Here is a 103,234-nt window from a genome sequence, read left to right on the forward strand (position 1 = left end):
GCTACATCCACCTCATGGCCCGAATGAACGAAGTCACAGTCCAGACCAGACTCATGTGAGGTCACTGCTGTTGAGGTGCATTTAGACAGAAAACTTGACCACTGGACTGCTTGTGTTCGTTCACCCCAGACAGCCAATGCACCAAACGTACTTTGGATGTAAGCAAGCTGGGAGCAGGTGAATTGTAGGAGTTTGTGTATGTCTGTGTATGATTATGGGGCATTTTCTATGGGACACAAGTTAATGGCTTCGCAAGGCATTGTGTGATTCCAGGTGACTCTGGGCTGACCAGTGATGCATTAACCAAAAAGCAATGCAGCTGTGAGGTCAAGACCCCTGTGATCCCTCTTCTCCATGTCCTTGCCCTCCAGGTTTACAGACACAAACAGCAACAAAGTGCTTTTCCTCACAGTAAATCCCTGGGAAACACTTGTGTCTAACTGTCTCTCCATTAACTTTGCATGAATTTCACTTAGTGTTACATCGGAGCTCACAGTACAGATATAACGCCCCTAATAAACATCCAACAGCTACACCTGCATACAACAAAAATATTGTGTTAAATGGTCAATTCATGTTGATCACGTTCCCTGTGTAGTGTCTCGCTATGATAGTTAGCTGATGTGTCTGTCGTTCTTTTTGTCAGAGAGTGGAATCAGCTTTATAGTGTGTGAGCCAGTGACTTCCTGAAGTGAGCCCAGGAAGTATCTTGTTGCTTCCTGTTTGTTTACATGGAAGTGATTGGTTAGCGGTGAGTATATCAAAACCTGCGCGTTTCACAACTGTATCAAACTGTTCGTCAGCCATGGACAGAAGTGTGCTGCTGGTCCTGTTGTGTCTGCAGGCTCTCCTGCTCGTCACAGCCTTCACTGCTGCTGATGCAGCCGCTCCGGTAAGATGTGACGATGGACAACTGCCTCTGGATCAGGTGAGGAGATTTGAGTCACATGTTTACTCAGTTTGGTAGCTGCTGCTCGGCGAGAGCTACAAAACAAATTTGCAGTAATTATTTTATTAATTCAGAAATAAGAAACTCAATAGATACTGTATGGTGAAACAGTAAAAAAGAGGTGGTTTTCTGTGCATAATAATGTAATTTTTATTCTCACTTTATTATAGACACAAACTAGAGATAAAGGAGTGGGAAAGGAGGTCGCACACGTCAGGAGAATAACCAGAAAGACAAGAGGGAGTAAATGTGCCAAAAGATCAGGAGCGTGTGGACCTTTAAGGGTAAACCTGCTTTACTTTTAGCTTTTCTTCTGTCCATCTTACAATAAGTTCCTCCTGAAACTTCATCATTTACATACTAGGAAATATGACTGTAGACATTTCAACATCTGAATTTCCTAATCAACTCAGCTGGCACAAGAGTTGGTTGTGAATTATCCTCTGTCTCTCTCTTCAACAGCAGAGCAGAGACTGACTCTAACTTCAGGACCTGAACGCTCCCATGCTCATTGATCAAAATCATCGCGAGGACATCGATCTCATATGCCTGAAATCATTTTCTGCAAACATGCTGCATATGTTGTGGATTTTAAATGTGGTTTTCAATTACCAAAATAATAGTTCAATAAATGCATTAATGAATACAAAATTGTGAAGTACTTTACTTCCTTTTGTTTTTTGACCCCCTGTACTTTCTCCTCCACTACATTAATTTGACACATTTAGTTACTTTTCATATTTAGAGTTCAGAAAATAAAAGGTTCAGGTATTTGCACCTGTAGGTCAGGGCCGAAAAAGAAACAAAATATAACAGCAAAAAAACACTAAAGAACCACTAGAATGGCCAAGGTGAAATGCAGGTAAAGAAAAATAAATAAATAGACAAACATTGCTACGACAGCATCTGTGCAATGTTTAACTAAGTTTTACACTGCTTTGTTCTCCACCTTTGGACGGTAAAACTCCTTCCAGAAGGAGGAAGCTGTGCAGAGGGAGAGAGTCGTCTTTTAATATCCAGCTGGTTATCTGCTGTAACAGTCTGGTGTACAGGGACTCACCAGACTGCTGGACCATTCAACAGCATGACTTAACACCGAAGGTCCAGTGTGCGGGATATAGTGACATCTAGTGGTAAACTTGCAGATTGTAACCAACTGAGTACACCTCACCTCACCCTCCCCTACGGTGGCAGCAAAAAATGCAAAATGTATTTTCATTAAAAAGCAAAAAGCCTAATGAACAATAATCAGACTTGTGTGGCTGAAAATTGTTTTTTCTATTATCATCTCACGATCCCACAGATGTTTGTGGTGACTCTTTGGAGGGGCCCGACCCCGAGGTTGGGAACCACTGGACAAAACTACCAGCAGTGTAAAAAGTAGTTCAAAGTAGCTCCACCTCAATTAACTACAATAAAAAAAATGCTGTTGATGTATTAGTATAAACCATCCAATCGTCATATACTTTCTATCGGGGGAATTTTTACTCCAGAATGACTGCTTTTACTTTTTAAACTTCATAGAGATATTCTTCTGATCACACTTCAAATGCAGGGCTTTTTTAAAAACATTTTTGTATTTATACTAGTAGAGGATCTGAGCACTCTTTCTTTTGTTGAGGTGTGAGAGTGTGTAACGCTCTTTGTATTTGCGTGGTTATTCTAATGTTACACAGACTGCAGAGTAGCAGGAAGTGATGCTCTGTCTCCACCTCTTGCTGTTGACCCAGCTAACCTGAAGACAAAACAAGAGTTTGCATGATTTTCAGTAAGATGTTGCAGATGCTGTTCATAGGAAATTAACTTTTTTAAATATTTCCCATCTGTTCAGTGAACATGTCAAGCCTGAAATGTGTTTTTTAAATCAACTCTGCCAAAATGTGTCAGGATCATCCACTTCATGCCAGTAATAAAGATGCTTAAGATACAGTCTCATAATTCTCTGACTCTCTGCTCTCCAATATAATGTCATTTTAAAAATGGGCCAATATATCGATCAACACACATATTCAATACAACTTATTGTACATAAATATATATTTAAAACAATTAAGGCGTCAGTTGCTAATGTCTTACTAATGTGAGTCTCAGTAGAAATACAAATAATACTGTTCCATTAAAAACAAGTAGTGACGCTGCCACAATGTTCTGGAATATGTTCAGTGTTACTGTAGGCAACAAAACAACCTCTTTGACTGTGTTGTTCACATGTGAGTGGTCACATTACGACAAAATGTTTGTGTGTGTTTGTGTGAATTTATGCTGTTCTTTCATCATTTCAGCCTTTCCATCATTTCACAATAAAAGCGTCCGTTAGCGTAATATCCTCAGTTTCATGTCGTAACATCTGATCAAATCAAGTCACACACGGCGTACGCATGAAAACTAAACCTTAAAACCCAATTTTACATCCAGCAACAATCAGTGTTAATAACGTGATTCCAAATAACTAAAAATAAAGGATTATTTGTGTAGAACAAAATATATTGTGAAGACTTCCTGCATTTACACCAATTGGTGGCAGTGGAAATAAGGTGAGGGGTGAGAGGTCCACTATTAAACATGTCTGCCAACAAGAACTGCGTTAAAGTTAAGAAACACACTGCATCGGATTTGAAATCTTTTATTATTTTGTAAATAAACTGATTATTGCTCTCTTCATAAGCACTGCAGCATACAGGATATTCATTTTCACTCCTCAAAGAATCAGCGCTGGAAAAGCTTGTCTTGGACTTCTGTTGTTCGAGTGCATCAGTGAAGCTGGCTGTTTGCATCATGTTCACTGGCTCTACATTGCCTTGAGAAGTACACTGGGGTTGGATATCAGAATAGGCTTGGGGGGCTAAACAGGAGAGAGAGAGAGAGATGGGCTGTAATTTAAATAACAACAAACCAATACGCCAACTGTCATCTACCTTTTCAGTGATGAGCACACTGAGATCTCAAAACGTCTGTCAAAGTAAAGCAAGCTCACCACTTTGGAAGCATGGCATCCCCCTGGTCTTCTCCAACAGGCCATCCAATATCTAGACTGCACTTTTTTTGGAGGTCTTCTCTATAACAGAATAAGAATAAACAAAGAATTATTAAACACAGAAAACCACCTTCTTCTTCTATTTAACCACATGAACCAGAATCTTTTGTCCAATGAGAAAACACCATGTCAATCATGGCCCACAATATAAAAAAACTCCTTGCAGTCAGGGACCAGCAGCAGATCTTCTTACCCGACTAGCAGGCACTCGACGAAGACCAACCCTAACCCGAGCGGCTGCATCACCATCTCTCACCAGAGCGGCTGCATCGGCAGCAGTGAAGGCTGTGACGAGCAGGAAAGCCTGCAGACACAACAGGACCAGCAGCACACCTTTGTCCATGGCTGACGAACCAAAGAGTCTGAATCACACAGGTCTTAATATACTGACTGCCAGCCAATCACATGCAAGTGGACAAAGAGGAAGCAGGACACAACCACTTTACATCATCAGAAATAACGTCATAAGCCAAATTTTCACAATAACATCAGGGGTGTTTATGGGGTGTTTTATAATGTTTAAGTTTAAACATTATGTTGCCTAAGTACATTAATTCTAAAGCATATTATTAAAAATTTAGTCTCAGACTGTTAGTACAGGTACAATTTTCTTATAAAACTGGCCATTGTTCCTGCTCGACCAGTTTGATTAAGCAATTCTTGACTTGACGTCTAAACCTGTTTTGTGCATCAGCAAACAGGCTAAAGGACATGCAGCTTGTCTAAAAACCCTGCAGGTTTTTTCCCCCAGATGTTTCCCCTCCAGTCGGCCGTCAACACGGACGATGAGACTAATTTACAGGGCTGACAAGCAAATCACAAAAATGACTCGTTCCAGCTGAGGAAATGATTAAAACTTAAAAGAAAAATCACAGCCCCTCCTTTTCTGGACAATTTTTCACACCCACTGGAGAAAACTTGACCGCATCACACCACTTACAGCTTCCCTTCATTGGCTCTCTGTTCACGTCACATCAGGCTTTAAGGTGCTTCTGTTAGCTTAGAGAATTGTGAATGGTCTCGCTCCTGCTCTAAGCTCTCAGACCAGAGAGCTCCTGTCAGTCCACAGAGTTCAGAAGAAGTCAGCTGGATGAAAAGCCTTCCCCTCTCATGTCCTCTTCCTCTGGAATGACCTTTGTTTACTCATCTTTTCACCTTCCAGCTGGTTGCTTATTCTTTCATCCCTTCAGGCCGTGTACCTGTTCCCATTGTACATCAGGTGTGCTGGTTTCGGCCTCTGTGAATCTGTTCAGCCTCATACTTAATAATCCATGTCTGTCCTGCTGATGAGGACACTGTAAACCTTTTGCAAACCACTGCGTCTCTCTAACCCTCTGTTTGTTCCTTCTCTCTCTCTATTTTTCTCAGCTGTTCTGGACCTCTCTCTCCTGGCTGTCGGTGCTTCATCCAGAGGTTTAGGATGTGGATCTTCGTCCTGCAGAAGATTCACACTCTCCTCTCACCTCTCTCTCTCCCTCCCTTGTGTGCATGTTGTCCTTATCTCTCTCTCCATCTGTGGTTGTTTGTTTCAACTTTGCCTCTTGTGTGTCTCTTTTGTGCAGTCTGTCTTCTGTCCAGGTCTCCAGTACAGAAGACACATGAAGTTGCATCCGCAGAGATCTATATTCCTTGTGTATATTCACAGTCTATTTATAATTTTGTCCGTCCTGGCAGATGCTCCTCCTGAATTTTCTTCCACCTTTTTACAATTAAAGGTTGTTTGTGTCAGACAAGTGTCACACGTCCTGTATTCACTGTGTCCACTGGGGGGCGACTCATCATGTGACTGGAGGTCATAAATTTTCCACCTCCATGAGGAAAACTACTCTCTGTGGGGTTGAGGAACAGACCATATTTACACACTGGAAGCTTGATTACATCCAGGACCTTCAGTGAATGTGTCGAGGATGTGAGCTGATATTTCACAGTTACTTTAGGCCTTTGACACTATCAAAATGTAATGTGGCTGAATGTTAACTTTTGCTGTTGTCTAACAGTAGCTAAGGTAGCTTGAATGTGACGTTTCTCTGGAGTTTCTCTACCGATTGTCTTTTCAGTTGCTGATCACCAGCAGACGTCTCACCCCTCAGTTTATTTCCTCTGCCACTGATTTGCAAATGTGTTTAATGTCATCACAGTTTGTGCGCCAGGTTAAACATTGTGTTCCTGTGCTTCACCACCACGACACCCTTTTAATTATGAGACAGAATGTAAAATAAGTTTCCCTCATTGGAGCTGCTGAGCTAGTGACACAGTATTTGTTCTGAGAGTGCGTCAAAGTCTTTGACTTTTGGTGAAGAAGCTGGTCATGTTGTCTTTCCACAGACTGCAGTGGAGCAAGAAGTGTTGCTCTGGTTGTTCACATGGTTTGTTTCTCCGGGTTGCCAGGTTTGTCTGTGCTCATCCAGCTGATGAGGCTGTGATTCACCAGTGTGCAGTTTATGTCCTCTTGTTACTAACATTCAGATAATCTGTTGCTCTGTGTCGTCTGTTCGTTGCTGAGCAGCATTTCATTTACAGGTAGCATTACTTTTAGTTCACTATTATCTATATAAAAGTGTCTTTCTTTTTTCTTTATCATAAACCAAGACTACATAACAGCAAAAATAAGAACAGTTCTTTATTCTTTATCTCATGGGATGTGCTGCCTCACAGTAGTCACAGAATTTAATTAAGTGCTGAAATATGTTTTAATAAGAAATTTATTCATTTTATCCTTTGTGATTTTTGCCATAGAGTAATTCCAAGTGCACAAAATGAAACCAAAGTCGTAATGCAGCACAGATCATATTCTCTGTACATACTTGTCAAGGACAGCCACAGATCCATCACTGGTAATCTTCTGCAGATGTGTCCCCATGTCCTGTATTCACTGTGTCCACTGGGGGGCGACTCATGGTGTGGCTGGAGGTCATAAATTTTCCACCTCCATGAGGAAAACTACTCTCTGTGGGGTTGAGGAACAGACCATATTTACACACTGGAAGCTTGATTACATCCAGGGCCTTCAGTGAATGTGTCGAGGATGTGAGCTGATATTTCACAGTTACTTTAGGCCTTTGACACTATCAAAATGTAATGTTAGCCAGGATGTGGCTGAATGTTAACTTTAGCTGTGGTCCAACAGTAGCTAAGGAAGCTTGAACCTGACGTTTCTCTGGATCTTCTCTACCGATTGTCTTTTCAGTTGCCGATCAATCGGGAAACAGTGAAATGAGAGCAATTTGTCAGGTCTTACAGTTTATACAACTTGTGACCTGGAACACAGCAGACCAACATTTCCCTTTTGATGGCAACATTTGAGCCTCTGACCCTGAGCGTGACGTCAGAGGAAAATGGCTGCCATGTTAATAAGGTCTATGGAGAGCCAGGTGAGTGCATGGGAGAGAGCGGTGAAAACTCCACATCGTCCCATACAATTACAACAGGCTCTGGTTTCTGCCTCATATTGCTCACCTGGCACAAATCCTTCACTGACGTGATCAAGGAATGAAAATACACGCTCAGTATTATGAGTCCATTCAGAAGATTATGCAGCTTTATCATGTTTATTTCTTAACAGAAGTGGGTGAAGCTGATTGTAGCACATTGCTGTAATCTTGCATGATGTTAGTATGCAAGCACGTTTAACATGGAGTGTAAATACACAGAGTGCTGGTTGTGGCTGGGTGTGAGTGAAAAACAGTTCTTGGCATTTGGGAAATGTGGTCATTGAATGCACAGTTTAGTCCACAGAGTGCTGCTGTGCTGACTGTGACAAGAGGTTTGAAGAAGTGAACTCCTATAGAAAAATGTGAGTTTTTAAAACTGTCATAAACTTTTGTTATAATCTGTGTGGTCCAGACCCTTTTCTCTCTCCGTGTGTCTCTCAGAAGGATTGCATTTAACCTCTCTCCAACTTTCTGACCAGAAAAACGAGGTTAAGGCCACAAGAACTGGTTTCTGGATTGATGAGATAAAATACAGCTGTCCCTTCAGTGTTTGGATAAAACCATGTCTGGAAATGTCTTTCAGGTCATTTTGTGGTTGTTTAGCATCCCTTTTCGTTGTCTTTTTGTCTTAGTTTGCATCTCTTTCTGTGACATTCTGCTGGTAAAGCTGCTGTTGTGGCATTTTCAGTGAAAATGTTGTAAAATGTGCTGATGTCAGACTGTCAGATAGGACAGAGGTCTTATGCTAAATGGAAAATCATTTTTTTGTGAAGCGATTTCAAAACACAGGCAGCGTGTGGATTGATCTCTTGGTGGTTCTTCCTCATTTTACAATAAAAACAGCTGTGGTGCAATATCCTCAGATTCATGCCCCAAACATATGATCAAAATCGAAAAAAAAAAACATTTAAGACAAATTTAACATTCAACTATAGTCAGTGTTAATAATGTGATTCCCGAACCTGAACATGTTTATGTTTAAGTTTTAAATATGACATATACTTCAGCCAATTTATGTTTTGTAGTGTAAAACTATGTGTGTCCATTTTTGATCCGTTACATTTGTTGTTAAAGAGTATTCACAATAATGTTCTAAGTCGACATTTTATACTTAAAAAAAATTCAAAAACAGGAAAGCAAAAATAGCCATAAATCTGAAATAGTAAATTCTGACAGTAGAAGAAAATGTTTTTTTTTTGTGTAAATATTGCATCAAACGTGGTGAGAGGGGCTGTGAAGAAATAAATAAAGAGGTAAACAGACCAGGAGGGAGACCAAGATGTCTCATTGTAATTCATTTCTATTTACTGATGTTTTTTTTTTCTCATGCTTCCCTGAACTGGTTAGTGGTGCAATAACTTTGATTCCCACACTATAACATGTGGTAAAATCCCTGCGAAAATGCAGACAAATTAAGTAACGGACTGTGACACAAGTTCTCAGCTCCATTACAACAGCTATTGTTTCTCAGCCATCCGACAACCAAACACTGACACGAAATCACTTCGGTCACCTTCAAGAACAAGTTGTGTTAGAATGAGCTCGCTTTATCTGCAGAGAGAGCAACAACAACAACAACAACAACAAAAGACTTGTTTGTCCATTTACCCACATCTGTCAACTTTAGGATTTAAAAATAAGGAACATTTTCTGGCCCCCCGCCCTGGGCCCAGGATTGGGTTAGCTAGTTCCTATACATTAAATATGTGACTACAGTTAGGTGGTCAGAATCGGATACCTGTTTATGCCTCCCAGCCAATCAGGCAGCAGGAGAGAAAGGTAAAATATGAGAGAATCCCAGGAAAAACAGGAGTGGGTCGACAGGTGTGACAACAACACAACCTCTATGTGACGTTGGGTTTTGTATTTTCTTGATGGTTTTTTTTTTAATTCAAGTTTTTATTTCTTTCATCTTTCCTGTTTGACAAAACAGTATTTAACATGAGACAGTTTATGCACATATCATGTGACAACATTGACATAGAAGGACAGAATAATACAAAGTGTAAGTGTGGCATTATTCTGTTGGTAAACGGGACATATCAAACATTTTGTTAGTTACATAGCAAGTACCAATTTCCCTCTGACATATCCAACACAGATTACTGTTTACCATACCTGCTCTGTGGAGTCCAGTAATACCTGTGTGTTATTTTGTATTAAATTAAATTTCCCCCTTGGTTCCCTAATGTACAGTACTTCCCATTGTTGGATATAATACTCATCCACTCCTCTTCCTTCATTAGATACTCTAAGTCTCTCTCCCATATTGTTTTCAGGCTCTGACAGCTATCGCTGAGCAGTTCATTTGTTGTTTTATAAAAAATAGAGGCTCTGTGGTGTTCCCCAGGTAACATGAAATAGTCCACGATGAGGTTTCCATCCTCATACTGAGCCCTGGTTGTAATACAGTCTCTGATCTCTAAATACCTCCAAAAATGTTCTCTTCCCTAAAGATTGAACTTGTTTTTGAGGTCAGAGAATGGCATAAACACACCTCCCTCATATACAGTAGATCAACAATATGACATATCCCATTAATGTGCCATGTCTTCCAGTATGTTGATGTTTTTCCAATCTTAATCATGGGGTTATGCCATAGAGAAGAATACGACTGTTTGTAATGTAATAATTTGTGCATTTTATGTATTCTGAGCCAGATCTCTTTGGAGTGAGACATAATGGGATTACTTATATTATGAGATGACTGAGATAATAAATCAATAGCAGTGAAAGGGTGGTAGCCCAATCTAATTGATCGTCTTTAATCCAGTGTTTGGCTAATTTGGCCATTTCAAAGGAAGCAAAATATAACCTCGGGTCTGGCAGTTCCAGGCCTCCTCTGTCTCTGGGGGAACACATTTTTCTAACTTTAATTCTAGGTCTTTTCCCTTCCCATAAAAAATCTTTAATTATTTTATCATACCGTTTAAAGATCTGAGGAGATACCGCTACTGGTAACATCATAAGCACATAATTAAGTTGTGGTGAAACGACCATCTTTATCACAGTGACCTTTCCCCATAATGTAAGCCTGAGTTTCCCCCATTTATCCATTTCCCCCATTTCATGAGACCATGAAAAAAGTTTGGGTCTCCCCTGTTCGGCGCATAGATGCTACAGAGGGTCATCTTAGTCCCATTTATCAGTGCCTGTATGCATATCATCCTACCCTCTTTAACTTCATTAAGTAAAATAAAGCCCAGGTTTTTATTCACCAGTATGATTACCCCATTCCATTTACTAGAGAAGGAACTGTGAAAAATATGCCCCACCCAGCCCCGTTTTAGTTTGAGTGCTTCTTCTTTTGCAAAGTGTATTTCTTGTGAAAAAGCTATATCAGCCTTATTATGTTTTAGATAGGTCATTACCTTCCCTCTATTTACAGGATTTCCACAGCCATTGATGTTCCAGCTTATGCATGTGACATAATTCCTAGTCGTAGTCTATGCCTGAGAAAAAAAAAATCATTTTAATTCCATGTCCCCTGTCAATGCATCATGAAGTCTCAATGTCTCACTTCTCTCCCTGTCAGTTTGATCTGTCACCAGAAACACCTTTATGTAAATCTGATTATGAACAGTGTTATGAACTTTAACATTTTTATAGAAGAAAAAGAAAAAATGCAAAAAACAAAACTTAAAAAAGGCCCCCAAAATGCTAATCTGGGCCCCTGGCTTTCCTCCAGCCGTATCAAAACAAAGGAAAAACAAACAAAAAAAAAAACAAACAAAAAAAACACCGGACGTTTTGGTCCGCGGGATATTACACCTCTAGCCATCTTCTTTGGCTCTTTGCTCAGGTGTTACAGGATTGAACTCAGACCCCCACCGATATCTGTTACACAGTGTCCACTTCTAGATCAGACTATTTTTCATTGTCCACATCACCTTATGTTATGCACTGTTTTGTGCATTCATGCTCACCCATCAGCGTGTATCTCACTTTAAGATGCTGCAGGACTTTCTTCGCGGCAGTGAAGGACTTTCTCCTCTCTGACAGCTCCCTTGACATGTCTGGAAACACTGAAAGCCTCTGATCTTCCTCGCTGACTGTCGTAAGAACCTGATCAGCACCGGTCTGGGCGGCTAGTCGACGTTCGGGACTGGGATTTGAACACGGTGCGCCCGCTCTATCTCAACTCACCCCGACGTCAACTCTGAGACCCTCTCACAGCATTTTCTTCACACACGACTCCATTGTGCCGTTCGTCCCATAGCTTTCTTTCAGTCCAAACACTCTCATGTTGTGTCTCTTGCTGTGGTTTTCAAGCATTTGTATGCCATCCCATAAAACTTCCATCTTTTTCTCAGTGCGCTCTCCGTCACTCACGAGCTGGTCAACCTTGTCCTCCAGGCGGGAAATCTTCCCCTCCGCCTCCCCCAGCCAAGCTTCAATGCCGTTCACCGTGTTCTTTAACTCGTTTGTTGTTTCTTTGATTGTTATTATGTCTGTTGCTACTCCCTGCAACATGGAGATCTTGCTTCTTGGAGATTTCAACAAAAGTATTCGGCAGATTTGTACTTTGTCCGACCGGTTGCTCAGGGGCGTCACTAGGTTTTAAGAACAAGGGGGGCTTGGCCCCCAAGAGATGCACAGGATGTGAGTGAATGTAGTGCACAAGTACAAAACTTCACAAACAGCCAACAAAGACTGAGAAATTATTCATTATTATTTCAGACTGTGTTTAATACAGTACAACAACAAACAGAGGTTTGCACAGTAACAGTGTGTTTACATCACTGACGAAAAAATGGCTACACTTGCAAGTTACTTGGTGGATGGAAGCATCAAAGAAGGCCGTCTGTTTTTAAGGGTGGCAAATCGGTCTATCACTCTGTTGTGACTCAGATGCTGAAGCTCGTCTTTTTCAATTGACATGACTGTAAGACTGTGAAGTCTTTTCTGACCCATTGTTTGACGCAGCCAGGAATGCAGCTGACGCAGTGCACTAAAGGACCTTTCACATGAGCAGCTGCTTACAGGCACTGTTAGGGCAACTTGGATGGTAGCCTTCAGAGAGGGAAACATGTCTGAGTCAAGGAGGTTGTGCACGGACAATATATCTTCTGGTGGATATCCAGCCTCTGTTTTTCAGACAAGAAAGTTTTTGGCCACCAGAACCTCCTCTGTTTTCAAGTCAATGCTGTAGTGCTTTGCAAGTTAATTCAAGTGTGATTCACTCAAGAAGTTCTCACATTTAGGACTGTATGCCTGGATGCCTTTTAGTAGGCCTGCATCTACACTGCAAAATCTTTGCTCAAGCTCACCAACCATCCTATCCACTGATGGTAATCATATGTGAATGAGCCCAGCTCCATGCGTAAAGTGAGAAACACGGCTGATGGCTGATGCTCCAGAAGAAAGTCACCCCAACGACAGTGGTAAAAAAGAGTGCATACTTAACTCTATAAACAACCAGGACCTTCACAATGCATTTCAGACTAACTAGCTAGCAGCAGCTAAGTAGCAGCGTTCTTTCAGAGCTGGGATGTAACTTTTGACCGCAAAACAACGAAGGTAAGACGTGCGCAGATTGCCTGTAGTGTGTGCGCAAGCCAGGTTTTTGTTGGTCAAACACGGAGCATCTGGTTTATTAACTACACGGGACTTTCTGCTGTCAGCTGGGGTCTTGAGCTAACTAACTGTTGCTACCAGCAGTGATGAATGCTTACTTTCTTGAAAAACCTTCTTATGTCCATCCTTCACCCATCCGTTCACGCTCTGCTCCTGCCGCTGTGCGCTTCAGAGGGACACACACAGGATGCAGTTACCGACCGCGAGCAAGGTCACATGGAAAACGTGGACTGGATTTTGAGTGATGGGGGCGTTCTCTATATGAAAAAGTGGAATGGATTGGATAACGACGCACTGAAGGGGCTCTCTCTACCTTACGCTATGAAATGAGATTTATGATCATATTTAAGTGAATAATGACAGGTTATATGATTATTGATTTAAACTCATATTCTAACCACTTTGTATTGAATATGTGGGCATTTTTTGGGGGGCTTAAGAATATTTTAGGGGGGCTTAAGCCTATTTTAGGGGGGCTTAAGCCCCCTAAAATAGTGGGGCTTAAGCCCCCCTAAAATAGGCCTAACGACGCCACTGCGGTTGCTCTTCTGTATGCACTGGAGGCCGAGTCTGGAGTAGCGTTAGCTTCAGCCAGCGGGGTACTTCTGGTGACCATGCGGGATTGGGACGTGTCTTCAAAATACTTTTGTGAAGTCGACATTGGGATCTGCAAAATAGTCTGGCCCGAAACAGTTTATAAATACCAAGGATGGTTATTTTGCAAAAAAGTAGTGGATTTTCAAGCAACTGTAAAAAGGCGTAATTATCGGTGAGTGAGTGGAGCTCTACCTCCCCACCATCTTGCCCCTTGTACCCACGTGACTCTATTTTCTTGATGTTATGTTCTTTTATTGCATAAAGAAAAAAAATGTGTTTGTGTGTGTTGGGGTATCGCCAGATGTCACTAAATCCTACACCCTGGTCCCTTAACTGACACTGGGAGCTGCCTAGTGTAACACTACAAATCCTTCACAGGTGTAACATTTCCAGGTATTTACAATAGTAACATGGTGTAAAGGTGTAATGTTTCAATGTTTCACATTTGACAACATTCATATTGAGGGCTGCATAAATCTTTTTTTTTTACATTGTTTTATATTGTTTAAACTTCTATAAAACACAAACCAAAAAAACATCATGTCTGATGTTATTGTGAAAGTTTGGCTCATGACCTTATTTCTGATGAAAAGTGGTTGTGTCCTGTTGTTGCTTCCTCTTTGTCCACGTGCATGTGATTGGCTGGCAGTCAGTATATTAAGACCTGTGTGATTCAGACTCTTCGGTTCGTCAGCCATGGACAGAAGTATGCTGCTGGTCCTGTTGTGTCTGCAGGCTTTCCTGCTCGTCACAGCCTTCACTGCTGCCGACGCAGCCGCTCTGGTGAGAGATGGTGATGCAGCCGCTCTGGTGAGAGATGGTGATGCAGCCACTCTGGTGGAAGATGGTGATGCAGCCACTCTGGTAAGAAGATCCACTGCTGGTCTCTGACTGCGAGGAGCTTTTTTTTATTTCGTGACAAGGGCCTTGATTGACATTGTGTTTTCTCATTGGGCTGTTTAAGTGTAAATGTCAAGCATGCTGCTGAGAGAGAGAGCTGAGATTCTGGCTTGTGTGGTTAAATAGAAGAAGAAGGTGGTTTTCTGTGTTTAATAATTCTTTGTTTATTCTCATTCTGTTATAGAGCTCAAGACCAAAAAAAGTGCTGTCTAGCTATTGGATGGCCTGTTGGGGAAGACCAGGGGGATGCCATGCTTCCAGAATGGTGAGCTTGCTTTACTTTGACAGACGTTTTGAGATCTTAGTGTGCTTGTCACTGAAAAGGTAGATGACAGTTGGTGTATTAGGGTACATCCCATTTCTCAAAATTGCATCCTCGTTTCCCTCACTTGCGTCTTTTCCTTGCGTCTTAGGCCCTCCCACCGGCGATGCATGAGAGGACGCAAGGAAACCACGCAAAGAGAAAAGAAACGAGGAAATATGTTTTATGAGAACTGAGACGTCCTTTCCTCTGAAGCGCCACGTGAAGCGACGTCTGTTGCTGATGACGCAACACAGCTGGATCTGCTGCATTTACCATTATATTCACACCCCCACCCCTCGATATATTTATATTTTATACTTATATTTACATTATTAAAAAAGTCTCCAGCACTAGCAAATAAATATGAAACACTTTTATTAACACACATGAGAGTTAATGAGTTCATTCTTGGTTGGCCGCCTCTTTCTGGTGAACAGGTGGTCATTTTCTGACCTGAACTTTGTCAGCCTCGCTGTGTCTTCTGTCCCTGTTCAATGAGACACATTTCAGACCTGTCAGTGAAGGCAAACCGACAAACCATGAAACACATTATTTCACTCAGATAACACGCAGAACGAGTGACGAGAGGCCGATGTGTTAGTGTTAGAACAGGTTGTAGATAAAAGACTGCTTAGTGGAGACAAAACTGGAGACAGATGTTTTAGTGTATGACGCTGAACGCAGAAATCAGCTGCTGCGGGACTTTTATCCATCAGTAGAAATAACAGCGGTTAAACCATACTCTGTCTCCAGCTACGTCTCTCTCAGGTCTGGGATGTACCGTCACTTCTCCATATTTGACATGATTTCGCTGAATATCTGTAAAGAAATAAGTTTTCCTGCCTGCCGGCCTGCGCACAGTGAGACGGAGTGTGGCGGTCCAGAAGTACTTCCGGTTCGAACGAGGATCGAGGAGTGAGGAAACGACAATTTTGAGAAATGAGATGCACCCTTTGTCTGTTGTTATTTAAATTACAGCCCATCTCTCTCTCTCCTACTGTTTAGCTCCCCGAGCCTTCTCTGATACCCAAGCTCAGTGTACAACTCAAGGCAATGTAGAGACAGTGAACATGATGCAAACAGCCAGCTTCACTGATGCACTCGAACAGCAGAAGTCCAAGACAAGCTTTTCCAGTGCTGATTCTTTGAGGAGTGGAAATGAATATCCTGTACTCTGCAGTGCTTATGAAGAGAGCAATAATCCGTTTATTTACAAAATAATAAAAGATTTCAAATCAGATGCAGTGTGTTTCTTAACTTTACCGCAGTTCTTGTTGGCAGACATGTTTAATAGTGGACCTCTCACCCCTCACTTTATTTCCTCTGCCACCAATTGGTGTAAATGCAGGAAGTCTTCACAATATATTTTGTTCTACACAAATAATGCCTTTCTGGTGCTCTGTTACAATAACTGTGGCTGTCGTCATCTGGCTGCCTGACTGGCACTGGCAAAATGGGCAAGAGGTGGAGCATGATTGAAATAAAAGGAAGAGAGATGGAATGAAGAATTTAGATTTTGTTAATAATCCTTATCCCCAAACTCCAAGTACTTTCAGGGGAGCCCTGTAAAGCATGTCTATAATCTTCTTTGGATAGTATTTGTGTTACACTTGTGCAGACGGGGGAAACAAAGAAGCAAGGGGTTAGACCCGCTGAACAAAAGGCTTACAGGAAGGTGAAGCAGGCAAAGGTCAAATCCAAAGAAATCAGCCCAAACAGGCAAACAAATCAAAGAGGGGGGAAGAATCTGAAAGTCCAAAAACAAGTAAGGTCCAGGGAACAACAAAGCAAAAGTCCAAAAACACTGGAAAACACAGGAAAGGGCTGGAACGCTTTACATACAAGAACGAACTGACACAGAACGAGGGAAAACGCACAGACTTTAAATACATTTGGGAGGGAAGACTAATGAGTGACAGGTGAAACAAATCAACAGTCACAAAGGCTGGAAAACAGAGGAAGTAAAGCAAAAGATGACACATGAGGAAAGTTTTTTAACATAAAACAGGAAATAAGAAAACTGACACCCAGAAACCAAGACAGTTTGGAGCTGGTGACAGGAAACTACAGCTGTGAGGGTGTTACTCTCACTTTTCTTTGTTACAAACTTTCCCCTCTTTATGATTAGAGTATCTGCCCATAAGAGGTATTAAGTGTGTTAACAGGTATGTGTTCACTGACGAGTAGGAAATGTCCACTGAGATAACCTGCAGAATCTGCAGAACCACTGCCGGTCGCTGACTGCGAGGACCTTTGCTTGTGTTGTAAGAACATTCTTGATTTGAACTGTTGAACTCATGTTTGTGTCTTTAAATCTGAAATGTTGTTCAGACAGAGTTGTAGAAGACAAACATTTTGTTCTGTTTGGACGTGCACTTTAGGCTGCGCTACTCAGCTGAGTGAGTCAAACAGTGAAACAAGCTGTTTTTCTGAGTCACGGGTGATGGGAAGACCTGTGGACTGAAGAAGATGAGGAGGAAAACGACCAGCATCCAGCTTTGGTGGGGGACCAGCTTGTCTTTCAGGCCCCATGATAAGACAGAACATGGACACTGTCTCCGTGACGACATCCAAAGGTTTCTAAAAAGCCTTTGTGGTGCTCTGTTACAATGATTCCTGCTGCCATCTTGCCAGTGCCTGACTGGCACTGGCAAAATAGGCAAAGAGGTGGAGTGTGGGTACAGCTGAGGTGATGCCAAATGCAGCCTAGGTGCCGGAGCCTAGCATCTAGCTGTCACTCAAAGCAACCACGCCCATAATTATGCATAACTGTAGGCCTTAATATAATTTTGGCAAGTGTGTTATACAAAGATTCACCGCTCGTACAGTTGTCATGAATTAGCCATAGAGAGGGAAGCCATTTTTTGCACCAGGCTGTAAACATGTTTATTTCTGCTGTATAGTTGGGCGTTTTAATATGGGGGGATCTATGGGGATTTGCTCACTTGGAGGCAGCCTCAAGTGGCTATTCGAGGAACTGCAGGTTTACACACTTCTTTTTTTCAAGCAGGTTGCTGCTTGGGTTATTGCCTTGTCACCCAAATCTCCATCTTGATAGCACTTACTAATCAGTTAAAAAAGACAAAAAGCCAGCAAATTACAACCTCTCTCTCCTGGAGGTCAGGAGCGAGACGGCAGAGGGTACAAAGGAGCGTTTGAATCTACTGGTCTCAGCTCGTAGAAGTCTGAGGAGGGCACACAATACCAGAAACTGATACTGTTGATGGAAAGGAAACAATGAAAAAGGCTGGATTGTGCTTTCTTAGAACTGTTTGTTGTAAAGATCCTGCAGGGATTTAAGTACATGTTTGTGTTGAACTGTGAGGGACTGACACCAGCTGATGAAAGAGAAAGAGAACAGAGATTCAGTAAAAGGTTGATAAAACTTTATCATCAGGGTTCTGTCAACGTGGCACTCAGAGAGTTTCCGGAGACAAAAGAGACTAGACTATAGGGACTAGTTGTTCTGCACAATAGGTGCATATTCAATTACCAACATTATCAGGGCCAGTGTTTGAAGGAAACAGGACAGAAGACGTGAATAATGTTCTGCAAACATGATGATTGTTGTAAGTGTGACGTGCTGCATAATGTGGCCACAAGATGGAGACAGTCAGCCTTTATGTGTATGTAGCTCACTTTGTGCACAGAGTGTTTCCATTGTATCCTGCTTTATATTTGGATTTCACTACGTTTCAGTTACTGGTTACTTTTCATATTAAAACAACACATGAGTTTATAAATTATACCACGAGGTCAAAGATTAAACTGGTGGCTTCCAAACCTTCAGTGTACAGTCATATTTCAGACGTTCATCCAAAGACACTTCTGTTCTTGTACTTAAGGAGGTTTTGAATGCGGGACTTTTTCTTGCAATGGAGTATTTCCAGATGGGTTAAAGGATCTGAGTATTTTGCTACTCAACGAGGCAGTTTGTGCCACATTCAGCGCCTCTTTTCATGGGCAGTAACTGAATGATCATCTGTTCATCATCATGTACCTTTACATGCACATTAGTGTCCCTGTCACGACTTTTCTTGAGTTTAATCCTATTCAGGACATTCCCAGAGGGAATCAGCACATTTTCGTATCTGAAAAGCTGCTGACATCCAGTGTGTTTACTGATTTGGGCGGAGGAGCCAAAGGAGGGATTGCAAGAGACGGGAGCAGAGATTTTCAATCTAACTCATATATCATCAAGTGGATTTTGTTTTTGGATCATTTTGCATCTGCAGACACCCTCTTAGTCCCCTCCTGTCTCAGCCAGCAGTGAGTATATAAAGACCTGTGTGTTTCACAGCTGTGTCAGACTCTTCAGCTCATCAGTCATGGACAGAGCTGTGCTGCTGGTGCTGTTCTGTCTGCAGGTGTTCCTGCTCATCACGGCCTTCACTGCTGCAGATGTGGTGACAGATGATCAACAACAACAGTCAGATCTGGTGAGAAGATGCGTGCAGGAGCTTCTCCCTGGAGTTCATTCGGATTGTGAATTGTTCTGTTTGTGGTGGTAGTTTTACGGTCTGAAGGACTTTGAACACACTGCATGAATGAGTTGGTGTTCTGTGCAAAATAATGGCTGCTTTCTCCTGATTCTGTTGCAGGTGCAGGGAATACATTTGAGCGACACTGGAAAGAGTCGACAAAAACGACTGTTACACTGTCGTAGGAGGCCAGGTGGATGCTCAGTCCTTGGCGAGGTGAGACTAAATTTGCTTCATTTTTTTGAGTCTTTTTTCATCTACAGTAAAATTAGTGAATCTAAATCTTGGAAAACAGTTTAGTTTAACAGCCTACTTTTGGGTCTTTTTGAGGACTTAAATATGAAAGTAAAGAAGCTTCATATTATATTTATATGGAGCCACTATTTATCTTTTAAATAAGGATTGTAAACACAGGAATGTGTAGGAAGCTGTACAGTTAGTGAGCAGATACAGAGCACATGGATGCATGCGTGAATGTGGTCACAGCTGTTGCGTGAATTCATGCTTGTTGTTTAACTGCCTTTGGACTTCGTTGACTTCAGCAGACTGTCTTTCTCTCTGTTTACAGCCCCCAAGTGAAACAGCGCCTCGGCTGCAACGTCGCACTTTTGAGAGTGAATATTAGTGTAGATTGAGATCTGTGTTGTTCTGTCGCAACCTTGCCAAGTGAAAGAGACATCACATGTTTCGTACTGAGATGTTTCTTCACCATCTCAGTAACGTTTCTCCTTTTCCTTTGTCAGCCATCAGGAGAAAACAAGACTAAAGAAGAGCTGCGCTAATTACATCTTTTCTTCAAGTATCTCCTCAAGTCACAATCTCAAAAATGCTGATATGTTATAGCTTCCAGCAGCTGCATGAAGGGTCAATACACATCCCATGATACAGGAAAAAGAGCCAGCGAGCCATGAAATATAACATGTATTACATTTTTCTTGTATTTTAATCTTAAGTCTTTTTTACTCTGGTCGCAGTTCGGCTCACATCGTCTAAATGTTAGTATTATTTGATTGAACACTGTTTGTGCTCCACAACAGTTCTTTAAAGCAAGTAATCTGTGGCCTTTAAACGGCTGAGTGTGTGCAGTCAATCCATCCATAGCTTCCTTCAATCATGTCGGAAGCTATTGTACCTTATTAGCAATAAAGTTGGAGAACAAAACACTTATAAAAATATAGTAATCTTGCTAGAATTTGGTTAAAATCAGTTAAAATCAGCTCAGTAAATAATACTTTTGTCTTTAAACTGCTTACCAACGAGTACTTTTACTGTGGTAAATAATGCCGACTTGTTTGCAAACAAAAAAAGTGTTTGAAATAAAGAACATACAAAGGGTGCGTCGTTTTTTATGCCTCCAGAATGCTATATGGCCTTACCTCTAACAATCAGAAAAAGCTTTTTTCCTTATGATCACTAACAGCAAAGAGTTGAATGTCAATGTTTATCTATTCTGGATAAACATGTTTACTGCTTTTCAACACTTGAACTGGGATTTGCCCACTGATTCCAGCTGTGAAAGTGTCTCTTCTATTAGTGTGGGTGGTAAACACTGTACATTTCTGTATATTCTTATCTGGAAATCAAAGCAGAGGAGGTAGCACTTCTCTCTGCAACGACTTGTTAAATCTCTGGGATTTAAACCTCATGCACAAGTGTTATCAAATGGAACTTTCCATGTAAAATATCAAAATCCAAATATTTTTACTGACGACACATTGAACGAATTGGCAGCGAGTGTATGAATACGTGTGTGTTTCACAGCTGTGTACTTGTACTTAAGGAGGTTTTGAATGCAGGACTTTTTCTTGCAATGGAATATTTCCAGATGAATTAAAGGATCTGAGTATTTTGCTACTAAACGAGGCAGTTTGTGCTGCCGTGTCTGCAGGCTGCTCTGCTTGTGTTCTGTTTGGCTCTGCAGTTTGAAGAAGAGATGATGAAATACAAATACAGCGAAAGAGCACAAGAGGATTCTTCCTTTAAATGTTGCATCACTGGTAACACTTGACTTGAAGTCTCCCTGTTTGGAATTTATAAGCATTCATGAACATTTAATATTCCATAACACAGATGCAGATGTGAGGACATTTAGTTGCTTAAGTGCAGTATTTGTCTGTAAGTATAACTCCCCCCATGAAGATATACACCCATCAGCCACAACACATGAATAACATGAATCATCTCGTTACAATACATAACGTGCTGGGAAACCTCAGGTCCTGACATTCATGTGGATGTTGCTTCGACACGCACCACCCACCTAAACATTGCTGCAGACCAAACACCCCCCCATGACAACGGTATTCCCAGACAGCGGCAGCCTCCCCCAGCAGGAAAGCACCCCATCGTTTCAAATTATTAAATGTATTTGTTTTTCATCAAATCACCTCACAGCAAAACTGCAGCTGTGCATATTGCACGGAGCTACAGCAGGAACACAAGGTCAAAATCACACCAGCAACTGAAACAGAAATTCATTCATTTCAGTCAAACTGCTGTGAAGCAAACGCAACATTTTTCTTTTCTGTTCAACTTTGGTGACCAAAAGCTGCATAGACGATTGCATTAATGAAACATTTAGCTGACTGATGGTTAGCATGCTAGCTCAGAAAGCTATTGGCTGTGTCAAAATCACTCCATTTTTACAATAAAGAGTACTGTATAATGCACTATATTTACTGAGCATTCAGACACCGAAAGAAAACACTCTGAATACGAGTGTCTAATCCACATACGGTGCTACTTCAAAGATTTCCACAAAGGAACAAAACAAAAACTACTTTCAGCTAACAATCCCACAATGCAATGCACTTCAGAAATATGAAGACAGATAAAATGTGTCACTATACATACCCAATTATGATGAAATTTCAATGTTTTAAAAAAATGCACTTCACAGACTTCAGAGCTTTGGTGTCTAACTGTGATTGACTAGCCTAGCATGTTCCCAGCTAGCTAGCATGCTAGCTGTTAATCTTTGCCCTCGGGTTTCATGAAGCTTTCTTTAATGGTGCTGTATGTAAAAACAGGGTTTAAACCATCCAGCACCCACAGAAAAAAACTTTGTTAATCACTTTTGTGTCCTTTTATCGGGCTATGAGCAAAATAATGAGCTAAAGCTGACCTTTGAATGACCTGAGCTGAACTCAAACTGTGACTGTGATCACTTCTGCACGTTGGCAACCAAAGAAGATGCTAATGAAAGTCATGCAGCTGGTGACTTTTGTCTGCATGTGTATGTGATTTTCTCGGCCGATCAGAGCCGTCACTGGGGAGTGAACACAGAAGAGGGAAGCAATTTAAAAAGAAAAAAGAAAAAGAGACAACTTGCCAAATATTGACAGATTAAAACCGAAAGGTAGTTTTCCACATGCCTTGTAGTTTCAGCTGCAGCTATAAAAATGAATGTGGATATTAAATCAAAACAGTAAAGACATCGCAGACCTCTTAGTCGCACTTGCTCCTTTAATATTGACTATGATATTAAGATACAATATTTTGCAGGTCTGCATACTTACAGTGAGTTCTGTTTTCAATGCCAAGCTAAATGTCTTCTGTCATTAAAGTTTGCTAAAGTGCAGGTTGAACTGTATCTGCTTTTGTCTGAGCGTTAACATGTTTGTGCATGTTTTGTTTTGTTTTAAAAAAAAAGGTTTCCTCAATGAACACCTTAAATAAAGGGTTTGGTTGTGACTTGGTTTCTGTCTCCTGTCACTTGACCTCTCTCTCTCTCTCTCTCTCTCTCTCTCTCTCTCTCTCTGACTCATCCTTCTCAGACATGTGGTTATAATGTGTGGAGCAACAAGACTCAGCTGGATTTCAAACTGGACTGACACCCGGCTCTCTGTTCAGAGAAACAGTGACTGACGGTAAGACTGGTTCCTGAACTGATTACTGGCTGTATTCACATTGCAGACGTGAGTCAAATCCTGCAGCTACCACAATCCTGTAGTCAGCTGATTTTTGGAACATTAGTTAATCTAGTATTACCAATAGATTAAAAATTAAACAAAAATAGAAGGAAAGGAAAGGAAAATACTTCAGCTACATCTGGTGAGTATTTTTACAGCCTGTCTGTTAGCTACAGCTGATGCATAAGATACGAAATCTGTCAGCTGTAACCTTCAGTTACTACAAAGCTTCAAAGAAATGAACTTAACTAGCAGTGCTACAGCAAGATCTGCGCAGACTGTTGAAGATCTTATTGTCTGCAGCCTAAAAGGAACACCTGCAGACACAACTCCAGGCAGAAAAGACAAACCTTTACAAACAAATAAATAACTAAGCGTAAAAATAAGTCCTGCATTCAAAATCGTGCTTACTAGTAAACATGTAGCATCAAAATTAAAAGTACTCATTATGCAGAACTGCCCATTTCAGAACTTTTATTGTAGTACTGAATCATAACTACTGATGCATTAATATGTTCATCAGTAATTACAGCTGGTAAAGATGGAGATTATTCTTTATATCTGTATACTGTAGAGTGAATTTCACCCCAAAAAAATCTAATCTTTATCTATAATTATACAGCCTAGTTTGGTAGCTGATTATAGTTCTATATAATCAGCTACCTGCAAAGTAGGCTGATAGTGGAGTAAAAAGCGGATTATTTGCCTCTGGACTGTGGTGATGTAGAGTGGGAAGTTTAAAAAATGGAAATAATCAAGTGAAGCACAAGTATCTCAAAATTTTACATAATTGTACTTTCTTCATTATGTCAGGTGGTATATACTTTTACTAAAGTACTGTATCTAGGTACTGCTTCTTGGTACCTGCCCTCATCCCTGCAGAGTCAGAATGACCTCTCGGTAAAAGGTCACGTTTGGGTTTGGCATATTAAAATCAGAGGGAGGAGATCTGGTGGCACATTCATTCAGTTTATCCGTGATTTCGACGCTCTCTCGCACTTTTCTCTCTCGTAAACTTTAGTATCGCTCATTTTAGACTTTTCTGCAGTGATGTTCATCCCCCCGTCGAGTACAGAACCGTCATAAAGCTGCTTCTTTTGTAACGTCCCACCCGTTCGTGCTGCGCGGGTGTGAAATCAAACGAACCTCCTCCTGTGCGGGGAGAAAGCAGCCTGAAGGCAAACAGACTCTGAGGAGGCTCCATGGCGCCGATAGACGGGACAGATCGGTGAATAAAACATCGTGAGTACCTGTCAGACAGTTTTACCTGTTTACCTCATATTAACCTTTTATCTGAAACGTTACAGCTGACATTTTTAACTGTAGACGTACACGTACATGTGGGTTCACATGTGCAGTCAGGAATGAGGGAACAATTGGGGAACTTTATTTAATTTAATCTATACTGTGTTTTTTCAAACTATCGGTCACTTCTTGCATTATTAGAAGTTGAAGTTTGACCTTCTGAGCAGCCGAGTGAGACGTTCAGGAGAAGACGGAGAAATGAACTCTGTAACAGGGAATACACACGACAACAACACGAGGACAAGAAAACTGTTGCTGCTGATTTAACTTCTTATTCTTTCGTAGTTATCTTTAAATATGTCGCAGTTATAGTTGAAACTACGCAACCAACTACCCTGTGAAAAAGGTTCAGTTAGCTCCACCTTCATCAACTGCATGAGTAAAATGCTAATTACACATTAATGCATCATGTAATTAATCCTTTAATACAATGTGTATTTGTGCTGTTTAACACTAACGGGACAATATCTGAGTTATTAGTACTTGTGCTTTAAATACTTTTTGTACATTTTGCACAATTATACACTGTTTATATATTTGTACGTACAATCTTTAATCTGGTGGTTAGGTGACACTCTAAAGGTAACCAGTAACTCTGCCAGATAAATGTAATGCAGTATTTCCCTCTGAGGTGTAATGGAGTAGAAGTATAAAGAGGAAATACTCTAAAGTAAATACCTCAAAATTGCCTTCAAGTGTAGTACCTGAGTAAATGCACTGAGTTACATTCCACCAGGGCAGTCATTTAAAAAGCACCTGAAGTGCTTTAACAATCAGTGATTCTGTGTGGGGAGGTGTCATCACTTCTCTGCAAAACTAAGTTAATTTATGCGGAGGAGAAATCTCAGCGGGGGGATCTCCAGGGACATTCGATAGTTTATACAGTCTGCACTCTCCTCCTCTGCCCTTTGTGCTCATCACGCTGCTGAAGGAAGTCACAGTATTTGTCTCAGTTCAGGTCAGGACACGATGTCTGAGGGATGCTGACATTGATGTTATCGCGGCATAAATCACAACATAATTTGCAGACTTCAGTGTTTATTCTTTAGATTATTCTTCCCCACTAGAGGTTTAGTTCGTCACCGCGTGCAGTCTTTTCATTTTTGGGGGCCAGTTTGAGTCGCAGTTGAGCTGTAAAACAAAGACAGCTCATTTCTGGCAGCTTTATTGCAGTGAGAATATAAAATCCAGACACTGGCTCAACAGCTGCTTGTGGCTTTACTGGAGTCATTACACAAAATCATCACATTTGATTTTTTTTTTTATGTGCATCCCTCTTTGATTTAAGATATTTTCTCAGGAAGTCAGCTCGAAGTGTGTACACACTGCGGCTCAAGCTGAATTTTTAAAGTTTAATTAAGGACAGTGAAGTTCGAGCTCTGTGTTGTTGTGTTACAGTCATTGTTCAATTTTTTCTTTGTGAAAAAAACACTACTTTCTTTACCTGTAAAAGTAGTTTTGACGACACCTCTTCAGCTCAGGGAGGATTGTATCCAATCAAATGTGATTTAGGGTGATTTCCTAACCTCTCCCATCATATAGTCATGATGTCACTTCTTTAAATAAGTAAAAACACTTAGTTACTTTCCAACACTCTGTACGCTGATGCACAAGCAGGGCTGTGAATGTTTAAAGGTAATTCAACATGTCCTCCCTCACAGTTTTATCTGATGATCATGGACGTCCCAGAGGAAGACGAATATTACTACCATGAAAACATCAGCTTCAACTTCAGTTACGATGACTACCCCACCCTCTGCGAGAAGAGTGACGTCCGTTCCTTCGCAGCCCTCTTCCTGCCTATCATGTATACTGCGTGTCTGGTGGTGGGCCTGGCGGGAAACGCCTTAGTCGTGGCCGTCTACGCCTACCACAAACGCCTCAAGACCATGACGGACACCTTCCTGACCCACCTGGCTGTATCCGACCTGCTCCTGCTCTTCACGCTGCCTTTCTGGGCCGCTGACGTGGCGAGGGGCTGGGAGCTGGGGCGGCTGCTCTGCAAGATCGTGTCGGCCTGCTACACGGTCAACTTCACCTGCTGCATGCTGCTGCTGGCCTGCATCAGCCTGGATCGTTACTTCGCGTTGGCCAGGGGGCAAGGTGAAGACCAACGAGGGCGGCTGCAGAGGATATTCACAAGGAGACACTGCTGGAAGGTGTGTTCAGTCGTTTGGGCGACGGCTTTCGTCCTGGGTCTTCCTGATCTAGTACTCTCAGAGGTGAGATGGGTGTCTAACAGGAACGCCTGTCTGACTATCTACCCTCCATCATTGGGTGGAGGGGGGAAAGCTGCCCTGGAGATGGCAGAAGTGCTGCTGGGATTCCTGCTTCCTCTCCTGGTTATGGTGATCTGTTACTGGAGCGTGGGCCGGGCATTAAAGGGCCTCCCTGCTGAGAACAGAGGCAAGAAGTGGAAGGCCATACGAGTTCTTCTGATAGTAGTCGGGGTGTTTGTGGTCACTCAGCTGCCTTACAACGTGCTGAAGGTCTATCGAGCGATGGACTTGGTCTACACCTTAGTGACCCACTGCGGGACGAGTAAAGTGCTGGACCAGGTGGCTCAGGTGAGTGAGACCCTGGCCCTCACTCACTGCTGCCTCAACCCGATCCTCTACGCCTTCATGGGCTCTACCTTCAGGCAGCACATGATGAAAGTGGCCAAGAAGTTTGGCGAGAGGAGGAGGAGGAGGAGGAGAAGGAGGGAAAATCCGACAGAGGAGGAAGGGATGGACATGTCATTTAACTCCCACAGTTCTTCCCAAGAGACAAACACATTCTCCATATGAGCTGACACTAGTGCGCCGTAGTCGGAAGAAGTCTCTGTGTGTCACAATCACGCATTTGGTAGAATAGAAGAGCAGATACAAAACTGTTTTTGAGAGAGCAGCAGCAGTTCAACCATGTGTGGAAAAAACTAAAATGTTCCCTCAGTTCCATCTATATCAATTATTCTCAAGTCTTTTCCTCCTCCAGTTTATTATTATTAGTTTAAGCACAATATACTTGTTTATGTGTCTCTGCCTGTATATTGAAGCAACAGGGAACGTTGCTTTTTCTGTCAAGTGAGAGATGAATGAAAAGATTCATTTGTTTTGCTCAGTGTTTTGTCAGTTTTTATACGCTGGGCCAGAGGAAGTAATGTTTCATTTTAACTGCAGACACTGTAGACAGTGAACTTTGAACTTGAAAGGAAACAAGTCTAAGAGTGTACAGCCATGCTGACCGGTCTGTGAGACCGTGGGCAGCTGCAGTACTGGGAGCTAAATGCTCAAAGCACGTTAGCATGCTCACACTGGCGGTGTTAACGTGCTGATGTGTTGCAGGTGCAGTGTTAACGACGGCAGCTGAGGCTGAATGTCATTAGATTTGCAGGCCTTTGGTCATAAACCAAAGTGTTGGACAAATTGACTTGATGAAAAGTCAGAGGATCACCAACTTACAATTCATCCTGTGGGAGACATGATTATCTGAAACAGATTTCATGGTAATCTGTCCAATAGTTAAATATTTCAGTTTGGACCAAAGAGATGGACCGACGTGATGAATTTGGCTGTTTTCTCAGTTTTGGTCCAGAAAAGCCAATAATAAATGCTCTTTAGCATCTAAAACACCCTTTGCAGGACAGCTCACAGGCTTAAATACAGTGGTTTTGTTTATCCAGATCTATTAGGTGACAGATACTCCTCCAGGATTTCGCAAGAGACATTTGATACTTTTCCAGCTGCCCACACGGTACAAAGTACAAGGAAGAGTAATGCTTGAACTTGATAATCTTCATTACTCATACACAGTGAAATAAAAGAAGAAAATCAAGATCTATTTGTGAAGCTATGAAGGAGCTCTTTACTTGTAACTGCTTGTGTGAAATAATACTTGTTTAAACTGCTATGAACCTATATATAGATACTGCTGATCCACTTCATGTTACACACCTGCAAGAATGTGCAGCACATCTGCTATTAACCAGATGTGCTGCACATGCCTGCACCACCAATATGAAGTGAGGAAGCTCGATTTTGGATCTCTAATGTTGTTCCAGCTGAGGTATGTACTGTCTGATCATGTGTTTTATGTCTCAACTCAGAATAACCTTTATTTCCTGAAAATTAAAAGTTACCACACGTCAAACCAGGTTGCCAGACTATTTTTTTTTCTCGTACTGGTGGTGTTGCTTGCAGAGTCTTGTGCCATTTCTGCATCCAGTGGGATTTAAGTCTCTTTCATGAGGAAAAGCCAGAGCGTTGTTGTTTCCTGAATTCCTCAAAACATCTGAGACACATTTACTGCACACGTAATTTACAGTTCATCTCTGAGCAGACGGGATGCAAAACAACTGTAAGTAACATTTTTATGAGGTGTTGATGAAAACAGCGTCATTCTTGGGATAGTTTCACATCTTATCGTTACAGATTGTGTTTAACACTGACTTTACCGAGCATGATGACTTAGAAAACAGTGTTTGCTTCAACATGTGTAGCTGCACAGAGAAGGAGGGTGGCCCACATCCGCTTAGTCATGCACTAAGGTCCAGTAATGGCACACCCTAGTCTGGAACTATTTGGATAAACACAAGTCAGTGTTATTGCTTGCCCTTTGCACACTGGTTGTATCACCTAGTTCAAAAGGCAACTTTATTTATAGTTACTTTACAATAACAATTTAAAGTTTCATAAGACAGAAAGGCATTCCCTGGCATTTATGGTAAGATATTTCTCTTTTTCAATTTTCACTGAAATCACATTAAAAGCTGTACCTGTTTATGCAGAACTTTTTTTTTGGCCTTGATCTTGTATTGCACTTCAAGGAGATATTGTGTTCACTCATTTGTGTGTAATAGTGTTGTCTGTTGGTATTGTTTGTGTTTATTGTAGCATTTTTTCTGTTGCCCTCTTGGCCAGGTCCCTCTTAAAAAGAGATTTTAACCTTTCCTGGTTAAATAAAGGGTATCTGTCTATAAGAGTGGCTTCACAACTGCAGTTTTCAGGGCCTGTGGGAAACAGCCTGAGAGTAGAGAAGTGCTCAAGATTTGCCATTCAGTTAAAAACACCTCAGAAAAAGTCTGCAGTTAGAATATCAAGGCGGGGGAGGATTTCAGATGTTGCACAATTGCTTCCAGGGTTTTATAGCTGATAGGATCGAACTCTGTTATTTCTGAATTTGTTTTTAGTGGAAACACTACAGACCCTCTATCTTAAATGGCGGAACTGATGGCTTGTCAGTGAAGAATGAAGCAAATTCATTGCAAGATTTGGTGGATGAAGTTCAGGGGCCACTGACACAGAGGGTTTGCCAAATAAAGACATCGTCTCCAATTGCAACTTAGACATAAACACCGCACTATGGTTTAAATATTTGACATTTCTGCTGTTTTTTTCCTGTTAGGCATGTGTTTGCTGTGGTTTGTCAATCCCTCAGACAAATTGTAAATACATTGGAGTGTCCACTGCCTGTAAGAATTTGAGAGGTTTCTAATAAATTTGAAAAAAAATATCTTGGTTTGACTGTTTTTCAAGTGTTCCTGTATCCCATCTGGTATAGATCCAGTGGTTAATCAAGTGATAATGCAGGTCATGCTCTGGCATGTGTAATGTCTCATGTGGAAACCATTTGAGGATTGCCATCTGAGAAAAGAGGAAAACATTTTCCTCAGCCAAAAAGTGTTTCAACCTGCTGATAACACTGTTAGATAATGTGGGATTAATAGAGCCTTCTGTGTCGATGAAGATAACCCTGATACAAACAAATCTTCCATGACAAATGTTGAGTACATGTTGACGTAAATCGTGATTGCTTTGCTTCTCTCATTTTATATTTTCAAATTAAACTAGGATCATTACATGTCAGAAGACATTTGTCTAGATTAAATCCATTTATTGAAAAAGAATATGTGCAAATAAACAACAAAATGTAACAAAAACATGGCCACTTGTAATCAAAGAAAACTATAAATATACATATATGCCACTTAAGGCACTCAACATCTGATATTTCTGATTAGAAATATGGCAAATTCGTTTTTTACGAATTACAATTAAGGCAGTCAACCAGCTTCAGCTTCAGTTTCAACAAACTTGAACCAAGAATGATTTTTCTTAAATTAAGTAAAAAATATCAATTTTTCAAATATAGCTGTAATTATAAGACTTTTTTAAAAAAAACAAAAACTCAAGAGGCCTAAAATGGCAGTGTCTCGATCATTTAGAAAAGAAAACTTTCTGGCATTTGAACAAGGTTAAAAAAACACAACCAAAACATTCACTCATTAAATACAGTATGCTACTCTCTGAACCATAACTATGGAACTGGTTAGGTTTTTATACAATAGCTTTCCATGTAAAGAGTTACTTACATACCCTGAACTAGATCATCAACCCTGTATCTTATGTTAGAAAGGAGCCAATACTGAATTGTTACTGTGATATCAACTACAGCAAAACACTGTCACAATCGCAATGGTTCATAAAGAAAGCTTTCTTCATGACCAAGACTTTCCACTGGATGTGGAAAAATACGTTCAAGCAAAAGTGCAGGAGGAGGCTGAAGGACTTTTCCTGGCTTACTTCGACTCACTCAGGCACCTCATTTCTTGCAATGCTGTAGATATTTACTCAGTATATCTTATTTAGTAAACCACTGAAAACCCAATGGAAACATGACTCATGGCAACATAAATATCTTTGTGTAAATGAATTCAGGCACTTTGTTTTGCGTTGGCTGAGGACAAAAGGTCAGCATAATAAACTGAAGTTGTCTGGCAGACAGCAGTGAAGTCTAATGTGTGGAAAGGGTTTTATGGCATGACAATGGCATGTTTAAGTATCATCTGTGCAATTATAAGTAAAATAGGAAAAGGTATCTTTGTAGCGTCTTTAGAAAAGTAGAGAGTGCTTCCCAAGATTGTATATGCTACAGCAGAGGCGCTGTTAGCCATCAGTAATTGAGGATCCGCACATCAAACAGGTCACAAACTCCCTCGTTGTCGTCCAGGTTGAAGCTGTAGTCGATACCTGCGTGAGGAGAGAGGAGCATGAATGAGAAATAACACTGTAAAACATAAGACAAAGACAGGTAGACAGTCTAGGTGGCGACATAGCTCTAAGGACAGCAACATCAGTCGGGTCAACTGCGTATTCTGGTCCAGACTTGAAATATTTCAAAAACTACCAAATTGATTGTCATAAAAACTGGTACAGATTTCCATGGTGTTCAGAGGATGGGTCCTCCTGACTTTAGTGATTCTCTGACTTTTCTAGTTCCACCAGCAGATCAAAGCTCCCACTTATCCTGTGAAATATCTCATCCTCTTTTAAATGGATGATCATAAAATACTGTCGGAGCACTTCATGATTGTCAGACACTGAAGATAAGATGAAGGCTACAGACTACAGACTTTGTGCATACTGCAAAACAAATGACATTTCCATCAGCCTCAGCTGTACTTTGTGTTTAGTGCTAATCAGCAAATGTTAGCATGCTAACAAACTAAACTAACATGTTGAATGTGCTAAATATCATACCTGTTAAACATGTCAAGTTAACATGTTAGCATGCTGACATTGATACCATTGAGCTCAAAACACCACTTTGCCAAAGAACAACATCATAAAGCTGCGAGCAGGGCTGTTCACTCTTAGAATATCTTCAAACATACTGTAATTGCAAATACTTGTGGATGCAGTATCTCAGGTATAATGTTATGCCAGGTTTTGAGAAGCTTACCGTCAGTAGACATTAGTTCATCAATCAGGTCAACAGCTCCTTCTAGAGAATTGAAAACAACATGTTTCTATTTAACAGTATAGTGAACCATAAACTGCTATATACCATATAGCATCATTTCACAACAACCAAAGCTGAATAAAAAGCATGTCAAAATACCAGTATATTATTCAGCCACTTTTTCTCATCAGTCCAACTACTAAAGCTTGGGGTCAAAACTCTGAATAAATGCATGCTTAGATCTTAAAACCTTTACAGAACCATAGCTGAAACGAATGTGGAGCAAACATTAAACTGCCCCCAAGCTTCACGGCTGGATACAATTACAGAATAAACTGTAATTGTATATTGTATTCACATTCGTTTCAGCTCTCACCATAGCTGAAACGAATGTGAAGCAAACATTAAACTGCCCCCAAGCTTCACTGCTGGATACAATTACAGAATAAACTGTTCAGTGCAACTCTGTTCACATCCCTGTTCCTTACCCTCCCTGTCATCCCTCATCTGGTCTCCAGCAGCACTGAGCTTCAGCAGGCTGTTCACGTCCAGTACAGACTGGAACTCTGAGCCCACCAGGTCCATCTGCTGCTGCTCCACCACTGCTGCTTCCTGACTGTGACACTCTGCAGAGTGTGGGAGGTGCAACAACAGTACTTAGCAACTATATAGTGAGGCCCCTTTCAGAAATTAAACTGGCAACAATACAGGGTGTGATTATCTGGACCTGGGATTATAAGAGGATGTGAAGCAGCGGGAGAGAGACAACTTCAACTATCAGCTGTGTTATAATGAACACAGCAAAGCTCTTAAAAGGAGGGCTGAATCCAAATGTGCAGCCTCTGGACCTGCACACTGAGCCTTGCTGTCTTTTCTCATACCTACTGTACCGTGACACAAGTACTGGGCAGCACTGTGAGATGGGACTTGAGACCTCAAGTGTTTCCATGGAGATGAATTGAAATTCCCGATCCCCTAACTTAATTCAAAGTGTTTTTTCTCTGGACGGTTCCTGACAGTATACTAGCAACTAATAATGCATGATATGTGGAAAAAACCAACCTTTGCCCGTCTAGTTTTGCTGAACATAACAGACCCAAGTTATTCAGCCTATCCACATTCTGTATGTTCCATGTAAGACCTTATTATATCAAACTCATAGAAACAAAATTAAAACGTAAATGTATTATAAAAAATGAATATGGTGCATATGATTATTATTTAATATTATGACAGCTGTATCACTATCTGACTATTTGTAATTTTCCAAAGAAAGTCTGGTGAAGTCTGCACCCCAAGCAGATTCTCTGGAAGTCCCCAGAAGTCCACTTGAGGACTCTTATGGATTTGGACAACCCTCTGCACTCACAGACTTCCCATGAACAGCAAGTGCAGGAAATGTGCTTATTTAAGTTCTTGCTAAGAGTTAGATGAGAAACTTGATACTGCAGTCGGGTAAATACAGTCAGCAGCTGGTCACAAAAGCTTAGCATTATGTGATGTGGTGATGACGTCAATGCGCCTGGCCAAGAAACCGTCCAACACATAACCTCCTGTAAATCAAAACTGCTATTTTTGTCTGGCTCTGTCTGAAAAAAATGTCGGACCAGCATCTCTAGACCTAGGTTGTGTTGTAAGAAAGTAGATATATCTACTGTGTAGGTGTTAATTCCTCATTTTTTCTGGAAGGAAGGTCTGACTGGGTTTCATTTTTACAATGTGAAAGCATATTACCCAGTTTAATCTATTCTTACACTCTCATGACAACAGTGAGTTACCCCTTTCCTATAAACAGAGTCAGATAAGGAAGTTGCTGGTCTTTAACACATACTGGAAGCCTCCTACACAGGAAAATGGAGAATTGTCAGTTTACTTTGTTCCCATGACATGATGTGGGAACGGATGCAAATATATGTCTTGCTGTCTAAGTGGCAAAATTGGGCAATGCAGGGTGTCACGCGAGATAAAGAAAAGATGTCTCTTCCACATCATCTATTACAGTGCTGCAAATCTGCCTGTTAACTTCACTGTCTATGCAAGTGGATAAGATGTTTTGTGGTCAATCAAACTTCTATCCACAAATGCCTACAATTAAAATCTACTGTCGCAAAAATACTGAGATCAAATCACAGCCAGTAATGTTTCAAATTCTGGCTGTCCTGCAATTGGCTCACTTAGCTCTTCAAAAATAAAACTAATTGTAAAATAAAATAGTCAGTGACATGGGCACACTTGTGCTTTTGCATGTTTTAGCCACTGTCTTACAACTGACCATTTTCTACAACATAACATTTTAGATGTTTTTCTTACAGTCGAGACAACCATTGGATGTGGTTCATTTTAACTACACTGTGGAAATGAGACACGCTATGAACACATGGTATTACATTGATGCAAGCAGTGACTTTTTTAAAATGTTGCCAGTCCTTGCATGTCAGGACATGTTGACCAATATTTGTATAATTTCTTTCATAATGTCAGTATTTTCTTACTGCTTTTGTTCAGGATTTTGATTTCCTAACAGCTCAGCAATGCAATACTTTCAGTGCTTGAGCATGATGTGTTTCTGAATGTTCAAAAAAATGCCTTTGATTGTAATTGTATTACGACACACATACAAAAAATTTTAAAGAAATCTGTGAACTCAGTGGCCAATTTATTAGCCACACCAGTTCTAACACTAATGCAGTCTAATACAACATCACTACAATAAATCCTATTTGATTATAATGTTCAGCTTTTGTTGAATGGTGTTTTCATTGAACTTCATGGTCACTTTGGAGGCTGCAGTTTGTGGCGTGTGGCGTGTATTAAACTGCTTTATACTGGCAGGTGTTTCTTATATTGAGTCTACCCTTATTGCTGGCAAACATTTTTTTTTTAGTATAATTTACAACTTTGTGGACTGTTGCTGTTAGCCTGATAGTCAATCTAGCTCCCACAGGTTATGTTTTCAAGCCTGCCCACAATAATTCCTGTCCCTCCATCTTTTGGCCACAACAAAGGAGTAAATTGGAATAATAGTAATAGGAGTAAAAAGTGCCCCAGTGTGGCAGTGCTTTGGGATTACTGTAAAGCTTACTGACACTGCGGCTGGCTTTATTACTTTTATCTTCTATTATGTTGGATTGCAGTGTAAAATCAAGCTTTAGTCATATAAATTTTGTTAATTGCAGCCTAAAAGAAGCCATTAAATTTCAGTAGCAATTGTATGTGATTTTCTGGAGGAACTTAAATCTAAAAAGTTCTTGTCCTTACCCATCTGTACCTCAGGAGGGGTGGATGATGGCGTCAGTAGGCCATCATGTCCTGGCAGCACCACCTGCTGGTCTGAGCAGAAAGAGTCCTGACTGCAGTAGGAGGAGGTAGTGTTGGAGGTGGAGTACACAGATGTTGAGAGAGGGAACCTCTGCAGGCTGGCGGGGGTGTTGGGTGGAGTTGGCATTGGACAGATGTCGTCAGTGGGTGGCACAGAGAACACCACAGGTATTGTGGAGTCTGTGTCCCTGTTGATAAGCATGACCTGGATGGGAGCCAAGTGGCTGCGTAGGTTCACCTGGTACTTCTTCTGACCACTCTGGCCCTAATGAGCAGTAGTGTGGAGATACGTTTATTATCATTACAGCAGCTATAATCAATATTTGTATATACACAATGGATCACATGACTATTTATATGTAAAAGGGGTCACAAACCCAGCTTCCCTCAGTTCTACAGAGTTTTTTTTAGCACCATTCAGCTCATATAATGGTTTTACGACCTGCAGCTTTGGTGTTTTGGTTCACTTTTCCACAATCCTAGAAGAATTTCCAGCCACAGCAGACAGTTGTTTCCAGCAAAAAAGTTCTAAAAACCCACGATACATTACCTGCTCAGCACCAAATGACACAGAATAAATTCGAGACTGGCTGGTGAACATAATGGAGGATTTAGCAGTTTAAAAAAGGAGATATTATCATTAACACAGAACAAAATTCCATGTATCCAAATAAAAAGAAAGCTTATGACACCAACCATTTCAGGTAGCGGTACCTCCAGCTGCGTCCCAGCAGGAGCCACTACAGCAAGAAGAGTGTCTCCACTGAAGGCATTGCAAATGTCTTCATGTGTCACAAATCTATAAGTAGGCAGGTGGTGTTAAGGAAACAGGAACAGGATTACTTATGAGAAGAAAATGGAGAAAATAAACTGGAAAAACAAGACTATGGGCATTGTGCAATGCAGGATTAGCATGGCTGCGATTTCACAGGAGACTGACAACGGCCATTATATTTACAATCCTCCCTTTATAGCATTGTCTCTGCTCAATATGCAAACAAGAATCTAGCAGGATTTTATTTCCTCTGAAGTGAATAAATGGGGCCCCAAGAGGACTAGAATTACAAACTGTAGAGAGAGTCATAAAGAATCAAGAATAAAAAACATACAAAGTGACATTTCATTTAATATGTTCAGCTGCTTTTTGTCTGTATTGGAGTGCGTACAGCTTTAACTTGCCTAAGAATGACAAGTTAATGCAAAATGTGTGCAGCATGTTCAATCAATATTACGGACAAAGATGAATGAAGAAGAGAGATGCAGAAAAACACTGACACTGAATTGGACAAAAAATAAGTTCAGGCAAAATATCTACATTTAATGGCAATGACGTTAAAGGATATGTGCTGCTGATGGGATTGTGGCTAAGGTGTTTGATGTCCTCCTCTAGCCATGCCTTCTGGTTGTCCAGCTCCTTCTCTTGGGCCTCCAGCTCAGAGATTTGGGCCTTCAAAACTTTCACCTGCTCCACCACCTCCTGAGTTTGGCTGCCTGAGTTTTCCCCCCTGGACACAAGGAGAGATAACAGATGAGAGGAGATAATGTGAGGTGTGAACACAAGTCAAATACTAGTAATGTTTTGCCATCACTAGTCAGTATTTGCTCTATATGGGCCATATTGGCAAGTTAACAGGCAATTTAAAATTACATTTGGCAGCTAAGGACATTTTTTTAATTCATTGATTGTGGCCTAAGGTGGAATGTTTTTCATGTACAGCCGCATAACAAGTGCTCTGAAGATTTTTACACAGACAGCATTCAACAAAAGGTGAAAGATACTGAAGACAATCAAAACAGTGAGAAATCAGATATTTCACAGATTTTAAATAAGAAAATTTTCTGAAAAATCTCAAACCTCCACTGGATTATGTTCTTGTTTTTCTTCTCGATCAACCCCACTCCTTCCAATACATTGGTGATGTCGTATATCCTCCTCTTCTGCTTTACTGCCAAGCTGTCAGCAGCCTGTTAATTCAGACACACATTTCCATAAGGGGTCTTACTCAGTAGCAGCTTATTATGGACCATTGACAAGACACTTTCACCATTAACAGGAAATTTCTGTGGCAAACACTTCTCAAGGTGAAAGAGAGAGACTCGAACAAAGCCAACAAATGAAGGATTTGGCAAATTAAGCTGCACAAACAGCAAATAAAACCCCTTGGCAGAAGAGGACAGTTATACAATAGCAGAGGAGGAAGGAGGAGGGAAAGGGTCTAAGAAGCCTGCTGTGTAAACATTACCCAGCTTTGGCGCGCGAGAAGAGAGGGAAAACTACCCATCACTGTGAAAAGAAGGTAGACTTGAGGAAGACACTAAAGGCAGGTTTGGCAAAGAGACATCCAAAAGTCAAAACACTGAGGGCAGCTAGGTAGACAGTGCAAACAAAGTCAAATCAGAACAGAAGGGGTTCACAAATGCCACCACTCACTCTTCATTTATGTGTCTTAGTAGTAGCTGACACCAGACAGCCATAACAACAGAACATGGAGATGGCAGCTGGAACATGTATATTGCAACTAATGACTGTTTTCATTTTCAATAAATCTATCAATCATCTTCTCAGTTATTATTTAGTCTATAAAAGATCTGAAATAATGACTCCAAGCAATCAATTATCAAAACAGCTGCTGATTAATTTCCTGTCAATCGACTAATTGTTGCAGCTCTAACTTTAAGATGAGTTAAAAAGCAGATGGAGGTATACTACTGGTTCTCGTGAGGGTCCGGACATCCCAGCAGGTCACAACATAAATCTGAAGGGTCTCAATTATTTGACTTGAGAACAAAACCAGAAAACCCCGTATCACTGTTTGGTCAGCCTGGTTGTAATCCCCTGCCATACTGCATGCATCCCCAAATGCCCTTCTGGCCACCTCCACAATTAATTAACGGAGGTTTCAATGGAGTCTGGATTAAAATTAGCACTTGAATTTCAATCTGATTTGATAAAACGAATGTAGTCCTACACTCAAGTTACAATTAACACAGGGCCTGCCTACGACTTTCGCTTTGTTTGGTTAGCGTTAGTTTACTTTATTTTGTGCCGAGTTGGGAGAACAGTAATGTGAGAAATAACGTCTTTGGGACCCATGACCTCACTTTTAACGTGCAGTATGAGATGGTTTACTGCCATTAAGACTTTGACAGCAAACTGTTAGACATTCCCTCTGCAAATTAGTTTTGCTTTTTACCGTTTGAGTTGGTGTTATTGAACCCACAAACGAGGTCTGAGTAATGGCGGCTAGCTAGTCCACCTGTTCGGCAAATCAATGCACCTGACCGGCCCCGTTTGTGACTGACAGCCCTTTGTTCACGTCTGGAAGGGGTCCCTGAAGAACACCGATTAATACATCCCAAAATAACCCACAGCACCCAGCCTGCCCTCGCCGTTTTACTGACCACTTTCAAATCAAGGACGCCATCCTTAGCTTCTTGAAGCAAACTGACAAACTTCATCGTGAGGAGCCCCAAACTTTTCTCATGGCGACTCGGTGTCGAGCGAGCTGTTTCCGTCGTCTCGAACTCCATCTTCTTTCAATAAAGTAAGCGAGTCCTACTTATTTTAGCCCGCCGCCCGTGTTTAACTACAAATAACGAACATTTCTGTGCGGCCACATAACGTCTCTTGTCGGTTCAACGGGACGACGGCAGCACCTATAGGGTTTTAAATCAACGGACGTTACGTTAGGTTACAGTCGCCACGGCAACCCTTGTCTCGCTCGTGCCCTCCCTGGCAGCGACGCCCCCCCCCCCACACAACCCAAATTAGATCCCGCCCTCCCCTTTACAACCGGACAGACAGGTATAGATAAATCAATCCCCCATTTTGAGTATGGAAGCCGAAAGGAAAAAAAAAGCGAATGCAAGTAAAACAAAATACAGTCATGGTAAGTCAGAATTAGAATATTAAATCACAAGTAAGTTAATAAATCTAAATTATGAGATAATCAGGTTTACAAGCACGTACCTTGTACAACAAAGTATATTAATCTTGAAAAAATTAGGTCAAAATTTGAATGCAGACTTTAAAACCTACAAGAACATTCAACATTTTAGTTGATTTAAAGATTGCTGTATAATACCACTACCCATGTCCTGCAGTTATATTTTCTTCTATGCTCATTTGACTGTGGAAGATTCCTCTTTGTAGATTAACTGTATTTCTGAAAATAAAAAAAAAAGTGAATTGAGGTCAGCCTTTCCATTCTGTTAAAAATTGAGTTTGTCATAAGTGAAACAACACACACAACTATCCATTTTATTCTTTTTCAGATCTCTCATTACTTTGTCTCTGAAAATTTATTTCACATAAAAATGAAAAAAAAAATATTGTTCATCTTACTTTTCATGAAAGTCTGTGGTATTTGTTGGCTGTCCAAACAGAATCTGAGTCACTTCCTTTATTAAAAGAACGATCCTTTCTGACAAGTTATTTTTTCATGTTTTGTGACACACATTGTATTGCAAATTTTTGTTTTAAATGTCTATGGTGAATTTGTGTTAACAGTTTTGTTACCTATAATTAAAAATGAAGAAATATAAATAAATATTCTCAAGAGAGAATTTATTAGATAAATCATGATAAACTAAAATACAACTTAAAAAAATGAAATAACCTTATTTATTTAAAAAACAACATGCTTACAACTTCTACAACCTCTCGAGTTTAAATATATACATCGCCATAGCTAAAAATAAGTCACGTTTCGTGTGTTAAAAGTCTTTTAGTACACTTGTGAGACGTTTCATTTTCTCCTCCATGATTCTCTTATTAGTTTCTGTCTCCTCCAGGAGTTGACGCATCTCCTCCTCCACTTCAAATACCTGAAGAAGACACATAGTCAGCCTCAGAAGCAGAGAAAAACATAGACATTTATTAAACTGATCAATATAAGGTTCTGACACTCGTTTGGTTATTAAATTCATTCCTTTTTAGAGACTTTAAAACCCTTGTGAAATGTAAAGAATCAAAATGCACATACAATGCAAGGCAAGACAAGACAGGGGCCAATTTTACTTGACACACAGGGTTTGTCTGATTTCTTTCCATTCATCATTTTCAAAATGTCTTGTGCTTTTTCGAAATCACATACTAATGTACTGCCCACTACATACTCAATCAGCATGAACTGTACACTTCATATTAAATAAACAATCAAGTATGGCATTACAAGCAGACAGCTCACACTGAAGTATACTCAAGCAAGCTTCTCTGCATCACATGGCTGCCTATAGAGAAATTCTTGCTAATCTTGTATACATCTGGGCGTTTCTCGCACACACAAAATCCTTGCAGTTGGAATGCTCATCCTGCTTAATATCACTAGTATGTTAGTATGCGATTCTGGACGCAACACTTTACTTTCAGTGACAAAATCTTTCTTGTCATTTATAATAAACTATAAATCCATCAGTGCAACAGAGGCCTGTCACCATTTTTGAGAATGGGGAAGCAGTTTGGCCTGGCTTTTGTTCATATTTGTCGTAAATAAACACACTGGCACAAAGCACCTCTGTTCTGCCTTCCAACTTGTAGTAAAACCAGGTTTTTGTTTGTAAAATGTGTCTAAATCTTACCTTCTGATTGGCCTGTTCAATCTGCTTCTGCTTTTCATTTGCCAGTCGAAACAGCTCAGCTTGATGTGCAGCCTGGGCAGACTCTAGCTGTCGACGAAATGCATCATCCACACAGTGTAACCTGTCTACTGCAGCTCTGCAGGACAACAACAGAATGGTACATAAGGTAAGGCACTTTGAGGATGTTGTCTTGGGTAACAATTAGTATGTTCATTTTTTTAGGGTGGAGAGCCCCAGAAATGAAGCTCTGACCTGCTCTTCTGTCCGAGGCAACAACACTATACACTCTGATCATGTTTTGACCCCAGACTTAATAATATGATATATCTATGATATCAGATTTATGTTCAGAGTTCTCCAGTTCTTGGGTGTGGTGGAGAGAAACATTTTACATTAGTAGAACATACTGTAGTTGGTTTTCATTTTAAGCTTTGGAGGAAAAGCACTGTATCAGCTTTCTTAGCCTAGAAAATAACCCTCTCCTCCAGGAGACAGGAAAGCTGCAGAACCTGTCCTAACATGCCTTAATTGTGATTCAAAGCTACAATACCACTCAAATTAGACAACGTCCCTCCTACTGTACAACACTATATGTATTTTGGTTATGTATGCATGATGTTTGATTTTCTGGCCAAATGACTTTTGAAGAGACATTTTCACACTCATGCCATATTTTGTCATACTTATGAGCTTCTGCTGTTTTATCTCTTTCTTCCAGCAGCAAACGTTCCTTGGAGTCAAAGTTCTCCTTCATGCGCTTCACCTGGCTCTCCAGCCGGGTGAGCAGGTCTGCCTTCTCCTGCCACTTCTTACTAGAATCACTGATACAAAGAACAGAGAAAAAGAAAGAAACATAACATAATGATGGTGAGGAAACTGGTTAAGCAGACGTTCGGGAGAGCCGTCTTAGGCCCATTCATAAATACATACTGAGTATTACTACTATACTATAAACAGTATAACAACATTAGTTATTCTTAGTGACTAATACTTGTAAATTACTTTTAGAATTAACGATGATGCATTGATTATAATGCAAAATTTCTTTTTGTCTGTGTGTCTCTGTATTTCTGATGGGACACCTGCCTGTAAACTCTTTTGACCTCCTCCAGCTCTGCCTCCTTGTCTTCCAGCTGCTGTTTCAACTCCTCTTTGCGCAGGCTCAGATGCTCCAGCCGCTCGCTCAGCTCAGCCTGCCGAGCTGTTTCCTCCTCATGCTGCTGCTGGAGCCTCTTCTGGACCTGGACTGCCTCCTCACGCAGCCTGCGGATCTGATCATCACGTTCCTGTAAGGCCTTAGACAGCAGAAAGGAAGAGGAGACAGAGAAACTGTTTCATTGTGTCTCAAGATAAAAACAAGATATATAGTATATATATATACATACACTATATATACTACATATATATATTGTTTTGCTTTTAGAAAAACACACTGATTCTAATAATTAAAGTATCGTACTACCTCTTTGAGTTTGCGGATGGTCTCTGTCTGGTCATCAATGATTTTGGCTTTGATTTTCAGGGCATCATAGTCCCTCTCATTCTGCTTCTTCTGAGTCTCCAGCTCAGCACCCAACACTTCTATCCTGGCCTCTAGGCGTCCACGATCCTGAGCCAAGGACACCCCTAGTGAAGAGAAATACATCAAACAGTAAATTTGATCACGCCTTTCATAATAGCACTCAGTGTTAAACTTTACTGCTTTAACATCTATTTCTAATCATTTTATTCCTTATTCCTTTATATTGCTTGTCAGTGCCTTCACAAGCACACTGCTTCACAAGCAGTGTGCTTGTGAATGTAATTTTGAAATGTGTATTTTGTAATTGTATTTTTATGTAATGTGAACTTCCATGTTTTTAATGTGTACTTCCGTGTTGTTTTATTAGGCAACTAACATTCTGCCCAAGGACTACAGTTGCAAATTAGCTAATCAGCTATAAACTGGCACATTTACAGCAATGTTCATCAATGTGCACTGTCCTAAATAAATAAATAAATAAATTTTAAAAAAAAATGTTGTTTTTTGCGCATTTTAATGCCAAATCAAAGCATTTTGAAGAATTTCTGTCTACAATGAACTTGCATAGCCTTGTTTCCTGAAGTGTCTAAGAGTGTGTTTCTCATACATAACCACTAGATGGCAGACTTTCCTTGATACAGACGAAACAAACCATCAGCCAAACTGCAAATGCCTCCATCATACTGACTCTACAATAGAATCTCCAAAATGTTAAGAGTGACTCACTTTGCCTATGGCCTATATGGCACATCTACCGGACCCATGCATTTTAGAGTAAGCTGGACTAAAGGCAAGGCCTGAACTAGTGTTTGTTGATAAACTGAAAGCTGGTTGTCAATGTGAGTCATGCGCTTTAACACTCATTCAAAGTCTTCCTGGACATCTCCCACCTTGCTGAGCGAGCTCCTGGCCCCAGATCCTCCTCTCTGCCCTGAGGCCGTCTATCACCGACTCCTGAGCTGTGAGCTGAGACAACAGTCGCGCCTTGTCTTTCTTGAGCAACTCGAGCTGCAGGCTGAGACGTCGGTCCTGCTCCACCTCTGCTTCCATGGAGTGCAGACGGCACTGGCAGAGGAACAGACAGAGAGACAGTAATAATGATCAACGGCCGTGTCTCGTGGCTGACAGATGGAAAGGCAGCTGAACCAATTCAGTATTCGTGATGTCTCCTACAGGTTTATGCTGAACTATTTTTAAAAAGGCAATGACTGATGCCTTCTCTGTTCATCCCCATCTCTTTTCAAACCCGATCACACAATTTCTTCTTAATTTCCTTGAAGTGCTGAAGAAAAAAATGATTCAGAACTCACTCTCTGACATAAGTGTTGTACCTTTAGATCAGTGACAGCATCTCTCTTGGCTTTCATGAGTGTGGAGATGCGGTTCTTCTGTTCTTTGACCATGGCTGTGAGCTCCTGCACCAGAGAGCCTGATTTCTTCTCCCTCTGCTGGGACTGGACGAGGGTCGCCTTGAGCTCCAACAGCTCTGCAGTCATCTGATCACAAGCCTCCTTCACCTACAGAGGCAGAGAGAGGATGTGGAATATGAATGAGGCGCCTAGGAGTTGAGTAGTGTGAAGAACTTTTGGTCGAAGTATTACCTGACTTGACATGTTAATCAATCAATGTCACATTTGACATCTGACAGAAAAGTTTTCAGAGTTTATTTAAAGAAAAGCAATATTTTAAAGGTCTCCATGAGCGAGGGTTTGGCTGGGAATGTGTATTTCACTCACACTTTTCCAACAGTCAAAGGTTGGTAACTTAAAGCAGAAAATTGGTAGCAGTCAAGACTAGATTACATTTTGTGCAGAGGCTGAATAAAATCTCTAACCATAATGAGAAAGTACAGACTGACTCAAATCCAATCCTTTTGTATAGCTTTCTTCCTGTGGCAATCACACATACTTGTCCAGAGTGATGATCCTAATTCAACCTCAGCTTTCACCATCAGGCTGGAAAAATTTTTTATCTAGATTGGGTTCAATTCCAGTTCAATCACTTCACTTTTTACTGGACACAGTAATAATTTATCGGCTGGACTGTACAGAGAATGTAGAGAAAAATTTAGGACAGCACCACAGTGATTAAAGGCCATCTGTGTGGCAGGTGTCCATGTTTTAGCAGACCTCAGAGAAGCGAGCAGCCTCGATGGTTAGTGCCATGCGAAACTCGTCCTCCAGAGCAGCGTACTGTTTCCTGCCCTCCGCCAGTTTCTCCTGCACCTCCACCTCCCTGTGGGCGTGTCTCTGCTCCACTGATGCAACTTCTTTCGCCACTGCCTCGCGGAAATCTGCCCCGCCGGGCTGCAAGCGCAAGTCCAGCTGTTTTCTGTAAAACAAAGCAAACATGGACAGTACATTGACCTGTTTAAAAGGCTACTGGTAATTTGCAATTTGTGGGTTATAACATGAAATTCTAACTGTTATTTAAAATAAATTTAAGAAGAATCAATAAATACAGTAAGTTGAGGGCAAAACAAATAGGAAAAGTGTTCCAATAAAGTGTGATGCTGACACTCTTGGCATGAAACTAATACAGACTAATAAATATTAAAAGGCCGTTATTTGAATCTTTAATTTGAATGTAGCATATTTCTAAAGAAATGTTGCTGCTATTGGAAAGTAGTTAGTACATTTAAATATTAGAAGCCTCAAAACATTTGTTTTAAAAACTTGGATTGGTTCACAATTTTTCAAGCCTGTCTTAAAGCAATAATAAGTGATATATGTGTTCAATAATTTAGAATAACCCTCTTGGATGTTATCAAAATTGAACTGGCCCTCGATCAGAAAACGTTTCCCCATCCCTGCTGTAAGTATTTCTCTATAACATCGGACATTCATGACCACATAAATAGCAATCCATCAATTCAATTATTGATGAATACTCTTCGCTGGATAGACACATGTGACATCTGTTTTCCAAATGAGTCCTACCCACTTCAAACCATTCAGAACAGCAAAAACAAAGACGTGCAATAATCAAAACTAATCTAATTTTGGTGGAAAATATTGCATCTATGTAGGAGTCGATCACTCAGGAAGAAGTCCAGGCTCAGGTGTACCTGTGCTCTTGCTCCCTGGATGCGAGCAGTTCATGCAGCTGCTGCAGTTTGTCTTTATGCTGATGCACCGAGGCTCTCTGGATGTCCAACTCTCTCTTCAGAGCTGCTGCCTTGTTCTCCAGCTCCTGGTGTCGCTTCATCTGAGGAAGGTCAGCACACGTTTTATACCCGCCTGTCATATACTGTCAGAGCTGAATGACCTTGTCTGCTGAATCCTTTCGGCTGTCTGCATTTATTCACTCTGCAGGAGAGTATATGGTATAATAATGAATGATATTTTTATATTTGTGTGTCTCTGACTTAACTTGCTCTGCTTTCTATGTTGACAATTTGTAAGAACCAGCTGACTGAATGTACACCTTCCATATCCAAATGGTGATACAAGTGTTCTAGGGTAAACTAAACCAACTGCTGTACCTCCTCAGCCTGCTGGCGAGCCCTGAGTGCTTCTCCATGGGAGATGCTTTCCTCCAGTCTATGCAGTGCAGTCTTGTGTTGTTCTTCACTGCTGCGGGCCTGCTCCAGCTGCTGCGTTAGGGACTGACACCTCCCCTCCAGCTCCTCAACACGAGTCTGCAGTTCAGAACATCCCGATCGCTCATTTAGCAGCAATTCTTTCAGTCTGGATGGAGAAAAAGCATAATAACAGTGTGCAAGAGCAGCAGGAGTAATACCCTGAATGTCTATTTTACATTCAGGGTATGGAAACTTGTATACGCAACCAATAACAATTATGTGATAACCTTGATTGTCCTCTGTGTTTTATCTCCCACTGTTAAAAATTTGATGGCCTGTGAAATTGAAGAAATTTGACATTATAGAATAGTCCAAATCTTATCTCAAGGAAGAGAAAATGGAAACACAGTGAAAATGGAAATAGGGGGAAAAAACAGTACATAAAAGGGCAGTCTGATGAAGATTAAAAAAATGGTAACACTTTATATGACGGTACACATATTATACCACTATGAGAAATCTGGACACAGTATAACTACGGCTCTGTTCAACCACCTACAGTAGTTCTCTCTTTAAATTTGCTATGATGACTCATTTCCCTGTAATCTGTCTCCTGATAAGCAAGAATAGCAGCCGTGTTCAATGTCATTAGAAAGTGACAGCTGAGATTGATTCATGTAATACTGCTGACATATGCTTGTCACCAGGCTTCTAATTACACCCATAATGTAGATTTATCTAAGCAGTGATACAAGCAGGAACAAGTGCACAAAATAGTAACACCTGGCTCTATCTGTGCTGTGCAGAAGGAAGGAAGCTCACAGCCAAATGGTCTCACATGTGTGCAAGGACAGAGATAGGAATATTTTAATTAGAGATAATTATAGCCTCTGGAATTGAAATATAAGGCATATAAGCAGGATGGCTGTGTGGGTTAGTGATCTTTATACTAAATAGCTTTATTATCATACACAACTGCAGGCACACTTTAAGGTTTTGTGGTAATGGAGCCAAAGTGTGTGCTTCATTTCATGAGAGGCTATGGGACAATGATAGTGAGGAATTTTAATGGTGGGATGGATACTCATTGTTAAAGGATGAGACAGGCTGCAGGTCCTGGTCTCAGGAGAGCCAATACAGAAGATGAAGGGGGCAGAAATGGATGAGAATCCATTATGCAGTTGACAACTAAAATCCACAGAGACAAGTTCAATTATCCCTTTTCATCATGATATCCGCTTTAGAGCTGTTGTACCGATTCATGTGGCAGTTTGTGTGCATAGTGCACATATGTGCATCTATGTGTCTGGACAGTTTTCCTCTTACCGGTCAGTGGTGTGCAGGGCCATGCTCTGAAGATCTTTTTCCTCGCTGACCTTTGTCTGGAGGCACTTCAGATCCTCTGTTAGTTTCCTCACAGCCTGCTCAGCCTTCCATCGCCTCTCTCTTTCCTGGTCACGCTCTTCCACAATAGTCTGAGTGCACATACATACATACATACATTAAACAACTTTGAATATTTAATATAAGTATATATATTTTTTGAAGTTCCTGTAAAGAATATTGATAAGAATAAAGAGCAACTCTGGCGAACTTAGACACACTGTTAACAGCTCTTGGGTGCCACTACATATGTTTAACAACTTATATAAAGCCTGTTGTGGTTCCAGAGGGGGTTGTGCAAAGTTTGATGAATGGCCTAAAGTGATGTCATACACAGATTTATTTTTGCTTTTAATAACCAAACAGATGGTGGACTCCTGAGTGTAATGATCTTTTGTGACTACATTTTACATAATTTATCATGGAAGTATCACTGGAAACACTGATACAGTTATGAGGTTTTTATTTCAGGTTATTGGCTGGAATTATGTCATAAAGGGCAAAAAGTTGAATGAATAATGTTGTTATTTTGTTATCATCTTTGTTTTGTAGCTTTTTTTACAAGTGGTATCTATTATTCTGTTCCTGTTCCATTTAAGTAATAGCTTTGTGCAAAACAGAAAGAAATGCAAACAAAAATATGCTTTCACAGAGATATGGGTATAAGCAGGCAGATGATGTCAATTCTTCTCTTTTATGGGGACATAAGCATTTTCATTATACACTCATCAATAACAATAGAAGCTGCCATTCAGTCAGCAGGCCTCCTATCCATGCTGTACCCTGTAGGTTTCCTCTTCCTCAGTGGATCGGGTTTTCATGTCGCCTGAGGCCTTAGCAGCTCTCAAAGGTGCCCTCCTTGCTGGCCCTGCTGCATCTATACCCCCTGCGCCACCAGCCTTCCTCCTGGGCCCCGCAGCAGACTTTGAACTCCTCTGTTTATGATTCTCTTGATCGCTGCACATAAAACAAATCACAGGTATTGAACCAGCAGTGAAATTGATTATAAACAGCCCTCTAGATGTCTGAGCTCTATAAAGGTCAAAGCAGATGACTCGCTCACTCTCATAGGCAGGTGAAGTTTGAACAACTTTGAATGGATTTTGGAGATAATATTTTAAAATCACCTTGCTTTTAATGAGGACAGTTGGGAGCTTACTTAAGGTAAATTACTGAATCCTAAGCACATGTCATCAGTGGCTGATGAAGTAAGATGAGGGGGTAGACCATAGCAGCATGGTCGTTAATCACGGGAGTGAGATGACAGTTGTAATTTCTAACAGAGAGGAGGAAAGTTTACCTCATCACTCAGTGAAGAAAATGTACCACCCCCTTCAACTAAGAGGTAAAAGGATTTCCCTTTATCATCAACAGACCTGATGATATTAGGTTGATGCATATTGGACAAAATGGAAATATCCGCTGTTGCATATTGTGTTTGGTTATTATGAATCCAGACTTTGTCAAGCGTATGAATGTGCTTATCATTACTCATAGGTACACTCCCTGATTTTGTTAGTGTTCAATAGCGCTTAAAATATCTTCATATAGTTGAGCTTCAAAACATTAACACTGAGTTCTGAGGAATTTGTGCCTTTGTGGTGTGGGGGCAGCAGTAAGCTACTATAATAAAATCAGGAACTACTCATGTAAACAAGATGACAAAACAAATTACTTTCAGTCCAGATTGGTTAACCATATTTGAAACATATTTTAGTGCAGGCACAGAATCACCTGTCTGATCTCCGGCCCCTGGTCTCCTTCGGTGTCGTCCTTGATGTGGTGCTGTTACTATGTTTGGGGATCCTGCTGCGCCTCCTGTTTTCCTTCCCGCTGTCACACTCACTCTCTGACGTGCGATCTGTGTCCCTCTTGGCTTTCCGTACCGTCACCGCAGAAAGAGCAGAGCTGCGGGATTTGTCACCTGCAGGGGCCTGAGAGAATATTACAGAAATGCTCCTAATAATTGACGGGATAAAATGAATATTGAACAGTCTACTTGTTTAGATAGCTACAAACTAATTAACAAATTAATAAAACATGGAGTATATTTGATAGACATAGACTAGAACACCTAGAAAACAGCTTGTGAATCTAATTCAAATAGAAGGACTTCACACTAAAGGTAAACAAATATATGTGTCATACAAGCTGCGATACAGCCTAGATACCACAAATGACAATTCAGGACATGAAAAATGAACGTTCTTTTGAATGTATTTATAACATATTTTGAAAAGAGGAGCCTTAGCTATGTTTGCAGGCCAAATACTGTTGATTCTACAGAGAAGTAACCTACTAATATGTTTACCTCTTTATATATCATCTCATCCGCTGTATACCCAACTTCACACAAATATTTCTTAATAAATGAGTTAATGGCTGTCAGCAGTGTTAAATACGCACCTTCTGGATGAGCTGGGACACCTGGTGCTCCAGTTTCCTGATACGTTCCTCATTAACAGGGTCTGCTGGATCAGCCACAGCGGAACAAACCGGCTGGAAGCTCTGGCCATCAGGCTGTGGGACTGGATCTGTGATTGCTTCGGAGGCAATCCGCTGACGAAACTGGGTCAGCACCTCATCGATGCGGGGTGTGGTGAGGGGGGCATCCCCTCTAACCTGGAATGGAAACTTAAATGAGCTTTTTTTTTCCCATTTCACTTGGAACATGTTCTTATATCAGGGTGTGTTACACTTCAATGTAGCTGATTTTGCTAGTGAGAAAAAAGATGGACATGACCATCTGGTGCAATGAATTTGTAAAGAAACTTTGTAAAGAGACGAGTTTCACCAACTTTCACTCTCCTGGTATAAATCCACTAAATTACATAATATTCCAGAAATTCATTGGAAATCTGCTATATACAACTGCTTGGGCTGCAGGGTAACACAGAGGTTCAATGACTAGCGCTGTCACTTCACAGCAAAATGGACTTAAGTAATTCAGTCTTCCAAACGTGTTCAGTAATATAACACTTTCCTTTTTCTGTTAGCGCTTTTGGAAAGTGAGAGGACAGGCGGTGCAGTGGGAAAACACACTTTTAACCCCAGCGTGTGTGCATGAATCTTCCAAGAAAAAAAGCCCTTCAAAGTTGGATTCTGGAGTAAAATATGTTGGGCAAAAATGTCACATCCACTAACAAAGACATTTTCTTTATTTACCTATCTGAGGTGTTCTTAATGCAAAAAAATGGATACTTCCATTCGTTTGCATTTGTGAGCTTCTTAAGTATTACTGTATAGTGTAGTAGTGCTACTGTGTAATTATGATTTTTTGCCCTAAAGTTACAAGTAAACAGTAAGTTAACAGTAGACTGGTCTGGTCTTACATTTTTGAACTATGCACCTTTTACTTAGAACATTTTACAAGGAAAACCTCATTTTGAAATGTATACATATCATGTATTCAAAAGCCACATTCAGAAACCATTTTATGTGGAATGGTGACTTAATGGTGACGTAAAACATCTCTCTCTCATCGCCTTTCATGTCCTATTCTATTAAGCTATAATCGATGTTGCAAATTAAATGTTTGTGTGTGACTATGTGTTAACACTTCTATGCTGCCATGTTAGCCAGTATCTCTTGCAAAAAAAAGAAGATAATTTATTTCAAGAGACTTTCCGGTTAAATAAATGCTGTATTAAGAAATGAAAATGGAAATATGGTCATTATATTGAAAGTCAATGGTACTAGGCTACTAATGGTAGTGTGGCATCAAAAATTACCGCTTCATTGTGACTAGTATCCGAGGATAGCAGGAGGTCCACATAGTCCTCCAGACCAGGGATATCACAGGGACTGACTAGACCTAGATGTGATGGATTTCCCAGCTGGTCCAGGCCATCCAGAACAGAGATCTGTGGCAAGGACTGCATAACAATTTCCCTGTAACCTGCAGCAAGACAATCACACATATACAAAAAAAACTTGAGAGCTGCGTGACTGCCCATGAACACCATTATTCAGTATTGTCACATCAGTGGTTTATGGCCTGGATAAAACAGCATAATATTACATAAAATCAAAGAATCTATATCTAAATGAATAACCTCTTCTAAACGTGCTATCCTCATATGTATTATTGATGTGACTCACTTAATGAGATCTGAGCACTGCTAATATATGTGCATCTATGCATATTGAGAGCAAGGTTGTGGGAATGCTTTAAGTATGCCCTCATGGATTTAAACATGCTTTTAACAGCTAATACTCTGAATTAATCAGGAACAGGAAGACATGGATAAATGATGCGCACAGCATAACTTAAAGGAAAACAGGGGAAATAGTTTTACATTCATACGACTGATGTTGATATAGTTAAAACATACTGACATAAAACAGAGACAATTAGACCACAGTGACAGTCAGGTGGCTATCAAATGAACTAAAAGCCTGATTCCAAAAGAAATGGGACACTGAGTGAAACAAATAAAAACAGAACGCAATCATCTGCAAACGAACTGTGTTTATCTACAAACCGTTTTACAAAGTGCTCCTGAGCCCATCCTTTATCCAATCATGTGTTCACAAAGTGGTGAACCTCGCTCCATCCTTGCTTCTGAACGACTGAGCCTTTCCAGGATGCTCCTTTCATACCCAATCATGATACTATCACCTGTTACCAATGAGCCTGTTTACCTGAGGAATGTTCCAAACAGGTGTTTTTGGATCATTCCACAACTTTCCCAGTCTGTTCTTGGCCCTGCCCTGACTTGTTTGAAATGTGTTGCTGCCATCAAATTCAGAATAAGTAGATATATACAAAAATCAATTAAGCTGATGAGGTCAAACATTAAATATTTGTGCTGTTTTCAATTAAGCAGATTAGCAAATTATCACATTCTGTTTTATTTATGTTTGTTTTTTACACAGAATCCCACCTTTCTGGAAACAGGGCTGTTGCACTGATTTTCATTATTCTTTCATTTCAGACAATACAGGGGAGGGATATCAGTTTTTCTGCAAGATCTAAGAGCTACCCTCAGGATTAATGAGTGAACAGAGAAAAGAAAGCAATCAGCTCTTTAGCACATGCTAATGATGTCTATTATGCTTTTTAAATGTCTAACAAGTATATAGTTACCTGCCAGTTTATTCAGCACACCTAAAAGTAATGCAGTCTACAGTACACTTACAATAAATCCTACTTTCATGATGGTTATGGTGTTCAAGCTGTTTCTGAGAGTATTCATTTGAGCCAAGGCTTTGGGGTGCTGTTCGATTCTGTGCCATCAGTGTGTGAGTATGTTGAATGGTTAGAGCTCCTGATGAGCAGGTGGCACCTTGCATAGTCGCCACCACTGTATGAATGTGCGTGGGTGAAAAGGTGAATGCTGACTTGTGTTGTAAAGCAGTTTGAGTGGTTGGTAAGACTAGAAAAGCACTATATAAATGCAGTCCATTTTGTACATTACACTGAAAGGTTTTTCTAATATTTAGTCTACCCTCATTTACATAAATGTGGTGGATAGAATAGCAAAACAGAAAGCCTCTAAAAGGGTCATGAAGTTGAATCAGCACAAACTGAACATTATTACCTTCATAAATGAAAGGTTTTGTCCAGGGCAGTTGTATAACATTTTATTACATTCCTTTGGCAGACACTGTTGTCCAAAGCAGCTTATAACAAGTGTATTCAGAAATATATCCCTACCAAACAAACTGCAAGTGTGGTCACTGCCACAAGTATATAGAGCCTTTTTTAAAGAAATGGGGGTTAATAACTACTAGCATGAGGTGTCGAGGTGTAGTCTGAAAAGGTGGAGAAAAAAAGATTTTCAGGATATTAGACTGGATTCATTTTACAACCCTGATTCCAAAAAAATTCATGTAAAACATGAATAAAACAAAGTATGGTAGTTTGGTAGTTTCTTGACATATACTCGACTGCAAACAGTGCAATGTATTTAATGCTTGACCTCATCACCTTCATTGGTTTTTGTAAATATCTGCTTATTCTGAATTTGATGCAGCAACACGTTTCAAACATGTTGGGACAGGAGCAATGAAAGACTGGGAAAGTTGTGGAATTCTTCAAAAACACCTGTTTGGAACGTTCCTTAGTTAAACAGGTTGATTGGTAACAGGTGATAGTATCATGATTGGGTTTGAAAGGAGCATCCTGGAAAGGCTCAGTGCTTCACAAGCAAGGATGGAGTGCGGTTCACCACTTTGTGAACACATGATTGTGAAGGAGATTACTACATGGACTCAGTGGACTCACGTAAACACAGTTTGTTTGCAAATGACTGTTTCTGTTCTTTTTTACATTTAATACAGCTTTTTGGAATCAAGATTGTAGCTGAGTGCACCTGTTAAACTGGAAACTGAGTGTATAAGTCTGTATGCATACATAAACCAACACATTTCCATCGAGAATCATTTAAACCTTTGTGATAAGGTTAAGTCCTGGAAACAAGGTAGAAGAACCTGACACTCTGTGCCTGCACCAAAACTATTAAATTACTTTAACCACTTCTGACTGAACCATGTTAAGTTTTTTTTTTTTTTTTGCATATCAGCTAACTTGTGCTGATACAGTATATCTGTGAAAGGCCAATAATTACAGGTAATATATCAGCCCAACCATAGTCACAACTGTACTCCAAAATAACTTTTTAATGCCCTACCTGGTGACCTGCACACTGGATTGTCCCTGCCATCCAGACTCAAAGTGACCTCACTTAAACCTTGCAATCCCAGCAGGCACTGCAGGAGATGATCAATGCTGTCCAGGTGGTTGCTATGGAGACTGATTTGCTTCAGCTTGTATTCCAGGCCATGAAGATACAACAAGCCTAATCAACAGCATTGACATGTTAGTCACTTGTTAGTGTTTTCATTTGAGTGTAGGAAAAAAAAAACTCTGTTCGTATTGAACTCACCGGTGAGGTTTTTTATCTGATTGTAGGACAAGTTTAATCTTGTTAGGTTCACGAGGCCATTCAGTCCTGAGATTAAGGGAGGGGACATTAACAACTAAGTGATTTTACAGCTCATAAAGCAGTGACAGCAACATCAGGGTAAACACAAGACTGTAATGAAGAATTATCACCTGAAGAACACCCAAGCTTAAACATTTATTGTCACAGTAAAATGGTGACTAAAGACTCACCTTCAACCTTGGTGATTAAGTTACAGGATAAATTTAAAGTCCTCAGGGAAGTGAGGGAACTTAGACCCTCAATCTTAGAAATGCAATTGGAGGAAAGGTCTAAGTGCCGCAGGTGCCAAGCTGAGGTCAGGCCCTCGATCCTTGGGATGTGATTGCAGTGTAGATTGAGTGATGTTACAGTCGGACTCAGGGGGACATCTAGCAAACTACACAGAAAGCAACAAGGTGAAACAACAGATTTACTTTGTAGGAAAAAAAACTTGACCATTTTGTGCCCAGACCACAGGAATACAGGAAAAAACCCAACAAATTATTGTTTTTATCATTAATAACTTTGGGGATTATTTTTCCAGTTAATCAATTAATTGTTTAGCCTGTGAAAAGTTCCAAAGCAAGTACAATCACAAGAGTGCTCAAGATGACATCTTCAAATGTCTTGTTTTTCCTGATCAACCCCAAAAAAGCAATATTAAGATTTATTTTAGGTTTCCAGTGGTGGAATGATTAACTCAAATTTACATTTACTCTGGTAAACTTTAGTATTTTTGAGGTACCAGCACTTAATTTGAATAGCTCATTTGTACACTACTTAAAAATTTCATTAATGCATACACATTAATGCATCAATACTATATATTTCTAACATATAATGGTAGAACAGCAACAGAAGTCATTCTGAGTACATTTACTTTTTTTAATTTCTGTACATTTTTGCTAATAATTCGCTGATCAGTACTTAACATCACTAGTATCACTTAACGTTAAGTTAATTAGAGACTATTAAAAGGGCATTTACTTATTGAGCAATGTTATCTTTCACAACGTAATTTTACTTAGCAAAGTTGGGAATTAAGTTAATTCAACATTTAACGCATCTCAGGGCACAATTTTTCAGTAAACTATAGAACAAAGCTACAAAAAAGATAGAGCTGTGACTAGTTAAGATTACCTTGTTATCTTCTTGTCAATAAGACTCAGGTCCTTGTCTCCCATAACGACGACGTGCAGTTAGCGTTAACCCTTACTTAGCCGATTGTACTGTAATTTTACTTTGTGTAACGTTGAAGTATCAGATATGCAAGCTAATAAAGCAAAGAAATGTACAGCTGCAGTCATGTCAGGCTAAATGTGCAGATAACTTGCTCGGAATTAGCCACCTAGCATCCTAGCAAAAGTTTAGTAACGATCGAGCACAGGAAACAAACTCGTCCCGAACCGTTTACGGAGCACAGTTATAAAACCTAGAACAGCTAAAAGGTGTAATGTTATATTTTCTAAAAGAAAGCGCAGCATTAGGCAGTTCGTTAAACCGTTTGTTATTGTTTTTAGCTTCTCCTCTATCGAGTTGAACTAGCCGCTTCTGGTATCGGACTTCCTGTTTCTATGACGTCCTTAACGGCAACATCCGGGAAACTTTTAATTCTTCTGCTCAGGCTTTCCAGGTAAACAGACAAGATAAAAGTATTAAATCTCATATTACAAATACATATATACCATATAGCTGCGGAGTCATAACGCTTGAATACTGTAGGTGTGCTGAAACATGTGGAGCTGCACTACTTTGTTGTGTTGGGGAGGTTGCTGGAGACAGATCACAGTGGAACAGCCAAAAACACAAAGCATCAGAGGCTGAGACATCCTGATTTTTAGTTCCTAGTCCGGGCAAACCATAATGCAGCTCAGTGTTATTTTCCTTTAGACCTTCCCTGCCTTGTAAATTTCAACCTCTTTCAAACTCATCACCCCCCAGTTGGTAGCACATGTTTTCGATTATAATTATATTCTATTTCTATTATACTGTAGTTTCCTTTTCTATCAATGGCATGAAGTCTCAAGGTCATGGAATTGCAGATTTTTAATTGTCCATTTTTATATATATATTATGTTGGCACTTCGAAGTACAGACTTCAGCAGAAACATCAGCTGACAATGTCAGCTCAATGTCCATATAGTCATCATCATGAGCAAAAGAAGCTACTAAATGGACCTTGAGATTAGCTTGTTTTTTCAACTGAAATTTTCAAAGCAAAGTAAATTTAAAAGCTCAAAACACACAGATTAAATTCGCATAAAACAAAATATACAAACATTGTTTGTCCATATGTAAACTGTATGAATTAAGTTTTACAGCCTTCATGAATCTTATAGATTTTCTTGTCTCATCAGCCACTTGCTGGTAATCACTCACATATTGTTGTTAGGGATGAACAATTAATTGGAATATTATTCAAATCACAATATGGTCAAATGCAAATCACAGGAGCTGAAATTTTTTTTAATACAGATGGTGCTACAGAGATGACCCGGCCTCCAAATCACATTCTCCAGACGTAGACGAAGATTCCAGCAACAGTCACATCATGGTCATTTTTATATTTTTTATTATGATAATGAAATCCAAATCACCATTCACGCTAAAATTGTAAGTCATATCACAATTTCAACATCTGTCAAAATAATTGCAGTATGATTTTTTGCATATCGTTCAGCTCTGTCTGCATTTATCACTGCCTGTGTTAAACTGACATCATCTCTTTTTGCATGTTTACTTCTCTTGAAGTTTAGTCAAGATTAAAGCACATATTGGTTAGCCTCCAGTTTTTCACAGCTTCATACTTTTTAAGTACCAGCTGCTTCCTACAGAACTTGCAGAAATCTCACATTCAAAATTGCAGTAATTACAGAAGTTCTCTGCTGAAGAACAACAAAAGACACAAACAAACATGTTGCATGAAAAGCATAAAATTTTATGCCTGCCAAAATAAAGAAGTTTTGGTGTATGATAAGAATTAAGCATCTTCAAATTAAATGTCTATTTGCTCAAGAACAACCTCAGTAGAACATTTTAGTGTTTTAAAGCACTATGCACATGAGTTAATATGTGGCAAACTGTATCCAGTAAAATTTGGGGTATCATTAGAGTCAAAGTGAAATATATCAGTTTTGACCGTGGAGAACAAAGACTTAGAAGAGGATAAAGCTGATGACTGAAGACCTTGCAATTTGGGAATTATTCATAGAGCAATATATTAAATATAAATGGTTCCTTTTTATGCTCCCTTTCCCTAAGATATAATTCATAAAACCTCCTACATTAGCCCCGTCTTTGACTTATAGGCCTTTGAAACAATGCTTACTGCTAGTTGTGCATCCTCACTGAACTATAGCTAATCACAGATGTATTATAAAGATCTTGACCCCTATTATGCTCATAATTTCTCCAGCAGCTATGGGCTGGTGATTGATTCAGTTCATCACACACCGAACATTGTCCATATTAGAGGAGCTGCATGACTGATCATTGTAGTCACTGGCTGCTGGCCAGTGAAGATAGAACCAATTACACCTGCAGCCCAGCCAATGGCCCTCCTTAACCTGTGAAAATGATGATCTGGTGCTAATGAAGTGAGTGAATTAGAAATGCCATCTGCCTCACCACCACTTATCTCTCACAGGCTGCGGTTCTCAAGGACACTGTGTTTAGAAAAATAGATGAATATTCTTATAGTCAATTAGAGAACAGGACTAATGTATAGCTATGCTATGATTAAACTCGAGTAGAGAATGTGTACATTTAGCATAATTCTGTGCCTTTATTTTCACCTTGCTACTTCCATTTCTTTTGAAAAATGTTTTGAGGGTGGAGGGAAATGTTACACAGACATATAACTTCAGTTCGAGTCCAGCAGTAAATTTTGTAATGTTATTTCTGATGTTTTACAAAGTTAACAACAAGATAAAGTTGCATTTAATGTTGTTCTTAGGCATAGAAGTGCTTTGAGCTAAATGCAAACATCAACATGCTAATATACAGATCTTAAAAATGTAGAACATTTACCATGTTTACCATCTTAGTTTAGTGTGTTGGCATGTTACATTTGCTAGAACTAAACACACAGTAGAGCCAAGGCTGAGGGAAATATCATTAGTTTTGCATAAATTTGGTCACAAACCAAAGTACCCAAATGGACAAATTAAAGTTTGACTTGATGATGGTGCTAGATAAAAAGACATTATCGCCAGAGTTAATACAGCTCATCTTGATGGACAAGAATGTCTGCAGTGTTGGAGGAAGTGTTCACATCCATTACTGATGTAAATGTACTACTACCACACTGTAAAAATACTCCAATGCAAGTACAAGTCCTGCTTCTTGCTTTGTAAGTATAATCGGGAAAATGTACTAAGTATCATTATAGTAAGTGATTAATGCTGAAACATTTTAAACTAACATATATCATTAAATTATTATCACTCATGCTGCAACAGCTTTTTGCTCTTGATTGCGACTGATGATAATTTCATTATTGATTAGTCTGATGATTATTTGCTGTTAAATCGACAAATTTATTTGGTTTGTAAAACTTCAGGAAATGGCGAGAAATGATTTCACATTTACCGAGAACCAAAAGTGACTTTCAAACTGCTTGTTTGATAAAATCATAAAAATAATTACACAGGAAAAGCAACAAACCATTACATTTGAGAAGCTGGAAACATGAAATGAGTAATTATATGAAAGAAATAGTTATAGAATAGTCACAGTTCATTTTCTGTCAGTCGTTGAATCAATCCACTAATCATTTCAGCTCTAATTATATACAATGGGTAGTTTAATAATCTCAAATGCAGTCAGAGAATCGCCAAAGTCATCAGGATTCATCCTCTGGGATGAATCCATGAATGTATGAACAGAATTTCATGAAAATCCATCCAACAGATGCAGATATTGCAGTGTGGACCACAGCGGTGGACCGACCGATAGGCTCCATCCCTGGAGCCACGTTGCTAAAATGCTTCAAGGCTAGAGGACGAAGTTAACTTAAAGTTTAGTCAGGTAGTAAGTTTCCACTGCAACCTCTCATTTCATATGAGGTTAATAAAAAAAAGATTGTGGAAGTTGTGCTGCAAGTCTTAAGTGACAATAAAGTTTTTGTAGTGAGCAGAAGACCCCTACAGAAACACAGTGAGCATTTTTTTTTCAGTTACTTGTGGAAATGAAAGCCACAACACTCAGGCATGCTTTTCTTTGTGGGATGAACAGGTTTATTTCAAAAACTGATATCATCCATAGCTGTACAACAGATGCAATGAATACAAATGATCCATAATAACCACATTTTTAACATGCTGATAGTAAAAAATAGTCATCTTTTTTCCCCCCATAAACAGAATGTAAACACAATTCAAAATGCATCTCATCATGTACGACAAATGGCAAACATGATATGCATACAATACTGTGTGGACGCATTGTCAATAAATTACATACTGTACATTTCAGCCAAATGTACGAATAAAGCAAATCACATAATAATCAAGTGTCAAAGAAAACGTGTTCCTCGTACATTCATATTCAGCTCTCTGCCAGCGTCATGGCTTCAACGCACAGAAACAAAACAAACATACATCTGCGGCACAAAAAAAGGAGGGCATTTCATGGTTCGTCTGATTGATCACGTAACTGTATCTTTATGCACAATACAGATCATAATATATTAAGCACACGATATATTGTCCGTATTTTTCAGAGACGCAATCAGTTTGAAGGGAAATTATTGATTGCTCTTTGCAGTTGATCTTGCAGCAGTCTGGAGAATATTCATAACCAGCATTTTGATGAGATACACATCAGGAGTGTCATGTTCTAATGAGGCAAAGAAGCAACAAACAGGGTTGAAAAACTCTCCCTCTGCTGTCAGACATGTCATTGCTTTCCTTTAATTTCAAATACACCTTCTTGATCAAGAAGGTTTTGCTGGTACAGTATCTGTTTTCCCAACTTCTGGTACTGTAGGCCTCCTTTTTCCCCAACTTGAAAAAAAAACAAAACAAAACAAAAAAACAGACAGACTGCAGTGAAGATTCATCATTATTGCCAGACTGTCTTTTACAGTAAACGTATGTAGAAAAGGTGGCTTCATTTTTAGGTGCTTTATCTGCAAGACTGTGGGTGGAAAAACAGAGGCGGCATCGGGGCAGTGACTAACGTTCCTGATATTACCTGCAAACACTGAGATATCCACCAAACAGTTCATTAGGCCATCATCTTAATGATCTATCATGTTCAGAGCGGCTGAAAAAGATTTCCGTTATCGGGCACTTGAGGACAGCGGGGAGAAAATGTCAGCCAAGAGGCAAATTAAATCTCACAGCTATTTGTTCATACAAAGAAAATCAGGGGATTTAAATGTCGTTTGATGGAAAGTGCGGATGAGACGGAGTCCTATCTCTGCGGCTGTTCAGACAGTCATCAGTGATAACTGCAGGACGCTGCCTTTCCTTTCCTTGCCTCCACTCCCAGACGGAGAGAATGACAGGCCATTTAGAAGAGCAGTGTTTCTCCCTCTCTCTCTCACTCTCACTCTGTCTGCTTAAAAGTGGAAAAATAAGCCTCAGATCGTTTGAGTCACTGTTGCTGCTGAATACAAGCTGTTGGGCATTGAAAAGGGGTACCGTGCATATGCTGTCTATGCACTGTTAAAGTTCTATTCACAAATTGAAATGTCAGACAGTATATTGTACAATGGTTGTTTTGTGCCTGTATAATAAAGACTTATGCCCTTTTAAGCAGAGATTAAATACTGACCTTACTCAGTTGTCAATGTCCGATATGTGGTTTTCTATCTGTAATTAAAAGGAAAAGAACAATAAATCACAGCTATGACATTGTCAATATGAATGAGATAACTGCCCAGCAAGATTGAGCCCTTTTTCAAGTCCTAATCATTCTAAATGAAACAATGAATTTGTGTCTTTGTTGACTTAAAATAGCAGAATAAAATAATGTGTAATTTAGTGCTGCTTTTAACAGCACTAATAGCTCAAGACATTTAGTTCATTCCAGCTGAAGGTATTTATTGGTTTTCAGGACAAAAAAGGACACAAAAGTCAAAACACATATATAGAAGCAGACATTAAGGAAAAGAAAAAAAAAACATATTTTTATGCCAGAGTGTGTCCAACTCCTATAAAATGTAAAGAGAAGAGCTGGTAATGGAACCAAAATGTGTGCATAATACTGAGTATGGGGTTTACAACTGAGTCTCACATAGGACAGTTGGAAAATACTGAGAGACAGACTGTTCATTGGAGAAAATATCACCAGTCTCAAGAAGTTTATTTAACACCAATGTACTGAACAATGTTAAGCATATATAAGCGTATAAGTTTGACATTTTTGGTAATAAATTTACTCGCTTTCTTGTGAAGAGTTAGATGAGACAGAGACAGTTAGATTGACACCGATCTCGTATCTGTACGATAAATATGAAGCCAGCACAAGCAGCTGGCTATCTTAGCTTAACATAAAGACAAGGAAAGGGGGAAGGAAGCTTGACTTTGTCCAAATGTAAATTATAATAATAATAAACTTTATTTGTACAGTACATTTAATTTAAGAAATGCAGCTCCAAGTGCTTTACAACAAAGAAATCACAAGCACCAAAGTGCTTCACATGAAGCCAGAGAATGAACATAAAAACAGGAATAGAAAATTAATGGAAAGTAAGGAGGAGAATAAAACCCACTTGATAATAATAGTAAAATAGGATAGCATAAGGATTACTGCAAAGGACACGCAAAACACAAGATGGAAAATAAAACCCACTGAATAATGGTAATGAAGTTTTGAATAGAGTACACACAAGACATAAAAAACAAGTGACATACAACAATTTAAAAGCAGTGCAGCAGTGCATAATGTGAGGCCAAGTGCAGAAGTTTCAGGCCTGTAGAAAGTCATAACTAGTTGAAGGCTAAATTGAAGAGTTAAGTTTTTAGCTTTCTTTTAAAATATTAAGTGAGCTGGTTTCCCTTAAAATATCTACAGGTAGTGTGTTCCACAGTTTTAGGCCTAACTGACAAAGGCTGCATCCCCGATTTTTTTGGCCGTTGCTGGGAACCTCCAGTAAACCAGCAGCAGAAGATCGCAGCGTCCTTGAAGGTGTGAATAAGTAGTTGTGAAGAGCGGATTTAGCAATGCAGCTTGGTATTAACCCATTAAGGGCTTTGTATATGAGGAGGAGGACATTAAAACTAATTCTAAATGTTACAGAAAGCCAGTGCAAAGCAGCTAAAACTGGACTTATGTGCTCCCTCTTCTTGTTTCTGGTTAAATAGCTGATCTGCAGATATGCTGATTTTTTTTTTCAGAAGGTCAATAAATACACCATGACAGTTATTGAGTCATCTTGAAGTAAGGGCATGAATCAGTTTTTCCAACATCTTTTTGATTCATAAATGATCGTACTTTAACTATGTTTGTAAGGTGGAAAAATTAAGTTTTCGTCACCTTGTTGATGTCGGACTAGAATCTTAGATCTGAATCAAGGAGAACACCAAGATTTGTTACCTCAGATTTAATCCAGGGAGTTAATTTCCCCAGAATAGCATTTCTCTTTTTTGTTTTAGGGGCGACCAGTAGAGGACTTCAGTTAGCGCCCATGTTGTACGGTATGCTCTAAATGTAATGTGCACCTTTAAAGATATCTTGTTTGCTTAATCCTTACAAAAACTGAAGTGGAAAAACAACAATTTGCTGTTTTAAAGGGTGGTTTCATACCAGACTTCTACTTTGTCTTGGCTGGGACCAGCAACTTACTGGAGTCTCAACTGGTTGCCTGGCAACTGCTCAGAGACAAGAATTAGTCCAGCACATAATCCTTCTGTTTCTGAACAGATGAAACAAACAAGATATAACGTCTTAATTAGCAGGCTTGAGAAGTGCTGGCGGGCAGATTTTGTTACATTTGGACATGGCCAGACTAGCTGTTTCCAGTCTTTGAGCTAAACTAAGCTAACAGGATCTTGGCTATAGCATCTTATTCACTGTACAGACCTGTGAGTGGCATCGATCTTCAACACACACCAAAGTTACTGAGCACACACCCTTCACACTCAGCGGTAGGTGTATTGCAGACTCACACAGACTCCTAGTGAACACACTGTCCATGCATTTACTTCAGAGACAGCAGAACTCAGTTAGCACGCTAACTCTTCATTGAGACTATGAATGGCTGCTTGGCCTGCTCACCATATCGCTGGTGCCTTCATCTTCAAAGTCGTCATCGGCGCCGTCTGTCATCTCCCCCGCCTCCACCTCTGCCGTCCCCTCCGCTTCCTCTCCACCAGAGTGGTCTGCTGCATCCCCATGGAGACAGTCACACACCTCCTCTTGTTTCCTCTGCATATCTGACAAAAGCCAAAACAGAGTGGCAGTTAACATCACAGCATAATAGATTTATTGAATTCATATCTTATTCTGCTAATAGAACAATCTTTCATTCAGACAAGCCGCTCCATAAAGCTTTAATATTTTCTTTATCACTTCACCCTGTGTGTGTCTTTCATTTAAGCACCCAGCGAGCACACTCTGTCCCCTTGTATATATGCATGCAGACAGGTCCTTCCCTCCCCTCTGTCAAACCTTACCGGCATCAGAGCGATGTTGCCTCTCAATCTTCTCCAGCCTTCCCAGCAGTGAGTCGATCTTGGTCTTGATCTGTGACAGCTCCTTTTTGATTGTTAGGAGCTGGTCTGTCTTCACTGTGAGCGTACGTTAATAAAGTTAAAAAGCATAGTTAATGTGATGTTTGAAAAGGAGACCGACACAGATACAACTGCCGCTGCACTGCTACAACGGCTGAGGCACAATTAGTGAAAGGGCATAGGAATGGAAGTCAAAGTTTATGATATTTCAGTGTTGTGCATTATGGAGAGAATACTGATTAGTAACCGTGAGAGTATGAGATGTGCAAAGTTACTGTTGAACAATGACGAGAAAATTCCAGTTTCATACAACCTGAGTCTTATTTTTGTAGTTTTGGAAATCATGGATCCACCAACTGAAAGGCAGGTGCTTATTCACGCTCTGGCTGAGAGTGAGATGCTAAAGGTGGATTTTGGGAACAACAGTCTGAGGCGGGCTAGCTGTTTCCCCCTGTTTCCAGTCTTTGTGCTAAGCTAAGCTAAACAGCTGCTGGCTATAGCCATATATTTAACAGACACACTTGAGAATGATGTTAATCTTCTAGTCTCTTACTCTGTAACTCTTTTTCTTGCAAGGAAGTTAATAAGCATATTTCCCAAAATGTCTTTTAAACCTGCATTAATTGTTTTTGTGGGCCACTTTGGGGTAGGACGATAAGGTGTAAACACAACACTGAACAAATGTCAAATGTGTTAGCACACAGTTGCTTATTTACACATTGAGCTGCTACGGGGCGACATTAGAATTCAGTTGAAATCCTCCTGAGAAAAAAATCTGCTAAATCTTTAGCTGCTAAAATGCTTCACTCTGTTCACCAGGCAGTCGCTAAGTAGGTAGTGCAGGTAGTGTACAGCTGATTTTTAGAGCTTTTTTGCTGCAAAAAGCTGCAAACAGTGCTGAATGAGAGCAGTGAGAGTGAGCCACAACAGTGAAGTTGCAGGCCATGAAACCAGAACATGAGCACAGAGCTGAGGGAAACACACAGTCGGGTGATAATTATCTGTGGGCTCATCACTACGAGCAACACCTCTTACATTACACAGGCAGTTGAACCATTGTTCATATAAAAATATTGATGAGCGCGGCTTTAATTGCTGCGGTGTGGGAACACTAAAAAGAAACCAGACCGGGGGAGAAAAATAAGCAGCCAAAAAAGGTTTTCACAAATTAACCAAACTTTGGAGGTGAAAACAAAGGCAAACAGAATAATTATTTCCCAAATTCTCTGACAGATCTGATCTGACAGATACAGATGCTTACAACCTGTCTAGCGCTACAACTTTTTGTCGATTAATTGATCAACAGAAAACAAATCAGCATCATCTGAGACATATTTCACGGAAAAGAAATGCTTAAAAATCAACTTGGTCCAATTTCTTAAATGTGAAGATTTGCTGCTTTTCTTTGTTTTGCATGACTGCAAACTACATTTGGGGCAATGTCAAAACACACCGTCACCTCCAGCTCAGGGGAACTGTGACGGGTGTTTTTCACTATTTTTTGACAGACCAAATGATTGATCGAGTTTATCGAAAAAATAGTCAGCATATAAATCATTCTGATGTCTAAAAACTCACATTTTTTGCTGCGGTATTGCACCAATGTTTCCAGCATTTTCAGCATTTACTCTGGTAAGTACAATTTTGTAATAACTGATAACGACAAAAACAAGACCCAAGTTGGAATAAATTTTCCTGTAAATAAAACAGGAAAAAGTGACTTTTAGGAACAAAAATGGAGAAAGAGAACATACGTTTAGGGGCTGTGACAGAAGAGCTCACATTGAGCGCTCGGGAGGAGGAAGAGGAGGAGGAGGAGGAGGAGGAACAAGCCCTGACTGGAAAGGAGGATTTGGCTCTGCGTGTGGACGGGACAACTAGCCGCGAACGCTTGATGGGGATCACAGCCCGGGTTGGGGGCACGACACGACCGTGGTACTCAAAGAGTCTGAAGACAGATGAAAAATAAAGTCGCAGCAATCTTAGCAGCAATAGAAATGTTACAGATGTATTACAGAGCAAAAAAAAACATTTTTAAACAGCAGGAAGAGGAGTTTCTGGATTTATTATTGGTATTGGTAACACTAAAGTGTGTCATCAAGTTGGTGGCGTTTTTTTCTCCCCCCAGGAGAGACTCCTGCAGCCCCTGGATGCTGTTACTCTAGCAACAAAAAGCGCTTACAAAGCACCTAATAGACATGCTGCAAAAGATGGTTGAACGATAGTGGTACATATTGAACAACACCACAGCAATTCAATCAAATCCTGTCCCCCATTGCCTATGACATACCAAATTGCCAAAATAGCAATAATGACTCAAAGCTGAAGGATTCAACTCTCAGGGATATTGCAAAGAAGAGGAAGTAAACAAACCAATGAAAATGTCAGAAGGAAGATACATTCTCTGCCTTGCCAGCGCAAATGACCGGCCGGGGGACTATCTGACATTCTGTACTCGTCTATGCGGATAAAAGCATCATTAGTAAGCCCAACGGAGAGGAATAAAAACCTCCCCAATATGACATTCATTATGCCTATGATAATGTAGTTACTTTGCCTAAGATGGAAATGGGGCTATTCTGCTCAAAACTCATTCTTATCTAAGTAGTTGACTTGGAAATGGGGAGAAAGGAGGGTGAGCACTGAGGGGCAAAATATCAGGAGGAAAGGAAGTTGAAAAATAGAAAGTTAAAAAGGACAAAGTACAGCTAGACTGTGCCACCGATTTGTCCTTTTCACATACCTGCTGTAGAAATCGTCTCTGTAGTAGTCATAGTCAAACTCGTAGCCACTGTGATAAAGATAAGATAAATAGGCAAGATTTAGAGGAAATAAAACATGACATGTAGCATACATATACATCTAAGCAGAATCATTTGCTCTGTGCTTTCTTAAAGACAAAATTTCAACAGTTAAGAAAATACACTTATTAACTTTCAATAGCTAGAAGACAAGAATAATGCCATTAATGTCATGAATAAAAGGCTAGCAGCCAGTTAGCTTCGGTTAGCTGGAAACAGCTACCCTCATGTTGTCCATGAAATCGCCCTACCAGCACCTCTGAAGCTCATTAATCAACATGTTTGTTTCATCTGTACAAAAAAACAAAGAAAACATCAATTTAACATTTCATGGTGGGTTTATGTGCTGGATTATTTCCTGTCTAAGAGCAGAAAGAGTCTTTGTTCTAACCTACGCTAACCGGCTGCTGACTGTAGCTTCATATTTACCGTACAGACGTGAGAGTGGTATCAGTCCACTCATCTAGCTCTGCCATCTGTATATAAATGTATTTCCCAAAATGCCAAACTATTACTTCGATTATAAGGCCAGCAGATGGTTAGCTTAGCTTCGTTAGCAGGGGTAAACAGCTAGCCTGGCTCTGTGATTTCATTATTCTGGCACATAAGCTAACTGAGGCAAAGAAAAGGGGCACTGACAGCACAGGTAGGGAAGTGAAGGTTCACCAAGAGGTACCCGGCCTGACAGTGAGGATCATAAGCATGTATTTTACAGGCAGAGGAATGTAACAGCAGCAGGAAATGTAGGTCAGTAAAGTAAAAACAGCAGAATATGACACATGTCTCACACAGACCTGTAGAGGGATGAGAGGGGCCTCTTGGAGCCCATCTTAGGCCTGTATGGTTTTGGCTCTCCTGCCATGTTGATGTCTGGAAACAAAATCAAAATAAAATGTCATGATGTGGTACAGAGGCATCTTATAATAAACAGAAAACATTCTGAATATAAGTTAAAATGGCTGCAGCTGCAATACGATTCTGTGCAGTTTATAGACATGCTACAGAATTTGCAACTTCAGTGTCAGTGGAAGAAATAGAGGCTTGGATAGTTAGCATGTTTTGTTTGAATATAAGAATTCAGCTGCAACAATTTAAAGGAAACACTTGCCATGTACTATTTCAAGAGTGCATCTATATTTAAATGAATCCTCTTGGCCGTTTTTGCAGCTGAACGCCATTGTTTTTGTTGATATTGTAGAGCTGCAATGATAACTTTGACTCAGAAGCAATTTGTCTTCCAAAACTGCCACACATTCGTTTGTTTAAGCTTCTCATGTCAGTATTTGTTGCTTTTCTTTGTCTTACATGATTCAAAATTGAGGATCTTTTGGGTTTGGACATAATGTCAGACCATCTCGGTTTGACCAACACCCATTTTTAGGCCGATTAAATAATCCGGAACATGTAAGTGTCCATTTGATGTGAAAACATGAAACTCATCATCACTGGAGTTACATGCTTTTTAGACAAAAGTCACATAAAAAAAACAAACAGAGTAACTTTCAGTATCTTTACTTTGGGGGACGAGTGACACTGCTAATTAGAAGATTTTCTTTTGGGGAGAAAAAAAAAGTGCAAGGTGAGATTAGAGGAAGGGCGCCGCTGACAAATGCTCAAGGGCTGATTCCCCTAAATCACTTCTCAGACGCGACACGTCAGACAGACTTCATTCTGTCTGTCTCCTGAGTTTCACCTCCTTGGTAACCTCGCAGATTTTTTTTTTTTATTCATGGATTTCATGTGGGAAAGTTTACCAACAGTGATCACACAGGGCTGTTTTCCATGAGTCAGAGTCAATGTTTTAAAAAGCTGCCTCATAAAAAATGCAAGAAGAGGCATCAATTTTAACGGTTATAGTACTTTACTTTAACATTTTTATAGCTACAACTGTACGTAACACACAAAAGCATAACATACACCATACCACCAGCCGTTTCTCTAACTGCATCAACAACGCTCTTTAAAAGTTATGCAGTAAAAAAACAGCAACATGGCCGATATCAAATCATGGCAGCAAACTGTTCTCCTAAAAACAGGTTGATATTGGTGATTCCAATTATCCAAATAGCACCGAGCAAAATGCCTTCAACCTTAAGCATTTTCATGTATTACAAATTTTGTATAGCAGCCTTTCACCACAATATCAAAGGCCTTTAGCATTCCTTTAAAGGACATGAATACTGTGGCTCTCATTATGAAGCATAAAAGACACAAAGTCTGTCTGTGAAACCCAAGCAGATTACAGAGGTATATATATTCAGTGATTAGAGTCTGTACATTCTGTTCTGCTGCAATCTTACTTATTACTGGACCTTTTTTATGCCAGACAGAAAATCATTCTGGATTTTGTTGTCAGAGCTATGATGAAGTTCAGCGTCACTGAAAAGATGAACGAAAGCGACAAGGCTGTAACACAGAGAGGTTTGTGTCAAAGCATCATGAGTCAAAGATACTGCATGAGATAAAAGGGACAGGTTTGTACAGCAACAGGAGTTTGTCCTTTTGGTTTAAACTGCTTATCTGCGAGGTCAGCAGCTGGAGCAGCAGACACATCTCATGGAGGCTGTTAGGGCACTTCAGGAAGCTCCTTCTCTGAGTCATAAGTCTGTCTCTTCTGAACACACATGCATGATACACACATTTTCAAATTCCGTGTGGCTTACACATCATTAAGTTTGATGTCCATTGTGAAAAAATGTCCATATATCCACCTTGGAGTCATAAAAAAGACACTCATAACTGCAGAACTTGCCTGGGAATCATAACATTTTTAGGTTTTCTTCAGTAAGTTATCCATTGATTGTCAGCCGTACGTCCATGGGTGCCCTGCAAAAAGGAACTGCTAATGGCTAATTCGGCATACTGAGAGGGTGTCTGAGAGGTTAGTTGACAGTGGCAGACTGCAAAAACCCCTGCTGTAATATAAACATGAACAAGGTTTACTTAAAATCTGTGCATTGCAAGAAAAGCTGCACAGTGACAATTTTAGCATCAGCACAATACTGCCACATATATGTAACACTATAAATGACACTATCCTACTTCATAAAAGAAAAAACAAAAATGATACAAGAAACTGAAAATGATGTTATATTATTATTTAGAAACAGAAACATGTATTGTGTATATTACTAGAAACTGTTAACGTGAGTAATGAAATATAGTTATAAATACACGGTGACTTTATTCAGTGCCTATATAGTAATCAACACTTGATGATGTGAGAGCTTTATCTGTATTATTAACCACAGCAATTTTTGAAGGGAAGACTTTTAGTTTGATTTTCAGTTTGCCTTTAAAGTTTTTTGTTATATTTGGACAAAAGAAATCATGAATTAATAGAAATGGGTGTAGGATCTTTGCTACCCCTGTGGTTTCTCTGTCAGTAGCATATCTCATTTAATATGTAAATATTTTAGCATTATTATATTTAAAATCAGACAGGAACTATATTTTTATGGTAGTGCTGAAACTGTGAGTCCAATTTTAATTTTCACAGTCATTTATAATAATGTTTGGTCGCTCATTTTGTTGTGCATATCCTTTATGTTTTGTGTCTTGCCTCACAAATGTTCTAAAGTTTAATTTACTAAATTATAATCATTGCTCAAAGAAAAAAATCTATTATAATCTTGTAAACTTCAATTACAAAGTTTGGTTTTCAGTAGTTTGCTTATAAGAACTTTAAAGACAAATCTGTACATTCATTAAATTGCAGATTTATGAAAAGTTGGTTACTTATTCACAAAGAGCTGGGAATAAAAAATGAATATAGTGAATTAACATTTTTGGTTATATTACCGAGTTGTGAAGTAAAAATATAAACACTTCTCAAATGTAAGGAGGTCCTTTATTTACTATTGCTTTAGGTTCTAGTGACTTAGAATGGTCATGAAATGATTAATCCCACTGATGGAAAGTTCTGTCTACAGATTAATTCTAATTGAAAGTATTTGTTTGTTAGTGCCCAAAAGCTATCAGAGGTTTGTAAGGTACCTGCAGTTCAGGGTTCTTTCTGTGTGATGAGACTAATTAGGCGAATTAAGGTAGAATGCACTGATTAATTTAGTCATTTCACTTCAGTCCGTCTCAAAAGAGACGTAGATAAAGATGAGCAGAGAGGCTAAAAACTTTTTAATGGTTTTAGGACAACAGACATTGATGCAAAAAAGGGACTGCAAATCATTGTTTTGACCGTGTTCTAAGCATTTTGTTCACTTAGAAAGATGATAAAAAATGAAAATCCCCTTAAAATGCATTAGTGGACTATGTGACTCAGCTGTAGACACCACAAGGCATTCTCATGATTGACAGCCAATTCTACCTGCCAAGAGCCCTTCTGCACTAAACCAGGCTGGTATCACTGCGTTTAGTCTGACTGTCTGTTGTCGCTACTTCTGCTCAAACTCAGCTCGATCAGCCTTGAGTGCCGCTCAAGGTCATACACAAAAACACAAATATCAAACATACCCTTCCCACATACACACACACATATACACGCACGCACACACAGGAGAGATCCCAGCCTGAGTGAGTCACCCTTGACAGTTTCAACAAGTTCCACAGATAAAACATCAGCTTTGCATCAACTGCCTTGGGGATCATGCAGCAGGAAATGTCATGACAGGAGCTGAAGTAAAGTCATTTTCCTGAAAGCTCTGCGGTCTTAGTCCCCCCCAACCCCCCCCACCGGCAGAGATGATAATGAAATCCAGAGCTGCAATGTTAATGCACCGAGCTTATGAATTAAAGAATGCAAGATATCTCACACAACAGTATACATGATCTCTGCTTTTACCTCTGGCACATCTTCTTTTCTCTCATATATTCACACACACACAGAGGCAGCTGCACCTGTGTCTGGATCTTCACATTGTCTGCAGATTAACCACGGTGCTATGTTTGGAGTCTGTTCCTCTCGCCTTCTCCTCATTCCTCTCCTAACGTTCCCTAATGGACTAATGGATTGGGGGTGTGGGGGTGTATCGGTAGTTCTCAGGTGCACGGGGACAGCTGTATCATTATCATTAGGCTCCAGGAAGATGTGAGGAATGGTTCACAATGTGAAGTGTGCTCTCCTCTGGTTCCCTGCTGTGGTCATTAAAGAGAGAGCAAAGCACTAAAAAGCACTTTAAAACGAACACCGCCACCTCACAGCACCCCCACCCTCCACACCCCCGACAGACACACACTGAGCCTCTGATTAATTACAGTCATTATACTAATCATATACAAAAAAAAAAAAAAATGGAGGGAATATGTGTTTGTGTGTGTCACTGACTTGTTTGTACGTGTAGACATAAAAAGGTTGAGGCTGGAGATAGTGGAGATGCAGACTGTGTTGCTAAGCAATAGCCAGTTAGGACTTGATTGGTACTGTAAACTGTATGCAGCATCACATTGAGGGGGAAAATAAAAAGTTACTTTATGCTGAAGCGGTTATGGCTGAGTTGACCGCAGCAGAATAAAACACATACATTCACAGACTAAAAACTAAGTCAGGCACAGATACTGTGAAACCACTGGCCGTCCTCTCGACTCATGGGAGGCTACTCTTCTTCCTCTAGACCGGTTTTTGAATGTCCTGCTGTCAGACTATGTTCTTAAGATGGCCTTCAGCAAGGCACTTAAAACCTGACTGTTCAGTGTCGGTAAAAGATAAAAATGTTCATTGGGACACATCCTCAGAGTGGGTTTGTGCATGTGCATTGGTCCTGCACAATATGAGGAAAATCTGCAATAACATTTGTTTAACATTGCCATGACAATACAACTTGCATCAATAAATATTATGTGCATAATAGCTATACACTTCTTATGTATTTCTGCTTTAATAGGTACACTGCTAACAAAGAGCCTATGCCCACTGAATAAAGTAATAATTTTTTTCACACATGCTTTTATTGAACAAACTGCACATGAATACCATGTTAGATAACCTTGGAGTCACCACCAGATTGACACCAATTAATCTGAGGACTGCTAGCTGCTGACTACATCATGTCACAAATCAATATGGGAAAAATATTTTCTATTAATGTTGTGATCTTAATTTCAGCCATGTCACAGAGCCATAAACAGGACTTTATATGCACGACGAAACCCTCTCTAAATACATTCAGAGGCACGGTTTTATTCAGTCTAAGTCACACACTCTGAGGTCAAAGGGGTGTTTTCACACTGCCTCTCCTCATCTGTGTACAAGATGAAAGCATCAATCTCAGGCTTTACGAGACTTCATTTTAACTGAGTGTCTCCTACGGCAAGGGTCTGGCTGAGTTCAGTAACAGTTTCATCCATCCACATTGGATCCTTCAAGAATACAATCATCGCCACCTCAGGAGCCTCTGACACAGTTTGTGTTCATTCATATTAATGAAGCTAAATTACCTGCGAGTGTGTTGCTGTGTTACCGCAGGTGTGTGTGTCTATTTTAGTTAGATACAGGATAGGCTCCTCAGTTCAGCGTGCCCTTGAGCTCTATGTCTCTGGAGGTGTGGATGGGTTATTATAGCAGGACGGGGTGCAGACAATGAGTCACAGCATGTGCGCGCGCACACACACACACACACACACACACACACACACACACAAATTTGTATTAGACCACTGGGATGAGACTGGTTTAAAAAGGAAAAAGCAGCTAAACAACTGGACAGCCTTTGTGCTGCTTCTATTTAGCTAAACATGGCTAAATTATGGTGTTGCAGCAATGTTTCTCCTGACTGGCGTTATTCTCAAGGGCAACAATACATTTGAAGAGACTTTACAAAGCAACTGGGCCTTTGAACTGCCTTTCTTCCTTCATGGCTTTTAGGAAATGAGTGGGAATAGTTGGGAAGTAAGTGACTCGTGTTAAACTAGCACTCTCTGTTTAATACGACACAAGAGGTAAATGACACGCTAATAGAGCCTGCAAAAAGAAACGAGAGGACGCGCTTCCCCCCTGAACTAATGCCTAAACACACTCTTTGGCAGGCAAAGGATCACTCCTGGCACAAGAACAAACTCCATCTCTGCTGTAACACGCATCCTGAGAGCAGGTGAGCAGTATTTGATTAAGAGATCATCCAGGCACCTGTGTGAATACAAATGCGCAACTAAGAGACATCCTGCGTGACAGCTGTCGCAGATTCAATCTACGCTATGTTCTCACACCCTGTAAATCTGACAGGGGGGACTTGAATAATCTCCAATCTCGGCTCAGGGGCACAGGGAGCTTCGGTTTTTTATTACACCTGAAAGTGTGTTTCCTCCAGCAGGGCAGGATGAATGACAGGCTGAGAAAGTAGACACTGAGGGTGTGTGTGGGTATATGCACACGCATATGCATTTGTGTGTGTGTGTGTGTGTGTGGAGAGATAACGACCTTCTGTTCACATTATCTTGACATGTTGTTCTTACTGGTCAGAAGGCAACTGTAAATTGAATTTCAATTGTAATTTGTAGATGTCACTGTGGACAGATTCTGACTATGGCATAGATCACACTGATAGACTTCAGAAAGATGTCTAAATTCATATGTTGTGTAAAGCTTCTTTTCTATACTGAAACTACAAAACAAGCCACATCATAAATAAACGCTAAATGCTGGTTAGCATAAAATTCAACACAAGTATGAATCTCAGCCCAGTGCAGACCTGTGCTGCAAATTGGGAGCCATGTTTTCCTTTTTTTTTATTATTGTCATTTGGTGCCACTGGCGTCATTGATTGTTACCATGGAAACATTGAGCTCTTGATGCAGAGTTAGCCTGGGTGGTTAACGTTTTAGCATTAAAATAAGTCTGTCTTTTATTTTGTGTCTAACTTGCACTTGACTGGCCTAAGAGCTAACTTAAGCCTGGGCTACACAACAGACCATTGTAAAACATCTTTGTGAAACCAGCTCCTAATATGACCAGTAACTTATGATAGCTGTTAGCTAATGTTAGCAAACTTTATATTTCGCTGTGTCACTATGATTAGCATAGCCATAGCCATAAGCTTTGTCAGTCATTGTTAATAGCCACCATTTTGTCAGATCTATGAACATGCAAATAGTGACAAAAATATTTTTGTCTGCACCGCCAAAAAAGAGGATTATCTTTAGGTGCTCTTTGTATTATTGCTGTCTTGTGATTACTAATTCAGTTTTTCTGCAATCATTTTTGCTAACCAACCTGTCTGAGGCTAATATGTAGCATTAGCTAATGCAACATTGTACGAAGGCCTAACTGATCATTTACTGTTTGGCTACCTGTAGTTCACTGTTTTTATTTTCACTTTTGTGGACTTAATGTTGTTCTTTGGTAGGCCTATACGTTTGTTAAACCAATTTCCTTGTTACGGTACCAATTCACTTTCAGAATACAATGGTGTAACTCTTTGTTTATGGTTTCTCATCTATTTCTGAGAATCACTACCACTGAATTTGTAGTTCAGCGCTGTTTTCACACTTTCACAATTGTCTCCAGTAAAAATCTCAAATGTCGACATCCGTCTTCAGCTTTTAGGAAGTGTGTTTAGTTCACTACACCCATAAACAGAGAGAGAGCAGAAGGCTTCCCAAAATAAACTTTTCAGGATATTCATGTTGCATCCGTGAATATCTTTAGCTCAGAATCAGGATTTCTCCACTTTGAAGGGAGTAAGGCGACATGTTGACATTATTTTGTCAATTGCTGAATTTTTGCTGAAAATATTTTTTGATCTTTGGGTTTTGGTTTGCTGGCTAGACCACAATATTTTTTATTTTGGTGTGAATTCTTGCTATTTTCTGGCATTTTATCATCCAAACAACTCAGTAAGAATGTATTAGAGATATTTTACATTTGACAACTCAACATTTAACTAGAGATATTTCAATTTGAAGTTTTGACTACTCTCAAATAAACTGCAGATATCTTTGATGTGAATCATGTCAATCTCACATACTGCAAATTAAAACCATATACACAGGGAAAAAGACTATCACCAATGCAAGCTTACTACCCTGTAAGCCTTCTGTGAGCTACATGCTGAGCTGAGCTGGAGTGTATTACGTCCTGACTGATTCCAATCAGGATGAGAACCTGGAGGCTTTAACAGTTTTTGTTATGGTTGGAGGGGGACATGTGGATTAATTGCTCAACAGCCTGTCCTTCCTTAATGAATTCCTTGTACTTGGCTCTTTCGCCCTCTCAAGGAAAATGGTTACTTGGCAGCACTAAGTTTGGCAGCCAGGCCCCAAGCTCCTGAGTATCTAATAAAATTATTTTCATTAGACCTGCTGAGCGATGGTCCATTAAGGAGAACATGATGTGGGATTGCTACATTTTCGGCTTGACTGTGTTCCACATATCCCATTGGGAATACAACTAGTAGCTGAATGTTCTTCTATTCAAAGACACAGACCAGCAGCACAGAAGGTAAAGTTTTCATGCAGCTGTGGTACACCTCAACATTGGCATGTGTTGATTTTTCCATTAAATCATAATGAGAATATTGCCATAGCCTGAGGTAAAGATAATTTAGCCTTTCATCTCTCCTGAGCTGTTAATGCACTTTTCCTCCTTTTCCATTTTGGCATTTTTTCTTATGATGTAACTATGTGGCTCTTAAGTGCAACGCTTTGAAACATTTTAACCCCCTCGAGCCAGTCCATCACTTCAACCGAACCACATGCTCCTGAATCTGTGCAAGCAGCTGGAAAACAAACCTACAGCTGCCACCTGCTCGAAACTACAACTGCATCTGCTCTGAGACTTGGCCTCCTCTTCATGAGATATCTGTGGAAACATGGAGTGGAAGTGCAAGCCACTGCATCACACATCTGTCCCGAATGCAACACTGTCACGCTATTTCATGTAGAGCTGAAATGAATAGGTGATTCATCATTTAGTCTATCAACAAAAAAATGTGTTAAATTATGATGTCTGATTAATTATTTAAGACAGGGGTTTCCAACCTGCTGGTCGTGTCCACAACAAAGGGATGCAAATTAAATCTGAGATCTCACCAGAGGATTAACAGGATGAGAAAAGAAGAAAAAATGTACCTTGCTGCCCAAAATTATGTTCATTTTTCAGATGTCCTCACATCTAAAATGTAATCTTTCCTTTTTTCTTGTCATTACTGGTTGAGTTTCAGGCCTTTTAAAGATTATTCAAATGAAACAAGAAAAAAAGTCAATCTTTGGTTTAACTGGTCACATTTGTCTGGTCTGGTCACAATATGTAAGAACTTGCAACCAAATTCATATTCCTCACAAATAGTGGTCACCATATAAACAGAGTACCCGCTAGCTGCTGCTAACTGTAGCTGCTTTCAGCTGATCAGCTCACTTAGCCGTAGAGTGTACAGTGAATGGCTCGGACCACCAGGGGAGTGTTGGTGTTTAAATGCAGGAGCTTTGGACCACTGGTACGAGGAGATATTCAGGCCTGGACCAAGGGGACTCAGTGCAAAATGGGCACCAGAGCCAGAGCGGAGTAAGTGGGCTACGGAAATAGGTTCAGCAGCCTCTCAATGAACATGGCCGGACCAGTGATGGGCGATTTACATCGGCTCCAACCAGGACTCTGACTCTGGGGATGACGAAGACACGATGGGGTCAGATGGGAACAGCAGAGGCGTGAGGTAAGAGAGGAGCAAGAGGGAGGCCTGGCATCAGTCAGCGCCCACCTCTGGAGCCCCGAGCAAAGGTTACGGCAGGATCAGCCCCGTGGTGCCAGGAGCCAAACGGGGCAATAAACCATCAAAGTGTTTTTGGACGGACGCAGACTGGAGGCTACAGTGAGTCACTGTGGTCTTTTGAGGTACATAGTGGTATTACAAGACAAGACAGGTCGAGGTTAGCTGGTTAGCACGCTAACTTCAGCAAATATCTCTGCAACACAATATATAGACATTTGTTTCATAACATCAAAACTGTTATTTCTTCACAATCTGTTAATAATTCTAGTTATTTTTTGAATGTTTTAAACAAAAATGACATATTACATATTGCTCCTTTAAGTCATCCTAGATTGATTGTGCTTTTAGATTGTAAAGACATGCTGCATTTCTTTGTCTCTGATTTTTTTAAAAATTGGATTTTGTGAAGTTGGTCGGATAAGAGAGACGGTCACCTTGGGCACTGGCAAATTACATTGGATACGTTCTCTGCTTTATTTACAGAATGTTTCATAAATTAATTGAGAAAACAATCATCAAATAAACAGGCCTTGTTCATGGAAGACATTTGACTGATTTAATAAGGGCTGGATTCTGTTGAGCTGCTTCAGTTTCAGGGTCCTGGTCTTGTGCATGTTGACTCACTGCCACACTATCATGGCCTACTGGGACACTCGAATAGAACAAAACCATCGTTAATGTTATTAGTTTTGTGTTTTCCTTCTGCGGCGCGTCAAAATTTGTCTGCTGTGAGTCAGACCTACAGATAATGTAAATAATGGTTAGCTGCACCTCTCACTTTATGTATCTAAATAAATATTAATAAAGGGATTTCAAATGCAAAACACACCACCTGTATAAATAATTTATTTTGATCATGAATGACTACAGATGTTAATATTTTAAATTATTCATTCACCCACAGATCTGCTAGCCATGCAGAAATATCTCCATCACCATGTAGTCTCTTATGTACACAGGTGCACACCTCACCTGGAGCGATCAGCAGAGAAGTACTTTGCTCAAAGGCACATCTGCAGTCCAGTCTGAACATCAGAAGACCACCACTATAATTCTTAAGACAGCAGTCACCAAGTAGATTCAAAGAAGCATTATGCCCTTTAGGCAGCAATTTCATGACTGTGATCATCACACAGGAAAAATGAGTCACACAAGTGAAAAGCACAGAAGCTGGATGAAAATGGATTTATGTCGTCCAATTTGGTAAATTATTATCATTTTAGCCTGTGCATAAATAAATAATTATCCTGTATGATTTGCATCACTGCCCATAATTTAATTTCCATGCAAGAGAAAAGCTACTGTTTGACAGTGCGTTTTCAGATCAAATAGGATTTACTTTTCTTCCCTGGCAATTTCAAATTTGCATGCAAATGCTGACACATACAGAGCAGCAGAAGAAGTGCAGAGGACACAGATTTCAGAAACAGATTTCACAACAGAAAACCAATGCAAAGTAGCCCGCGACCAGTAAGTTTCTCAAGAAAATATCACCCAAAAGGGTGCAGTTGGTAGTAGAGCCATTTCAATGTGAGGTAAGTGAAACTGACCTCTGGAAACACCTGAATTCATCTACTTTCTGCTCAAACTGGCAGCGTTAACTTCCGCGACATGAACTCGTTTGTCATCCGTGAGTGACTGACATACTCACATCTCTGGTTGCGACGCCTGCCTTTGTACATGGTCATGACGACGAGGAGAAAAAACACGGCGAGAAGTCTGCAGCGGCTGAGCCGACTTCGCTCCCCTTTCCCTCTGCCCAAAAATAGACAGACTGCCGGCGCACTTCCAGTTCCAGAGTCTCAGCCCAGCGGCTTCAGACCGTACCATTTGTCAAACTATTCCAGGGGGAATCCTCCCCTCAGACACTCTGCTCTGCTCCGGATGCAGGAGCACAAGCTGAACTAAATAAGAACATCTCCGTGTCTCTAGCATATTTAAACGCTGAGAAGTAACAATTTTAATGATGACCCTTTACAGACGATAGTTTCAGATTTGACTGACTTGAAGTCTCCCCTTGAATCTTTGTTATCAGAGAGAAGCGGTTATGAGATGCGGGGATTTGAAGTGAAGCACCAGAAGCAAACAAACTTATGATGGATGTTGAAGAAAAACAGAGATCATGAATCTATTCTACAGAGCCAAAACCAAAATTTAATCCTACGCACCCATCACCCCCCGAGGAAAAAATAAAAAAAGAGGATCTTGTATTTGTTTTAATGAACTTGTTTTTTATTCATATTTAATTTTGTTGAGTTCTCATGTTGAAGAAATACAGAATATTTTAATCATTTATTTACTGACCTAAAAGTAGGAGTCTTACTGTACTGGAATCTGCCCATTGTGTGCTGCAACTAACGATTATTTTCATTATCAATTTATCGAGAGATTAGTTACCAGAGCTCAAACGTCTTCAAAACAGTCCAAAACCAAGAGATATTAAGGATAAGAAAAAACAATTGATTCATTTTTCAGTCAGTTGACTAATTAATGAATTGCCTAATCTTTTCATCTTGAATCAGATATGTTTTTAAATTGTATAATGTAAACTCTGTTTGGGTTGCTAAAAAATGACTTTGTGTCATCCATAAGTTCTTTATGTTAACATTCATGAATATCATGTCATATAACAGTAGAGACTAATTTATTGTGGCTAACATACTAATTAATTTACTGATTTTCTTGCGAACACAACATTAAAACAACATCATCCAACAACCCCGATTCCAAACAAGTTGGGGCATATAAAATGAAATTGTTGATTGGTAACAGGTGATAGTATCATGATTTGGTATGAAAGGGGCATCCTGGAAAGGCTCAGTCGTTCACAAGTAAGGATGGAGCGAGGTTCACCACTTTGTGAACACATGAATGTTACTACATGGGCTCAGCAACACTTTGTAAAACTCTTGCCTGTAAAACACAGTATGTTTATAAATGATGGCATTCTGTTTTTATTTATGCATCCCAACTTTTTATTTGAATTGGGATTGTCATAGCTCTGTTTTTGATCTCCTGAGGGAGATATTGAGCTCTTTAGTTGCTATATGCTCCACTACGTTCACCAGCTAGCTGCTAACTTGGTGCTGGGCAGGTGGTGTAAAGCGGGTTTATCAGAGCTTTTTGCTATGACACTATGAGAGCAGTGAGAGTAAACCAAAACATAAAGTTGTGGGTCATAAAACCAAAACAATGAGCTGAAAGACACTAAAAAGCTCCGTATAGGTGAAGAAATGAGCTTTAATCGAGATGCACCTACGTGTATTTCAATGCATACCTAGTCATATGTGATACATACACACATGCATATTCGCATGACCACAGTCAGATTTGTCTATCTGTATGTTTTTATTCTAAATCAGTTTTATCTATTTGTTTATTCAGGGGTTAAACCAATGTTAACTTCTAATCTACTGCATTTCTTTTTATATGCCATACCATATGTTCCATATATTATTTTTATATTTATCTAAGTTGTCCCTGCTCAACTAGTCCACGAGCAACTGTTTTCCTTACATGGACAGATGCTTCTTTCAATTCAACAAAGCCTTATTGGCATGCTGTTTTCATCAAAAAATACATACACAAACACAGTTAAATGAGTAAATAAATACTTAAGGAATTTATGGTCCACGGGATAAAATAAGCACTTACTGATAACAAGGTGAAAAATGGTCAGAATCTCAAATGAAAAACGAAAATTCTGTGTATTAAATAATCAGAAATCAAGAAAAAAATAATGTCCCACACGAAAGCATGTCATGCTTTATGATTCTACTCACACATGCAACTCAACTACAATCCGACACACATGTGTAGCAAATTAACAAAAAAAAAAAAAACTAATTAAGAGAACAACTGAATGACACACATGCTTTCCTCCACTGGACGGCAAGTCAGCCTCCTATTGCTGATGTCTCCCATTTGTCTCCATGTTTTTTTAGTTTAATTTTAAGTAGATGGGATGTGGACTTAAGAGACAGATTGAAAAGGCAGAGCGCCTGGGGGGGGGGGCTGCCTACTGATTCCCCAGCTGTTGAAGCATTTGGGCTCTGTTGTAGATGGAGCCTTGTAATTGTAATATCTAATTACACTGACATGGGGTTTGCAGCTGTCTCATGCACAGCCTGACGTCTTAATAGTCCCCCAGCGTCTTTGTCCTTGATAAGAAACGACAAGAAACTAAAAGCTTCCTGAAAGATAGAGGCTGAGTGTGACGGATTCATTGTTTCAAGGCGAGTCGCTGGAACCAAGCGCCAGCGTCCTCAACTATTGTCTCACTTTGACGTCTTTGGAGGAATATTAAAAAGACATCTCTGATTATTTGATGCGGCGACTGAAAACTAAACCATGCTCTTTGTGATTCTCCTTCTCTTGGGGTTTTATTCACGAGGGCTCATCATCTTACCCACCACCATGACTGACAGCAGCAGCATAATCATTGTCATATCTTAATACAAAACAGTCCCCGTGTCAACAGCCTCCAAGCTGCTTAACACCACTGTGGAAACAACAAAGACAGCCATTAAAAATGCTACTCTTGGTGGCACAAAATGACTCATGAACAGAAAAATGTGATTGAATATTCTGCACAGGATGCAGGCTTTCCCTGCATGAGGCTGACAACTGAGGATACGAATGAATCATACATGCTGTGGGACAATAAAAGATGTCCCAGTTTCCGTGGCGTCGCTCTCACTGCTATTCTCTCAGCACCATCTAGTGTTCATGCTGATGGAAAATTCATGAATGCAGAAAAACTGCCTGGTATTTCTATCTAAGGATTATTATGTAGGAGTCAAATTAACAAAACATGAGCCATTATTTAATTATACTTAATGTCCATATTGATTCTAAGCCCATACTGTTATGTATATTATAACATCTTCTTGTTTCTGTGTTGCCTTATTTTACACATTTTATCAAAAACAAATCAATAAAGCTATCTCTTTTTCAGATTTTTAGATTGAGCTTTGACAGACCGTCCTTCAAACAGATGCTTCACCATTACATGAAATTAAGCCACCTCTCCCAACAACTTTCTTTTGTTCTGTTTTTTTTTTATTTCTCAAGCCAATTTCACAAGAATTAGTCGCAGAAAAGCTTAATGTGGCTGTGAATGAAGACCTTAGAATACCTTGGATTTATTATGCTGTTGTGCAGTAAGTTTTTCAACCACAGAGAGACGCTCAAAGACTACCAGACAGCAGCCACGCACGAAAGCTCTCACACACTCCAAACCAAAGATGACGGGGAAGCAGATGCGATCACACCGAGCTCTGATTATAAGACCCTTAAAATATCAATATATCAGATTTGATCCATAACAGCAGAGGGTGGAAATGCTGAGTTGGCGAAATGAGAATGAACCCCCCCCCCCCCCCCCCCCCCGGGGGTGCTCTTCATCACCAGCAGACATCTTCATCAGGATCTAAGTAGCTGCTGTCTGAGGCAAACCACCAGTGTGATTGAATGTCACTTTTATTTGCGTGAACTACTTAAAGCCATTGTGTCGGCAATCCAGTCATGTCCAAAGGAATTAAATCGAGTAAAGCTATCGCTGGAGCTTCTGTATCTCACGGCTATTAAATCTACTCAAGCGTGGGATGTTGTGGTCACTCAGCGGGCCCAGCTGCATGCTGGGTACTCTGGATCTGACCTTCCTGTCACACGTGATACCTTTCCACGCCTGTCCCTCGTGTCGCTCGTCGCTGTGTGTAATTTAATAGAAAAGGAGTGTGTTCAAGGAAATATCAAAAATTCATATGTCGTGCAGACTGCACCCACCTCTGGCAATATAGTTCCAGAGCTTAATCAAATATAAAGTTCATGTTTAAAAGATAAGCTGTGAGGGTTAAACTTCACAGGGACAGCAGAATAAAGGAGGAATATCTGATTTCCAAAGCAGAGGGAAACATTACTGTCGGCACCTTTGATATACCTCTGACACTTATGGTGCATTCCTAATATACTGAATTTATTGTGTGTGTGTGTGTGTGTGTGTGTGTGTGTTTACAGGGACACTACGAGGTGCAGCCTGTGGAGATGCAGTTTGACACATTATGCAAAGGAATACTTCAGTTTGATTGCCGTATGAAGCCATTTCCTACGTGATTTTAGCTCTTGCTGCCTTTGTTCGGGAGACACATGTTCACCTGAGACGTCCTTTCCTTTCTCTCTCGAATCCGTTCGGCCGTCGTGTTTCTCAGATAATATAACTGCTGTGGTTTATCAGCGCGCATAGCAATGAGAGGAGACTCTTTAAGTGGATGCAATGATGCAGACAGGACAAGACAGTCGGGACGTGAATTTGTGTTGACAGCGGTGTGAGTATTTCTCTGGTGTGGCAACATGAAACACTGTTTTGTTTTCGTTTTTCTTGTCAGTGATCAGGTCCTATGAATGAATCAGTGGTCCCATTGAGACCCAGATTTCTGGCCATCTTTTCTAACTTTATTGACACTGCTGTGAAAACCTTGAAAGCATGAATTGTGCAAAGTGAAATAAAGGAGCCAGTGAGGTTTCCAGGATACCGAACTCTGTCCTGTGACACTTAAATGAACAGGACATCTTTCTTAATGAGCGCTAGATGAGATTGATACCACTCTTATGTCTAAATGTTGGATTGAAGCCAGAAGCGGTTATCTTAGCTTAGCATAAAGACTGGAGACAGAGGGAAACAACTGGGCCGGCTCTGGCCAAAGCTTAAAAAATCTGCCATCAGCACCTGTAAAGTTTACACAAGCTCACACATTAACATGTTACATCTTGTTTATTTATTTTGAATGTAAACAGGAAGGTAAAAATGGAAAGTTGTAGGTTTATGGGTAGTTTCGTGCAATAGTTATTTCTTGGTGCATAACAGCAGGACAAACTGACTTCCTGGAATAGTTACAGCACACAACTAGACACAATGTCTTAATGAAAATGGATGGATGGAAGCAATATTTAAATGATAACTAACGACATTTTTTGATAATGCTAGGTGTTTCCCCCTGCATCCAGTATTAATGCTAAGCTAAGTTGATGGTCCCGTGGCACTAGCTCCATACTTAGCATATGGACACAAGAGTGGTATTGATTTTCTGATCTAACTCTTGGCAAGAAAACGAATAAGGATCATACCCAAAATGTTGAATTATTCTTTGAAAGCATTGTTTTGCACTTTTTCCACTTTACCATAATTTTGGGTCTCATTTTTCTAGTTTCAGCCATTATTTCTACCAGCTATGATAACATTGTATTAATCAAAGTAAGTAGGAAAATTGTGCAAATTAGAACAAAATCTAACAGGGCTGATTGTAAACAAAAGCCCTTATGTGTCGTCTCACTTTGACATCTTTGGAGAAATATTAAAAAACGATATTTGCTATGAGAAGTAAAAAATGACTGAAGTAAAACATTCCCTAAGTGCTGTAGAGTTTTATTCAGGAGGGTTATTCCAGGCTCATTTTGAGACAGATTTGGCTCCTCTTCCTCCTCATAAGGTTTTGAACAAGCCAACGGTTCAGTCAGATTATCTAAACCACTTTATTTGGAGGAAAAGCCTGAAGAAACCGCGCCAGAAATGTGCATAATAATCCCTCATTGAAGGGGAAAATTGTGTGAGCAAAATCCTTGAACCAGGAGCTGTGATGAATGCTGTGATGGATGTTTGCTACAGTCAGTTTGGGTCATAATTCTACTGTCAGCCTTCATCTTTTCCTGCAAATAAGATTGACTTATATTGGAGTTTGTATAAAATGTGTCTTATTTTTACCAATGCTGTCATTGCCAAAACTACCAAAATAATTCTTGAGTTGGCTCGTGACAGTCACTTCAGTGCACTTCACTAAAAGTGACCGAGTATCAGTCCTCAAGTTCTGCAATAATACAAAATAATAGTTCTTGAGTCAAATAATTATACAGAAAATCACTGTGAACACAACTCAACCACGCAGTTTCACCACTCCCATGTGTAATTTCACACACCAAAAATGCATGAAACTGCGCAAACACAGGGTGGAATTACAGATGTGACCCTGCAGCGCTCTTATTCATATTTAATGAGAGTGCAGGACTTGGGGAGGACTTTTATTTTCCATGGAGGAGGCTGTGAACCAATCAATAAGTAATATAAGAAAGATTTACAGGGATCCACTGAATGCCCCTGAGGACTGGGCCCTGAATGTTTCCTCCTTGTTCCTGTCTGTCTGTCTGTCTGTCTGTCTGTCTGCCTGCCTTGTCTTTATGTTTACTCTCGCCTCGTGTCCTGGCGGCATTTAACTTCGAGAAATGGATTCTGTGTCTTCACACTTGCCAAAGTATACTTCTCCATTTCAGAATGATTTTAAGGTTTTACTGATCAAATTTAAGATCATCACGACACATCACGGCACTTCACATCACAGCACATCTGTCCATAAACACTCTGAACCAGATGGCAGCTTGAGTTCTTCAGGTGATATTGGTTAAAAATAAGTTGATCATTTTCAGTTTGAAATAACATGCTTGAAGGTCTCAGACTGACTTAATCTGTATCACATTTTACCAATCTTACACCTTATATGGACTTATAATTGGTATTGACCCCTCTGTTATGACTCTTGCCTTGCTTTTATATGTACTTTTTTTTTTTAGGTTTTATTGCTTTTGCAGTAAATTGTATGTCTTATATATAGTGCATTGTTTTGTAATAGGTTTGAATGAAACATGCATGATTCATTTTTCTTCCATTAAACTGACTAATGCATAATAACACTGCGGATTGCAGCCAGCAAATTGCAGTGGAATTATCCACTGGGTACCTGTACCGTGACAAATATTTGACTACAAGGGAATAAGACAAATGGTTAGAGAGTGAAGGGGTAAAAACTTTGTATTTAAGGTGCACTTATAAATAAATTACACTGCACCAAAATGCTGAGTACTTACTGTCTTTAAGGATTAGTGTAGAGTAATATTGGTAGTGGGCAACAGGGACAGTGGAGAAAGTGGGGTGACGATATTGCAATGAAATTAGGTACAAAGACTTACAATGTAAGGAATATTTATATATGCATTACTTTTTATTATTAATACCATTGTTACAGTGGGACTGTAACAGAGGGTGTAACTCAGTAGTAGCTGCAGAAGAGTCCAAATCATACAAGCTGCCATTTCTGTGGTGGCACCTTACCTGCAAATAACACTGCAATGTAAGTGAAGGATTTTACTTTTGAATCACCTTTGCCAGGAGATTCATCAGGCGGACCATGTAGACCGGCTAAATGTTGTGGAATTAAAATAAAGTTTATAATCTATAATTTTTCCAGAATGTGTAACAGTAGGCTAGATGTCTTGTCTTCTCTATGCTGTTATCATCTGGCCCAACAATAAACTTTGAAAGCTCCCTCTGTTGATGTAAAGAGCTCATTCTAAGGTAACCAAAGCGAAACAATTATTATTTTCAGGTTATTATACACTAATCAAGACCTAATTATGAATATTATAATCTATTTCTGCTATATTCTTCCCATGAATCTTACAAACTGGTCCTTCAAATGACTTTGACTCTCCACTCATGTTCTGCCTTATGCTGGGGAACAGTGATGTACGTTTGGGATCCATCTAAAAGTCAAAACTGATGTTAGAGAGGCCCCTAGAACAACTTTTATGTGCTATTATGTCATTACCACCTGAGGTAATGACTTAAAGTGATAGTACACCACGACCAGGACCAGGGTCCAGGGTGTGCAGGCTGTAAACTAAAGCAGCTCCCTGTTCGTCTCTTGTACACAGTAAGTTTAGTGTAGTGTCCAGTTTGGTATCTCTAATGTGCAAAATATTTGCACTGTAATTTGCAGGCTGTAATCTGAATAAAATCTACATTTGAACAACATTACCTAGTGATTGTCCAGCAATGACCCTGGTGTTCTCCCCAGCCACGGCTGCCCTGGCGTTCCTCTCGCTGGCGTACTGAACGAAGGCGTAGCCCTTGTGCACCGAGCAGCCCACGATCTTGCCGTATTTGGCGAAGATGGCCTCGATGTCGGCCTTGGTCACCACGGCCGTGTTGAGGTTGCCGATGAAGACGCGGGAGTTGAGGGAGCGCGGGTCATTCTTGTTGGTCACGTTGCTGGTCTGGGTCTTCCCAGTCATCCTCGTCCTGCAGCACTGCCTGCTGGGAGACACAGTTTGCACACTGCTCAGAAAGCCAGGAAGGTTAGACTGTGGAGGTTACACACAGAAAGCCAAACAGTGAGCACCAGTGAGACATAAACACAGGTCAGAGCTGAAAGTGCTGTAGAGAAGTGAAAGGGAAAATTCCATGTTGTTTTATAAATTCAGTGTAAACCCCACTGGATGGTCAAAGTAACGAAGAATGCAATCTTATGCTCTTAGAAGCTTTCTGAAGATTTTTACCCAACAGGTTCAATGTAATAAACAAAGCAAAGGCTTCATGTTTTCTTATTATTACTAGAAAGCTACATTTTTAGTTTTATTTTAGGGCAACAAAACAAACATATTTTTTTATTTAATGTCCTTGACTTTTTTTGGATTAGTCGTTTGGCCCAAAGACAGTTGGAAAACAGTGAAAAGTGTCCATCACAATCTCCAAAAGCACAGCCTGATGTCTTCAAGTCAGAGCTGCAACCAAAGGTTAACTTTTTCATTCATACATTTGTCGATTTTCTTGATTAATTGCTCAATCGTCCTGTCATGTTTGACATTCAGTTTATTATGATATGAAACAGAGTAAAGCAGATACTACATACATGGCATTTTTTTCTTTAAAAAATTTACGAATGAGTAATCAATTATCAAAGTAGTCTGATTAATCAACTATTATTTGCAGCTCTACTTCAACTTTCTCGTTTTGTCCAGCCAATGATATAAAACCCACAGAAATCTAATTTAATCAAAGAGCAACAGGAAAACCAGTGAACATTCACATTTGAGAAGCCAGAACCAATGAACTTTGGACTGTTTTTGCTTGAATTTATCAATGAATCCACTCTTTAAAAAGTGGAATTATCCACTGGGTACCTGTACCGTGACAAATATTTGACTACAAGGGAATAAGACAAATGGTTAGAGAGTGAAGGGGTAAAAACTTTGTGTTTAAGGTGCACTTATAAATAAATTACACTGCACCAAAATGCTGAGTACTTACTGATCATTTAAGATCTAGAATCATTACACAACTTCTGCAGGTGTGGCTATCCAGCTGTCTCCGCCTGTACTCTGTATTCTGAGCGATAAGGAAGACGGTGGCTCAGACAGATTGTTGTCTGTAGGAGGTGAGAGGAACTCTGACATGGCAGCTGTGATTCAGACGTGTGAACCTCGCTTTATATGAAAACTGTGTTCCCATGTTTGAAAATAGCACATCACACTGAGGTCACAAGAATGTGGCAGCAGCCGTGAAGCTCACTGTTTCACCTCTGTTTTCCCTCATTGTGTCGTCTTGCAGCTGTTCCAAGTATGAACCAGCACTGGACTGTACTGTAGTTAACTCCAACATGGTGGTACTTGCACACAAAAACATACAGTATGCATATAAAATACAATGCCTAGCAGCGTGAGGTTTTAGAACCCTGTCTTGTTTAAATCTCTGTGACACTATGTCCTTCGAAACCTGTCAGATGGTTTCATTTGAAAGAGTTTTTTTAGCCAAAAATATTTCACAGACGTACAAAGATTAGAGTAAAGTCTAAACAGAAATTATAAATTTGTGCAGCAGAACTTTGTTTGTTCTTCTTTTCTCTCCTGATAATCATCTCACGACCCCTCAGGTTTATCTGGTGACCTTTCGGAGGGGCCCTGACCCTTACGCTGAGAACCACCTACCTACAGTGTCTGTATATAAATCAGTTAAAACTAGCTCCAGGCCAAGCAGCGAAATCAGTAAAGCTATTCATGTACCAGTATTAACAGCCTAGTAATGTATTATTATGCTATTATATTATATATAAAAATATATAATAACATACCAGGCACAGGGTTCATTTTACTTCAGAATGGGTACTTTTAGGGTTTTGAATGCCGGATTTGTACTTGTACTGGGGTACTTTTACGCTCTTGTATTGTGCTCCACCACTGGTATTTACAGCACAGATGACACACAGTGACGCTTCATGACTGTCAACAGGTCAGCAGGCAGAAAAAACTATTTGGCTGGACACTACAAATCAATTACAACCCCCGCTGCAGCCTAATGTTTGTTCCCACAATGCTACGGTCCTCTGCGGGGAATCAGGAAGTGTGACCATGGCAACACATCCACTCACAGATGAAGCATTTACCTCTCAGGTGGTTGCTTCTTGGAATTCCCTGCTGGTGATGATTTTCATGTGTGTGTTTGTGTACCTTTGCTCAATAAGGCTTGTTAACCCAGATTTGACAAAGTGGACTCAAATCATTATCACAGGAGAAGCTCTTATGAGACTGGAAGAGCAGAAAGTTGTAAAAATGGCAGGCAGGAGTGAGTCTCTGGTCGGTACGGTTACCTCACAGAGAGGAGACTGCGGTGTGCTACAGAGCTGAAACAGTTAATCAAATTAATATGATATGCTATATTTATCTATTTCATAATGAATAAATTTCTCATTTTTAAAGCAGAAATGTGTACTTTATCTGATTCCAGGCTCTCAATTATGAGTATTTGCATATTTAATTGTTTTATGTTTATGTTAGTCAGACAAGACAAGTAACTTATAAACGTCATCTTGGACTTTTTTTTTTTTTTTTTTTTTACATTTTATTGGCTTTTATTGTGGTTTCTCCCTATTACTTCAAAGGTTTCCCTTAGGTGTTCTAGATCAGGGCTGCAGCTAATTATTATTTCCATCATCATTTAATCTCAATTAAATCAATTAGTTGTTTTGTCTGGAGCCCAAGCTTCATCTTAAATTGTCTTACCCTCACAGCACTCATTGCAACAGTCCAATGCCCCAGAATATTCAGTCTATGTGAAACAAAGAAAAGCAGCAAATCCTCACATTCAAGAAGCTATGACCAGGGAATGTTTGGACTTTGTTTGATTGAAAGATGAACAATTAATCAATAATCAATATATTCACAAATTGTTTAGTTGACAAAATCAATCCTCTAGTTTTTTCGTGTGGTCCAATGCAGCTCAGGTGAACAAGAGACTCTTCCTGTGAATATATTTTAATCTGTGAATGTTTTATGCTCCAGCCTGGATAGAAATGAGTAAGTATAGGGAAAGGATGGAAATATATAATAATATGTAGAGGTATTTTTCAAAAATATGACACACATACACACCAATACTCTCTGCAGTCGATCTTCTCACACACTTCCCATCCTACCTGTCCCTCACTTCCATCTTTTGCTTCTACCCACACATAATCCACTCCAAATCTCCTCTGCTGTTCTTCAGAAATCTCCGTTCGCACCTCACAGAATGAAAGATAATTTAACACCGCTGCGAGTCACATAATGTGACGCCGTCGCCATTGAGTTTTCAGGAGTTGATTAACTTAATTATCAACAGAGCGGGGGACTAAAAAAGCCCACCAGTCAATCCAATCAAATCAAATCTCATTCACTCCGTCTCTACCTTTGAACAGCTTTGCAGCTCCGGCGCCTAACCCAACCAGCTAAGTGACTGATGGATGTGGAGCACATTGAATGGGCTCTTTAAGGCGAAGGCGCAGGGGTGAGACCATTTGGTGGTTGATTAAGCAAGCAAGAGCACATTATAAAGCAGATTTAATACAGGAAAATGTGAATTCTGTAATCTATGCCCATGCTGAGCTGGAATATAGCGCCACGTGAAAGCAGTGATTAGACTTTGCTCATGAAATAGTTGAGATGTGACGTTTGAATGAACAGTGCCAGGTTAAAAAGACTCCAGTAGCTCATCAGAAAGAAGTGAACATTAGAAAAAATAGAGGTGATTTTATATATATGTTCATGGGTAGTTGCAAAGATTTTAAAGTGGAGAAAAGTGGCCCACATGTGCAGCAGAGTCACTGTTTCTTACCTTATAGCATGTTAACCAGGAATTATTTCTAAAGCAACTGAAAAGTTCAAATCTCACCTGTTTGTCTACGATATAAACACTAAATAAACATCTTTAGGTTTTATTAATTGCCAACTGTCGCCAGATTTCCATTCAAATGTTGCTAAACTCTGATTGGTGCATGGAAATTTGTGTGATCACCTTTCTTCACCTGGACTACACCCACTTAAAATCAGCAAGAAGAGCAGAGAAAGAGAGAAATAACAAAACTGTTGGATGAGATGAGTTAGATGAGAATACTGACACCACTCTCTTTACAATTCATGGGAAACTACCTGGTTAGCTTAGCTTAGCACAAACACTGGAAACAGGGGGAAAACAGCTAGCCCTAATCTGTCTGTAGGTAACAAAAGCCCGCTTATTAACTCATCTTGTTTGTTCAATCAGTACAACGTGTATAAAATATTCACTCTTTTATGAGAGGTTATATCCCAGTTCCAGTCCCCACTGGTTGCATGGCACTGGTCCCAGTAAAGAAATAGTCACATAACCTCAATACAATGGTGAGTTTTTACACTACACAATGTGTTAATTAGTGAGCTTTAGTGGTGGTGGTAGTGACTTTTGTTATCTTTAGATAGAGCCAGGCTAGCAGTTTCCCTTTGTTTCCAGTCTTTGTGCAAAGCTAAGCTAACTGTCTCCTTGCAGCAGTCTCATTCGTACCACACACATGCGAGCGGTATTGATCTGCTCATCTGACAAAGAAGAGTAATTTAAAAATTTCAGTCAAATATGTACTTTTAGCAGTTTGATAAATATATTGTTCCTGTACTGGTCCCTCAGTGGTAACGCTAAAAAAAACTTTTGTCATTTAAAAAACCTTCTGCAAAGCCTGAGGCACAGTATCATAACAAGCAAAAGCTATGGACCAGAAAGAAATGGTAAACTGCTTTTAAAGTGTTTGTGTCTGTTTTGAATTTCAAGGCTGATGCAAACCTGCTTACGGACACAAGACATTAGCTCGACTAATGGTTTGTAGTTGTAGAAGTCTGTAAACTTGCCAAACTTCTATTAGCTGCTGACAGCACGGGATGGTCACTGAGCAACCACTGAACTCATGCTTTAAATAACCACAGGCTGCAGCGGGTAGGACAAAACTACAGGCAATCAATGGCCTCAAGCATAAAGACATTCGCAAGTTTTCAGTCTCTCTTCCCACATGCATCACTTTAGATTAACACCGCAGAGGTGTTCAAGAATTATTCTGTCAATTGCCCTCAATTACATGTTTTTAATGAAAAGGGTCACAAGAAAAAAGTGTTTTACATTATTCCTCTAGCTTGTTCAAAATGGGGGAAAAAAGAGACTTCAAAGATGATTCTTTTATTCATGAGTCTCTAAGATCCTCAAAGCCTTTTAAGAAGAACATGTGGCATAACTGCTGGCGAATGCTGGTGGAAACGTCCCAGGCCAAAAAACTCACTCACACTGAATTCAAAGCAGCCTGATCGGCAAGACAGGAGCAGAGAGAGGGGTTTGGATTCATCTCTGCATGCTCAATGCTCCAGAAATTAATGCTAAATAACATCGTCATGCGTCAGTGAAGCTGTGAACGCACTCCAACTCATCACTCGTGTGTTTTTCCACGCAAAGACGTTTTGTTTGTCTCTTGAAAGTCTTTCTTTTTAACACAGAAGGGAGTGCTTGACAGTGATGTTTTTTTTCTACAGCACCCTCCCGTGTTGCAGAGGTTCCAAGTGTAAGTATTTCATGGATCCTCTTTGGTCCTTTCACACCGACTGTCAGGGGCTTCAGAGTCTGAATTCTCCGGAGATAAAGAAGCGAGGAACTGGTGAAAGTAATCATTTTAGCACTTCCTCTCTCCCTGATCTCTCCTCACTGACTCGCGCTCCCATCTAAGGAGAAAAGATGAAAACTCTTCATCCAATGTGACAAATACATATGGGATGTGAAGGATGCATTCAGGCCACACTCACTCTCTGCCGCTTGAATGTTGCATTGCAGCATTTTATCTTTGGCGAGTTGACAGTGTACAACCGAAAGCATCTAACCTCAACTGTCGTCAACAGAGGAAAATAAGGCTGAGTTTAATTTGTAGACGTCTTCGTAGCCCGCGACATCGACACATCACCTTCTGCCTTATCGGGCTCAGGAGACAGACAGCTCTCCAACTAAGTCTCAACTTTTAGTGTCTCCCTGGAATAAATGTGTCTGCACGAGAGAATGAAACATGTGTCTATAATAAGCCAGTCTTTCCCTTTTTGCTTCATGCTTTTGAATGACCGAACACATTACGAGGGAATAAATGTGGACTGAAATATAATTACATTTTTATACAGTCTAAATTTACAAAGCACTCTGCAGTGCAGGTATGGGTTATTTTCCCTCTGTCTGCTGCTTTGTGAGAGCATATGCAGCATAAAATGTGAGGATTTATCAAAATGCTGCTGTGAATAATACAAAAGCTGAGAATAGTGCCTAAAATCACTCAATGACAGAGCCACTGGGAGATTTTATAGCAAGAACAATGGCTGACCTGACTGCTAAGAAACATCATTATTACAAATGTAGAACTGTTACAGACAAAATAATATGCTTAATCAAAATTATTAAATCAAAATTGCACAAGGAGAGTCAAACTGCCTTATGGCTAAATGGTACTTAATCACTGAACATAATGAATTTAACTGGGACAAATGGTGAAAATCAGCCATAAAAAAGAGCATTGCACAGATTTCTGAGAGTTAACATGAGGTTGTTGAGTTATAACAATGCTGTGTGGGCACCAATGTCCTTTTTAATAACACTTTCTGGCCCTTGTTCATTTTTTTCCCTGCTCCCTCGCAGCCATAAATTACTCAGCTAATGCCCCAACAGCAGCAGCTATTGCTGAATCATTCAAAGACCTCAATTAGCAATTAAGAGCTTAATGAATAGAGGTCCTTGCTGGGCCATTCTGCTCCCAACCCAGAGGAGCCCAGTGGAATCTAATCTCTCCTGCAGGACTTGTACAGTAAATACTGGCTAACAGTGCAGAGAGGATAGAGAATGGCCTGTTATTGCCCACACATAATGAGCAACCTGCCTTGCAGTTTTGAGGCCTGTTTACTACAGTATATGTTCCTGGATTTTCTTTGAAACCATTTTGCTGTGGATCTTAACAAGGATGGTTGTCAAGCACTATTCTTATTTTTTTCCTCCTTTCCTACACCCCATTACCTCCTGCATAATACCTGTCTTGAGTTTGAAATGAAGGCTGGGAGGGGGGCAACAAAAGGAGAGAGGCAGAGGGAGAATAAAAGAGGGTGGGGGAATGAGAGAACTTCAAAAAACGGGGGTAAAAAGACATTTGCAATGCCAATCATCTTCAAGGAGCTTAGAACTGGGCCTCGGACCAGAATATCAAAGATGGAAAATGCAGGCATACATCATGCGGTAGGTATGTAGCACTAGCTTATAAATTATTACTACGACTCTGTCCTTTTATATTAACATCCTATCGTCCTTTTATCATTTATATACTTCCATACCTTTACTGAACTGACTTTTTATACAGTAAGGCAATGCTTCACCATGTGAGAGCCCACAGGTATACGCTGACACAGAGCTCCTGTATAGAAAATACATTCCAATTTCCATCAGCTTTATCTCCACCCCCCCACCATATGAAATTACGGAGGCTCTGTGAAGCGTGGCGACTGAGGGCAGACGATCACACACCTAAAATGAGTTGTACCATAATCTGATTTGAGCAACCTATAGCCTCGGCCAGCGACGACAGCAGGGAGATAAAAGCACAATGTGACCTATACGGCGAGATGGGATGAAGCCACATCTCTGGAAGACACTTTTTTTTATCTTGCATCTAACAATAGCAGGGCTGATGATCTCTGCAATCAGGGCATTTGTACAGCTTTTATTACACATCACAACCCTGATCCCTGAGGTCAGCCTGCATCATCTGGACAACTTAAAGCTGTTGGCTTTGGTAAACACTTACAGAGGTGATACACAGAGAAGCTTACTGGGTGACTTTGATTGCAAACAGCTCCTTAGATTTTGCTTCGTAGATTCCACAGGGACTCTTATTGTTTTAAGTTGACGTTTTTAACTCAGTTTTTCTTTTTACCAGAAACCTCTGCCACATATTTCGCCTCAGAAATTCTCTGTTGCATCACCGTGTATCATGCTGCTGCCTACTGAGTGCTTTTAAAAGTTTATTCTTTATTTTATTTGGAGACTTTCCCATTCTCACACTGTAGAAAACACAAAGGATTACTCCTGCGTCAATATGTGCGTTTGAAGGAAAGAGGGAGGAAAAGACTCCACCTGCTGTTGTAGCAGGGGAGTCCACAGCTCCGCTCGAGGGCATACGAACATATGCTACGGTTTCCCATATCTCTTGGCAGGGACATATTTCTCCATTTCCTTAATTCTCCTCTTGTGTGACTGCCAAATATAGCATCCGCTCCACAAGGCTAAAGTAACTGGGTCACTAGAGCTGTGAGTAATTAGCTGATTTCTGCTTTATGGCACCAGAGGGCTGCAGACTGAGCTAATGATTTGACTAACAGAGCGGGTGAGGGGTCAAAGGTGAAACTGGGCAAGAGGCTGCACGTGTGGGGAGGAGCATTCATATCAAATCACAGCATCTGCAGGTTTGATGAAATGAATGAAATGCATGCATGAAGCCGAGCTGGATACGACGTGGAGTTTCCTCAGTGTGAATACTAAAAACAACATAACTGAGAACTGATTTCATTTCAGGAGCAATTTGCATTTTAAATGGGAAAATGGGCTCTGGCATCACACATTACAAGCTGGCAATGTTTTCAGTTTAGTGTATAGTGGATAGAAAACAGATTTTGTAGACACAGTGACAGAAGGGTGAATACATACTACATCAAAACTGGTAAACACTAAACATAATGCTAATTTGAATGCAAATAAACATCCGCTGTAATAGGACCAGGAAAGATCCAGAAAAAAAACGAGAAAACATGAACCACGGCGCCGGTTTTCTGTCTTGACGATCCATTTGCTGCCTTGGTTCTTTATTTGTTTACAAGCATTTTACAACAGGTACACCTGACAATTCAATGCAATCCAATACAACATTCACACAATAAATGCTACATTTGTAAAGCTCACAGTGACTATTCTCAAGGCATATTTCAATTTTGGTTCAAAAAAATATTTAATTTAAGGCTAAGGCTGCCAAAATTCAATATTTTTGCTATTGTGAATAAATTCTATGACCAAAAAGAGTAAAACCAACAATGCATAAGTCTGACTCTCGGTACTTTCCAAGTCCCTCAGCCTGTCTGTGGCTCTCAGCCATAAGCCCATTGGTTCCTACTAAAGACATAAACCTTGACAAAAAGCTCCTGAATATAAAGTCTAATTTTTGAAAAAGGCTCAGTAAGTGCCAAAAAACAGCTGTAGGTTTAAACTAATGTTACTCAAAGAGGAGTGAATGGTGCATTTGTTGGGAACTATTTTCAGCTGTGGATTAATACATAATTGGCACTCTAGTTCGCACTGTGTTTCTGGGTTTGACTCAAAATAAATGTGGGATTGACTCATGATCATGAGGGCACATGTTACCCAGAGCAGCAGCATGGCTTATTGATGTGTTTTTAACAGTTTATGGACAGCAATGGAAGTCTATGGAAGTGGTTTTCAAATTTTTAACTTGTTTTAACTGAACCCAGCCCCAACAGATGAGCTCAAGTACTCCTTTGTAAACACCTCTCTTCATTTTCCAGATATTTTGATTTTACAATTATACAAAAGTAGATTTTTTTATAGAGTGATCCTGGAATTGTTACTTCCCTGCTCGCTTGTTAGCCAGCTTTTACGATCTCAATCACAGCAGCTTGTGTTCAAGAGCTACGATTGGCTCAGGCTGATGAGAAACTGATGTATATCCCACGCAGTCGGCCTATTGTAGCTGGTGGTTTATTTATTATTGAGACAGCAAATACCCTATATACCCATTGGTGTGTGGATGATCCACACACCAATGTGTAATCCTATTTGTGTCTCCTTTTTTTGTTTGTTTTTTAGCTGAGTTACTCCAGAATGTTTCCATGTAGTCCAGCAACTGCAGGAGAACCCCCCTGGAGTATACATCCCCTGGTTGTGAATCTGTAGTACTGAGCCGATATATACCTGTAGGATAATTTCATTGTAGTTGTTTTTTTTTCTTCATGGGATTTGATGTCAGTTAGCAAAATATACCTCTAAATGTCTTGATTGGACATTTCATAACTGGTAAACCTGACAATATAACACCACCCAATTCAATGTTCATGTGATAATACAGAACTGTTCTGTTGGAGATGTGTTCATTCAACTATATGGTAGATTTGGCTACTGTACATAGCTTGTTCCTATTATTTTGCTGAATAACAACACAAATACCTGTTGTACACCTTTATATCTGCCTTTACAATATCTGCCGTAGCCCAGTTTTGGTTTGGAAAGGATTGAATCAAGCTTTCTGAACTAGTTTAAAATATTCAGGAACTCCTTCTGACAAATTATTATCGCTTGGTTTCTTATCACGGGTGCAACTGCATTTTTAGCCTTTTGAATGTGGGGTACAGAGCTTGAAACAGCTCAGAATAAGACAGGTGCTGTGAAGAGGGCAGAGGTTAGTGAGAAGAGACACTCCAGACTTCAGGCAAGAATCAGCTCGCTCCAGCTGCCAGAGTAATAAAGTGTTGGCAGCTGTCCATGGTGCTGAAATCAACCGCTATCTCTTTGAATGGAGAATAAAAGGAGCTGGCCGTGGTGCTGAGGTACTGATGCTGCTAGGCTAATGGCACGTCTCACAACAGAACTGAGCATCAGGTGCATGCATATACTGTGGCTGTTGTTTATCCAAAATGCCGCTTTCCAATGGCTGAGATGACAGCATTGAAAAATGTTTTGAATATGACTAATGCAGGCGTGGAACATAGCGTACACATCCAAGAATAGGGGATCTAAAAGGGAGCAGTGGGTTTTGCTACATGCATAATGTAACATAGAATTGTTCTATACGAGGTGGATATCAGACACATGTGTGTGTGAGAGTTTTGATGCACTTTTCCCCACGTAAACACACTCTTTCACAAAGGCATGCCATCATCTTTCCTTTTTGTTTGTCTGACTGACTCATCTGTTTTTTCTCTGTGGTTATCTTTCACATGCAGGGATATAAAAGGAGACAGAAAGAAGCAACTCGCCTAATCTGTTCTTTGACCTATAGCCTGAAAGCTGGGCGCCTCTAAAATGTTTTTCATCCGCATCTCGCAGAAGATGGAGTCTGCGGCGCGTGGCTTTTGAGACAGCCCACATCGTACACCTGCTAAGGGTCAATGATCACCCCGGCCCACGGGTGCAGAAACGTAAAGACAGGCCTCGACTGACCAGAGACAGATTACTGACCAGTCCAGAAATGCCTGACTAAACTTTATTTCTTCCTTCCTCCTCTCTGGGCTCATAGTGATTCAGTGCATGCGTATATAGGCTGGCTATTCCAGAGCCAGCCTCCCACTTCATCCCTAGTGAGAGATAAGTATTGTTTGCGTAGCAGCACATTTCATGCTTGGCTTCCCCCACCTGTTCCCTGACCTGCAAAGTCTGAAGGCTGGAATAGCTGTCAAACGCATTCACCCATGTCTTTCGAGGATGATTGAAAGGAGGTTTTTGTCTTGAGCAGTTTTGAAGGCATTCCTTTTAAGAGAGCACAAAAACAAAGTTTGGTCAAGGATTGTAAAGATCTGATGCCAGCGGTCATTGAAAAGGGTAATGTCACCTTTTGTTGTTCCATTGCAGGAGATTTTGTGTGTTTTTTAATGTGTTGCCTGCAGGTTTTCTGGGTGAGTTCTGGCTGCATGTCAAGGTCAAACTATTAATCAAATCTATCAGCCTGATTTGCATAATGAACTGCTGCAAAATTTGCCTGGTCCTTAAAGACCCCCTTCAAGCCTCTCCTTCCCCTCCCTCTCCGTTGACTCATTCAGACAGTTTAAGTTTCCAAGCTCCTCTGTGTGTGATGTCTGACTGTGTCCGCCAGTTATCGCTCCCAAACGCAACAAGGTTTGTGTGTGTGATGAGCGAAACAGGGCGGAGGAGCACAGCTGTGTCTGGTTCAATTGGCAGGAATCTGTTGTTGCTCCTGTTCTGTTTTGCACAGCAGTGATTTGCATTCATCAGACTTGTTTGAAATTTTCCAAATGGTTGTCACTGAGAGGCAACTTTGAAGGGCACAAAAATCTGCATTCTGTGACATTTTTACCACTTTTCCCTCCCTCCAAAGAAACAAGAATATGCATTTAAGATGAAAAATGTCTTTAATTGCGGTATGCTGTTTGACATGAGCGTCTGCTGAGTTCTGGAGACAGATCTACTATATTAAAAGATTGCAAACTATGTGACAATTCAATGCAAATCCAGCTCTGTCCGAGACATTCGGTTTGAAAAACAAAAAGTTCCCATTTGCTCCTTAAGGCTGCACAAAGAAGTACAAAGAAAATGCCAAAACAACTCCAGCAAAGTTCAATTCCTCACCTATTAGAAAAGCAAAATCCACAGAGATGAAAATCAAAACTGTTATTTTTGCGCCCTCGGAGACGTGCTGCCTCCAACACCAGAGAAACACTGCAAGATCAGAGAAAAGCACCAAAAGCAAAACCACACCAAAACAAGCCATGAGAAAAGGGGGGAAAAGCCTGAAAATAAGCAAAAGGTGGGGATTATAACAAGTGAGCTCGCAAAGAAGCCGCTTCGGTAAGAGAAGAGGAAGAGGGAGAGGAGGAGGAAAAAATATCAAGAGCGTCTGCAAGCACGTAGGGATATTTCTCTGTGGATGTCGCCGGAGCGACAACACTCATATCCAAGAATTAAACCATTGCATGCAGAAAACGAGAAAACATGTTCCCCGTGTCGCAACACCAAGACAAGAGAGGAAGAAAAAGAGGATAAAAAGATGCTGTGGAAAATGTACTCACCGAGCGGGAGTAAAAGGTTTCAATTAAAAAGAAATTGGGCGTATAGCGGTGGCGGATTGGTGCTGTGCAGGCTTGTGTGAACCGAGGCTCTGCGTCCCTTTTGCGCTCTCTGCCGCTGCCGGTGGTTGAGTCATGTGACTCGGGATTGGCCAGAGTTTCTGAATCGGTCCGAGCTTTTCTCTTGTAGCTACACACGCAGGCATTCAGTGCTGTGATGGATGGCAGCTCCTCAGCTAATGTCATTGATTTTTCTGCCCCGGCGCTATTCCAGTTTCTCAAAATAGGGTCCGGGTGCTGCCCGGTGTCACTGCCCGTGTCCCAGCAGGGTCCCTATAGGGGACAATGTGGGTTAGGCTTATCTGTGCTGTTTTTCCAGGTTAGTACATGTATGCAGCTATAGATAATCATACATCTTTTTTGCAGTGATATGTGACATAAATCTTACCCGGATTACTTCTTTCGTATGCAGTCTTATTAGAGTGGGTCTATAATTTAACATGAATATATTTGCGAGTCCTTGATATTGAAAAGCTTATTAGGCTATTCCTGCTCTATTTGGTCAGTCGGTTATTAAACCTGAATTGGTCCTATAGGCAGGTGAAGTAAATGTTCCATCTGTTAGCCAAGAACTCACAACTGTAGAGGAAAGGCTTGATAGGAAACAAAATCATTTAGTAAATCATTCAAATGTTGCCTCTAATATCTGAGGAAAACATCATTTTTTGGTTTCCACCAAAATTGGACAACAAAACATGCTGCTTATGGCTCATACCGACGACATAATTTGCCATTGTCCTCCAAAGCTTCACAAGTCACAACTGAAAAATAAATGTTTCATGATGTGACAACCAGGCAAGTCACCTTTTAACAGGAAGGATGTTTCCAACCCTAATCCAGGTTAATACAAACGTAACCCTAACCCTGTAGTAAAAACTAGAAGAAAAGGAAGGATAGTACAGGCAGCAATGTGTCTCTATGATCCTCTTGCTCTTTTGTGAGTATGTGTCTCCTTGTCCATTTGATCATGAAGGTGACACTACTCTATACTTCTCTATAGAGTATGTAGGCTCTAATATAGCATAGAACTGAGCATTTATAGTGTGCTGATACTGGGTTGCAGCAGGTTGTAATAAGTGTAAATAAATGTAGAGGAGTGAAATGCACAACATCTGCCTCTAAGATGTAGCGAAGTAGATATAAAGTAGCATAAATACTCAAGTAAAGCACAAAATGTACTTGAAAATTGTACTTAAGTGCAGTATTTCATTAAACGATGCCTCGTTTCTACTGCGCAGTACTGCTCGGCTCAGCTAGTTTGGAACCATTCTTTTTTGGTTTCACTAAAAAAAGCTAAATACTTCAAGTGAGTAGAGTTGAGCCAAGCCGTACCACGGAAACCACGGTGGAAATGAGGCTTTAGTTAAATTCTATCGCTGGAAATGTTGACAATAATTTGTCATTGCACAGGAAACATCTAGTAGCTCAAAGCTGAACCAGACAGACATTTACACTCTAAACTGCGATGGATGCTAACAACAGTTAGACAAATAAATTCACCCTTTGCCTTAGTTTTCTACTCCAATCTGACGTCTTTTTAGCTGTCGCTTTCCCATATCTAAGCAATTAACTTGGTGAGCGCAACGGTATCACAAGTAACAGAAATGAAAACTACAAAAATTAGACGGTTAATAAACCGGAGTTATCTCCTGTGCAGCCACCACATTTACAGTATAAAAGAGAATATCTTGTTGCAATTAAGTCCAACAGCATTTTTCATTTTATTGCTCCGTGTAGCTCATTATGCTATTTACATAAATTTGGTCCCCTTTGCTAATTATCATCGTTGCTGAAGGCTGTTATCGTCCACTGAATGATTGAAAAAGGTTCCCACATATCATCACTTTCACAACTCCAACCTCCCGGTGCTCTCTCATTAAAAACTACTTAAAGGATTAATCAGCCGAGTTTCTATTGAGCCATATAAGGATATTGATCATCAATGACGAAGTCAACACTCAGGGCAGTTCTTAACTGAGTTTAAAGCTCAGCTATTACCGGGCAAAGGGTTCACATACAGCCCACAGGTGAAAAAGCAATATTGATGGAGCATCTTCCAAAACGTTAAGATATCTCCAGGACATAAAAGGTTTTCCAGTCTGGAAAACTTAGAGTCCAGCCTGGCCCATCACTGTGTTTTTATTTGATCCCGCTCTGTAAGGTTGACAGCTCCAGGGTTCCTACCCATTCTTGACGGAAACACGAGTGGTCATGCTGTCAGGGAGGAACAGAAGTCTTTGCTGTTGCTGCAGCGTCTGCCGGGCATATGAGCAAAGGGTCTGTATGGATCAATGACTTCTCGAGGGGCTGATAGGCACAGACAGACAGATCGAGGGCTGCACGCTTCCTACCGTGCCTCTTTGTTCTCTTTTTACAAAGACGAATTGCTTGATAGAGTTTGGCAAACATCACACGAGCGGCATCTATCAGACAAGTTCTTGTGAGTTTATGAGATAAGATTTGAGATGGTGTTGAAATGCTTTTGTTTGTTGTTGTTACAAATAACTTGCTGCTTGAATCAAACTTTGTGTGGAGATTTATTCAGCCAGCTACAGTATACGGTCTGTGTATGAAGTCCTTCATAAGTTCTTAGTAACCACA

At 40.1% G+C, this 103,234-nt stretch overlaps 4 protein-coding genes across 8 annotated transcripts; 1 reads left to right on the forward strand and 3 right to left on the reverse strand.

The window, feature by feature from the left end:
* The first annotated feature begins 23,096 nt into the window (after positions 1-23,096).
* ackr4a (atypical chemokine receptor 4a) lies at positions 23,097-29,971 on the forward strand. 3 transcript variants are annotated; one of them, XM_041949969.1, is made up of 2 exons: positions 23,097-23,142; positions 26,151-29,971. In XM_041949969.1, exon 2 carries the CDS (start codon positions 26,160-26,162, stop codon positions 27,276-27,278), a length of 1,119 nt encoding a protein of 372 aa, XP_041805903.1. In that variant the 5' UTR covers positions 23,097-23,142; positions 26,151-26,159; the 3' UTR covers positions 27,279-29,971. The 3 variants fall into 3 exon arrangements, with proteins under 3 accessions (XP_041805903.1, XP_041805904.1, XP_041805902.1); XM_041949970.1 differs by lacking the exon at positions 23,097-23,142 and adding an exon at positions 23,303-23,326; XM_041949968.1 differs by lacking the exon at positions 23,097-23,142 and adding an exon at positions 24,126-24,426.
* Positions 29,972-30,348: 377 nt separating this feature from the next.
* Positions 30,349-39,221, reverse strand: e2f5 (E2F transcription factor 5). Of its 2 annotated transcripts, XM_041948848.1 has the most exons (8): positions 38,932-39,221; positions 37,385-37,494; positions 36,873-37,034; positions 36,226-36,334; positions 35,470-35,794; positions 32,700-32,837; positions 32,212-32,253; positions 30,349-31,499 (listed from the first exon to the last, which is right to left on the reverse strand). In XM_041948848.1, the coding sequence occupies exons 1-8, from the start codon at positions 39,058-39,060 to the stop codon at positions 31,423-31,425; spliced, it is 1,092 nt and encodes a 363-aa protein (XP_041804782.1). In that variant the 5' UTR covers positions 39,061-39,221; the 3' UTR covers positions 30,349-31,422. The 2 variants fall into 2 exon arrangements, with proteins under 2 accessions (XP_041804782.1, XP_041804783.1); XM_041948849.1 differs by lacking the exon at positions 32,700-32,837.
* Positions 39,222-40,079: 858 nt separating this feature from the next.
* Positions 40,080-56,020, reverse strand: lrrcc1 (leucine rich repeat and coiled-coil centrosomal protein 1). Its single transcript, XM_041949242.1, has 19 exons — positions 55,607-56,020; positions 54,658-54,863; positions 54,428-54,493; positions 54,173-54,340; positions 51,269-51,435; positions 49,944-50,159; positions 49,272-49,471; positions 48,320-48,494; positions 47,481-47,629; positions 46,116-46,320; positions 45,699-45,838; positions 44,761-44,962; positions 43,963-44,148; positions 43,522-43,696; positions 42,572-42,735; positions 42,196-42,404; positions 41,793-41,930; positions 41,110-41,245; positions 40,080-40,356 (listed from the first exon to the last, which is right to left on the reverse strand). Exons 1-19 carry the CDS (start codon positions 55,648-55,650, stop codon positions 40,246-40,248), a joined length of 3,057 nt encoding a protein of 1,018 aa, XP_041805176.1. The 5' UTR covers positions 55,651-56,020; the 3' UTR covers positions 40,080-40,245.
* A 4,409-nt stretch (positions 56,021-60,429) lies between these two features.
* On the reverse strand, positions 60,430-87,721 carry LOC121615403 (RNA-binding Raly-like protein). 2 transcript variants are annotated; one of them, XM_041949751.1, is made up of 8 exons: positions 87,466-87,721; positions 67,742-67,817; positions 66,890-66,937; positions 65,929-66,094; positions 64,090-64,198; positions 63,692-63,849; positions 61,247-61,284; positions 60,430-60,471 (listed from the first exon to the last, which is right to left on the reverse strand). In XM_041949751.1, the coding sequence occupies exons 1-7, from the start codon at positions 87,719-87,721 to the stop codon at positions 61,252-61,254; spliced, it is 846 nt and encodes a 281-aa protein (XP_041805685.1). In that variant the 3' UTR covers positions 60,430-60,471; positions 61,247-61,251. The 2 variants fall into 2 exon arrangements, with proteins under 2 accessions (XP_041805685.1, XP_041805686.1); XM_041949752.1 differs by lacking the exon at positions 87,466-87,721 and adding an exon at positions 79,254-79,356 and having other exon boundaries at positions 64,090-64,203; positions 65,901-66,094.
* Positions 87,722-103,234: the final 15,513 nt, after the last annotated feature.

The sequence above is a fragment of the Chelmon rostratus genome, chromosome 12 (genome assembly GCF_017976325.1).
Source record: "Chelmon rostratus isolate fCheRos1 chromosome 12, fCheRos1.pri, whole genome shotgun sequence".
Classification (NCBI taxonomy): Eukaryota; Metazoa; Chordata; class Actinopteri; order Chaetodontiformes; family Chaetodontidae; genus Chelmon; species Chelmon rostratus.

Coding starts and splice junctions, on each gene's coding strand:
- ackr4a (XM_041949969.1), top strand. CDS start 26,160: ATGATCATGGACGTCCCAGAGGAAGACGAATATTACTACCATGAAAAC.
- e2f5 (XM_041948848.1), bottom strand. CDS start 39,060: ATGGAGTTCGAGACGACGGAAACAGCTCGCTCGACACCGAGTCGCCAT. Junction 37,495..38,931: donor GCGTCCTTGATTTGAAAGTG/GTCAGTAAAACG, acceptor CTGAATTAACAG/GCTGCTGACAGCTTGGCAGT. Junction 32,254..32,699: donor GATGAGGGATGACAGGGAGG/GTAAGGAACAGG, acceptor TCAATTCTCTAG/AAGGAGCTGTTGACCTGATT.
- lrrcc1 (XM_041949242.1), bottom strand. CDS start 55,650: ATGGGAGACAAGGACCTGAGTCTTATTGACAAGAAGATAACAAG. Junction 54,864..55,606: donor ATTGACAAGAAGATAACAAG/GTAATCTTAACT, acceptor CTTTCTGTGTAG/TTTGCTAGATGTCCCCCTGA. Junction 43,697..43,962: donor ATGCTGTCACTGATCTAAAG/GTACAACACTTA, acceptor TTCCTCTGCCAG/TGCCGTCTGCACTCCATGGA.
- LOC121615403 (XM_041949751.1), bottom strand. CDS start 87,721: ATGACTGGGAAGACCCAGACCAGCAACGTGACCAACAAGAATGACCCG. Junction 63,850..64,089: donor GCAACATCGCTCTGATGCCG/GTAAGGTTTGAC, acceptor GGCTTTTGTCAG/ATATGCAGAGGAAACAAGAG. Junction 61,285..63,691: donor ATGAAGGCACCAGCGATATG/GTGAGCAGGCCA, acceptor TTTTAATTACAG/ATAGAAAACCACATATCGGA.